The 144,179-nt window shown below is 37.9% G+C and overlaps 4 protein-coding genes across 36 annotated transcripts; 2 read left to right on the forward strand and 2 right to left on the reverse strand.

The window, feature by feature from the left end:
* Window positions 1–15,790: 15,790 nt before the first annotated feature.
* unc80 (unc80, NALCN channel complex subunit) lies at window positions 15,791–97,231 on the forward strand. Of its 31 annotated transcripts, none has more exons than XM_067761833.1 (39): window positions 15,796–16,093; window positions 16,464–16,748; window positions 40,456–40,728; window positions 45,867–45,893; window positions 49,106–49,126; window positions 51,398–51,724; window positions 51,797–52,016; window positions 52,079–52,170; window positions 52,229–52,363; window positions 52,421–52,731; window positions 52,808–53,001; window positions 54,908–55,080; window positions 55,173–55,187; window positions 57,965–58,077; window positions 68,147–68,164; window positions 70,076–70,217; window positions 71,965–72,082; window positions 72,140–72,409; window positions 72,488–72,685; window positions 75,460–75,802; window positions 75,869–75,974; window positions 76,027–76,644; window positions 76,754–76,978; window positions 77,049–77,571; window positions 77,633–77,770; window positions 82,477–82,784; window positions 82,847–83,031; window positions 83,126–83,488; window positions 83,783–83,993; window positions 84,053–84,385; window positions 84,464–84,679; window positions 84,734–85,037; window positions 90,798–91,102; window positions 91,175–91,600; window positions 93,374–93,592; window positions 93,652–95,112; window positions 95,705–95,873; window positions 95,939–96,609; window positions 96,690–97,231. In XM_067761833.1, the coding sequence occupies exons 3-39, from the start codon at window positions 40,546–40,548 to the stop codon at window positions 96,912–96,914; spliced, it is 9,906 nt and encodes a 3,301-aa protein (XP_067617934.1). In that variant the 5' UTR covers window positions 15,796–16,093; window positions 16,464–16,748; window positions 40,456–40,545; the 3' UTR covers window positions 96,915–97,231. The 31 variants fall into 31 exon arrangements, with proteins under 31 accessions (XP_067617919.1, XP_067617934.1, XP_067617933.1 ...); XM_067761832.1 differs by having other exon boundaries at window positions 52,808–52,854; window positions 52,909–53,001; window positions 71,965–72,409; XM_067761811.1 differs by having other exon boundaries at window positions 71,965–72,409.
* YL-1 (Vacuolar protein sorting-associated protein YL-1) lies at window positions 97,030–98,795 on the reverse strand. Its single transcript, XM_067761844.1, has 5 exons — window positions 98,538–98,795; window positions 98,348–98,480; window positions 98,005–98,290; window positions 97,558–97,831; window positions 97,030–97,492 (listed from the first exon to the last, which is right to left on the reverse strand). Exons 1-5 carry the CDS (start codon window positions 98,669–98,671, stop codon window positions 97,285–97,287), a joined length of 1,035 nt encoding a protein of 344 aa, XP_067617945.1. The 5' UTR covers window positions 98,672–98,795; the 3' UTR covers window positions 97,030–97,284.
* A 7,586-nt stretch (window positions 98,796–106,381) lies between these two features.
* Window positions 106,382–107,682, forward strand: LOC137244046 (uncharacterized). 2 transcript variants are annotated; one of them, XM_067772515.1, is made up of 2 exons: window positions 106,382–106,663; window positions 106,741–107,682. In XM_067772515.1, the coding sequence occupies exons 1-2, from the start codon at window positions 106,631–106,633 to the stop codon at window positions 107,197–107,199; spliced, it is 492 nt and encodes a 163-aa protein (XP_067628616.1). In that variant the 5' UTR covers window positions 106,382–106,630; the 3' UTR covers window positions 107,200–107,682. The 2 variants fall into 2 exon arrangements, with proteins under 2 accessions (XP_067628616.1, XP_067628624.1); XM_067772523.1 differs by having other exon boundaries at window positions 106,382–106,651.
* Window positions 107,683–117,874: 10,192 nt separating this feature from the next.
* On the reverse strand, window positions 117,875–119,650 carry Sce (E3 ubiquitin-protein ligase Sce). Of its 2 annotated transcripts, none has more exons than XM_067772544.1 (3): window positions 118,437–119,650; window positions 118,199–118,371; window positions 117,875–118,128 (listed from the first exon to the last, which is right to left on the reverse strand). In XM_067772544.1, the coding sequence occupies exons 1-3, from the start codon at window positions 119,542–119,544 to the stop codon at window positions 118,084–118,086; spliced, it is 1,326 nt and encodes a 441-aa protein (XP_067628645.1). In that variant the 5' UTR covers window positions 119,545–119,650; the 3' UTR covers window positions 117,875–118,083. The 2 variants fall into 2 exon arrangements, with proteins under 2 accessions (XP_067628645.1, XP_067628638.1); XM_067772537.1 differs by having other exon boundaries at window positions 118,190–118,371.
* Between the last annotated feature and the right edge of the window lie 24,529 nt (window positions 119,651–144,179).

Genomic DNA, 144,179 nt, shown 5'->3' on the forward strand with positions numbered 1-144,179 from the left:
TGAAATTAGTTTATATGTATGTGTATTTATGGCTAATATATAATTTGGTTAATCACTCAATGTTACAATAAATTAAAATTGATGAATTCCAGATGATTGCTCTATCGATTCATGATATATCTACAAGTGTTTTTGAAATACCGACAAAAAATCAAAAATCCTCAATGTTAATGACTCCTATATCACAAAACGATGGGCTGCCAACATCCTATAATCGTTTTCAATAAAGCTATTGAATCATGTTTCCTACAAGGAAGGATTGGAAATAGCTCACACAGAGGATTGGAATCCCACTTTGAAGAACGGTCCAAAAACACCATATATAAGCATCTTCTAGGCTATCCGATATTTTGGCCCTTGGTCCCTTGTAATTCCACATAAAATAACGGTGATATAGCTACTTAGAGAACCGTTCCGTAGCAACGATGCATTTTCACATTCGGTGCAGTTGTATCAAAGCGCGCTAGGAGGTCTGCGTGACAATTGCCAGATTTATTGCTCTGTCCCAGGATTTGGAGGATATTAATTTTAAACTAGTTGATCGCACCACAGTTTAACTTAGGGCTTTAAGAGCTGCTTGGCTATCGCAATAGTTGATCGCACCACAGTTTAACTTAGGGCTTTAAGAGCCGCCTGGCTTTCGCAATAGTTGTTTAGTTCTCTAACCGAAGTAGCACTAGACAGCATCGCATCCACCGCATCCTTAATTGCGGCAACCACCGCTTGAAAGACATTGAAGTGTTCAGACAATTGAGGGGGTGACTGTTCTAAATTTTGTAAAGGAGTTGTTGTCACACAATAGTCTGCCATGTCTGGGATGAACCCAAGCTTGGTGAGAATGCTGAATTTCCTTTATAGCACAATTTCCTGTATAGCACAATTGTGCTCTCACTGCGTATGCGAAAGGGCAATCACATTAAATTTTTGGAGAACCATGCTCTAAATGCACCACCGATATCAGCAAGCGCTGATCGTTGTGCTGACACGAATATTTTGGTAATACCAGACCAGTACCACATAGAGTAAGATCGGCTTGATTACCATTTAATAAAGCCTGTTTTCTACCCTTGGTGGGAGTCATCAGCGCCAAATGATGGCTCCCCTGCAGCAGTACAAAGCCCTTTCCTTCACACTTGATCAACAGGACAGTAACCTGTCCAATATAATCCCCAGATACTTAACCCTATCAGAAAGTATCAACTGTATTCCCCCGTTCGTGGGTGTTCTGAAAGCGAATATCTTCTATGTATATCCTCGTGAAAATAACCATTTCCGTTTTTCCACATGATTTTCGGTCCACATGACTCAGCCTAGTTAATCACTGAGTGCCAAGTCATGTGCACAGATTACAACACCTCTTTCAGAAGTTCGTTTACTGCCACAACCCAGAGATAGTAGAGTAGAGATAGAACACACAGAAGTAAATTTGTAAATTCATCCACACCCCTACTTCGAATCCAATCTTGTTACTACCAATGCTTCCAGGCAAGACATTTGTAACGCTCCTTCAATATCATGAATGGTACCAAAATCAACGCTCTAGGGATCCTTCTATTTGGTTTACAATCGAATGGGGAGCAATTTTCTATGACTTTCCCTTACAATAGGCATGTCGATAGTAACCGCCGTGAAATGTATGTAAAGAATAATTAAGTCACTCCAACGTTTATTGGAGAAACGAGAGATAATGATTGGTCCTAGTACTTATGTGATACGTGAAAGCTCCTACCGTACTGTGGAATACAAATTACCTTTACTTAGTTCCTAGACCTTAAGATACCACCTCTCTCAACTCCTTTGCTTGCAAGCATAGTGCTTAAGTTAAGTGAGTCCGCCAACTATCTAGGGCTCACACTTGATAAAAAAATTGAACTGGGCATAAAACACCACGGAACGTATCCGTAAGGCCACGGTTGCCCTCTACACATGTAAAGGGGCAATTGAACGGAAATGGGGTATGTTCCCTATGATAGTGCATTGGATATACAGGGCCATAGTAAGGCCAATTTTGCTCTTCAAAAGGTGCAAAGATCTGCACTATTAGGCATAAGCGGAGCCATCCGCACAACGCCAACGGAGGCTTGAATGTAATACTGAACCTACTACCCATAGATATAGTAGGCATAAAATATGCAGCATGTGCAGCTATTAGGCTAAGGAAACTGACCACATGGTCTCACTGCAACCATACTGAAATTCTTGACAGATTCTGCACACCAGAATGGACAGATTTCCACATACCAACTTTAACAAGGGATACGAGATATTAATCCCTGAGATGCAGCAGTGGGTGCATGACCCAGATTGGCCGACTGATAGCATTCAGATCTATACAGATGGATCTAAACTGGATAACAGGGTCGGAGGGGGTGTCTATTCAGAATTATTTCACGAGCTGCAGTAGTGCTAATTGGAGTAAAGCTACCAGCCTGCTGATAACTCACTTATCTCGGCATTGTCGGTTTCTCTTTCTGTGTATTTACTCTAAAATTACATTTGTAAAATTAGCAGCTGCATTTCTCGCCGTGTATTCCTACAGCATCAAAACTTTATCAATGAAATCTGCATTTCAAACTACGCAAACTCAGAATTTCATCTTCTTTGTTTTGATTGCATATTTATTGATATTTGTTTTGTTCAGCGCTTTGTTTACCATCATCATCGTTACAAACACAACTTCATCGGTGCATGTATACATAAATATGATAAGATCTCCATTGAAAGCCTACATTTATATTTGCGGTTTTGGACCAAAACAACAGATGATTTTTGTTTACAAAACTCATTTGAATTGGAGCAAAACTGCGCAAGCTTATCGACGTGCATCGGTATTAATCTACATACTTATTTATTTTTGTGTACATATTGTTTTTAAACAAATTGGCCTTACAAATCAACCCTCAAAAATATGTACTTATTGAATTGTGTTGCACTTGCAATATGAACTTAAATCGTTTTGTCTATTCATTATTATAATTTATCTCTTTTTATACACCGTTTGATATATTTTACCTACGCATATTTATCTAATCAGTCTACACAATTTATTTATTTATTTTAGCTATTTTTTATCTTCCATAAAGCTTTAATATGTACATACATCAGTTTCTATGACTTAAGCACACATAACATTATAATAACATTTTGGTTCCCCTCTGCATGACCGCATCAAAATATTACTCATACGCCCCGTTTACCACAAACACTTTGCATTTATTTATTGCTCTCTACATAATAGCTTCATTAATTTATCGATAAAAATGGCATGTAGTAGCAAGCAATTAGTAACAAAAAATATTGCTCAAACCTCTTTCTCTTCTCTACCCGTACATACGTACATTACTAACCCACATTTTAGTAAGCGGTTTTTATGCTTTGCGTCCGCTTATCGCCTTTCACCCTTACGAGTATAAAACACCATTCAACCCTCTGACTTGAATTCCGCCAGTGGCACCGGTGACATTCGGCTTTATGCCGAGATGTATTTAGCAAACAAACGACTATAAGCACTCGTAATTGATGTATACTTGACAAGTTTTACTTGTATGTATGTATGTCCATATGTACCCTGTAGATAAACGCGGTAAGTAGCTACAAACCGCCCCAAAACTAATATGCCTGCCGAGTTAAGTTAAAATTCTAGTTCGGTTACTGTCGATAAATACTCGAAGCACCTAGAGATCATGGACTTCAGCACTAGTGCAGAAACAGTAAAATTAAGTTAAACAAGTAAGGAAGTCTAAGTTCGGGTGAAACCGAACATTATATACCCAGCTGTACACTTGAAATGTTGTTGTTTGTTTTGTGTGCTTAATAGCAACAATAATACATATACATATGGTTCTATTCTGAACTAATTTTTCTTCGAGTTATGGCTCCCGAAACATCGAAAATTGCTTAGTCATAAAAGGGGCGGTGCCACGCCCATTTTTTTAAATTTGAAATTTTTCCTATATATTGTTATAAATCCACTTGGGAAATGAAATTCCATTGATATAAAGCTCTTTTTTGCAAAGAAGTGGCTTATTTTATTCGTCCGCGACCCTTTTAAAAACCTTTGATATAAAAGTGGGCGTGGTCCTTAAGCGATTTCGTTTTTCCTATATATTGTTATAAATCCACTTGGGAAATGAAATTCCATTGATATAAAGCTCTTTTTTGCAATGAAGTGGCTTATTTTATTCGTCCGCGACCCTTTTAAAAACCCTTGATATAAAAGTGGGCGTGGTCCTTAAGCGATTTCGTTAATTTTTCTTCAAGGCATTCCTTATAGTAAAGGCAAACTCTCTATCGAATTTTGTTACGATAGGTTTAACGATTTACAGGTCGACGATCGACGCACAGGGTCTCGAGATATAGGCCGAAACGTGGACCCGGGTACCCCTAGAATGTGTTTCTAGAATATGGAAGGCAAATGAAAGCTGTTGATGAGTGCTTTAGTAGAGGATAATTTTCATACCCCTGGGTGACTATAGTCGCGAAATATAGGCCAAAACGTGGGCCCGTGAATGCCCAGGCAGTGTTTATACAATGAGTGCTTTAGTACAGAGTAATATATTATAACGCCGGGTGACTAGGGTCTCGAGATATAGGCCAAAACGTGGAGCCGGATACCCCTAGAATGTGTTGGTAATATGGATATCAAACGAAAGCTGTCAGTGAGTGCTTTAGTACATAGTAATATATTTTACCGCTTGGTGACTAGGGTCTCGAGATATAGGCCAAAGCGTGGACCCGAATACCCCTAGAATGTGTGGGTAAATTGGATATCAAATGGAAGCTATTGTTGAGAGCTCTAAAGCAATTTTCATTGTGATATTCGATTTAGTCGCATCAACCTGGTAAAACTGATAAATATGCATGCGAAGCCGAAATAAAGACATGAATTAATAATACCCACATACCTATTTACATACGTCCTGTTCGATTTGCCTGAAATTTGGTATATCAATTTGCCTATATTAGTATTAACGATGTTTTTTTCCGGGAAGTAGACAAGAGACGGACTGGGACTGGGATTAGGACTAGGACCGGGACCGATACTCGAATTGGGACTGGAACTGAGACTCGGAGTGGGACTGGGACTGGGACTGGAACAAAATATATACTACCCTCTGGGACAGGCAATAAGGGATGAAGAAGAATGAGAAGAACTTGAGAGAAGAGAAAAGAGAGAAGAAGATTGAGAAAGAGATAGAATGAGACGAATATGGAGATAGATGAAGCAAAAAAGACGGAGGAAGGAGTTAATAAAATGATTAGGAAAAAGTGAAGAGGGAGAGATAGCAGAGTTAGACGGAAAAGGCTTATTAAAATGTATGGAGATAGGTAAAATTTAGCGCAGAACAATGTTTGCCGAGTCTGCTAGTTGCTTATAATATATTTTTTTGATTTTTTTTATTTTTCTCGAAAAAGGCAATTTTAATATTTTTTATTATTATTGAAAATATTAATACTATTGCTTATACAAGCTAGGTACACTCACACACATCAGAGTTTCGATTTATTGCTTTTTAAATGTTTTTGTTTTTTTATTCAATAATCGAATGTACCTAAATTTAAATTTTTTCTTGTAACACTTATGCTGTTACAATCACAAAAATTTTGTAGGCTGTCTTGTTTTGATTTTGAATTCAAAACTCATTGCGAGCATTTTCTATTAGCAATATAGGAGTATTACATACATACATATATGCTTTTATTTAACTTTCCAATGACATACACTTTAACCTGGGTCGATTTGTATGGACGAAAGTTAACCGATATCGCGCCATAGATATTTCGATAGGATTTGGGCTCAGGAAAAAAAGTTTCACTACACATACCATAAAAAATAATTTTCGAGCCCGCGAAAAAAAATGAGGAAAGGGAACATTTTTCGACCAAAACACTCCCCAAAACCCAAAAAATATTGTTTTCTTTTTTCAAAAATGGCGCGATATCGGTTAATAAATCGACCCAGTCTAATATACATACATACTGCAATGATTTGCAAGGCTCATATTCATTCTAAATATAAATCTCCCTTTTACAGTCGACCATTCAAAAATTATCAATTTTGGACTAGTTTGATGTTAGTCACAAAAATCTAATATTTGCTAGTTGTTGCTAGATGTTTTACTGCAATGCAGCAATGCTCATGTACGAGTATGCGCGTATGTTATTAGTTTGTGGAGTATGCTGCTTGTTATCTATGATAAGGTATATATCGTTAAAAATACAGGGTGAGGAATTAATATTATGCAAATCCCAAATGATATTTTTAACAATTGATTCTTTGAATATTTTACAAACAATATTATTTTTATATCAATCAGATTAACAGGAATGCATATTTTGGTATCATTTCAAATATTTTAGTATTCTCTGTCAATGCGTGTAGTATCTAAACTATAAAAATATTTTTGACATCATATATCTCACATTTTACTAAAAACAGATGAAATGTAAAATTTTAATTTTTGCAGATTTTATAACTTAAATCAATAAGAGCCTGATGCCATTGTATTGAATCTCATGTAATACCGAATGACATTAACTTGACGAAAATGAATGTTTTGCACATTTATTTTATAAATTTCGCTCATTAAAATAGCTTTGACTTTTGAATGTGTAATGAATCAAAACGATATATGTACATAAATCTTCATTGTTCAGTAAAAAAAAATTGTATTTCTTTATATTTTTATTCAAATTCAATACAATAGAAAATTCTGAAGAAATTTTTTTAGCCGAATTCTATAATAGGGCGTTTTTGAAAAGTTTTATTATGTAGAGCGTTTTCGAAACGGCAGCCTAGATAGTATGATATTCCATTCAGCAGTATATTTGTATTATTATTAAGCGGGAAGTTTCCTTTCTTGCTTTTAACGTATAAGAACATGTTTTAAAACTATTTTTTATTTATATAAGTATTAAATGTAAAGAATTTCTTTTTACATAAAAATTGGGTTTTACATACAAATTTCAACTGTTATAACTTTTTAGGCCAGCCAGTTTATAGTTACACGGATTACTTAGAATGTTTGCGAGTATTTTATTGTTTGCAAGACAAAGCGAAAAAATGGGCGGACGAGTGCATGCCCGACGATTGGAATCTAAGTGTTCTTTGCCCAGTCCACAAGAAGGGGGATATTGCAAACTGCACGAACTATCGCGGGATCAGTCTTCTTAATATCGCATATAAGGTCCGTTCAAGTGTATTGTGCGAAAGATTGAAGCCCACCGTGAATCAACTGATTGGACCTTATCAGTGCGGCTTCAGACCTGGTAAATTTACCATCAACCAGATTTGCACAATGCGCCAAATCTTGTAAAAAACCCGCAAAAAAAGAATCGACACACATCACCTATTCATGGATTTTAAAGCCGCCTTCGAAAGCACGAAAAGGAGCTGCCTATATGCCGCTTTGTCTGAATTTGGTTTTCCCTCAAAACTTATTAGGCTGTGCAAAACGACGTTGAGCAACACCGTCAGCTCAGTCAGAATTGGGAAGGACCTCTCCAAGCCGTTGGAAACTAAACGAAGTTTCAGACAAGGTGACCCCCTATCGTGTGATTTCTTTAATTTGATGCTGGAGAAAATTATGCTAGCTGCAGAACTTAACCGCACTGGAACAATATACTATAAAAGCGTGCAATTACTGGCATATGCTGATGACATTGATATCATCGGCCTAAACACCCGCGCCATTATTTCTGCTTACTCCAAACTGGAAAAAGAAGCAGTAAAGATGGGTTTGATGGTGAGTGAGGACAAAACGAAGTGCCTGCTGTCATCGAGCAAAGAGTCAAGCGCATATGCGCTGCTACTGTTGGCAACCACAATTTCGAAATAGTAAAAGATTTAGTTTATTTCGGAACCAGCATCAACACTAGCAACAATATCAGCTCTGAAATGCAGCGAAGAATCACTCTTGCCTATAAATGCTACTTTGGGCTAGGTAGGCAATTGAAAAGTAAAGTCCTCTCTCGGCAAACGAAAATCATACTCTTACAAGTCACTTATCATTCCCGTCCTGCTATATGGTACAGAAGCATGGACCATGACAACATCAGACGAAACGGCTCTGAGAGTGTTCGAGAGAAAAGTTTTTCGAAAAATTTATGGACCTCTACGCGTTGGCAATGGCGAATACCGAAAAAGATTTAACGATGAGCTGTACGAGCTATACGCAGACATCAATATAAATAAATAAATGTAAGGCGCGATAACCTCCGAAAAGATCTAAGGCCGAGCTTCTCTTCCAATTTGCGTCATGCTCCTCTAGATTTTCACTACAAATTGGCCGGACGGGACCTACATGTTTTATGCCGACTCCGAACGGCATCTGCAAGGCAGATGAGTTTTCACTGAGAGCTTTTCATGGCAGAAATACACCCGGAGCGCTTACCAAACACTACCGAAGGGCGATCCCGCTTTGAAAAAATTTCTTCTAATTGAAGAACCTTATTTCTAAAATCTGGATATTGCTTTGCCCGGGGTGTGAACCCAGGGCATACGGCGGGTAGGCGGAGCACGCTCCCATCACACCACGGTGGCTGCAGACATCAATATGGTCAAGCGAATTAAAACGCAGCGACTGCGCCATGTTATGCGAATGAAAGATGACGCTCCAGCCAAGAAAGTTTTTCTATCGGAACCCGCCTATGGAAGCAGAGGTAGAGTGCTGCCTCCACTCCGTTGGAAGGAGCAGGTGGAAAACGATTTAAGCTCCCTTGGTGTGACCAATTGGCAGAGAGAAGGAGCTACTGGCGCGCCTTGTTGGACGGCCATAACCGTTTAAACGGTGAAACGCCAGTTAAGTAAGTAAGTAAGACAAAGCGAGTTCCCCTACTAACTCAGTAATTGAAGTTTCCCCATCCACTTTTCAAATTGGCGCAAGTCTCTCAGTACACTAGAAATTTTCCGGAGAATTTTGACGAAATATAAATTAAACGAAAAAACTTCATTCGTGTGCCTAATTAGAGATACATGTCAGATATAGGACAATAAAGCAAAAGTAAGAAAAGTAATAATAAAATAGATATTGAAAACTAGAAAATAAAAGTATAGAAGAAGACGAACAGTTAATGATTATGAAGATGACATTATTAACGAAGTCTATAAAAGGAAAGAACGGAAGGATATAAAATGTATGCGTCTAAATAAATTTACAGTTAGCTACAGTTACTTTTGCGTTTGGCACGATTTGGGTATTTCAAAAGATAGTGACGTGCAACTCAATGACTGACCTACCGATGTAACGTTTCATACTTTTCCCCATCAATAACATGCTTTCCTTCACGCTAAATTTCGATGTGATATTCAAGCATTTTTGAAAAACAGGTAAGTAAAATGGTCAGCTCATCTAAGTTGAGGGGGGTCAAAAGAATCGCTTTATCGGGAGAAATGTATGGAACTCATATCATGCATAGAACTGCGAGATCAGTAACTCAACCGTAAAACTTTGAAGAGTGTTTTTGCTGCTACCGCGACAGCAACCGGTTAGGCTCACATTCAGGATTATGTTAACGTTTAACGATAACAGCTGCGGTTATTGTTATAATAACGTTAAAAATTTTAATTATGAGTTAAGGGTCTTAGAGTGCTGCTGTTGTAGGCATACCTATCGTTAAAGGTGATGGAAGTTTCCGAAACAAAGGTTTCAGGGTTACACAAAATTGTTCTCTAGGCTGTCAGACTAGTACCAGGAGGTGTTAGTACCACAGCGTATCGGATATTCACATCAGGGACTGTTCACATCTGCAACATTTCCTTAAACCTTCGGGGAGCGTTTTTGCGGTGATAACAACACAATAACGAAATTAGGAATATAGCACTAGCATGGTAAGTGTTATTGTTGTGGTTTCATTTACAGTCAGAATTAGTTACGACTACGGTTTGCCTTTCATGGAACATTCATTAACGAAAAGTCATTTTTGGAGTCAAAGCAAAGACTACCTATTTTACTTACTTACGTAGATCTTCCTTTTTTTCATAATATTCCGAAAGAGACGTTAGAATACATTACATTTTATGTAAAAACAATTAAAATTGAGAAAAAGCTGAATTTTTTAATGTAATACTTCCATGGGCTATGTCCACAAATTTGTACCATCTGTGTGCAGCCCTTCGTCTCTAATATCGCTCTAAGATCCTCATTGAATTGCGACCATGTTGTTTGTTCGTTCAATTTTAAATTACGCTATATTTGAATGTTTTTAATGACTTAGACCACTCCCCCTGAGGTGGGGTTCAAGTCTTAAGCTTTATAACCTACCTTCTTTGCACCACACTGGCTCGTCTCCTATACGGAATAAGAAAGTTGGAAGAAACAGAACCCCCCCCCCCCCTCTCAAATTTCGGGCTTATGTTGAGATAGCGTTAAAAAAAATTGCTTTGAGTACCAAATACTCGTGAAGTTGGGTGTGTAAACATACAGATGTACGTCTAGGAAACTAATGATTTTAAGTAACTGGAGCTCAACCAGGAGATGAAGTTAACCACAACAGAGGCTCTTTTACCAGAAACCAGATCACAAATAACTATCGATATTGACGCGTCATAAGCCTCTTTTTGGTTTCTTATGGGTTTCTCATAGAAGGGTTACATATTTGTTATCAATTTTATATAAGTTTTAAAGTTATCTGTATCATAACAAACCGATCACTTGTCGTTAATAAATCGATAACATGCCAGTAAGAAACTGATAACACTTCGATAAGAAATCGATACCTTTTCGAGAGTAAATCGATACAAGTTTGATAACTAATCGATGACTTTTTCACAACACGCTGATAATTAATTGTTCACAAATTGATACCCTTTTTATAATATATCGATAACTTTTCGATAAGAAATTTCTTACAGTACGATAACATATCGATAATTTTTTGATGATAAATCCAAAAATGTTCGATAAAAAACTGATAAATAATCGATTAAAAATCGTGTGAATTTAATTTATTTTATCTTATTTAACCTAACCTAACCTATAATTTCATTCTATTCTATTTTTACTTTCTTTTGTTCTACTTTAGTTATTTTATTCACTTTATGTTGTTTTAATTTTGTTTATTTTAATTTCTTATTTTTGTTTATTTTATATTATTTTATTTGATTTTTTAATTTTCATTGAATAATATTTTTTTCCTTGTACTTCATCTAAATCTAACCAAATAATGTACAAAGATGTTACAACCATCAAAATCCTAAAAAGAAACAAATTCCAACTTAAGCTGAAATACCCAACCGCGCTTTGCTTTTGTAAAAACTTAATGAGTAATAAAAAATCACGCGATTGTTCGTATTTGAACTGGCTCTTTATTTCCAACAAAACCGCTGTGCATACATCTGTTCGCACACTTGCATGCACAAAAATTTTGTATATCTCGAAACTTTAGTTTATATGTCGATGGCATGTTTGCCTTGAGCTTGAGTTGCTGCGTGAATTCGCTGAATTCAACTCAACCTCGTACCTTGCTACCATGTTACGCTACAGTGTAGTGATTACACTTATGCTCTCATTCTTTAATACTCTATACAGAGTACCAACACCACACACTACGTCTACGCTATTCTCTAGTGCACCATACAGTGCATATACCAATATTGCACACTACGCCTGCATTTTCGTAAAGCATAACTTTTCTAAAAAACTAAGCTTACGCTTACATCTTACGCTTACCTTCAGTATTTCCCCATACTCTGAACAAAGAAGTTTACATATAAAACATTTTTTATCATTGTAAAAAACAGCCGAAATTAATTTTTATTACGATTACTTAGGTTATTTACAGCCGATTCTGAAAATAAATACGACATTTCTTGTTCTCTCCGCCACACGACAACTTGCTGTTTGGAAATATTTCCATTAAAAAAATACCCTTCCAATTTGAACAGTACTACTCTAAACTTTTCTTACAAATTGATGGGACCTACATGTTTTATGACAGCGCTGAACAGCATCTGCATACAGATGAATTTTCTGTGGAAGCTTGAACCCAGAAACTTCGGTGTTGAAGGCGAGCGCACTACCACTACATCATCGCGACCGATTTCTATATAATTTAAATACAATTGAGGCTAGGTCATAATTATTATCCTTTCATATTAATAAACTTCCTTGTGCTCCTTTCGCTGTTTGACTTCGATTATTATTACTCTTTGCGTCTGTCTGTTGTTGTTGTTGTAGCGATAAGGAAACTCCCCGAAGGCCTTGGGGAGTGTTATCGATGTTGATGATCCTTCGCCGCATGCAGATCCGGTACGTTCCGGTACCAAGCCCGACCATCTCGGGAACGATTTGTTATGACCACATGCGACCTTCTAGGCCAAATATCCCCGCCACCCCCTGGATCAATGAGAAGTTCGGGGTCTCCAGATCCTCGGCTGGTAATGAAACAGAATTCGCGACGGATAGGTGAGGTTGACAATTGGGTTGGAGAAGCTATATATTGCGCTAGCAACCGCTTGAAAGGGTTGAATCTATTTGGTATTTTAGTCGCCCCTTACGGCAGGCATACCTACTGCGGTTATATTCTAACCCCCTAACCCGCTGGGGTCTGTCTCTTAAGGTTTAATTGCGTTCATATCTACTCAACAATAGCCGCTTTTTGCACAAGCTGGTGGAACTAAAACGCTAGGTAGATTAGCCAATTGCATAGAAAGTAACAACATAAAGAAATCTAGTTGAGTTGGGTAACCCGTTTGAGATGAAATCGCTTAAGAGACAGTCGACCAAAAAAGGGCACTATTGTGAACGAGCAAATGAAATGTAAAAAACGAATGTGCAGAAAAACGAAAATAACTAAATAACAGCGTGGCGGCATACAAACAAGCACACATATTCTATGTATTTTATTTTGTAGTTCTCTGGTTTGGTGCCAAAAACATATTACGCCAGAAGTAACAAGTAAGGAAGTCTAAGTTCGGGTGAAACCGAACATTACATACCCAGCTGTACACTTGAAATGCCGCTGTTGTTTGTTTTGTGGGCTTAATAGTGTTACAAGGCTGCGCAATAATACATATACATATGGTTCTATTCTGAACTAATTTTCGGTTAAAAGAAGCAAAAGGATACAGAGGCTAACACCAATGACCTTGAGCGGGTAATAATGCAGTTTTCCTTCAGATATGGGGATTTCTATTTTAAAATAAAGATATAACAGAACAATAACAATACGATTGGTACAAAACTATTTTTCGCTAAGATTTAACTTATTATTTTTTCCTACGACCCTTTTTAAAGTCATTTGTATAAAAGTGGGCGTGGTCCTTAACAAATCTTATCCATTTTTACTAGAAATATTTGCTGCTATAAGGAAAACATGTGTACCCAGTTTTGTTACGATATGTACATTTATCTTCGAGTTATGGCTCCAGTAACATTTAAAATTGCTTAGACAAAAAAGGGGCTCTGCCACACCCATTTTCAAAAATTTTAGTGTTTTCCAAATAGATGTTATAATTCAATTTTGAAAGTAAAGTTCTATTGATACAAAGCTTTTTTCGCTAAGTTATAGCTTATTATTTTCGTCTACGAGCCTTTTAAAAATCTTATATATAAAAGTGGGCGTGGTCTTTTGCCCAATCTCGTTCATTTTTTCTAGAAATATTTCCTGCTGTATGGAAAATTTGTGTACCCAATTTCATTACGATCTGTTAATGTTTCTTCGAGTTATAGAAAATTGCTTAGTCATAAAAGGGGTGGTGCCACGTCTAATTTTTAAAATTTGAAATTTTTCCTATTTATTGTTATAAATCCACTTGGGAAATGAAATACCATTGATATAAAGCTATTTTTTGCAAAGATATAGATTATTTTATTCGTTCACGATCCACATAGATAGATTTTAGACATTTAGTTGGCCATAATTGAATTTCTGAAAGTTGCCACAATTACAAAAAAAAGCACTCCCACAGCTTAAGAATACACCCCTTCCCATCCATCGCATATCTGGCGTTAGCTGTCAAGTAATCGGAATTAAGCTATTTCTGAAACGCGTGTTATGTTTTTTTTAACCTATGTGAAATCGCATGTTTTAACGTGCATATTGTAAGTTTTAAGACAATTAAATTGAGTAATTGTGATGGATTCTGATATTTCAGGTAAATACTAACATTATTAATGCTGTTTGTGAATTTTGAAAGTTATAAATTGATAATTAGGATGTTAAAAAAATTTAGGATGTTAAAAAAATTTTTTTTTTTGATTTTTGGTGTTCAAAACCAGTTTTGTTATGTTTCCACATCCGTCTAAGTGAAAATTAGTTTTGGACATGGTACTTGGCACAATTAGCTTGCCAACTGCTTTAAATTTAGCTGCAGATACTTGCAGATAGGGGGTTTAGATAGGGGGTTTGATACACCCTTGTTGCTGTACAACATGAAAAATAGCCTCACTGCGCAGGTATTTATTAGTGTTACACAGTGTAATATCTATTCTAATATAACCGATTAGTTATACAAATTGTTATAATTTTTCATAAAACCTATAAAAATTTACCCTAGATAAAGACAGAACTAAGTTATTACACTTCTTGCTGTAGAACAAGAAAAATAGCCTCAATGCGCAGAAATTTTTTTTTAGTGTTACACAGTGTAATATCTATTTTTTTAATATAAGCGCTTAATTGCACAAATTATTATAATTTTTCATTTATTAAACAGTTTTAAGAAGATATAGGCAATAAAATATTTTTGGCCGCCTAAAACTTGAAAATCTACCTATGTGCGATCCTTTTAAAAATCTTTTATATAAAAGTGGGCGTTATCCTTAACCGATTTCCTTAATTTTCTTTCAAAGCAATACTTATAGTAAAGGCAACCTCTCTGCGAATTTTGTTACGATAGGTTTAACGATTTTTGATTTATGATTAATAATATTTGTAAAATTGATTTTAACACGAGTGGGCGGTGCCAAGCCCATTTTAAAAAAATGTTTCCAAATTATTATCAAGGGTGTCAATATCAGTCTACACGTCAAATTTCAACATTCCAGGTGTATTATTTACTAAATAATCAGGTTTTTTGTGTTTTCTAAAACGTTATATAGATAAAATATGGGCGTGTTTATCATCCGATTTCGCTCATTTTCAATACCAATCTATTCTGGGTCCAGATAAGCTCGTGTACAAAATTTGGTGAAGATATCTCAATACTTACTCAAGTTATCGTGTTAACGGCCGGACGGACGGACATGGCTCAAACAAATTTTTTTCGAAACTGATGATTTTGAGATATGGAAGTCTATATCTATCTCGATTCCTTTATACCTGTACAACCAACCGTTATCCAATCAAAGTTATAATACCCAGTGTACAAGTACAGCGGGTATAAAAAGTCAAAGCAGGTAAAAAAAAGCACCGATTCGCCACCTGTATGGTTCCGCCATGTTGAAACCATTTAGCTAGTTGAGGCGTTTTTTTTTTCAAGCTCGCTTGCAAGCAAAAGCAGCTAATGTAGTTACATGTGAAATACGTAAAAAGTTTCGCGTAACCGAATGTATTCCCGCTTACTGCGAACAAAAATGTTTACATATGAAAAGAGTACCTTAAACCCAAACTAGAATCCTTAAAAATTTTCTTTAACTGCGTTTTTTTATCCAGATAACCAAAAAATCACTCACAGTTATTTTCAGTTATAATATTTTAGACAAAAATACTCATTCAGTTGTAAACAAGTATTCCTCGCTTACGCATCCTGTATTTTGCTCCAAACGGATGTCCTAAATTCGCATTAACGCACTCGTCACTTGTCGTACTCTCCCTGATCGCAATAACAGTTAGTCGCATCCGAACCACCAAACTGTCAACGCTTAAATCACGGTAAATCCAACGTCCGACACATTTTTTGCACAACACATAAAGAAATATGTAAAGAAAAAAATTTGAAACAAATTAAGTTAGCAATCGAAAGCAGTTAACGGTAAATTCACGCAATCGAAAGAAGATTTAACTGACTGCAAATTGCTAAATGCGCAAATAAAGTTGGAACAATTAAAGTGAATAAATGTGACCAAGTGGCCAAGCCCTATTTTTTCTACTTCAGCTGCTAATTTAATGTTTTTTGTTTTGTAGGTGCGCCATACTTGAGTTTAATTAAAGCGTAAGCGAGTGTTAACGGTTTTGTGTTTAATTTCGAAAAAATCGTGCATTTTTTAATACAAATTTATCAAAAATATTTCAAGTGATTATGTAAGATGTGAAAATTTTCACAGAAATTATGTATGTGTGAAAAAATTTTCATCTTACAAGCGCGACCTCTAACTATGTGTATATTAAAATACTGAATTTTGTCTGTATACGCGGAGCACCCACCAACCACGAGATGCGGAGTCTGCGTCCAAAAGCAAAAGTAGAACAAATACCGCGTTACAATAACACAACTAAGAAAACAGCTGATTACAAGGATTTAATCGGCTAAACAAAGTCGGCTTATCAATGAGCGCAAGTTATGAATATTTCTTTATATTTAGTTTTTTTATTGTTGGGGCTTGATGTGGAAGCAAAACATAAACACACATAATTTACAATTACGAGTGATAATATTTCTTAGGTGATTCGGCTCACGCGAACACCTGTTGCTAACTGTGTTGATTTATGAGCATCGTAATTCAAGCGAAACCCTCACTCCAAACCATTTTCAGTTATTTAAGTACATGCGGAGAAACAGCTGAAATGCTAGATATATATGTAGATATGTAAATTTGAGCAACAGTTAAGTTTTTCATATGCCAACAGGTGGGCTCGTATAGAACAGGGTAAGTTTGTGTGAGTTTGAAGCAGTTTCTATACGCATGGTTTTTTATTTCTAACAAATATTTATACACTAGCTTTACCCGGCGTACGTTGTAACTCCCGAGATCGAATGAATGTTGCGTTATTTTTTCTGTTTTGTTTGTTTAGCATTTAGTTTCTTGTTCTGTAAATTCAATTGAATTTTGTACGCATATTTGGGAAAATTTTCGTTTAAAACATTTTATAATTGTATCTTAATGTATTGCAATATTTTTGGTTTTTTCGTTCGGTGCAAAGATAAACAAATTTTTTGGCGTTCCAACTCTAGAGCAAGCAACATACAGCTGGCCATGGGAAAAGCACGGACTCTCTAAATTTAATTCTGCAACGGTAAGCGATTGTCCTTGTGCTTTGCTGATTGTAATTGCAAAAGCAAGGCATACGGAAACTGAAAGCGCTTAAAATTGAATGGAAAACCTGTAGAAATCATTGGGATCCGTGGTATAACCACATCTTCACCTTTGCTTTCACCGCTGATGATTGTTGCTTCGATTACATTCGGCATTAATTTCTAAACGCAAAGTTTGGTTCCATTGCACAATTTTGGTGGGTTTAAATTCCGAAGGAGCATGATTGGTGAGCCAGTTTTCAAAGTTGATATATGGTTCTAAGGAGGTTAGAAATTCAATTGGATAATTAACAATTTTATCTTCATCTGTAACTGTGCCGATCGATTTATATTTGGCACTTCGCCAGGAAATTGGCTTTGAATGCGATCATTGATTTTGTTAACATGATCATTTTTAGGAGCTAAGATAGTTCGTTCGGATAGCCAAAAAACAAAAACATTTAAATTTAAAATTCTTAATTTTGAAATATGAAAAACTTTCGCCTTGATCGAAAGAACCTGCAGCCAAAATTTGGTGATGATTGAAGTATGGGAAACACGTTTTCATAGGGAACACACTCACAGAACTTGATATTTATAGAAGACGTAGATAACCAGTACCAAATATTCCATTTGTATGAGAGGTGCCACGCCCCTTTTATATATCGAAATTATTTTTAGCCTAAAACCTTCCCGTTGATCGAAGGAACCTATAACCAAAATTTGGTAATGATTGACGTATGGGAAATACGTTTCTATAGCGAACATACACACAGAATTTGATTTTTATATATATACTTAGAATAGATCAGGCATGCTTAACCAACGAAACGATATCATTTCGTTACGATAATCAACGTTAATAAACGAAACGAAGTCATTTCGTTTCGTTTATTAACGTTAAGATCGTCAAATTAACGAAATGATTTCGTTTCGTTTTCTGCCATATCAAAACGAAATCAAATCGTTTATGTTGATTATTAATTTCAAACTATGCTGGCAAAGCTGATTGATGGCGGAGTCATTAAAGGTGAAAGCATTAGCCAAGCTGATTGCAACTTTTCTCATGAATTTTGACAGTACAAACATTTCTCAGAGTATTTTTGACAGTACCACCAACGAATTACACAAACAAATTACATAGAGTTTGTGTGTGTATGTGCGCTCGTTGTTGCCACCTTACGGCTTCACCATGGCTATAGCATTGCCAGCACAATTCAAACATAAAGTATCACGTTTTTGTTAACGTTTTTAACGTTAACGAAAGCTTTTCGTTTCGGTTAAAAACGAGATACAATTTATCTTGATAATTTCTTTATCGATAATATTTCGAAGTGTTTCAACGGAAACGGTGGAAATTTTTTGATAAACGATTAGCTTAACGTTAAGGTGCATCCCTGGAATAGATAGATAGATAGATGTAGATATACTGAAACTAAACCATTTTTTTAACTGCGGCAGATTACTAAACGTCCAAAAGGCATAACAGCCAAACTCAGCAATGCAGTCAAACTTTAGATGTTAAAATAACTTAAGTTTGTATTGCGGCCATAGTTCTGCAAAATCCCATTTTTAGGGAAGGTATCACGCTCCTTTCTTCCCCATTCCACATTTTACTGGAGGTGTTAGGACTTAACATCATATAACTTCTTACCAATTTTCATTATCCTACCATTACTACATTCGGAGATATGCAGTATAATATATTACATTTGTATGCGCGAGGCCAAGCCCCCTTTTTCCCAATTCCACATTTTCTTGGTGGTGTTAGGGATTGGCCTCATATAACTCCTTAATGAATTTCAATGTTCTAGCATGTATACCTTCAAAGTTATACAGTACCTAAGATTCCATTTGTATGGGAGGTGCCACGCCACTTTTATATATCGAAACTATTTTTAGCCTAAAACCTTCGTGTTGACCAAAGGAAACTATAACCTAAATTTGGTGATGATTGAGGTGTGGGAAATACATTTTCATAGCGAACACAAACAAACACAGCATTTAATTTATATATATATATAGATTGCTACATATATTTATACGCGCCGATACTATTTTTAAGATTTCATGGCAAGATAAGTCTTTCAGCATACCTTTTCACAGGCTTCACAGGCTAGGTCATGCTATGTGAATGGATGAAGATGATCCATCTTAGATACACGTACTTGACAGCCGAGGAAGAAAAGATCTTCACTTGATTTTCAATATTTTCCTGTGCACTCTTACTACAGCCTGGAAGGCTAGCTAAGAAATGGATTTATATCGCCCGGTATCTCTCCTGATGACTTTAAAATTATTGGAATCGGCCCCAGCCCTGTTATGCTTCAAAATATAGATTTATCTCTCTAGTTCATCCAGTTTTTTTCGCCTCGCGTATTATAACATTTTTACCGATATTGGACACACACGAACGAGGCCGATGACAGGTATATTGCTCATCCAAATCGATGGATTTACGCTATCGCATGTCAGATACCCAGGGATATTGGCCGTGCGATTCGATATAGTAGTTAAACCTTCAATGCACATGCATTCTTAACTACACCTTAAGTTCAGACCGGCAATGTAGCATTCACGCATCTAGCTGGCAGCACTTTGGGTAAGGATAAAAAAAACCTGCTAATAGTTTATAAAGCAATTGGCTTACTCATGCGCCTCATTTAAAAGACACATTCTGGCACGGAATGTTGCCTTTTCACACCTGAACACCATTTGCATTATGAGTCAAAAAGACTCCTTATATAGAAATGAACGAAAAGGACAGACCAAATTTGCTATCATATAAATAAATAAATAAGTGTATTGCGCCATAACCTCCGAAGAGATTTTAGGCCCAACTTCCATTTCAATGCTGTATGCCGACACGGAACGGTATCTGCAAGATGAATTTTCACTGATACGCTTTTCGTGGCAGAAATACACTTGGAGTGTTAGACAAATTACTGCCAATGGCGACCCCGCCTAGAAAGAATTTCGTCCAATTGAAACACTTGTTTTTAAATTTTTGATGTTGTTTAACCCGGGGTCGAGACCTGGATCTTTGGTGTTGTAGGCGGACCACGCTATCACAACACCACGTCGACCGCCGTGCATATAAGAGACTTCATCCAATTAAGTGGGTGGCAGTGAACCTGAATGCTCTTATGAAATTTTTGGTATTATATAGGGGTGCCTGTGAACGTGAGTGACTACGACGCAGAGTGTCACGGCGTCGTACATACTCTGGCCCTAACCTGGACATCGAAAGAGACATGTTGATGCCTACCCGCCCCAGACAGATAAAAGGTCTTCTCCGTAAGCAGTTCGAAGAGATTTGGCCTTCAAGAAATCAGCTATTTAATCTAAAAACCCATAAGAAGACTCCTGACCTCATCTACACACGGTCGGTGAACTCGTAAAAGAGTAAATCAGGATTTCCATGAAGTCAGACGATACTTCGATAAGGATATTGTAATGGGTTAAGCTATCTTACTTACTTAGTTACTTTATTGATGCTTAACTCTCTGGCGAGCCCAATTTCTTAACGGAAATAAGCGGTTGGATCGCCTTGAAGGTTTAATGGGATCATATTAAATCGTTTCCCAAATGGTCGGGCTAGTACTATCTTGCGGACAGTACCAAATGATGACTATCAACATCGATTAAACTCCCCAAGCATCTACAAAAAGAAAAAGAAGAACCAAAAAAATTTTAATCGTCGTCACAGACGCGCAGCGACCGATAATTATTTCTTTTCTCTCCAACACTTCCAGAGCCATCTCATCCGCACCATATAATAGTACGTGTAAGATAAGTGACTTGTAGAGCATGATCTTCGTTTGCCGAGACAGGACTATACTGTTAAATTGCTAACCTAGTCCAAAGTAGTATTTATTGGCACGAGTGATTCTTCGCTGGATTTCAGAGCTGCTGTTGTTGTTCGTGTTAATGCTGGTTCTCAAATAAAGGAAGGATTTTACTATTACAAAGTTACGGCTGCCAACAGCCTTCATCAGCGTCAGTTTGGCGATCGTAAACACCTGAGAGCTTAGCAGCATGTCCAGAATTTATGAACCATATAAATAAAGAAAAAAAGGACTGATCATCAAAGCATTTATACTCAACTTGTAGCATCCGTTGTATGGGGGATGTATGCTTTAGTGGTCCGATGCGGCCGGTTCCGACAAATGTTTAATCAGACACCTAAATATACCAGCTCACCAAATTTTATCAAGACAACTCAAAAATTGATGGACCAGTTTACATAAAAACAGGCAGACGGGCATGGCTAAATCAACTCAGCTCTTCATCCTGATCATTTCGGTATACTTACACTCAGAGTGTATTTCTGCCACAAAAAGCTCCCCAGTGGAAATTCATCTGCCTTGCAGATGCGGTTCCGAGTTGGCGTAAAAACATGTAGGTGTCGTCCCGCCAATTTGCAGGAAGAATTAAAAGAAGCACGACGCAAATTGAAAGAAAAAAATAAATGTAAGGCGCGATAACTGCCTGTAAGCATCAGTGACTACGACGCAGAGTGTCACGGCCCTGGCCCTGGACATCGAAACAGACATGTTGATGCCTACCCGCCTACCAGACAGATAAGAGGTCTTCTCCGTAAGCAGCTCGAAGAGATTTGGCGGTCAAGAAATTAGCCATTTAATCTAAAAAACCATGAGAAGACTCCTGACTCATCTACACACGGTCAGTGAACTCGTAATAGAGTAAATCAGGGTTTCCATGAAGTCAGACGATACTTCGATAAGGATATTGTAATGGGTTAAGCTATCTTACTTACTTAGTTACTTTATTGACGCTTAACGCTCTGGCGAGCCCAATTTCCTAACGGATAAAAACGGTTGGATCGCATAGAAGGTTCAATGGGATCATGTCAAATCGTTTCCCAAATGGTCGGGCTAGTACTATCTTGCGGAACGTACCGAATAAATATTCGACAAATGACTATCAACATCGATAAAACTCTCCAAACATCTACAAAAAGAAGAAGAAGGACCAAGAAAATTGCAATCGTCGTCACAGACGCGCAGCGACCGTTAATCATTCGTATTTCTTTTCACTCCAACACTTCCAGAGCCATCTCATCTGCACCATATAACAGTACGTGTAAGATAAGTGACTTGTAGAGCATGATCTTCGTTCGCCGAGACAGGACTTTACTTTTCAATTGCTAACCTAGTCCAAAGTATTATTTATTGGCACGAGTGATTCTTCGCTGGATTTCAGAGCTGCTGTTGTTGTTCGTGTTAATGCTGGTTCCCAAATAAAGGAAGGATTTTACTATTACGAAATTATGGCTGCCAACAGCCTTCATCAGCATCAGTTTGGCGAGCATAAACACCTGAGTGCTTAGCAGCATGTCCAGAATTTATGCATCATATAAATAAAGAAAAAAAGGACTGATCATCAAAGCATTTATACTCAACTTGTAGCATCCGTTGTATGGGGGATGTATGCTTTAGTGGTCCGATCCGGCCGGTTCCGACAAATGTCTAATCAGACACCTAAATATACCAGCTCACCAAATTTTATCAAGATAACTCAAAAATTGAGGGACTAGTTTACATACAAACAGACAGACAGCTCTTCATCCTGATCATTTCGGTATACTTACACTCAGAGTGTCCTCAGTGAAAATTCATCTGCCTTGCAGATGCGGTTCCGAGTTGGCGTAAAAACATGTAGGTGTCCTCCCGGCAATTTGTAGGAAGAATTAAAAGAAGCACGACGCAAATTAGAAGAAAAAAATAAATGTAAGGCGCGATAAACTCCGAAGAGATTTTAGGCCGAGCTTCTCTTCCAATTTCCGTCGTGCTCGTTTTCAAGTTTGCCTACAAATTGGCGGAACGGGAACTACTTGTTTTATGCCGACTCCGAACGGCATCTTCGAGGCAGATGAGTTTTCACTGAGAGCTTTTCATGGCAGAAATACACTCGGTGTGCTTGCCAAACACTACCGAGGAGCGACCCCGCTTTGAAAAATTTTCTTCTAATTGAAAAACCTTATTTCTAAGATTTTGATGTTGCTTTGCCCGGGGTGTGAACCCAGGGCATTCGGTGTGGTAGGCGGAACACGCTACCATCACACCACTGCGGGCGCCGTGGAAGAAAAGCTCGGCCTAAAATATCTTTGGAGGTTATCACGCCTTGCATTTATTTACATATTTTATTTATAATGGACCGGGTGAAAACACACAAATTTTTTATTGTGTAGCCTTGACTTTAATCAAGATGTATTGTTCTTATTTAAAATTCCCGAAATTTTGACTGGAAAGTTTTTGCTCATTTTTTATTCACATGACTTAAGTAGGTATATTGGATACTCCTTTTTTAAGAACTCCACTATTTCCTTCCTTCAGCGTACGCTTATCTCCGCGACTGCGAGTATTTCGCGATTTGTTGGGACTATTTAAAGATTATTTCCTGGACGGTCTCGGTACTTTTTTCAAGATCATATCTTGGCATATAGTGCGGACTGGGACGCGGTTTGAGGCTAGTTTTACGAATATGTGAAAGATGAACAGACGTGCAAGTCCACAACAAATTAAAGCCTTATTATTAGGAAAGATATTGATTATGGCAGCCTATTTAAGTTCGAGCAGTGTTGTTGCTCATAATTACGTGCAGTGCTCCGAGCTCTGGTTTTGTGCAGGGATGCACCTTAACGTTAAGCTAATCGTTTATCAAAAAATTTCCACCGTTTCCGTTGAAACACTTCGAAATATTATCGATAAAGAAATTATCAAGATAAATTGTATCTCGTTTTTAACCGAAACGAAAAGCTTTCGTTAACGTTAAAAACGTTAACAAAAACGTAATACTTTATGTTTAAATTGTGCTGGCAATGCTATAGCCATGGTGAAGCCGTAAGGTGCTAACAGCGAGCGAACATACACACACAAACTCCATGTAATTTGTTTGTGTAATTCGTTGGTGGTAATGTCAAAAATACTCTGAGAAATGTTCGTACTGTCAAAATTCATGAGAAAAGTTGCAATCAGCTTGGCTAATGCTTTCACCTTTAACGATTCCGCCATCAATCAGCTTTGCCAGCATAGTTTGAAATTAATAGTCAGCATAAACGATTTGATTTCGTTTTGATATGGCAGAAAACGAAACAAAATCATTTCGTCAATTTGACGTTCTTAACGTTAATAAACGAAACGAAATGACTTTGTTTCGTTTATTAACGTTAATTATCGTAACGAAATGATATCGGTTCGTTGGTTAAGCATGCCTGGTTTTGTGGCAGTATGCAATAGAAACAATTAGCAGTTTTAAAACAGATAAAACTAATTAAGTGTCCCCTTTGTACTATTCTGTATTTATTCACTAAAAATACGGTCATTGTACACATATCAATTTGATAACACGTTTCAACTGTGCAAATATACATACATATAAACAAACAATTATTAGGAAATTTTTTTATGAAAAAGTGTAGCTAAATGTTTTGTCAAAGCCGCGTTCATGCGTAAATATGACTCTGTTGGTTTAACTAATTAAAAATTTCCATTAAAGTTATTAATTAAATAGGCTTATTAGGCTCCTATAACAGAAAATTTATATGGAAATGTCTTTATAAACGCTTAATAGGCTTTTTGTATTTCCGGGCGGCCGCCGTTGTGTGATGGTAGTGTACTCCGCCTATCACACCGAAGATCCTGGGTTCATGCCTCGGGCAAAGCAACATCAAAAATCTTAGAAACTAGGTTTTCTATTAGAATAAAATTTTTCTAAGCGGAAACGCCTCTCGGCAGTTTTTGGCAAGCACTCCGAGTGTATTTCTGCCATGAAAAGCTCTCAGTGAAAACTCATCTGCCTTACATATGCCGTTAGAAGTTGATGTAGAAACATATAGGGGACGTCGCGCCAATTTGTAGGAAAAATTAAAAGAAGCACGACGCAACTTGGAAGAAAAGATCGGCCTAATATATCTTTGTAGGTTATCTCGCCTTGCATTTATTTATTTTATTTATGTATAATGGACCGAGTGAAAACAAACAAGATTTTTTATTGTACAGGCTTGACTTTAATTAAGATGTATTGTGGTTGTTTAAAATTCCTGGAACTTTGACTGAAAATTGTTTGATTATTTTTTATTCACATGACTCAATTGGGTATAAATAGCGCCCGCAAAATTAATCACGTTATACTTTATACTTAAAAAGTGATGACAAAAGTTCTTAAACAAAAATGAATTCACACATTTATTTGGCGATCCTGTTTGTCGTTCTAAGCTGCCGTTTATCATATACGAATACGCAATTTCGACTGATATATGGTGAAGATATAGAAATAAAGGACAGCCGACATACGGTTGCAATATTTATTCGTTCCAGGAATGAGTGCGTTGGTTGTTTAGTCACTTTGAAATCGGTGGTTACAGCTGCGCATTGCGTATCTGCGATACCATGGAGCGATATTGAGGTTCTAGCGGGTGTAACCGATATACATGAACTAAACAAAGGAAGGGGGCAACAACGCAAAGTTCGAAATGTTATTAATTATGGTGGTTATACTCCAGGATCACTATATATGGATATAGCAGTGGTTAAATTGGATGAACCTTTTGCAAGTAGCGTGACAGTAAACCCAGTAGACCTTTGCGATTCCGTATTAAAACCGGGCATATCAATGCAAGTTAGTGGATGGGGCGAAGTATCTTATAATAATCCGTCTAGTAATTATCTTCTCAAAACTGCTCAAATGCCTATAATACGAAAGGATCAATGCCAGCACCATTATGCCAAATTACGGATGAGCCTACCAGAAACAATCATTTGTGCTGGACGTAGTGGAAGTAATGTGTGCCGTGGAGATTCTGGAGCAGGGGCAATTGTGAGAAACAAACTTTGTGCGGTGACATACGGTGGTTATAATAAACTCAGCTTTCCGAGTTTATTTACAGATATAACAAATACAAAAGTTATGGACTTTTTAAGACGTAATATAGATTTTAATGAGTAGTTATAAATTCACTGTTGAATAGAATATCACCCTTACTCGCCTGAACGCCGAATTTGGAAACATTTTGAGATAGGTCGTTTTCGAAACAACAGTTGAGATATGGTGACATTCCACTCAGCAGTCGAAATAGTGATATTTTTTTCATATATCATGTATAAATAAATTGCTATGATTGCTAATAAATAAATATTTTTGATTGTATGCAATCCAAATCGATGGATTTACGCTATCGCATGTCAGATACCCAGGGATATTGGCCGTGCGATTCGATATAGTAGTTAAACCTTCAATGCACATGCATTCTTAACTACACCTTAAGTTCAGACCGGCAATGTAGCATTCACGCATCTAGCTGGCAGCACTTTGGGTAAGGATAAAAAAAACCTGCTAATAGTTTATAAAGCAATTGGCTTACTCATGCGCCTCATTTAAAAGACACATTCTGGCACGGAATGTTGCCTTTTCACACCTGAACACCATTTGCATTATGAGTCAAAAAGACTCCTTATATAGAAATGAACGAAAAGGACAGACCAAATTTGCTATCATATAAATAAATAAATAAGTGTATTGCGCCATAACCTCCGAAGAGATTTTAGGCCCAACTTCCATTTCAATGCTGTATGCCGACACGGAACGGTATCTGCAAGATGAATTTTCACTGATACGCTTTTCGTGGCAGAAATACACTTGGAGTGTTAGACAAATTACTGCCAATGGCGACCCCGCCTAGAAAGAATTTCGTCCAATTGAAACACTTGTTTTTAAATTTTTGATGTTGTTTAACCCGGGGTCGAGACCTGGATCTTTGGTGTTGTAGGCGGACCACGCTATCACAACACCACGTCGACCGCCGTGCATATAAGAGACTTCATCCAATTAAGTGGGTGGCAGTGAACCTGAATGCTCTTATGAAATTTTTGGTATTATATAGGGGTGCCTGTGAACGTGAGTGACTACGACGCAGAGTGTCACGGCGTCGTACATACTCTGGCCCTAACCTGGACATCGAAAGAGACATGTTGATGCCTACCCGCCCCAGACAGATAAAAGGTCTTCTCCGTAAGCAGTTCGAAGAGATTTGGCCTTCAAGAAATCAGCTATTTAATCTAAAAACCCATAAGAAGACTCCTGACCTCATCTACACACGGTCGGTGAACTCGTAAAAGAGTAAATCAGGATTTCCATGAAGTCAGACGATACTTCGATAAGGATATTGTAATGGGTTAAGCTATCTTACTTACTTAGTTACTTTATTGATGCTTAACTCTCTGGCGAGCCCAATTTCTTAACGGAAATAAGCGGTTGGATCGCCTTGAAGGTTTAATGGGATCATATTAAATCGTTTCCCAAATGGTCGGGCTAGTACTATCTTGCGGACAGTACCAAATGATGACTATCAACATCGATTAAACTCCCCAAGCATCTACAAAAAGAAAAAGAAGAACCAAAAAAATTTTAATCGTCGTCACAGACGCGCAGCGACCGATAATTATTTCTTTTCTCTCCAACACTTCCAGAGCCATCTCATCCGCACCATATAATAGTACGTGTAAGATAAGTGACTTGTAGAGCATGATCTTCGTTTGCCGAGACAGGACTATACTGTTAAATTGCTAACCTAGTCCAAAGTAGTATTTATTGGCACGAGTGATTCTTCGCTGGATTTCAGAGCTGCTGTTGTTGTTCGTGTTAATGCTGGTTCTCAAATAAAGGAAGGATTTTACTATTACAAAGTTACGGCTGCCAACAGCCTTCATCAGCGTCAGTTTGGCGATCGTAAACACCTGAGAGCTTAGCAGCATGTCCAGAATTTATGAACCATATAAATAAAGAAAAAAAGGACTGATCATCAAAGCATTTATACTCAACTTGTAGCATCCGTTGTATGGGGGATGTATGCTTTAGTGGTCCGATGCGGCCGGTTCCGACAAATGTTTAATCAGACACCTAAATATACCAGCTCACCAAATTTTATCAAGACAACTCAAAAATTGATGGACCAGTTTACATAAAAACAGGCAGACGGGCATGGCTAAATCAACTCAGCTCTTCATCCTGATCATTTCGGTATACTTACACTCAGAGTGTATTTCTGCCACAAAAAGCTCCCCAGTGGAAATTCATCTGCCTTGCAGATGCGGTTCCGAGTTGGCGTAAAAACATGTAGGTGTCGTCCCGCCAATTTGCAGGAAGAATTAAAAGAAGCACGACGCAAATTGAAAGAAAAAAATAAATGTAAGGCGCGATAACTGCCTGTAAGCATCAGTGACTACGACGCAGAGTGTCACGGCCCTGGCCCTGGACATCGAAACAGACATGTTGATGCCTACCCGCCTACCAGACAGATAAGAGGTCTTCTCCGTAAGCAGCTCGAAGAGATTTGGCGGTCAAGAAATTAGCCATTTAATCTAAAAAACCATGAGAAGACTCCTGACTCATCTACACACGGTCAGTGAACTCGTAATAGAGTAAATCAGGGTTTCCATGAAGTCAGACGATACTTCGATAAGGATATTGTAATGGGTTAAGCTATCTTACTTACTTAGTTACTTTATTGACGCTTAACGCTCTGGCGAGCCCAATTTCCTAACGGATAAAAACGGTTGGATCGCATAGAAGGTTCAATGGGATCATGTCAAATCGTTTCCCAAATGGTCGGGCTAGTACTATCTTGCGGAACGTACCGAATAAATATTCGACAAATGACTATCAACATCGATAAAACTCTCCAAACATCTACAAAAAGAAGAAGAAGGACCAAGAAAATTGCAATCGTCGTCACAGACGCGCAGCGACCGTTAATCATTCGTATTTCTTTTCACTCCAACACTTCCAGAGCCATCTCATCTGCACCATATAACAGTACGTGTAAGATAAGTGACTTGTAGAGCATGATCTTCGTTCGCCGAGACAGGACTTTACTTTTCAATTGCTAACCTAGTCCAAAGTATTATTTATTGGCACGAGTGATTCTTCGCTGGATTTCAGAGCTGCTGTTGTTGTTCGTGTTAATGCTGGTTCCCAAATAAAGGAAGGATTTTACTATTACGAAATTATGGCTGCCAACAGCCTTCATCAGCATCAGTTTGGCGAGCATAAACACCTGAGTGCTTAGCAGCATGTCCAGAATTTATGCATCATATAAATAAAGAAAAAAAGGACTGATCATCAAAGCATTTATACTCAACTTGTAGCATCCGTTGTATGGGGGATGTATGCTTTAGTGGTCCGATCCGGCCGGTTCCGACAAATGTCTAATCAGACACCTAAATATACCAGCTCACCAAATTTTATCAAGATAACTCAAAAATTGAGGGACTAGTTTACATACAAACAGACAGACAGCTCTTCATCCTGATCATTTCGGTATACTTACACTCAGAGTGTCCTCAGTGAAAATTCATCTGCCTTGCAGATGCGGTTCCGAGTTGGCGTAAAAACATGTAGGTGTCCTCCCGGCAATTTGTAGGAAGAATTAAAAGAAGCACGACGCAAATTAGAAGAAAAAAATAAATGTAAGGCGCGATAAACTCCGAAGAGATTTTAGGCCGAGCTTCTCTTCCAATTTCCGTCGTGCTCGTTTTCAAGTTTGCCTACAAATTGGCGGAACGGGAACTACTTGTTTTATGCCGACTCCGAACGGCATCTTCGAGGCAGATGAGTTTTCACTGAGAGCTTTTCATGGCAGAAATACACTCGGTGTGCTTGCCAAACACTACCGAGGAGCGACCCCGCTTTGAAAAATTTTCTTCTAATTGAAAAACCTTATTTCTAAGATTTTGATGTTGCTTTGCCCGGGGTGTGAACCCAGGGCATTCGGTGTGGTAGGCGGAACACGCTACCATCACACCACTGCGGGCGCCGTGGAAGAAAAGCTCGGCCTAAAATATCTTTGGAGGTTATCACGCCTTGCATTTATTTACATATTTTATTTATAATGGACCGGGTGAAAACACACAAATTTTTTATTGTGTAGCCTTGACTTTAATCAAGATGTATTGTTCTTATTTAAAATTCCCGAAATTTTGACTGGAAAGTTTTTGCTCATTTTTTATTCACATGACTTAAGTAGGTATATTGGATACTCCTTTTTTAAGAACTCCACTATTTCCTTCCTTCAGCGTACGCTTATCTCCGCGACTGCGAGTATTTCGCGATTTGTTGGGACTATTTAAAGATTATTTCCTGGACGGTCTCGGTACTTTTTTCAAGATCATATCTTGGCATATAGTGCGGACTGGGACGCGGTTTGAGGCTAGTTTTACGAATATGTGAAAGATGAACAGACGTGCAAGTCCACAACAAATTAAAGCCTTATTATTAGGAAAGATATTGATTATGGCAGCCTATTTAAGTTCGAGCAGTGTTGTTGCTCATAATTACGTGCAGTGCTCCGAGCTCTGGTTTTGTGCAGGGATGCACCTTAACGTTAAGCTAATCGTTTATCAAAAAATTTCCACCGTTTCCGTTGAAACACTTCGAAATATTATCGATAAAGAAATTATCAAGATAAATTGTATCTCGTTTTTAACCGAAACGAAAAGCTTTCGTTAACGTTAAAAACGTTAACAAAAACGTAATACTTTATGTTTAAATTGTGCTGGCAATGCTATAGCCATGGTGAAGCCGTAAGGTGCTAACAGCGAGCGAACATACACACACAAACTCCATGTAATTTGTTTGTGTAATTCGTTGGTGGTAATGTCAAAAATACTCTGAGAAATGTTCGTACTGTCAAAATTCATGAGAAAAGTTGCAATCAGCTTGGCTAATGCTTTCACCTTTAACGATTCCGCCATCAATCAGCTTTGCCAGCATAGTTTGAAATTAATAGTCAGCATAAACGATTTGATTTCGTTTTGATATGGCAGAAAACGAAACAAAATCATTTCGTCAATTTGACGTTCTTAACGTTAATAAACGAAACGAAATGACTTTGTTTCGTTTATTAACGTTAATTATCGTAACGAAATGATATCGGTTCGTTGGTTAAGCATGCCTGGTTTTGTGGCAGTATGCAATAGAAACAATTAGCAGTTTTAAAACAGATAAAACTAATTAAGTGTCCCCTTTGTACTATTCTGTATTTATTCACTAAAAATACGGTCATTGTACACATATCAATTTGATAACACGTTTCAACTGTGCAAATATACATACATATAAACAAACAATTATTAGGAAATTTTTTTATGAAAAAGTGTAGCTAAATGTTTTGTCAAAGCCGCGTTCATGCGTAAATATGACTCTGTTGGTTTAACTAATTAAAAATTTCCATTAAAGTTATTAATTAAATAGGCTTATTAGGCTCCTATAACAGAAAATTTATATGGAAATGTCTTTATAAACGCTTAATAGGCTTTTTGTATTTCCGGGCGGCCGCCGTTGTGTGATGGTAGTGTACTCCGCCTATCACACCGAAGATCCTGGGTTCATGCCTCGGGCAAAGCAACATCAAAAATCTTAGAAACTAGGTTTTCTATTAGAATAAAATTTTTCTAAGCGGAAACGCCTCTCGGCAGTTTTTGGCAAGCACTCCGAGTGTATTTCTGCCATGAAAAGCTCTCAGTGAAAACTCATCTGCCTTACATATGCCGTTAGAAGTTGATGTAGAAACATATAGGGGACGTCGCGCCAATTTGTAGGAAAAATTAAAAGAAGCACGACGCAACTTGGAAGAAAAGATCGGCCTAATATATCTTTGTAGGTTATCTCGCCTTGCATTTATTTATTTTATTTATGTATAATGGACCGAGTGAAAACAAACAAGATTTTTTATTGTACAGGCTTGACTTTAATTAAGATGTATTGTGGTTGTTTAAAATTCCTGGAACTTTGACTGAAAATTGTTTGATTATTTTTTATTCACATGACTCAATTGGGTATAAATAGCGCCCGCAAAATTAATCACGTTATACTTTATACTTAAAAAGTGATGACAAAAGTTCTTAAACAAAAATGAATTCACACATTTATTTGGCGATCCTGTTTGTCGTTCTAAGCTGCCGTTTATCATATACGAATACGCAATTTCGACTGATATATGGTGAAGATATAGAAATAAAGGACAGCCGACATACGGTTGCAATATTTATTCGTTCCAGGAATGAGTGCGTTGGTTGTTTAGTCACTTTGAAATCGGTGGTTACAGCTGCGCATTGCGTATCTGCGATACCATGGAGCGATATTGAGGTTCTAGCGGGTGTAACCGATATACATGAACTAAACAAAGGAAGGGGGCAACAACGCAAAGTTCGAAATGTTATTAATTATGGTGGTTATACTCCAGGATCACTATATATGGATATAGCAGTGGTTAAATTGGATGAACCTTTTGCAAGTAGCGTGACAGTAAACCCAGTAGACCTTTGCGATTCCGTATTAAAACCGGGCATATCAATGCAAGTTAGTGGATGGGGCGAAGTATCTTATAATAATCCGTCTAGTAATTATCTTCTCAAAACTGCTCAAATGCCTATAATACGAAAGGATCAATGCCAGCACCATTATGCCAAATTACGGATGAGCCTACCAGAAACAATCATTTGTGCTGGACGTAGTGGAAGTAATGTGTGCCGTGGAGATTCTGGAGCAGGGGCAATTGTGAGAAACAAACTTTGTGCGGTGACATACGGTGGTTATAATAAACTCAGCTTTCCGAGTTTATTTACAGATATAACAAATACAAAAGTTATGGACTTTTTAAGACGTAATATAGATTTTAATGAGTAGTTATAAATTCACTGTTGAATAGAATATCACCCTTACTCGCCTGAACGCCGAATTTGGAAACATTTTGAGATAGGTCGTTTTCGAAACAACAGTTGAGATATGGTGACATTCCACTCAGCAGTCGAAATAGTGATATTTTTTTCATATATCATGTATAAATAAATTGCTATGATTGCTAATAAATAAATATTTTTGATTGTATGCAATGAAAGTGGGACGCATGTAAATGCCTTAAATTGTGAGACAAAATTTGATCACGACTGTAAAGTTCTTTCGTGTATGAATAGATTATGAGATAAAAAGAAAATTGCGGAACAACTACTTTGAGGCCCTAGCAAATTCCGTGTAAAACAGCTGATCCAACCAACTCTTTGGAAGTCAAAGTAATCGGTTATTGAAGTCATAGAATAACGCCTTAGTCATAACGATACCATAGACAACCAATTACTTTTTGGTTTCCCCCATACCCATAATCTATAAATTTTTAAGTTGGCGAATTTATTGACATGTCGGAGATTGTATTTTTCGTTTCGAAATTTTTTACAATTTCTATCTCATGCAGTTATCACATATGTATTTTAGGTTAAGGCACCAATAACCGATGCCAGTATACATACATATATCTATGGTAAAGTGAAAATATGTTTACGAATTGGGCGTTATGAAACAGGGCTTTGAGGAGCTGATATTTTACCAAAATATGATGTAACTTTGACAAAAAGTGTCGATGGATGTCGCACCGATCAAACCGTTTTGAAAACCCTCAGTAGGTGGAGCCGCTACTAAAAAATATTTGGCGCGATTTACCTTCGAGGAGATGTAAGGCTAAAAACTTCGCTTCCAATTTACGTTGTGCTTCTTTTCAGTTTTTCCTACAAATCGGAGAGACGGGACCTACATGTTTAAGGCCGACGAAATACACTCGCAGTGTTTGCAAAACTACTGCCAAAAGGCGACCCCGCTTAGAAGAACTTGTTTTCTAATTAAAACAAGCGGAGCACACTAACACCATCCCAGCGAAAACCATATCTAACGTTAGAGAAATATTATGATTTTACATTAGAACTCTAATGTTGTTAGAACTCTAAAAATGTCTTTAGTGCATCTCTTATCGAAAACTAGGTTGGATTATTTGGTTATAATTCGATTACAGAACGATTTAAGAAACACTAAAATGCGATATTGTCACAGTTATCGATTATTCGTAAGACATAATAGGGCTTATATGGATATCGAGAACAAAGTCCCTTTTTTCGAGAATGCTATAATTCTTGACAGTTTCGCAAATTGTCTTCTAACCTTTTACCTTAGAGAAATACGGTTCGTTTTCTAATCGTTCTCTTATATAAATGTTTGTTTGGATATAGCATGCCCCTTAAAAATATTATGCTTCCTCTAACATCTTACATTCAGGATTCCCCCATACCGTGAGCAAAGATGTTAACACATCAAAAATTTCATTTGTGAAAAGTCAAAGATTCATCTTCCAAACATTTCGTTATACGTATAAAGTGTTATTACATGTTTTGTTCCACAGATGTGGTAGCTCATTCGGTCCACTAGATTTTTCTTCTTTTTTTTTTTTTTAGATTCAGTTGTAGATGTCTCTGGAGCTCAGAGCTAGCACCCATTTTTTTTTTTTTTTTTTTTTTGGAACCATATATGTAGAACAAAAAGGTTGATATTTACGCTCAAACTATTAACCGTGTACTAGCATACCCGGCAGACTTTGTTCTTCCCTGTATTTGAAAAGTGGACTTCGCTTCCGCCTATCATTCTCTATATCATCGAACAGAATCCTGTTCTTTCTTTATTGCCTTTATATCCATTCCCTTATCATTCTACATCTCCCTTCCACACTGAAGTCCATCCCCACTTCCACTCCCTCTTTAATTCCCATTCCCAATCTTTCCCCCTGTTCCACTCTCTATCTCTCCCTTCTAAATTATATCATATATGGAATCTATGTAAAAAATATTGGATACGCAAAATTACAAAGGTTTTGAGAAAAAAATATTTGTTCCACTCTCACACTTACTCCCACTTCCACCGCCCTACATCTCCCACCTAAATTGCTCCATATATAGAATCTATTTATAGAATCTACATATGTGACCCGGCCTATGGAAAGGTGGCTTATGACTCAAAAAAGAAATTGCGAGAAACAGCAGTTAAAAATAAACAATGCATTTCTTCAGTTTCTTAGTAGTAGAAATTTTTGTTTAGTCATAAGACACCTTTTCATAGGCCGGGTCACATATGATGAATTTCATATCAGAACTTATAAAAAAGGCACATTTTGAACTCGCGCCTCTCAGATTTTGGTGAAATTTTGCATAGAGATACACTTTACCTTTACAAACACCACCTCGTTTTTAGAAATTGCATTTTTTAAACATTGTGGGCGTGGCAAGGTGTCAAAGTTGTGAAAAATGCGTGAAAAATGACGGTAATAGGTACCTTTGAGCTGTGATAACTACGGAATGGCGCAACCGATTTGAAAGATCTTGATACTATTAGAAAGGTATTCAAATAGGCCTTCGAAAACGTATACTTTAAGAATTTTTATTTACCTAAAAACCCATTTTTTTTTAAGTTTTTTAAAAACTAAACTTGGGAAAAATTACAAAGATCAAGCATTTAAAAACAAAAAAAATGCTTTTCAGTGTAATAACAATTTTCTCAGTGCACGATTTCGATAGCCGATTACAATGCCTTTCCAATGGTACCAAGATCTTTGAGATCGGTTAAATTTTTCAACAAAACACTTATTGGCTGTAACTTGATCGTTGTGTCATTTTCATGTTGGTGTGTCACGGTATTGCCTGGTGCCGCTTACGTTCTCCACATAGATGCCCCGAGACCAGCGGATGGTATCGCTTATCATGAGCCTCCTCATCAGGCTTGCGTAATAGCGCGTGATGTTCAGAAGGTTTATGACTCGTTCATTTGCCGGGTCCCATCCGCCCAGTGATCCCACTGTAAACGCCTTCACTCTGACTTCGTAGCCAAATGTCGACAGCTGGTCAGCACGAGACTGGTATTTCTGTAGCTTTTGCTGCCGAACCTCCTTGAAAGCATCGCCTCTATTTACAAAAGGAATAGCCACGTAGATCAGGTGATGTGTCGGCTTACTTCGTCCCATATGACGATGTCCGGTCTTAAGGTGCCGTGAGAGCCCTCTATTCTATTCACTCTCACGTTCCCGGGCACCTCAGGGCTCTTACAAGGCTGTCTTGAACGTTGTTGTGGCACCGCTGTCGTGCCGAGGAGTGGGGGTGCAGTGGTTAAGCACATGGGGTAGGGTCTCCAGGTCCCTTCCGCATTTGCGAAAGCGCTTGTATGCGTCTATAAGCCACCTCTTTGCAGCGTTCAGTGGGAGGACATTGAGACGTGCCCGGTGTATGAAACGCCAGTCACAAAAGCGGTTGAATTTTCCCGAGCGGAGAAAGTGGTTAGCTGGTGATGTCTTGCTCGTCACTTTGAAGACCTTGGCCTACCTACGGAGCTTGGCTTCGTGGTGTTTTGTCACACACCTTCGCAGTGTCGAAATAATGCGATGGGCATCCCCCGGTTCGACATCTATGAAACTCGGACCAGTTGGTGTATGTGGAGATTGAAACCACGTTTTAAACTTTAAACTATATTTTATTAATACGCCTAAATGTATGCGTCTATTTTATTTTTTATTTTTCACAATAAACAAAATTTTTGAAAATTGAAAAATCAATATTGAAACTTAACATATTGATAATACATTTAAAAATTACAAAGTTCTAAGTAACTAAAATACAAAGTTAAATAAAAATAATAACCACTTTTATGGCGATATCTCGAAAAGGCGTCCACCTATATAACTAAGGATCACTCCCTTTTAAAATACTTATTAACACCTTTCATTTGATACCCATAGCGTACAAACACATTCTAGAGTCACTCCTGGTCCACCTTTATGGCGATATCTCACACTGGATCCAAAACTTGGACTCTGGTGAGGACCAGCGTAGCTTTTCCTTGCTGCTAATTCTGGCCGTTGCCGTCCGCACCCTCGTCCAATAGTTCGCGATGCTGTTTGAACGTGGGACGTCGGATTCGCTGGACAGGTAACTCGCCATATCTATATGATATGCTGCCTTTCCGCCGCAGCCTGTCTCAGCGATGAAACCGCTTTATCACTCACGACATGGTCTTTTGAGCTTAGCATCTTGAATGCATGGGCCACGGTGAGGAGTTCCGTCAGGTCTGCCAGAGGTAGCAACCCGCCACCACCTTTGTGGGGCGGCATGAAGACGAGTTCGGGACTAACCCGTTGAGGCAGGTTCATTCTGCATTTGGCTGTTCTCTTTATGATCTTATCGGCCTCGCTAAGATACCCTTTGTCCACGTCTGCCCCTTGCAAAATAAAGTCTAGGCGTGGCAATAAAAACGTTGCCGTAGCATCTATCTTCTGCCATGGAGCCAGCCCTGAGCGGTCCAGTGCCCGCACGTCACTCAGCAGGCCAGCTATGGTGCTCACCGGTGTATGTCTAATCTGGAAGCCAGTGGGTATTCCGAGGTGGTCGTAACTTTGATTGGATAACGGTTGGTTGTACAGGTGTGAAGGAATCGAGATAGATATAGACTTCCTTATATCAAAATTATCAGTATCGGAAAAAATTTGACTAACTTTGACATGTCCGTCTGTCTGTCCGTCCGTTAATACGATAACTTGAGCAAATATTGAGATATCTTCATCAAATTCGGTATACGCGCTTATCTGGACCCAGAATAGATTGATTTTGAAAATGAGCGAAATCGGACGATAACCACGCTCACTTTTTCAATATCGAAATTTTAGAAAAATTAGACGAAATGACGTAAAACATAGATTACAAAAAAAAATTGTGGAATATGGGCGTAGCATCACCCACATTAAGAAGAAGAAAAGGAGTAAATTTGTAAGTTTAACAAGCCGCAAATCAAAAGCGGTTAAGGATATTACATTGAAATTCGGCAGCAGAGACACTATCCTTGCCAAATTTCATATATAGACTCAGTGAATATAATCAAAATTTGTTAAAGACCATGCCCACTTTTCCTAAAGGTCTAACCTTAACAAAGTTTGCAAAAACTCAATGGTATTTAACTACATTTGACTGGTATTCTACCTGAGTAGTGCTGTGGTTGAGTTAAGAACAAAACTTGAACAAATTTTGATGATGGGTGTGACCCGCCCCTTTTTTGTTACTCTTTCCAAAATACTTTTAATGCGATAATCCGAACGGAATTTGGCATAAACATTTTTTTCATAGCTACAACTGTAAAACTGCATTTTTACCCGCTCAAGTTCTCTAGTGGTAGACTCTCTATCCATTTTCTTCTTTTGAACGAAAATGAGTTCAGAATAGAACCATATACATATGTGTTATTGCGCAGCCTTATAACACAACCCAGAGAGCATTTGGATGACAAATTTTTGAATTTGCCTAATTGATTACTCCTTGCAACTAAATATTGATTTTTTATACAATTGAACAAAAGAAAAAATAAACAATATTACTTTTAATGATCAAAAACTCAAAATCATTTTTTGATCACATTGTGAAATCATTTTTAATAACTTTGGCGATTAAATTTTAAAATTTTATAAAAAATTAACAAAGATAATAACAAAATTTGTTTAATTTTTGATGATCAATAACTGAAATCAAATTTCCAATCAAATTTTGGAATAACTTTTGAATCAAATTTGATTACATTCGGTGATCCAAAATTTAAAATTATTTTTCTATCAACTGTCTTAATCTTTTTAGACTACCCTTGTTGACTAAATAATGAATTTTATACTTGTTGAACCTAAACTTTTCATTGAAAATCTGATTTTTCTTCATATGCTCACATTTTTTTAACCATAAAATTCAAAAAAATTATGAGTATACAAAACATATTCAAGACTTAAATAAATGTAGTAAATGCTGTTCTTAACCTAAGATGGCACCTAGCATTTCTCCAGATGCGTCTTACCAAAAGAGGCACACTGTATGTAACCGGTGTACGAAAGTTTTGTGGTGTTTGAACCTCTGTTACGTTAAGCTCGATATGCCTGGACCCAGCTTCAACATCCTTCATGAGTTACGATTGAGAAAAACGTCACGTTACCATTATTTAAGATGAGGATCAGAGATGGTGTTGGATGTTGTAGTCCTGTGTGAACATCGGTCAAGTTAATTATTGCCAATTACGTGCGGTTCAAATAGCTCACCTTCGAACTTCCGGAGGCTTTCATCCGCTGATGAAATATCATCATTATATAGTATTTAATTATGTATTAAATATGATGGAAAAGTGAATCATATTCGTACTCACACATGATTCCAAAACATCATTTAATATGATTGAAAAATTTTCCTAAATATTGTGACGAATATTAGCATCACTAAGCTGCTACTAATAAACGCACAACAACAATTAAGCAGCCACACTTATGTACAAGGCAACGACACATGTGATGCAGTCATCAGCCGAAGTAGTTACTCACACATACGCACGCATATGGCTATGGGAGAGGCGTGGACTGCAGATATACATGTATATGGCTGGTAACTAAACAAGCATGAAATGCAACTATTCTCGAAACAACTATATCTTAGGAGAAGTATACGGACAAAGCAACAGGGAGTACAAAAGCAGCCCAAGCTGAGGAATTACTAATCAGTTTTGATTTAAACACGCTGTTGTGAAGTATAATTGTAATACTCCCAAAGTAGTGTAATAAAGACCATTTTGCAATACAGAATATTGTAGTGATTTATTCAACAGTTTAGCGATTCTAACGTTAGCAGAAGGTTTCAAATAATCGAAATTTCCCGAAATTCGTTACAATATGATAAAAAAATTAGTATGAAATGTTATCAAATGATATTCCAAAATAAGTAAAGCACAATGTAATACTGCTATATTGCTGCTACAGGCTAGGTACACTCACAAACATCAGAGTGCCGATATATTGCTGCCTAAATGTTTTTGTTTTGTATTCAATATTCGAATTTATGTACCTAAATTTATATTTTTTCTTGTCACATTTATGCTGCTAAAATCACAAATATTTTGTAGGCTGTCTTGTTTTGATTTCGAATTCAAAACTCATTGCGAGCATTTTCTATTAGCAATATAAAATTATTATATGCATTTAGGGTACACTTTTATCTCGACGATGCATTGAGTTTTACATAAAAAATACTTTTAAATTTCAGTTTAAGTTTTCAATATTCTGGGGGATGATATTTGAATATTTTTTGCTAAAAATTTTCAAAATATGCTGGCTGGGTATTAACCACCCAAAGCAAACAACAACAGCGTTTCAAATGCGCAGGTGGGTATGTAATGTTCGGTTCTACCTGAACTTAGACTTTCTTACTTGTTATTTAAAAGACTACTGTATAAATTTCTATAAATAGGTGTAAAAAACCTATGATTTGTCTGACATTGGTATCATTTTGGTGCCCAGATCTGGGTATAAAATTTTCGATTATGGTCGAAGCTTTCTTTTTCTTTATTATGTTATATGTGTATATCTATACTTTCATGTGATTTTTTTTTTCATAATTACTTTATGCTTAGTATTCATATACGTAATCATGCTTTTTGTCCTTTCACAGCTTTCTACCACATGCAGCTAAGCGTCTCATGGAGCACTGAACACAATTGAACTCAGTTTTTTGTAGCACTAAAACTTAAACACAATAACAATGGTGACTACATTAACAAGGAATAATAATATACACATAAATAACAATGAAGAATATGACATTGATCAAGATAATGGTATGCAAGACTTGGGCTTACCCGTCTCTGTACAAACATTTTTATGGCGACAAATTGCACCATTCATTCGACCAAAGTTAGGCAAATTGCATGAAGCGAGCTGTATGGTAAGTTTTCATTTTTACTTTTAAAGAATTATTTGTTTTTTGTTAAAGTCACTAAATTGTATCTTTGAAGTGAGCTAAAAGAAGTTCGCATTAAGAATCTCATATGAAATCTTGCTGTTAACAATATAAAGAATGTATAAAAAATTTGGGCGAAACAATATTTAAGAAAGTCCCTCCGAACACTTGTAAATAAAGCAATAAAATTGCGCATTAGCTGTAAATAAACGCTATAAATGTTAAAATAAAATTTAAATAACAGTTTTTTTTAGGTCTTGGATTATATTATTTCAATACGGCCTATAGCGCACGCACACGAGGCAATTAAAATTTCTAGAAAACATAATTACTGCAACTTTGAGATAAATCAATGTTAGTCATTTTTTTTAAAGCGTACACAAATTTTCTTAGTAATGTTTACAAAAACCATGCTTTAAGGATTTTCCTCTTATATTTTTTTCTTTTTAAAGATATATATGTAAGCTTTTAAAACAATAATTATAAACGTGTGATTTTAGAACTTTTCCTCTAAATTGCTTAGGTAGTTAGTGTGCTACCCCTCCTTCTGTGATATCATATTGTAACGAATCTCTCAGAAGAAGTTCGGTATAACTAAAAAAAAAATGTAAGGCGCGATAACCTCCGAAGAGATCTAAGGCCGAGCTTCTCTTTCAATTTGCGTCGTGCTCCTCTTGATTTTCCCTACAAATTGGGCGGACGGGACCTACATGTTTTATGCCGACTCCGAACGGCATCTGCGAGGCAGATGAGTTTTCACTGAGGGCTTTACATGGCAGAAATACACCCGGATTGCTTGCCAAACACTGCCGAGGGGCGATCCCGCTTAGAAAAATTTTCTTTTAATTGAAAAACCTTATTTCTAAAATTTTGATGTTGCTTTGCCCGGGGCGTGAATCCAGGGCATACGGTGTGGTAGGCGGAGCACGCTACCATCACACCACGGAGGCCGCCATTCTATAACTGCGTTTTCTATTATCCTTCGACTCACTGAAATGTAGAATACAAAAAACGCAAATGTTTTCTATATAAAATGTTCTTTATTAATGGCACTGCTATGGTAGATCTCGACAATTTCGCGTACTTCATTTATAGCGTGTTACAATCAAAATTATTCACTATTCCATAGCTTGCGCTGCTTTTACACTCTCAGTTGTATCGTTCGCCTATTTCTCCCAAGTTCTAGCATTGTCGCGAACAGCCTTCTCGATTAGTTGATTGTTTACTTCTCCCATGCCATTGCATCACATATTCTATCTAAAGGTATGTGTGTATATTAGACTATATCGATTTATTAACGGGTATCGCGCCATCGATTTTTTGATTGGATTTGGGCTCAGGAAAAAAAGTTCCACTACGCATACCCAAAAAAATAATTTTCGAGCTTGCGAAATTTCATTTTTTTTTTTTACTTTTTTTATTTTTTGATTGTAAAATTTTCATGAATACCCAAAAGTGTTCGCCAAAAACTTTTTTTTTTTTTGAAAAAACTGGTATAGCCAACTTTTTTAGCGGACATTTTTGGGTCGGACAGGGTAAACATATGAAATTTTTTTAGTAGGTCATGAAAAAAACCTTAAAAATCAAAGTCGAAAAAAAATAAAAAAAAAAAAAAAATGAAATTTCGCAGGCTCGAAATTATTTTTTTGGGTATGCGTAGTGGACCTTTTTTTCCTGAGCCCAAATCCTATCGAAAAAGAAATAAATAAATAAAATGTCCTACAAAGGCCTCACCTTCTCAGCTCTCTGGTGCGCTATCTGCTGCTCCTTTGCAGGTGACTGCCGTGACTCCTCGTAGGGCCGTATTTCCTCGCTAAAATGATAGTGCTCATTATGCTTGCTCTAAACTTGGTGTTTCACACACTTGTAACATCAATGTGTATAAATTTAACTTTAAATATGAGAGAGACACCTGAGTACGTTAAAAATATGTTTGCGGCTTTAATCGACTTTGTTGCATAAATATGTATGTATGTGATGCCGAGATAAAATGAAAATGCATAAAAACTCTGACATAAATACGTAGGCATGATTTGGATAGCTTGCGTTTTTCACCATTTGACATAATTCAACAATGTGTTGTGGACGAATGCTCTCGCCGACCATGTGCTTCATCTTTTGGTTCACAGCGAACACGCAGACAATTTTTTGTTTGGCTATATCTGCTACTTTATTTTATAAGATATCTCGATACTATCGATAGTGTAATTTATTGCTCGTAAATTTTTATTCGAACGTATATGTATACTACCAGACCCGGCAGACGTTGTTCTGCCCTAAATTTGGCCTATCTGCATACATTTTAATAAGCTTTTTCCGTCTAACTCTGCCCTACCCCTCTACTCTGTTTCCTAATCTTTTTATTCACTCCTCCCTCCGTCTTTTTCGCTTCATCTCCATCTTCGTCTCATTCTATCTCTTTCTCAGTCTCTTTCTCTTCTCTCAAGTTTTCCTCCTTCTTCTTCATCTCTTATTGCCAGTCCCAGAGGGTGGTATGTATTTTGTTCCATTCCCATTCGGAGTCTCAGTCCCAGTCCCACTCCGACTCAGTCTCAGTTCCAGTCCTAGTCCTAATCCCAGTCCCAGTCAGTCTCTGGTATACTTCCCGGAAGAAAAGCATCGTAAATACTGCATGCATATTTATTAGTTTTGCCAGGTTGATGCGACTAAATCGAACATCACAATGAACTTTAGAGCTCTCAGCAACAGCTTTCATTTGATATCCATAATACACACACATTCTAGGGGTATCCGGGTCCATGTTTTGGCCTATATCTCGAGACCCTAGTCAATCGGCGGTGTAAAACTTACTCTGTATTATAGCACACATCAACAGCTTCAATTTGATACACACACAAACACATTCTAGGTGTATCCGGGTCCACGTTTTGGTCTATATCTCGAGACCCTAGCCTTCCAGTTGTATGAAAATTATCCTGTACTATAGCACTCATCAACAGCTTTCATTTGATATCCATATTGTATAAACACATTCTAGGGGTACCCGGGTCCACGCTTTGGGCTATATCTCGAGACCCTAGCCTCCTAGTTGTATAAAAATTATCCTGTACTATAGTACTCATCACAGCTTTCATTTGATATCCATATTATATAAACACGTTCTAGGGGTACCCTTTTCCCCGTTTTGGGCTATATCTCGAGACCCTACCCTCCCAGTTGTATGAAAATTATCCTGTACTATAGCACTCATCAACAGCCTTCATTTGATATCCATACTGTATAAACACATTCTAGGGGTACCAGGGTCCACGTTTTGGGCTATATCTCGAGACCCTAGCCTCCCAGTTGTATGAAAATTATCCTGTACTATAGCACTCATCAACAGCTTTCATTTGATATCCATATTGTATAAACACATTCTAGGGGTACCCGGGTCCACGTTTTGGGTTATATCTCGAGACCCTAGCCTGCCAGTCGTATGAAAATTATCCTGTACTATAGCACTCATCAACAGCTTTCATTTGTTATCCATATTGTATAAACACATTCTAGAGGTACCCGGGTCCACGTTTTGGGCTATATCTCGAGACCCTAGCCTCCCAGTTGTATGAAAATTATCCTGTACTATAGCACTCATCAACAGCTTTCATTTGATATCCATATTGTATAAACACATTCTAGGGGTACCCGGGTCCACGTTTTGGCCTATATCTCGAGACCCTAGTCACCCAGTTGTATGAAAATTATCCTGTACTATAGCACTCATCAACAGCTTTCGTTTGATGTCCATATTGTATAAACAAATTCTAGGGGTACCCGGGTCCACGTTTTGATCTCAAGACCCTAGGCACGTAACGAAAAAAAGGTAGACGTTGGCCGATTCTCAGACCTACCCAATATGCTCACAAAATTTCATGAGTATGCGTTCAGCCGTTTCGGAGGAGTTCAGCCTCTAAAACCGTGACAGAAGAACTTTATATATCAGATAAAAATTTCAGAATCCATTTCCAAAATTTGTATAGATTTTAATTCCATTTCCAAACGCAATTGGATTCTATAACAACACCGATTATTGTTTTATCTTAAAGTTGCTAAAAAAGAAACCAAAAACAAATTAAAAATAAATGTGCTGCAGACAAAAAAAACAAAATGTGCTTGAAACTTATTTTTTATTTTTGTATAATGTATTTAAACAAATGTAAGAGTTTTTCAGAAACCTTTTATGTATTTCAATACGTTTAACGCTATGTTCTCAAAGAAAAAATGTATTTTTCCAAAGTGTTTCGCATGAATATGAAGTACAGAAAATAAGAAAAATTGCAGCTTTGTTCGCTTATATTTTAAATTTTCCAAATAAATCGGAATCTCTTACTTATTTTTGATAATTTATCGTTGATCTGTAGAAAATGCTTTTGTATACAATTGGCCGCTCTGATAAAAATATTGAAATACATTCATATATACATATATTAGGCTGGGTCGATTTGTTAACCAATATCGCGCCAACGATTTTTCGATAGGATTTGGGCTCAGGAAAAAAGTCCACTACGCATACCCAAAAAAAATAATTTTCGAGCCTGAGAAAAAAAATGGCGAAAGGGTACATTTTTCGACCAAAACACTCCCCAAAACCCAAAAAATATATATATATTTTTTTTTTCAAAAACCGTTATCGCCAACGTTTTTCCAACAGTTTTTTGAAAAAAAAATATTTTTTGGGTTTTGGGGAGTGTTTTGGTCGAAAAATTTACCCTTTCGCCATGTTTTTTTTTCGCAGGCTCGAAAATTATTTTTTTGGGTATGCCCAGTGGACCTTTTTTTCCTGAGCCCAAATCCTATCGAAAAATCGTTGGCGCGATATTGGTTAACCTTTGTCCATACAAATCGACCCTGGTTAACATATATAGTTAATCCTAAGTACCTATAAATGTTTTGTATGCCATTTCTTTCTTCTCTCTCTTTGTTACTCTTTATTGTGTTTGTCTTTATTCATCGGATTCTTATCAAATCGCTTACTATTTTAAATATTTTTTTGTTGTGTAAAATATTTTTTTTTCGTCATTTAATGCTATATTCTTTAACTTAATTATTTTTTACATAAAAAACGAACATGTTTCTCAAATGTGCTTATTATGTTTGTGTAATATTTATATTTAATGTAGTTTTGTCAACATGCACCAGGACATCATGTAAGTTTACATGCAGACATATTTCAAAACACGTATGTACGGAAAAAAAAAGTTCATAGAGTTTTTTAAAAACGACTAAATGAAGTTTAAAGAAGCATGCAGTTTGAAAATTTAACATACCACGAGTTAAAATTTTGTAGTCCCTTTTTCCAATTGTTGGGTTAGAATGCTTGATTTTTTTTACATTCAATCACATTGGCCCTCATGCATCATTTTGGGCAAAAAATCTAAATGCAACGCATTTTCCCATACAATTGGCATTTCCGAAATGACTCATTATAGCGTATTTTCTCGCATTCAGCCTGCAAATGCTATCAAAATGAAACACGTCAAGAACACAATGATTAAACAATGTATCACAATCTTAGTGCTGTAAATTATGCATGAGGCCCATTGTTAATATATTTTGAACCGGAAACAGTAATAGTATAACTTTCTTCCCTCAAACTACCCAAATATTCGTTTGCTTACTGCCAGTTGATTTTATATATTTTAAATAAGTTTCCTTAATCGTGAAATGTGAACATTTTCGTAAATTTTCCCTTCTCCTATTCTAACTTTAAAGAAATGCTCAAAGACTTTTTATCTCGCATCATACCTCCTGCCTTTTTCCAATACGGGCAACAGATTACGCACTTAACAAATTTGTAAAAAATAGTCTCTAAATAATCACAAAACAGTGCAAAATTTATACCAGCAGATAAAGGTGTCTAAGTTCGGGTGTAACCGAACATTATATACTCAGCGTGAACTTTAATTGTACATTTCATTTCAGATAAATTACTTTTCTACATAACACTTGGCACCGCCCGTTTAAAAGAAAAATGTCTCCCCATTTCATCTTACAATAAAACTTGCTAAGTGAAATATCATTGATTCAAAACTATTTTTTGCTAGTTAGAGCTTATTATTCTAGTCTACGACCCTTTTAAACTTGTTTTATATCTAAGTTGCCGTGGTCTTTAACCGATCTCGTCCATTTTTCCTAGAAATATTTCATGCTATAGGGAAAATCTGTGTACGCAATTTCATTACGATCCGTTAACTTTTCTTCGAGTTATGGCTCCCGAAACATAGAAAATTGCTTAGTTATAAAAGGGGCGGTGCCACAATCATTTTTCAAAATTTGAAATTAAATACCATTGATATAAACCTCTTTTTTGCAAAAATATAGCGTATTTTATTCGTCCACAACCCTTTTAAAAATATTTTATGTAAAAGTGGGCGTGGTCCTTAATCGATTTCGTTAATTTTTCTTCCAAGCATTCCATATAGTAAATGCAACCCCTCTGCCGAATTTTGTTACGATAGGTTTAACGATTTTTAATTTATGATTAATAATATTTGTAAAATTGATTTTATCACAAGTGAGCGGTGCCACGCCCATTTTAAACAAAATTTCCAAATTTTTATTAAGAGTCTCAATATCAGTCTAATTCAATTGTCAAATTTCAACATTCCAGGTGTACTATTTACTAAATTGTCAGGTTTTTAGTGTTTTCCAAAATGTTATATATATAAAAAGCGGGCGTGGTTATCATCCCATTTCGCTCGTTTTCAATACCAATCTATTCTGGGTCCAGACAAGCTCGTGTACCAAATTTGGTGAAGATATCTCAATATTCGTGTTAACGGACGGACAGACGGACGGACATGGCTCAATCAAATTTTTTTTCGATACTGATGATTTTGATACATGGAAGTCTATATCTATCTCGATTCCTTTATACCTGTACAACCTACCGTTATCCAATCAAAGTTAATATACTCTGTGTGCAAAGCACGCTGAGTATAAAAAATCTTGGAGTTTTACTGAACTCAACCATGCACACTCTACAAAGTTCAAGCAATGTTTTTAAAAGTCACATATCTCTGTTTCTATTTCTCCAAACCGCGCCCCATTACAAGTTTGTCATCCTAGACTTGTTAAACAACCAGTTCTTTCAATCCACCACAGATCTTCCCCCCTTAGGGCTTGTGTGTTGGTAATTTATCACTTACAATGGCATCTACATCCCTTTGTCTTGCAGTGTGCATGGTTGTACGGATTGTTAATATCCAACAACAAGATATGCAAGACTATGGGAGCACCCCAAAATATGCAAAACATTCAGTTCACTCTTCGCGTGAGCGAAATGTTGGGAATATCGTTGAAGTAGGGTTTTTTTCATTTCCTACAATAAGATGAACAAAATATATGTTCTGTTGACCATATATTTAATTCTTTATATGTTGTTGTTGTGACTTCACAATTCGTGCAATCCCCTATTTTAAAGTTTCCCTTTTCTTGTTATCCGTTTACGATTGTTATGTAATACATCACGCCCCAGTCCGTTTTTTTAATATTCGATGGGGCAACGCCATGCTAAAAATGTAATTTTTAATCAAAAATTAAATAGTGAAACTTTCTGTTTTATTATATCGCTTTTTTTATTATATGCTTAAGCCCCTATTACTAATACTTAGCATAGACTTGACTTGACTTGGCGTAAACTTGGCAACTTAGCCACGATTATACTCCTCTTGGCGCATACAACCTGGCATCATAATCAGCGTTGAAATTTATTTTTAAATAAATGTCAATTTGTATGACAAAATGTCAAAATGAAATGGAAACAAACAAATGGCATGTCAAAATGTAAACGTCACTTAGAACTTACATAGAAAATCAAAATTCAACAGACTTCTAAGTCAAGTTAAGTGTTGCTAAGTTTTGAGTAATCAGTAACATGCAATGTTCATTTAACAGAACTGTAAGTGACAGTTCTCAAACCAAGTCAAGTCTATGCTAAGTATCAGTAATGAGCCCTTTACGATCCCAAATATACATAATTTTTTTTTTTATAAGAATTGCAATTTTTGAAGCATGTATGTAGTTATTTTTTAAAGATCCATGTAAATACTTAATTAAATTTCTTATTTTGCATGAGTTACTTCCTCGTTAATAACATGTACACAATGTTTGGGATATTCACATGTCATTTGTTATCAGCTTATCTGGTTATGTGGTTCTAATTTTTCCACTGTTTACAAAAACAAAATACACTGCAAACAAATAATTTTCATGCAGATAAGTTGATATTGAGGTGACGTGAATACCCCAAATCTTATACCCTGTGAAAGATAACATAGTAAAATTGTCCTGCTTTTATTGACTCGTATTAAATTGGCTTACTTTTTTTTTTTTTTTGGGATTGCTCTAAATGCAACAGGAATCAAAGGAAGCTTGCAAGGTAAAATGTAGTGTATGCTTATTTCTAGGGATGAGCTCATTCATTTCTTTTTTTATTTAACTTGTTTCACCCTAATGTATCTGAAATACAGTCATGCCCGACTTATAAACTCTGCACCCTTCTAAACTGTATTTCAAATATGAATATCTGGCAATCACGAGTGTATTTCAGAAGGGGAAAAAAGTATTTCATAAAAAATCCAAATATATTTCAGAAATGCTAAAATGTTTTGCATAAAACACAATAGTATTATAGGAAAAAACACATTTGTCTAGAAAATTCAAACTTTAAAAAACTTAAGGAAAAAGTTATATGTTACTATTGTAACGATGCACAAGAGAGAGCAATAATTTGTGCACGTAGTTGTGGCTGGCGATTTTGTAGCCGAACTAACTAGTAACTTCTGGAAATCGAAGAGCCTAGAAGTATGCAGCGTAAACTATAAAAGCGGGGCAGGCGAGTAAGAAGTAATTCAGTTTGATTTGAGATTTGGATTAAGCGCTATCTAGCGAGCTATAGCAGAGTTTCATTTGAGCTGTCAATCAGTTTGGTTATTAAGCAAGCTATTCGTTGCAAAGTATAAGTGTTATTGTGAAGTACTTGAATAAAGGCCATTTTGCATTATTACATATTGGAGTTATTTATTCAACAGTTTAGCGATACGAACTTAGCAGAGGATTGCAAATAAGAGGATTTGCAGCAAATTCGTTACACTATGAATTGTGCCGTGAAAAAACGAAAAGTATTTTACAACAAATCGGCACCTCCTTTAAGGGCCAATTAATGGTGACTTATAACCATATAACCATAACCAAATAAAACAGCTGATCGAACCCACCTTATGGAAATCAATGTAATCGATTAATGATGCCATACAACAACGCGGTTTTTGGTTTCTCGCCATATCTATGACCTAAAAATATTTGAGTTGGTGAATTTAATAACTTTTTGTAGATTTTATTCATTGTTTTGGATACTAAGAGACTTATTTTTTTGTGGAATATGTTTGTAATTTTTTGTGTTTTCTTCATTTTTATGAAATTTTCACGATTTTTAGGTTAAGGCATCATTAATCGATCACATTGGAGATGGTTATAGATATGGGTATGGTTATGGATATGGGTATGGTTACGACTGGGGCGTTAGGCTTAAGGAAGTTTAATTCGCCCTTTAGGTCTATGAGCGGGGATCTCGGTCAATCCAATTGAAATTTCATAATAAAAATAAAACCATTCATAAAAATGAATGTGGCTCTTCCTAACATTAATGGACCAGAAGTAATTGAAAGACGTTTAAAAGGTGTTATTCGGTGTTTTTTTCTAATATATAACTTGGTTGACTTTTATGGATAAAATTTTTTTATGTTACATTTTTATGAAATATCTGAAACTTTCTGAAATACGTTTTAGTTTTTCTGAAATACTATTTCAGCTTTCTTTTATAAATTTGTGGTTTTCTAAAATACATTTTGTATATCCGAAATACATTTGACTTTTTTCTGAAATACATTTGAGCTTTTCTGAAATACAATTGAAATAACTGAAATACATTTGCGATTTTCTGAAATACACTTGCTTGAAATGCTTGAACTTTTCTGCAATTCACTTGAGCTTTCTGAAATACATTTGTTCTTTTCCGAAATATGTTTGTTCTTATGCAATAATTTGTCATCATGAGATGATTGATTCATAGGTTCTGCTCAAACAATGCAACGTCACTAGGTTTTTGCCATAAGATCAAAGCAATATTTCCAAATATTTAATAATATAGTGTTACGAACCTTATAGATCATTGTTATGTCATATGTTAATCAACAAATATATTAATGGATATCTGAAGCGATCTTTCAAACGTGTACTAAATAAAGCGATACTTTAAATTCGATGTTGCGTTCCTGATGATGTTCGGCAAGATTGGACTCCTGGAAGTAAGATTAAAGTTAAATATTGTGGCGAGTTTCGACTATTTCCTGAATATTAATTGCTTTCTTATCAGTTCGTCACACTGAACTGTCGAATAAATGAAGCAAATATTTCTTACAACAAAATCTCCACAACAATGGGCTCGCGCGCTCCTATTGACTCTGAAGTTTACTTCACGCTTAACTCTTAAGTTTAACTCCTAAGCAAACATACACTATGGACTTCTCCGCAAAATATAGATACTTATAAAATGCATGAAGTACTTAAACAAATCTGTGCCTTCTAGAATTACGCCATTATACAAATTAAATTACTTTACTAAAATTTTTCCTTTCACCAACTATTTCAGTCCTTTGAGAAGGTGCTCGTACAAAACATACAATTCGGTTTATCGCCACCACTTACCAAAGCATTGGCTGCCATACCGCGCTGGCGTCTGTTGCAGGCTGCATTACCGCATGTAATGCATTGCGTTGCGGCTCTATTGCACAATCGTGTCAAGGATATGCAAGCCATTGGACCCGTCGAGACAAAATTACTTTACACAATGCAGTGGATATTGCTCTATGCAGCTGAAGAATGTGCCGATGATGAGGGTGGCAACAAAATTTTAAGGGAAGATTTACGGTTACAGAAATCAATAGGCCAATATTTGTTTTCTGTGCCCACAATAACGGTAGAAAAGAGAAACATTTTGTCGTAAAATGTTATTTTTGAAAATATCAAAAAAAAATTCGTCTAATTCTAGCTCTTCGTATATCTCTTCGCACCCATTATACACCACTTGAAAGAATCTGATTTTCAGAATTTTCGCTTGGAAAATGGCATTAAATTGTGGAAAGGTATGTGGGACAATCGTACACCCGGAGCACCCTGTTTTACAGCACCTGTTAAGCCCAAAGCGCGCAATTTATTTGTTGCGCCTACTCCGCGAGGTTCCACAGATGTATTTCCGGGAAGAAAGTTTGGTAAGAGAAAATACTGACCTATAGTTATAATATTTGAAATTAATTCATACGTATAAAAACAGGTAAACATGCTACAAATGTCGATGTTGCCACCTCACCCAAACCCGATTCGCCACAAAGTCAAATATCGGAACAGACAAGGCAGGACGAAGATGTAAGTTTGTTAAATTTATCATTAAATTTTGGTGCGTAATTTCCACAATACAAAACAGAACTCATGGGTTTCTTCACCCAAGGAATTTTTTCCGGAGACCATACCTGAGGAGGCCTCCAGCGTGGAGGATGAACGTGTTGTCATTTTTCGTCTGCCGTCCGCACCGCATATTATGGACAATTCATTTTTTACGGTAAACAAATTTCACTCTCAGACTTAATTTTTTCACAACGCTACCTCTCCTCCTTAGGCTGATGCCAGTTTATTACAGCAACAACAATCTCAAAGTCGACGTGGTAGTCGTCAATCGATACATTCTCGCGACAAAGATAAACCAGCCACGAAATTCGAATTTGATCAACAGGAATTAATGCGTGGCGCGTCGGTTAAGGAGAGGCGCAGTCCATCGCTTGAAAGAGAAAGTCAATCAGAGAGGTCGGAAAGCGTAAGAGTAGACGTATCGGCGGCTACATTTCTAGATGTAGCCGTGCTGAGATGCCTGTTCATTTCGCACTGGCAGGAAGAGGGTATTTTTTGGAGTCTGCAGTATCTGTATAATCGGTATCTATAAGATATTCCGTTCTATGATATGTATGACTTTTACTAAAAATCCACCTAAATTTGTCTCTCTTCCTAGCTTGAGCGAAATCGGTGAAGATGCAGCTTTAACAATGAATCAGCCACGTAAGCGTTCTAACTCGTTGCCCATACCACAAATTGAGATTTCTTTATATCAAGGACCAGGAAATAATAATCGTGATAGCCCCAGTAGTTCAGTTGCAAAAGACTACATTGAAATACCAAACCCTTCATTAACAGCTCATTTGATTGGTGAGTACTTGTAAAGTCCATGAATAGCATAGCATCAAAAAATACGGAAAATGAAAAGTGAAAGAAAAACAAATGTGAAGGCTTCGCTGGCTAAGTCATGTTATGCAAATGGATGAAGACATCCCAAAAAGGAAGAGGCGTATTCTTAGCTGAGAGAAACAGATGGACGAAGAAATGGTGCTTTTCTTGAAACCGCAAAAAATTCCAAGAAAATTCATGAGAGTGTTGCAGATGTAGGCAGCCCTTTGCGGAATATGAATGCGGTGCGCTTCGAAAATAACAACTTTTGGTACTTGATTTTTGACTCAGACTTTCGGGTCTGTAGATATTATTTTTGGTGCGAAAAGGCAACTCGCCGAAGGTTTTGTGGAGCTTTATCGATTTTGAAGTTCCTTTGCCGTATATTTATCCGGTACGTTTCAACAATCGGGGGAATGATTTGATATGACCACATTGAACCTTCGTGTGGAACCTGTGATCGCCTGAGCCTCGCCTTCATATAAACAGGATTTGCCGCGGGTAGCTAAGGTAGAAAATTGGGTTGGCGAAGCTATACACAACAAAAAATGCCATATGGAAAGCGGACGAATTTTCGCTGAAAAGCTTTTCATTAGAAACATTTTCTGGTGGTATTTTGGTGTTGCTTTTCCCAGAGTTTGGACCCAGTATCTTCGGTGTGGTAGGTGAGCACACCTAGTGAATAGAAGCATTTCGTCCTTCTTAGGATTAAGGTACACAGCCCACCATGAAGTTCAGTGCCGTCTGTAATAGCTCGCCTAGAGTTTGAGTAGGTTGCTCTTTAAGTGAAGTTACGGGAAATGGAAAAAATACATGTGGTACCTTCTAAGAGGAGAAATCAAATGTCCATGGTATTTCCAGGGCATCTAACAATTTCTCCATGCTGGTTTCTCGATGAGATGACCAGAGAAACTTAAAAATCGGGATAATTCTGTACGACCGCCATAGGGTAAACTCCTGAAAAAACTCAGGAATACATTGGCCATTTTTGGATAGGAAAAGAAGGAGGTTCCTTCTCAAACTGAATACTCCCTTTGCAGTAGCTGTCAGGTTCACCGGAGAATGGCTGAGAATGGAGGAAAGGTTTGTTTATTTACTCACGATAAAGAAATTGAATCGCAATGAATTGCCCATTCGGGTCTCAAACCAACTTTTCTTTTAAATGTGTGCATTGAAAATCAGACTAAATATATATTATTCGCTTATAAAATCTGCTAAAAAAGGAGATATGAGCAGCCAGTCAAGCACACATTTAAAAATATATACAAAAATGTTTGAAAAACACTATTGTGCACATGATTTAAGTAATCGAACAGAGCTTTAACAGGGGATCCATTCTATTTGCTAATGTGAGCATCTTTCAAACATTCGCCACTTGTATGAATTGACAATGGTTAAGTGCAAGTCCAAACTGTAAACAGCAATCAGCTGTTGTGTTCATTTTCGTGTATTCACAATAGATTTTTGCAATCTGTACTACAACATATTCGCAAATAACGATTTAAATGTCGCTCTACAGTTAGATTTCAATTTTGCTAGAGAAGGAGAAACGGCCCTAAGTGTATTCGCTGGTTATATGTAAATGCGAAGCCAAGCTAACCCAACCTATAAGTACACCGCTAACTTTAACAGCAGCTGATGTAGTGCACCTTTTTAAATCGGTCCTCTATAAATGTTTCTTCATCTGAATACGTCTACAAACTTTATTGGATCGTTATTTGATTATAATTTCATTAAAATTTTCTTCATGAAATTCACGAACGAATCCAACTCCATTTGTGGAAAGAATTCGATAATGCCTTTCTGAGACTTCATTAGATATTTTTCGATCATCTCTCTGTATACAGTTAAATAATCACGAACACTATTTTTCCTATTATTTCTACAGAAGAATCCAGTCCAAAAGCAGAACGTCGTGGCAGCGAAAAGAAGAAACGCGTCAAAATGGCTGATTTGCGCGCATTTGTCGAAACGAAAATGTTCTCAAAATCTGAGAAAAGTCTTGAAAAAGTAGGCCTAGATACAAGTTCTACTAATGGCAAGAGACCACTGCAACATGCAGTAAGATTGAACTTTTCTAATTATTTATGATTTATTTTATCGTTTTACTATCAACTACTGCTTTCTTTCAATATCAACGTCTAACTAATTAGCTTACGAAATGCTTGGTAATATATTTTAATACTTCATTTGTACATACACATATATATTTTTCTGTCATTTAAACACTCCCGAAGTTGAGTGAATGAACATTTTATCTCTGCTGCAGAACACCTTATCTCAGAAAGTGTTCCAAGAACATGTAATGAAATATTATCGACTGTTTGAAGGACCACCCTACCTCGGCAGCCATTCCAAAAAGGCCTTTCCTGCAAAGTTTTTTAAGATGCTCTATATCAGAATTTCTTTGAAAATTGCTCTGTACCAAAACTTTTTTTGTTCGAAAATGTCCTCTCCCAGTACTTTTATGAAAAAACTTCAAAAGAATTCTTAGATAGTGGAATTTGAACACATTTTTAAGTCATAGCGTTTTTCAATCAAATTCTATTAAAACTAATTCTGAGTTGTATCACTTTCGATCTTTTAAACGAGATCGACTGATATTCCACTGAGATGACGATATATTAAGATTGCCACACCAGCTAGGGCATGAAATATCAAACTACTTCAACTACCGGCTCGAAAGTATCTCTTACTTACAAACCCTTTACAAAAAAACGCTCTCTCCTATACTTGGTTTTCACTAGGTCAAATGTGACCACAAACTTGTCAATAGCACCGAAAATGGCCTGTCATACAAATTCAAATGCATTTGCCGTCCGTTTAGACTACAAAATGACAATTAAATTGACCAATTAGCAGGGCCGGATTAACCCTCAACGGAGCCCTAGGCAACCATCAATTTGGGGGCCCTTTTTTTCACGCCCGTCCCCTTCTTTTTTCGATTAAAAAATACAAACTTATATCTTACATAACAATTTTATTGTCACAATAATGAAATAATATCAATAAAATTACTATCTACACTTTAAACATATCGTTTTCTACATTTGTTTTCGGCAAATTTATAAATTATATCATCAATATCGATTTTGTTCAATAAATCTGTTGTAGCTCTGTCAGTAGCTTTGATTCTTTTTAATTGCGAGAAGGATCGTTCGGCAGAACAATTTGTGATCATTAATGTTAAAAAAATCCGAAGAGCTATTTCTGTATTAGAATCTTATACAAATGACTATGAGTTTTTTGTGCATCAGTGTATCTGGAGTTTACGTAACTTTGGAATTGTTTCATTTCAATGAAAAATACTTCGAAATCTTTACAATAAAAACGAACTAAGTTATTTATAGCTTCGTGGAGGTCTCCATCACTTAGAGAAAAGTTGATGAAAAATGCAAATCTCTCTGAAACTTCCATATAGTTTCACTGTGTAGATTGTCGATTATTTAGAAGAAACCTTTTGTCCTAAAATCATCGCGAGGCGAAAATTTTACTTCTGGAGCATTTCTGTCATTAGGTTGTTTTTTTCTACGATGAGTACGTTTTACGATTTCTGTATAACCTACACCAGGTAATAATTGTTTTGTCACTTCCTCGAAATCATTGAACTTTTCACGGAATGGAACTAACCTCTCTCCTAACGATCCGCAAAAAAAAAGCACACGTGTGCAAATCTGCTTTTTCACTTTTCAATGACTTTCTCACTGAACGCATAGCAGTCAGAATAGAGTTGAAGGCTTCTACACCCTCTGTTCCAAAAATAACCGAAATTTTTCGAAATAAAAACAGTGTACATTTTGAGATAATTCTTTTTTATTATTCAATATACTCTCCTTTTACTTCGACACACTTATTTGCACGCTAATACAATTAGTCAAATTAGTCGGAAATGTCCTTTTTAGGAACCTTGTCTAGTTCGTCGGTCGTCGCCTTTTGAATGCGTTCAATTGAGTTTTATTTATTTGAGTAAAAACTGTTTTCAGTTCTGATTATATTTTTTCTTTCACCCTCTAGAATTTTATGTTTATAAGAAAATTTTAGAAGCTTTTTTCATTTTTCGGGGGCACTCGATTTTAGGGCAACTGCCTATTCTGCCTACTTGTTAATCCGGCCCTGCCAATTAGTGGAAACGGCTATTATATATGGTTTTGTAAATTTAGCATACAAATTTCATGTTAGTAATTTATTTTTTAACAACAAACGACTCATCATTAAATAATAGGTACCAAAGCGTGGGAAACAACAGTAAATAATGAAATATGTTGTCAAATAAATTAACACAAAAGTTTAGCGTGGTTTTTTACTACGCCCTGCTCTATCGACTTCAAGTCAGTAATGAGGCATAATGGAAACACTTTAGACGCCAACTGCACAGCTGGTCAGCTTGAGGCAGATTTTGATATCAGTTACTATCTTTAACTTTGGTTTAACAACACCTTAACTTAAAATTTTTTTCTAAATGCTATATACCAGCTAAAGATATAATGAATTTATGCAGAAGAAGGCCGTTCAAGAAATAAGTTCAGGAGCAGGATATTTTTGAGAAAATTGCTCGTACTCAAAATTTTGCTGCAAGGTATGGTGATGAAAACTTCAGCTGACCTGTTCATCCAAGACAGTACGTTTGTGGAACAGATTCCGATATGAACCTTCTCGAGCTTTTAGTAATCATTATCATTTTCCCTTTCCTTTCGTACTTAACTATACCGACTATTAAGCACAAATCTTAAATTTACCTGCACTTTCTTTCAACTATAAATAATCTTCCTCTTGCTGTTGCTTAGCTTTTGATTTTTATCTGTGTTTACTTACTACTTACTCAATATTAATAAGTAAATTAAAAAGTTCAATTGCTTTTGCTCATTATTGTACATACATACATACATATATATTCAGCCAAATTGCAGTAAATGTGGTATTTCAAAAAAACTTTTTCAAATGACAGGAATTACAACGCAGTTTGGATACAGGTGAGAAAAAATTATCACGTTCAGCCTCTATGATCACCAGAGAACCGGCGAGTAATCTTATGAAAGGAAAATCTATGCCAAGCTTGAGGTAATATAAAAATAAGATCATAAAAGTGGTTGCTAAATTTATACAACGGTGGTTCTTATAAACCAAATAAACGATTTTTTTCGTTCTCTCCCCTTTAAAGGGTAATACCAAAGTCAAAAATTTCACCTGGATATTATGGTCCTGATTAAAGATGAAAAAGGGTCAAAGTTAAAGTATCTCTATGCAGATTCAAAGTTAATTTTTTTGTTTTCTAAGACCCATAATCGATGATACGGTTTAGGGTTGTCGCACAGTGATTAAGGTTCAGATTTTAATATATTTAGTCTACCTCGGCGGTCACCGTGATGTGATGGTAGCGTGCTCCGCCTACCACACCGTATGCCCTGTATTCACACCCCGGGCAAAGCAACATCAAATTTTAGAAAAAAGGTTTTTCAATTAGAAGACAATTTTTCTAAGCGGGGCCGCCCCTCGGCAGTGTTTGGCAAGCGATCCTAGTATATTTCTGCCATGAAAAGCTGTCAGTGAAATCTCTTCTGCCTTACAGATGCCGTTCGGAGTCGGCATAAAACATGTACAGGTCCCGTCCGGCCAATTTGTAGGGAAAATCAAGAGGAGCACGACGCAAATTGGAAGAGAAGCTCGGCCTTAGATCTCTTCGGAGGTTATCGCGCCTTACATTTATTTATTTTTTTAGTCTACGTAGGCTGAATCCTGAACGAACCTCTGTACAATTCATCTTACCCATTTCCAATTGCGACCACAATTCATATATAATATTTTTAGCTTCAGTGTTACTCTTTGAAGGGGTCAAACTGGAAAATATTGTTTATTTAATTTATAAGGACAATCGTAATTTACTTACATAAATACAAAAGAAGACAGATATACTGTGTGTAATACAACGGGCTATTCATTTTCTGTACAAAAAGTAAATTTTATAGCTTGCTGTTAATTAACAGTCTAAAATAAAAAAACAAAGTTTTGAGTACGTTGCTATTTTATAAGCTTTTATTTAGTTTCACTTGGCTGTTGTCTGTAATCAAATCTTGCAAGTTAAATTTGATACACTTCCCGGTGTCCGACTGAGCTGAAATTTTGCACTCATGTATAACTCCGTTGACAATGCAATATTACTTTGCGAGAATTCGATAAATTGATCCATAACAGAGTTATCGGTAAAGATTACAAGCACTAAAAGCTTAAGTCCCAGACAAACCCGGCCTGGCTACAGCGATACCTATCCTTGGAGTCTTAGACTTAGGCGATAGTTGCTTCTAACCATAGATATTTATATTGCATATTAACGAACTGCGAGAACCACGGACAAGAACCGCTGTAGCTATTCCATTCAATTACTATGCGGGTATGGGTTCACCATGCCATTTTATGACAAAATTTTCTTACCACGTTGTGAATCCTATGTTTACTTCCATGTTCTTTGTTTAGAGGGATGGTGAATAACCTACAGCAGCTCAAGAACGCAGGTAACCTCGCTTTGTTTATTTATACAACGAACGTAGAAGTTAGGCTGTTATCGCTAAATGTTGCATACTTTTCTGCGCACTTGATTTTGTTTGACAGATTTTAACTAAAAACTAAATAAAATTAAAGAAAAAAAATTTTTTTTTAAATAAGCTTTTATTATTGGTTAATGAAATTCACTAAAAAGTAAAAAATAAATTGACTGTAAAGAAATATAACACTTTAAAAGTTCATTGTGACCTTTAACGAAAATTAGGATTTTTCGTCTGCGACAAACATAATTTTTAATTATAATTATGTACAATATGGAATTTTTTTGTTGCAGACGAAGAAGCCTAATTATCGTTAAAAGTTACAATGAACTTATAAAGTGTTATGTTTCTTTACAGTCAATTTTTTTTTTAATATTTAGTTAATTTCATTAACCAATAATAAAAGCTAATTTTTAAAAAAGTGTTTTTTCTTTAATTTTATTTACTTAGAAAAAAAACCTTTATGTGTTCATATCTACTTTCGTCTGTAATAATAAGACCCAAATAATAACGTTATTTGTTCACCCTTTTGATTGAAAATGGAAAAGTAAACTAAATTTACACATTAATGGGGCCAGCAGATATAATCCGTCACCGTCACGACGTACGCCATTTTCCATTGATATCACGTACGTGGCGTAGAAGGAGACATATAATGTCTCGTAAATACTTTAATTTAGCAATAAAATTGTAGATTTCATTATCAAAGTAATAGCAGTTCACCAACTAAGAACATTGCTTATTTTTTAACACCAATTTTTGACAGGCGCGTACTATAAATTGCAAAATAAATGAATTGCAAAATATGTGACGTGGCTGACGTATGTCAAAAGAAGAAAATTGGCAAAGTATGATATTATGTCTGTTTCCATCTTCCCCTCACAAATTTTTTTTTAATTCACATTGAGAACGTAAACCGGCCCAGTTTTTCTGTACGAGTTTAACTTGGCTAAATTTTAACGCTGATACTTTTGACGCTTAGGATGGGCTTTCAAGTACGTGATTACAATTCGATAAAAAAGTCTCCGGGCTAAAAAAAATGTTGAACTGAATTTTCTTTATCTGAAACAGTTAGTTGGTTTAAAGGGTTTTGCCAACGATCTAAGTGAACTTTCGATTATTTTGCATCCAGGCCCGATGATGGGGGGGGGGATGATCATGATTTTTTGCCTGGGCCTTCGAACAGTGAGGAGACAATAAAAACATCAAACAAAAATATATGTTTACATGAATCCGAAATCATAAAGTTTTCATGGTGACACTGATGAAGGTTCATCTTCAAAAAGTCGTCCAACAATAACACCAACTCTGTATCAAAGTCCAGATTATTTAAACGACTTCGATACCCGTACCGTGAATAATGAGTTTTTGCAATCTGAAGAAGTCAACGAAATAATTCCTCGAGGTCATCAAAAGTGTCCTGTTATTTTTCCACGTGATTTTCATGACGAGGCATTTCCTACCTCGTTGTTAAACAGAATCTTGCCAAATGGAAAGAAAGTGGAGCGTGACTGGTTAGTGTGGAGTGCCAGTAGCAATACTTTTTATTGCCTACCATGTCGTCTGTTAACCACCAATACTTTAAATCGACCTAAAATTTGTTGTCCTGGCGGATATTTGAAATTCCAGGTATGGAAGAAGCTATATATACGATAAACTGCCATTACACGAAAATACTCAAGATCACATTAAATGTTATATTCAATGGCGATCTTTACAAAATCTAATTCAAAAGGAGGCTACAATTGATACACTTATCAATGAACAGCTAATCACTGAAACTCAACATTCGAAAGAGAAAACCCAAAAGACGTTCTGAAGTTAATTTAAATGAGATGATTACGTATGATTCAGAGTCTGATTTTAAAAACAATACATTCCTGGTGATCGTTGGTTCGGTATTCACTGGCATAACTGAACGATTTGTAGTTATGAGAAATTTGAGCAAGACCTTTTCCCTTTTGTGGCAATTTAAAGACATGGATGAAACTACGGTTCGGGCGAGCGCAGCAATATTTGTCGAAAAATACAAGTCGGACATTTTTCTTAGAATGCGAAATAATTCACTTGAAATATATTTACGAAGCAAATTTTGATAAAAGTCTGTCACCATTGGGATTGCTAAATGCCGTCTATGTTCAAAATCTGTATACGATTTTCCCCAACATTTGTGTTGTTTTACGTATCTTTTGCACTATACCTGTCACTGTAGCTAGTGCAGAACGTTCCTTCAGCGTCCTTTCAAGAATCAAAAACTTTCATAGATCTTGTTCATCTCAAGAGCGAGTTTCAGGGCTTCCCACGCTTTGTGTTGAATCCGTTTTGGCTAGAGAGTTAAATCTTGATATTATTATAAAAAATTTTGCGGCAAAAAAGCAAGAAAAGCCACTCTTTGATATCCGAACATTCTATATTGAATAATTAAAATTTATAATCATCATAAAATTTATCAGATATGTATTAAAATGTTACTAAATAACTAGAAAAGATTATTTGGAACAATCTGTGGCTGATGAAAGAGAATTTTGTTTCTACGTTATAATAAAATAGTATAAATAGTAAATATTCTGTGATAATTTTATTTTCAGCTCTTAGTCCAAAAATCATTTAGTTAATGTAGCAAAATTTTTTTTATATAATCCATCAATAATGATTAATGAATGAGACGTCGTTAATTCATATTAATCAAATGTATTAGTGGATTATTTATAGGGGGGCCGTAAATTGTTTAGTCCCGGGCCCGGATTTTCTCTCTACGGCCCTGCCTGCATCCCCCGCCTCACTGCGGTTAAATCTAATTAATTACAATAAATACTAGCCTCTGAACAATTTCTATCATCTGTCGCCTCCTTTTTGATCTAGCTTTACCCTTGCTCCCCATTTCCCTCGCCATAAGCCTCGTTTTCCTGCGCTCCCGTTCGGCCTTCGGCCCTTCTTTTCACCCGTTTTTCATTTCCTGTATTTCTTTCTACCCCTTTTCTATCTACTTCCTCCTTTTGTTTCTCCTATCTCATGCTTTCCAACCTCCTGTCCTCGCTGCATCTTTTTATCTTCAGACATTTTCCACCATTTCCGTTTAGCACACTTCCTATTTCTTTTTTACCTCTTTCACTCTATCACACTTTTCCTTCCATTATTCTCCTCTTATTTCAATTCCATCTTCCCCTCAATCCTTTTTTTCCGTAACGAACTTTCTGTGCGCCTTAACATCCTTCTCTCTCTTTTCCTGACCTAATCTTCCATTTCTTTTGCTCTCACCCCTCCTCACCACTTTCTTGCTCCTTCTTCCCATTTCTCGTCTTCTTCTTCTTCTTCTTGCTCTCCGTCCTACCCTCTCTAACTTTTCTTCTTCCTTTTTACATTCCTCTACTCTAATTTTCTATCTATTTTTTTATTTACACTGCTCTGTATTCTCCCACCTCATTTTGACTTCTTCTCTTTCTACCATGCCACCTAATCTCTCTCATCCCATCTCCATTTTTCTACTTCTATTCTCCTCCAAACCTCCTGCCTCATTAACCACCCCCATACGTTTCTCTTCCGCCTCTTTTTCCACTCATCTTTTTTTATATGACTTCACAAAACTGCGAGCTATCTGCTTAGAATAGTTGTGGAGATGGTTATTATCACTTCAGGTCTTTATACGAGGGGAAGTCCTTACGTCCACTTGCAAGATATCGTGAAACGGATTACGGTACCACACAGAGTAAGAGAGATGAATATTTCTTTGGACGTGATATAGACACCTGAGGCGCAATTAGACTTTAGCAGACAAATTTCATAACATATTCGCATCACAACTTAAGTCAAAAACATGTTTAATAACTCATAAAAAAACGAGTATAAGTACCAAAAATGTAAGTTTTTTTAAAGCAGGCCGGAAGACTTGGCCTGCACATTTTTTAGGTCGACTAAGCTGTTATCGCTTGTGACCACAGAATGTTGACTTAATCCCAATATTGCGTCCAGCCTCACACAATCCAGATGCATTTCCGTTGACGCAAAACCCGACAAGGGCAAGGCGCGTGGGTCTTTATTGAAGACATTGGTGACAAACTTCAGTTTTTGCTTGAGCAGTATGCTTCTTTCTCCCATAAAGAAGGCATACCAAGACGTGGATACTAAGTGACCTATAGGGCGTAATGTAAATAACGCAGAACACGTCATGTTCTACTGCCCCCGTTTCCACGAAGAAAGACTCACCTTGCATGGAGTCTTTGGGGAGGAACCTACCACGAGAAATTTAGTTTCACATATGTGCAGCAGGAAAGAATGCTGGACTGCAGTGAGCAAAATGGCATTTATAGTAATGACACGCCTGATGGATGTTGAGAGGGAGCGCAGAGAAATGCGCATGCGAAGCAGTGGTGATTAAATGGACACTCAGAGCAAATAGCGGGAACCTGGACGCAGGGACAACAGTAGGCTCTTAAAAAATGAGAAATATGGAACGCCACCCTGAAGTAATGCGAAAGTGGTGCCGGGGTGGGCGACGGTTCCAGAACGGGGCTGTTTTTTAGTCTACGGACACACGGTTGCTGCGACGGCAGCAATTATGGTGCATTAGGCATTTTTCAGCCTCCCCGCAAAAAAAAAAAAAAAAAAAAAAAAAAAAAAAAAAAAAAGGGCGTAATGGGCATAAAATCTCTGATCTAAACATAAGATATTCGTATTTATAATTGAAGCCATTTTTTGCCTGGGTACCATTTACTTTGGCTGTTAATTGAGATCAAGGATAAGTTATGTACAAAATAAATTAAGTTTTGACCAAATTATAAGCGCACATTGAATTTTATCAAAATCGGTTAGGTAGTTTCGCAGACGACCTCTTACACACATTTATACATAGGCCACACTTCATCTCAAATTTCCGTTTCCGAAATAAAAACAACTACCAGTAACTGATGTGTAACTAAAAACATAAAATGAACAGCCCGTTAGGATTACAAAACAAACATATACAATACAATACAATTAAAACAATTCACAATAGAGCTTTACCATGCTAATCCACTAATTATAAAATTAGTTTTAACAATTCATTATTTTAATTTTAAAAAGGAGTTTTAATTTCATCGCATCCATAAGTGTGTAACCTAAGCTAAAAATGCATAACACATATTTTTTGTTGTAAATTAGGTTTACCTTTTATGCTTCCACACAGCAGTATGTCAAAAATGCCCCATTTAACTAGTTCAGCATCCAATAGCAAATGAGAGTTTTTCGTTATTATAGCACCAAAGCATTACGACACATTTCAACATTTTATTCTTCATATCTGACGGAGAATTGATCCAATATATGTATGACATCAATTAACCACCCGTCGATAAATCAAAATCGTGAAATTAGATGTATACGGTGGAAGCTAATTTTTTTAAGTTAACTAGAGCTCACCCAGGATTTGAAGTTAACCCACAACAGAGGTAACTTCACCAAAAACATATGGTTCCAGACTTTTCGAAAAGAGCTACGTCGGACTCTAATTGACAACAATCCACATACTTTCATATTATCGATAACGAATAACTATCGTCGACTTAAGGGTTTGTAATCGGATTTTATATTGGAGCAACACTCCGATAAGAAATCAATAAATTTTCGATAGCAAATCGATACATTTTTGATAGCGAAATCGATAATTTATCCATACAAATTAGTAGAACTCCGATAACAAATTTATAAGTTTCCTAAAACAAATTTATATCCTGTTTATACAAATCAATAACATATTATGAACATCTCGATGATAAATCCAAAACTTTTCGATAATAACTCATTGACTAAAAATCGGTTTAATTTTTATTGTATTTTATTTTATTCTATTTTGTTTTTTGTTTGTTAAATTTTAGTTTCTTTATTTACTCAATTTTATTTTATTTTTTTTTTTTTTACTTTATTTGGTATCATTTCATTTTATTGATTTTATTTTATTTTACGTTATTTCATTTCATTTTATTTAATATTTTCTTTATTTTATTTTATTTTGTTTTAGTTATTTTTGTTTTATTTTAGTTCATTCATTTCATTTTATTTCATTTTATTTTATTTTATTTTATATATATTTTTGGTAAGCTTTTCCGATCTATTCGGGAGTAGTACAAATAAAACAATTTATTTCACCTTACAGCTCGACGTTTCGCCAAATTTCCTTGGCTTCTTCTGGATCAATTCTGTGTTTGTCAACAAAAAAAACACAAAACCATTAATTTGAAATTATCACAATTACACATATTAACATTTAACAAGGGGAATAACGAAGAAAAATGCAACAAAGTTTATATAGGAACAACTAAGCGCGCCTTGGATACACGATTAGCCGAACATGAAGCTGATATTTGGAAACAAAAACAAAATACAGCTCTCTCAAAACACGCAATAACACACAACCACGTCACAGACTTCGAAAACACGAAAATAATAGACAAAGAAGCTAGAGAGAAAATACGATACACCTTGGAAAGCCTACGAATTTTGCAAAATAGGGGAACGACTATGAATAAGAAAGAGGACACAGATGGTATCGCTGCCACTTACATATTATGTTTATAACATTTTACTTTTAGTATGACAAGTGTACCACAGTAGATGGTATCGTTTTATTTTATATTTTCAATCTTCTATATTTTTTATCTTTTATTCTTGTAAATTATGTTTTATTTCTTTAATTTAATGCCGTAATTCAAAAGTAAGTGAAAATTTAAAAATTTATAAATCAATGTTAAATGTTAATATGCATAATTGTGATAATTTCAAATTAATGTTGTTGTTGTTTTTGTGTTTTTATTGTTGACAAATACAGAATTGCTCCAGAAGAAGCCAAGAAAATTTGGCGAAACTTCGAGTTGTAAGGTGAAATAAATTGTTTTATTTGCACTACTCCCGAATAGATCGGAAAAGCTTACCAAAAATATATAAAAAACAATCAAACCTATCGGAAACCAATATAAAATTATTTTATTTTATTTTATTTTCTTTTATTTTGTTTTATTTTATTTTGTTTTGTTTTAGTTTTTTTTGTTTTATTTTAGTTCATTAATTTCATTTTATTTAATTTTTACTTTTTTTTCTAATTTTATTTTATTTTATTTTATTTTATTTTAACTTCTTTTATTTTTTTTTTGTTTTTTGTTATTTCGTTTTATTTCATTTTATTTTACCATTTTACTTAACTTAATTTATTTTATTTTATTTTATTCGTATTTAATTAGCGAGGCATTCTCATATTGCTTTATACAATTGTTTTTGTTATTGATATTAGTGAAAAATTACAAAGTTTACAAACGGCGATGGCTACTAAGACATTTGTCTGAATTTCATTTCTTTATCAACTAGCTTCGCGGAAGCTGAGTATTGAACTCGGGATCTCTAATATACATACTTTATACTAGTGTAAAGGAATATGCCTTTATCCACTCAGTCATATGAATGCCCCGCTGCTTGCTTTGCAATTGGTCTCTAAGTGTTGTCTTTTTGCTGCTATTCCTTTATACACCATTAGGTACATACTAAAGCTATATGTTTAAATCCTAATTGGAATAATTATAGGCGCGCTATCAAGAGCTTAGTAATATTAGATTTATAGCAAATATTTTATAAGCAGTACTTCCGCTGTTACTATTATATCAATATTATTATCTGTATTTAATTAGTGAGACATTCTTATATTGCTTTATAGAATTGTTTGTGTTATTGATATTAGAGAAAAATTACAAAGTTTAGAAACAATATGAGCATGTCTCGCTAATTAAATACAGATAATAAACAAAATGACTGAAATATCTTAAAATTGCAAGGTGCTGTAGTAACGAAAAGTCATATTTTTTTTTTTGTGATCATATTTAAAACATCTGCAACATTTTCTCGCATTAATTTACCAAAAAAAAAATGTCGAATGTACCCCAAAAACCTAATCGTATATATAACTTTTATTTAATTGATCAATTGTAACTATCAAACGTCTGAAAGACATGTTCATATCTTATGTGAACGCAGAAAATCAGAAGGGTCCGCACTTCTATCACGGGTGAAAAATAATGCCACAACTCTACAAAAACTGTTAGTGCTAAAAATTTACAATTTCTTTTTTTTTTTTTTTGCTAAAACATTAAACTTTTAAACAATTAACGTCAGCACAAATATAATAAATAAATTAATAAATTTTTTCTAGTTCACCCAGCCCTATTTCAAGCAAACAATAATAAACATTAAAATTAGAATACATAAATGTAATCGCGAAATATCTTGAATTAGAAATGTATTTTTTCTATAAAATTAGTCGAAAAATTTTATATATATATATAATATTTCAATACAAATTTTGTTATTTAAATTTATAACACTTACATACTAGTGTATTGTTCACTTTTATACAAACTTTAGAACAAGCAAACTTTTTTATCAACAACCCTTTTTTTCAAATTTCTAACCACACCTTTCTTGATACCATTCAAACCCTCACCTAAACTACACCAAATACGAGTACGTATGAATGAATGTAATGCTATGTATGTATGTAAATCCAAACCTTTTGATTACTATATTTCTTATTAAATATTTACACTTTTTTCGCAAATTTCAAATATCTAAAGCTGTCTTCTTGATAGCGGGTGAGTCATCATCATTCAATGGGTTTGATTTCGTTTGAGTTAGCTTTTTTGAAATCGTTGCACTTTATTATATCTGTTTTTATAGTCCTGTATTTGCAATTTTTAATAATTAATTATACACACACACAAGTATCCGAAAAATTATCCCAAAATTGTCTCTGAAACCAAATATTTGTAAAATTATAACAAAAACAAAAAAATCCACATATATTTTGAAGATGGTTGCGAAATAATCCAGCCTCTCCATTAATACAGTTCCAAAAAACAAAAATCTATTAATATCGAAAGTAGTATGAAAACAACCCCCTAAAGCAGCACAAAATGATTCGAGAATAATCCCGAAACAATCATGAAAGCAATCGCGAAATTATTTATATATATTCCAGAATTGTCTTTAACATATTGTAACGAATTTACTGCAAATCCTCTTATTTGCAACCTTCTGCTAAGTTCGAATCACTAAACTGTTGAATAAATAACTCCAATATTTAATAATGCAAAATGGCCTTTATTCAAGTACTTTCAAAATAACACTTCTATTGCTCGACAGAGAGCGTGCTTAATCGAAACTGACTCTCGCGCCTCTACTGTTGGTGCTTTTATACTCTGTGATTTCCTCGTTGCATCTTCTAGGCGCTTCCATAATTTACTTAGTTACTGCCATATAATTATAACTACAGATGCACGTGTATAGCTTCTCATATCCACGTGTATTTATGAGCCACACTTCCACAATTATAATTGCATACTTTTGGAAGCATTTCAGATAAGAGATCTGCATGTGTTTGTTTGTGCGTTGCTTCTCCGCTGCGAGTACGTACATAAGTGTAAACATAATGATTGACTCGTTTATGTAGATACATAATGATTGATTTATGAATGTGCATACAAGTCACTCTTAGCATCGGTTTAGAGATGACAGTACCCCTTAGTGTTGCTAATATTCATAATATATTCTCAAATTAACCCGCAGATAGATAATTTCAGTCTTGATTTGATTCAAAATATTGGCAATACTAAGTATTATAATATTATCTAAGTAGTTTCTAGAAGCTCCCGAAAACAGTGCCTATATGATTCGGGAAAAGTTCAGAAATAGGTCCCAATTCATTCGCATATGATCCCGACATTTTTCGGAAATTATTTCAATAGCCTCGAAACTATCACAAGATAGCCACGCGATGCTTCCCTATTAGTCCCGAGAATGCCCAAAATGTTCCCAAATTATCCCGAAAAAATCCTGAAATTAACTCAACATATTTACGAAATGTTCCAAAGATATTTCAGAAATAGTCCGTAGATAGTTCTGAAATCATTTTGATCCGAAACAGTCTCAAAGTAGCACTTATAACAATACCACGAAGCTTTCGAACAACTCAAAAATTGTCCTTATATTATTCGGGGATGGTGTCGAAATAACTCGTAATTGATTCCCACATGGTTTGGATATCATACCAAATTGATATAAAGGTATGTAGTGGCACAATTAATCCTAAATAATTCCGAAAACATGCTCAAATTATCCGAAGACAATCCTAACATATTTCCGAAATCTTCTTAAGATAGTTCAGAAATAGTTCGTATATAGTTCTGAAATTATCTTGAACTGATTCAATTTCGGAAATTTTCAATAAAATTTTTCTCATTTACTAATATTAAATCTAGCACCGTTTGCAAGCTTTTGATTCATTTTCGCTTAACATCAATTTTCACTAGCTTGTTCCTTGTTCTTGTTAACCCCACCATATTTTGCTTAGTTTTTCATATTTACAAAGTCTCCATTCAATTAAATTGAGTGGGCTCTATGTATGTTTATGCCAAATAATATCTCATATAATCGCTGCTGCACTGTCGCACATCAATTAATTTCAACTAATCGCGCGAATTTTGCATTTGTTCAAAATTTACCAGATTTTACAGGTATGTTGAGCCACCAAAAACAATGAGACCCTCCCAATCAACTGGACAACGAACAACATTCTATCCACGCAATCCAATAATAACGGTAACAGAACATACGCCAACGCCATCGCCGGATTATCTTAAGCGTCAGGTAAGCACCCTAAAGACTAGAAATATACATACATTATATATACAAGGTGGCACAAAAGTCAACTATACATCGTAGAATGTTAGTTATACCGCTAAAATGCATCCCTCTACCCACCTTAGGATAAATCTGTGTGGCACCGAAAACATTCTTAACGCAAAATATAAGTAGTTACTGTTAAAGGCCTTATGAAGAGCATACCCAGAATTCCATACACCCTCAAAATCTTGACTTAGGGGCCAAGAATCTCCCTTTTATAGATTGGTTAGACTGTCTTAATTGCTACAAGAAGAAAGAGTAAATCTCTTCTTCGGTCTTTCCATCCTGACCGAGTTCAAAATAGGGAAGGTATGATAGATCGGGGACGATGTGTTCTACTCTTCCCCGACCGACTACAAGGAGCGCTAATACTAATAGCCTATCTCAAGTAGTTATAAAGCACAAAAGAGTGAGGGTGGTGCAGCTAATGTATTAACCCTTTTACAGAATTTAACCTTATTAGTGCAGCATTAGACCTTGTAGATGTACTACCATCAAGATCTTTTTGATACGAAGAAGGTTTGTCTCCTTATCTACTTCGAAATAGCTTCTGACAGCCGAAAAAAATTATCGGAATTAATAATGTCTGAATTTGCGTTCCATTGCTTTGCCAGTGAGCAAAACTATCAAGTATTGGAATATAATCCAAGTCATAACATTCCATTGGCGGGGAAGAGCTTTCACAACTCTACCAAAAGCCTTAGATTGATCAATCTGTCCTCGTTCCTGTTAATCTGATGTCGAATTCTTCGAGAGTGTGATCAGCATCGCAACATGCTTACTGTAGAGGCAGATTATCTGAACAGTCCCCCATTCCTTTGTCAAACTTATGAGCGGCAGAACTATCGCCAAAAGAGTTGGTAGAGGCCATAGTGGTTAAGTAACTTGGAATTATACTTGATGGAAAGCTGTCATGGAAACTACATATAAAGGATAGAGCTATGAAAGCCTCCCTCGTCTTTTACTGCTGTTGTGAGCCCTTTGCTAAATGCTGGTGGCTCTCTTCAAAGATGATACAATGCCAGTAGGACATGGTGGTCAATCCGATCATCTTCTATATGATGTTGGGATAGTGTAACGCTTTAGAAACTACATCTAATGTTAAAAAGCGTAAAACTGTGCAACAAATGGCGCTGACTGTGATCAGCGGGTCTCTTCGCAGAACAGGAATTCTGACTGTGATTGCAATATTAAATATATGTATACATAGTGGACCTTGTTGGGCGGGCGACTGCAGTCCGGGGTTTAATTAGGCGGTATTACGATTTAGTTACAATGGGTACTACCGCATACCGAATGGCTTCCACTGGACAGAATACTGTACGCCAGGTTTTGCCCCCTGCTTTTAACTTTGCAACTTATGGACTCTCGATGGAGAAGAAGCAAAAAAAATGAGTCTGATAACTATCAAAATAACTGCTGCTATACTGTGATATTTATCACAACTCGAATACATTATTCCTTCATAGCTCACTGGAGCTCCGACTGAAGCTTGAAACCTGGAATCCACGATTTCGATTCATAAAAAATAACAGGCAAATAAGCCCTTTAAAGTTTTTGTGTCACCCTGTATTTACATATGTATTCACCCACACCTATTTGCCTATTTCCACACTGACTTATGTATGTATGTGCCGGCAATTGAAATGTTATTTTACACCACCTAAGCCATTAATCATTTTTTAACATTTCTTCAATTACCTTTTCGCAGGGCTCCATTGACTCTCAGTTGGATGCGTTAAGTAATGGTGGTAGTATTATCGGTATGGTGGGTGGTACGAGCATCAGCGGTGGTATAGGCGGTGTAGGCTGTGCCGGTTCAAAAACAGGTCGAATTCGTGGTCAAATGTTACGTTCACACACCGACTCACATATCGATTATACAGGTGTAGATGAATCCGAAGCACCTGGTAGCTCATTTTACATAACACACGATGGTGGAATTGATTATGAAATTGTTTTGTTGGCCGTCTTTAATATCTTTAAACGTGACATGACAATTTGTTCGCAACGTGTTTTAGAGGCCGGATTGAATATTTGTGAATTATTACTGGAAATGAGTGTACTTAAGTTGGGTGAGCATGCGCATGAGATCTCTATGGGTATTATAAAGCGCGCTTTGTTGGTGCTCGGTTGTCATAATGGATGTAATGATGGTATGAAAAAGAAATAATTTTCTACCTTTGTCTTTTTATATATATCGTAAATTATCTTTGCTCTGTTCAATCACACAGGCGTTCGTGGTCCACCAGCAGATTTTTTGCGTAGCCAATGCCTAAAGATATTGACTCGTATTCTACGTCAGGCTGGTCAGCGTACCAAGCGCTATCTACAGGAAATGGTAAAAAAATCCGACTTGCAGGAGTTAGTGGACTTTCTTCATGCTTTTGTGGCATTTTGTGTGGATCCAAGTTCATTATTGTCACCGTTAAGTGAGTGCTTTTTTGTTCCGATACAATTTTTGCTTGATAGTACATTGAATTAGTAAGTAGATAATGCATGTTTTTTTTTTTTTTTGTTTGTAATATAAATATATATAAATAAATATTTTTTAACTTTGATATCTCAATTTCGTATACTCGTAAATATCTAATTATTTAACTTAAGCGAGCAAGCAGTGTCCAGCCCGAAAATTGACTTGCCGAATTTAAGAAAAATATCCTCCGCTTGTCATATCTCTCTCTCCGCCAATGTCTATCCATCTTCTTTTACTATTTTATATTCTTTCTCGACTTTTCCTATCGTTTCGCCTCTACTCTCTCACTGTTTCCTCCTATCATATTTCTTCTCTGCCTCTTTTTCTTCTTTTTCACCACCCTTTTCCTCTAGGTTTCGCATTTCTCTGCCTCTCCGTCTTTTATTCCTGCTCTTTCGTTTTTCTCTTCCTATTTCCTTTCCTGTACATCTTTTTCACTTCTTTTGCCTCTTGGTATCCGTATTCTGATAACTATTCGTATTCCTCTTCCTATACTTTTCTCTTTTTCGCTTCCTCCGTCCTCCCTTTCACACAGTACTACTATCTTATATATAAAATCTATATATCAACGGGGAGTCGCACTCGCCAAAAAATGCTAATTTGTACTGAGTACGTATTTAAAAAGTAAAACTTTCTTTCGACTAACAAGAATCTAACGTCAAAGGATTGGATAAGCTTCGGAGTATTCGAGATAAAACTTCTGAGGAAAAGTTATATAAACCTTATCGTGGGGTCTACGACATGTATCGAAGGAAATTTAACGAAAATGTCTGTAAGAGCTTTTATGGGCATGGAGAAATAAAAAAGTCCAAGGGGTTCACTCGTTAGGTCATATTAAGTGAATAGGTGAAGACGCCCCGGCCCAAAAATATAACACCGATAGCAGCAGAAGAAGGGGGAGACACCGATTAAGTTCGAAGAAACAGGCTAAGGATGTATTGTGCCCCCTCAGTGCTCCAAATTGATAATTAGTAATCGCAAAAGAGGTATGTCCCCTTCTTTCCGACTTAAAGATAGAACCTACTCTTGTTGCCTCTGTGTCTTAATACTCTCGGCGAGGAGTTATGTATTTATTGCCCAATCATTTTATCTGCCAAAATCTTGTGGTTTAACACACCAGGCGCTTGCTGATACGCTATTTCCGGGGCCGTCCCGAACGTGAGCATCTTTTAGGATGTTGAGGGTCTCAGCTGCTGAAATGTACCATGTTCCGAGAACGCGTTTCACAAAGGTCTTCATAGAATGGCTCGTTAATTGTTTCGACCGCTTCGCGGCTCTATACTAACCACTAAGAAGTCATAAGTACTGAAATCAAAAGTATGCCTTACAAGGAGACAGGCCCTCAGTTTACCTTCTCCATGTGTTCTGCCTTCTGGTCTGTCAGCTCCGAATGGGGGATGACCATCAACGAAAGACCAACAAATATGTTGCTGATCTTGGCAACATATTGCTCAAGATATTCCCGCGTGGAAAAGTTTGCACCGCAGTGATCTCTGACTACCTTGCTGCAGGAGTGCCCACACTCTGCTTAAACTTCTTGCGAATGATTCCACTTTGTCGATTGCGGTGGTTTGGCTGCTGCTGATGACTAGAACAGTGTCGTACTTCTTCACCAACGGTTCGCAACATAGTCTGTCGTTCGTAACTCGCGCGTGTACGACACCATTATTCTTATTTTTGATGATATATTTGCGTTTAAACAAAGCTCTGAAATATCTGGATTTCTGCAGGATTCTTGGCGACTTGGAGCCAAACGACTGGTATCATTCCAGTATTGTAAGTTGATTTGCTTCGAGTTATAAGGGTAGTATGGCTGGTACCCATGACATCCATTGACTTGACTCTCTCTAGAGTGGTTTTGAGCGCATCGTCCCCCGAAAGTGCGTCTATTTGAATCCCACGAGAGTCCTGGAAGGGGTTGGTTCGCACCGTTATAGCCAGCTCACTAGGAAGGGCACTTATTACAACTGACAATGCTCTAGTTGTCGGGACCATTTTACCTTAGTTAATGCTACCATTGCACCTTGGCTTATGGTGGTGCTGCTGCGACGATCTCCCACAACAAGGGGTTATGTGTACCCACGAACGCGCTGAACCAGTGCTGTGGCAAAAATGGGGCTTTTCCCTTAGTTCGTCTCATATTCGGACCTTCCCAGAACTTCCAATTTAATACTTAAGCCTCTTCGCCGCGGAAAGACGAACAACAATTAAGAAGTCATTGATTGTAATCCCAGACGCCTTTTTCGATGTATATTAAAACGATTTTCTGTCTTCCCTTTCAAATTTGCTTCGCCGACAAACGGGTTTCGGGGTTGTGTCATCGTCTGTGTCATTTATCGTTCCGATTATTTTGGGGAAAGTGGATTTTATTTCAAAAAAAGTGTATCTCAATCTTTCTCGCACGCAAAAGCTCGTCCTTTATATAACCCGCATTCGCTTTCGCCATACTTTTCTCGTTACCCGATATCTCAGCTCCTCACTTTATAAATATATCTATAGCAATTATCCGTTACATACATAGTCTATATATAAAATGCATGATCCGTAGCGAGTTTATTTCCTTCAGTTATTTTTTCTGTAAATAGAATTTTTGTTCTTTTGATATCGTGCCTCTGGTTGTTATTGTTGCTGTTGTTGTACATCACGCTACCCCTCTGTGCGAAATCTCTATGTACACACACCAAATCTCTACGTTGTATATTCGTATGTATGTATGAATGAATATAATAGCTCATAAGCGTACGGCTGGATTAAAAAATGTTAACACCGATACGTCCCCATCAGGCGGTCAAGGCGGCTATTCAACAAATTTCAGTGGCGGTCTTAGCGGTGGACCAGAATCCATAGTTATTGCTGCTGTTTTCCAACCATTGGTGACACGTTTTGTCGAAGCAGCCAAGGAGCTAAAGACACCCGAATATGCTACCCTGTATAGCGATATACGACAGCTGATGACGTACGTGAAGGGCGCGCATGGTGGTCCTTTCCGATTGGTGGCGCTCAGTGGTATATTGGCTGTTACACCACGACCACATAAAAAGGGTCCAACAGCGCAAACAACGCGTGTTATAAGGTATTTCAAAGCTTTCCAAATATACGTTTTTTTCTGTGCGTTTATTGGATAAACTTTCGCCTGTAGACACATTCCGCAAGCTGAAGTGGCTCAAAGCATACCAAACGATGATAACCGCCCACAACGACGTTTGCTGTTAAAAAAGCGCAGCACCTCATCCGCCTGTGCCGTAGTAAGCTGACAATTTTAGTAAGAATTTAATTCAATAATTTTCTTCACCACAGAGCCTCTTGGAAACCGAACCTTGTGATGAGCATTACAAAAGCAGTCAATCGCCTTTAAGTAATTTTCGTCGACGTACCACTTGTGTACGTCCAACGCTCACACCCCGTCACAGCGAACGCGCATTGCTGTCGGACTCAACATCGAGTTCAGAACGTAATTCGCTTGGACGCTTGAGTGGTTTGGTGCGCTGGTTTCGTAGCACGCCCAAAGAAGCTTCGTCCATTGATTTGGAAATCGGTTCACTAAATCCAGAAATTACATCAACTTTCATCCGGCATGCTTCGCTGAAAATACAACGCGGACGCACTAGTGACGGTATCGGCCGTTCAATACAACGCGCTAAACGTCGCGTTGAACGCCGTCTGAATCGTTTTGGCGGTATTGTAAAGGGTAAAAAGAAGGCTGGCGGTATTGAAGAAACAGCTGACTATAGTCGACGTAGCTCTTCAGATATGTGCGATGGACCACGCGAGTCTGAGGTGGTGGTGCTGAAAGAACGCAAGCTGATACCATTGGAACCAGTGCGTCGAGGTATGTTCCGTTTTTCATTTTTGCTCGAAACCTGCGCACCAGGCTCATTTCCGGATCCACAGCTTATTGCAGCCGTTTTGGATTTGGTGAGTTTCTGGCAACACTATGGGCCCATTCAATCATTGTGAGGTCTCTAAGGACCTGTTAGCGAACCTAACATAAAATGTTTCCTTTTCTCCAATTATCTCGAAACAGCCCCAAGCCCCACTTGTCGCACGCGCTACATTTTTATTAGAATGCGCTCACTTCGTACATCTTTGCAACAAAGGTCAATGGCCACCATGGATGAAACATAATATACCCGGTTACCGCCCGTCTGGCACTAATCTCAATATAAATCAGAGTAAACATCAAGCAACTTCGACTAGCACACGACGCACTCACATTCTACAACGTGCTGCAGGAAAAATGTTTCATCAGGTAAGAAAAGCTTTAACAAGGTCACAAAATGTCAGACTAAAGCAAACTAATAAATCCCTTTCTTCTACAGTGGGCCGAAATGTTGGGCGCTCGCCTTGAGGAGATCATTTTCACCGAACGTTTACAATTCGAATCGGTGAATGCCACCCTTACCGATCCGGAACGTCAACGTGAACTATTGCAACAAGATGAAGAAGAAGATTTTCTTGATGAGGCATCCGTAAATCCTCATGGCAATGATTGTCCTCATGCTTTAAAGCTCATAGCTTGCGTTCTCCTCTACGAGATTACTTCATTTCTGCGTGATACTTATGTTTTACTACCAAAAGCATCCAAGTTATTGCATCGTGAGAAGCATGCACCATGGGAGAAAGTATATCGTGAGGCTAATCGCCGTTGGTCTATGGCTCTAAGCTCTATGGGTCATTCACAGACATCAGCACAAAGTTTGCAATCCATTGCTGCCGGTAATGATACAGGTGGTGGTCAGACGGAACGTAAAATATCTTTTGTTCTACACGAACCAGACAATGAGTCGGAAAATAGTAGTAATACCACATTGACAAAAGAAGGTGAAGAAGGTATGACGCAGGGTAATAAATGTCGCTACTACTAATATGGTTATTTGTATTCATTAATTCGTTGTTTTTTTAGCCCGTCGGCCGACTGCATCGGCTGTGCGTCCATTTCTCTTACGTCGTGGTACAGCTACTACCACGGGTGGTTCATTTAAGCGCCGATCTTTGAAGCTGCGTCGTAATACCAAGGACGGCAAAGATTTAGAAGCTGATTGTAAGTTAATTCAAAAGACAGTTCCTTTGGGAAAAGTTTTACTTGTAGGATGACCAGTGTTCAAATCAAACTTCGAAACCGAGTTGGTTTGTGGACGCAATATCTCAGCTTATATTCAATAAATTATGACGAAAGTGGGGCGTTCTTCAACAGCGTACCGCGTTAAGGTTATTACTAACTAATTACAAGAAAGTCCGTTTTCGAACTGGTAGCCGAGATTGGGTACTATTCCACCCTTTCATCGATAATTTTATATAATAAATTATTTCTGTTGACCCTGAAGCGTAACTTTGGACCGATCTACCACAGCGATGTTGCTGTTAGAAAAAATTTTTTTCATTGAAAAGTGAGTTAGGGCTCGTAACGTGTGGAGCCGCAATACCTGGGGTACATATGTACATTGGTTATGTCTTGTTAGGTAAGAGTTTGGGCTGTTACAGTATGACGTTCGTAGTTGTAATAAAGAAATTCATGGATGTATGTGCAAAATTCTCCCGGACAAGATTGCACCTGTCCGGTGATGCTCCAGAAACTAGGTGATCCATTGGTCGGCTGTGTGAAGGAGATCTACAAAGAGCATTTTTAATTGTGCAGACATGAAGCACAGTTGAATTAAAAAAGACAAGTTGGCGAACGGACCAACACGACAAAGAATTCAGACCCATAAGCCTTTCTTGTTAAAGACGATGCAGTGATTTGTAGATTGCTACACAAGACCAATAATGACAGGATCCACTATATTTAAGGCACAGCACGCAAGTCAACCGAAACTTCCCTTCACAAAGTTATAGGCACCATAGAAAGATCACTCCACTACAGGCAGTACACCAAGACAGCCTTCCTAGATATACTCAAACCCAGCGTAGTCTAAGGACTGAAGTAAACAGTCTTATTTGCGGATGGACGCAATTATTCTGGAGGGAGACAACGTAGTTATAGCTGTATCGGCACCGTTTCCCTCGTCGTTGAGCGCTTCGAAAGTTACAGGTCTTATCAACCAAACGGGCAAAACAGAACTGATGCCATTCAGTAACAAAACCAAAATGCTGCACTCAATGACACCGAGATATCGTTTTCGCCAAGGGTAAAATATCTCTACGTTGAAATAGTTAGCAAGCTTAGCTGGAAGCACGACATTGAAAAAGGATCGATTAAGGCTGAAGAACGCTTGTTGTAGGGACGAAAAGCAAAACACACCCAGAGCATTTCATGAGAAGACACAACACTCGCTTTCTTTTAAATTTGTGTCGCGTTCCTTTTCGAGAAGGGGCGGGGTAGTTGATAGAGTTGATAAATACACTGATGGGTTCAAACATATACGCTTTTCAACTCTGAAAAGATGTACCTCGATATGGGTATCATATCCATCGTAAGCGTCGTAAGGGACTACCCCGTGGCAGTCCTGAGTGCGGTGTTTTGGCAGGCTTTGCATCTTTAGTTTTTGCCTTTCAAATACGACAATAATTTAATAATATTATAGGATACCGGCAGCGTATCGTTATGCGGTAAAGCTCAGACCTTTTCAGGTGGAGAAGAGAGTTTAGAAATTATAGCGTAGTGAGGATATGAAGTAATCCTGTGGTATTTCTTCCTTAATCCTTGTTGATTTAGAGTTTTCGTTTCTGTAGTGCGCTGGTCGATCATTCAACTAATTTTCGGTCGCCTTGTTGCTTTCGGCGGAAGTGTTATATCTCTAAATCTTGGAGGAGCTAGGAGTTCTATTGTAAAGCACATTTTTGTTAATCCAGCAATCAATTACCAGCTGGTTTGCGGTATAGGAAGATAGTATAGCAGTCTCTAGTGTCATCGCTACTCTTGAAAGGAGAGATGTCAGCAGATATGACCCACCTTTTCTGGCTGGTTTCCAAGATTTTGGGAGGAATACCATTCCGGTTTGCTTCCATTTTTGAGGTATGGCAAGGGAAAACACACAGGTGGAAGATCTACCTTATATACCTAACTTCCTCATAGCCAAGATGAGTTAGCATCAGCATAGCGAGGCCGTTTGGATCAACGGCCGTCTAGATGGCTCCCTCAATTTTTGTGACCTATGTTATAGCCCATCCCCGTTTCCAAAGAATATAGTGCGAACTGTCAGCACCTTTTTCGAGTAGGTGCGAATTTCGGTCCGAGAAACGTTTCTTCCAAAGTCAATTGACACTTAATACAACAATTTGTTATCGGTGTTGATAGACATATGCCGGATATAGATCCGATACTTTACGGAAAGTACCACCTTGGTTAAGAAACTAGTCTGACTATTTCACGAATAATTTGACTACGTCGAACTTCTAAGTCACACCAACGACCCACCACGAAGAACTGGAGCTCTTCTGAGCCGGCTGAAATTGTGTACGTATGCTTTTATATTTGCCGGTATTAGTCTCGTGTTAATGAGGTAGGCAATTGGATTGGAGGAGCTGAGTTACTATACATACAGAAAATTTGCAGGTATAAAGTGCTCCACGCATTTTTTTTATTTATGTTTAACAGTCCAGTCTAATCATGTCAGCATTGAGCTTCCTAATATGGTAATCCCCAGGGCTAAACTGTGGCGCGTGGTCACACTCTCCAGCTATTGCTTGTGCGGTCAAATTCGGAACGAATTTCCGATGTTCTGCCTACAACTGAAAAGGATGCCGAATCGGCATTATGAGTTTTTTTCATTGTATCAAAACTGGCGACCCATTGTTGTTGGCTGCACATGGGCAATCCTTTATTGGGTCAAATGTCATGAATGGTAAAGGACTAAAAGTTTACAGGATAAATCTTATTAGTATTTTTGGAGGTTGACCCCCGAATGTTTAATATAAAATTGATTTTTTATAGATATTAAATAAATCTTTCTTCGAAGGATTATAACTCGTGATACAATAATCCCCGTTTTAAACGGTTTTATTTAGGTTGACTTGACAGGCTGCCCGGCTGCCGTTGTGAACGAATTTTGTAATTAAAATTTAAATAACTGCCCGATAAGCTACAAGCTTGAAACTTGGAATATAGTCCAGAACCCGATGACAATGCAATAATACGAAAAAAATTGTCGCTAGGTGGCGCAAGGATCGAGATATTCACAAAAATCGTATTTGTGGTCCGATTTGGCTCATATTTGGAACACATGATACATACAAGAATAGAAGATGACCTATGAAAAAAATCGCCGCTAGGTGGCGCAAGGATAGAGATATTCACAAAAATAATTTCGAAATAGTAAAAGACTTCGTTTATTTGGGAACCAGCATCAACACTAGCAACAACATCAGCACTGAAATCCAGCGAAGAATCAATCTTGCCAATAAATGCTACTTTGGACTAGGTAGGCAATTGAAAAGTAAAGTCCTCTCTCGGCGAACGAAAATCATACTCTACAAGTCACTTATCGTACCCGTCCTGCTATATGGGGCAGAAGCATGGACCATGACAACAGCAGATGAAGCGGCTTTGGGAGTGTTCGAGAGAAAAGTTAGTTCTTCGAAAGATTTATGGACATCTACGCGTTGGCGATGGCGAGTACCGAAGAAGATTTAATGATGAGCTGTACGAGCTATACGCAAACATCAACATAGTCCAGCGAGTTAAAACGCAGCGGCTGCACTGGCTACGCCATTTTATGCGAATGAAAGATGATGCTCCGGCCAAGAAAGTGTTTCTATCGGAACCCGCCTATGGAAGCAGAGGTAGAGGTCGGCCCCCACTCCGTTGGAAGGACCAGGTGGAAAACGATTTAAACTCCCTTGGTGTGACCAATTGGCGCCGACTGGCGCGCCTTGTTGGACGGCCATAACCGTTTAGACGGTTAAGCGCCAATTAATTAAGTAAGTAAGTGGTCCGATTTGGCTCATATTTGGAACTTATAATACATACAAGAATAGAAAGCGACCTATGAAAAAAATCGCCGCTAGGTGGCGCAAGGATCGAGCTATTCACAAAAATCGTATTTGTGGTCCGACTTGGCTCATATTTGGAACACATAATACATACAAGAATAGAAAGCGACCTAAGAAAAAACCGCCGCTAGGTGGCGCATGGATCGAGATATTAACAAAAATAATATTTGTGGTCCGATTTGGCTCATATTGGGAACACATAATACATACAAGAATAGAAAGCGACCTATGAAAAAATCGCCGCTAGGTGGCGCAATGATCGAGATATTGACAAAAATCGTATTTGTGGTCCGATTTGGCTCATATTTGGAACACATAATACATGCATGAATAGAAAACGACCTATGATGTCCGACTTGGCTCATATTTGGAACAAATATTACATACAGTCCGGTAGAAGTGACATAAAAATATTTTGGAGTTGGAGGAGGGACAAGCATACGTGGCGCAGAGTCGAGTAAAGTCTTTGGAAGGATTATGTATTAAGGACTTATATTGTAACAAATTGTTAGGAAAGAGTCCTTGTAATAATGAGTCACTAAATGAACTAAATAGAATGAGAAATAATAGGCAATTAAATAAAGACTAAAAACTAGAAAATAAAATAATTTAAAAAAATGTTTAAGTTACACGGTTTTATTGAAAACAATACTTACATGAAGTAATAATAATACTAAAAGCTAGAAAATAATTAGGTAGGTCCTAGGTACTAGTCATCACACTTCTCATCAATCTATGGCGTTGATAAGACAATTAAATAAAAGCGTTGGGCGCGTGAAATTTCTAAAAATAAAATCTCTCTATCTTCTTTTTATTAAGTCAAACGCGTGGACTCAATTCAGTCGCGTCGCAAAGTTTCGTCTCTGTCCGATCGCAGTGACACCTCCGAGCAGGGTATGGTGAGTGGTGAGGAATCACCAGGAATTTTGAGTGATGATCAACAGCCCGAATCTCCAACAGACTCCAATGAAACTGATGACACTGCAAAAAATATGCCTTGGCTTAAATCCGTTATAGATCTTATCACAAGTTACAATTACTATTGTTCACACAAAGGCTATTGTCATCCCTATTGTTATAAGCGACATATGCGTGCTTGTACGCGTTTGATAAAGGCGACGAGGAAGGTAAATTAGAAGCTCATATAAGTTTTTCTGGACCCAAATCCAATTATTATATTTATAAATAGGTCTGTGGTGAGGAATTTGGTTTTACATATGATATCGAACATCCCAATGTGGAGCCTACCGTGCCAGTAAGTGCTGCATCTAAGTCCCAACAGGCGCGTTCACGTTCAGCTCGTAAAGTTTCTGAACAGAGTTCAACATATACATCGCCTTCTAAGCGCAAGGATAGTCTCTCGCGACGTGATCGGTAAGCAACCGTTTAGTTGACTTAATCGAAGCTCGATCCAGCAGAGAGCTCAATCGCTTTTTGCTTAACCAAAAAATTGTCTTTCTTATTTAAGTGTTAGCGACGACCCCGATATAGAGATTGCTGAACGGCTTGCTGATGCTTTTCATCAGAAAAAGGAGAAAAAAGAATTGGATGAGCCGGCGATATTGAAGTATCAACGCTTTCACATACGCACACTATTTCATTATCCATTTGCCACGATGTTAAAAGGCGCTGTCATCCTAACCGAAGAAATGGTTATCGAAGCTATGCCAGCCGCTTGGGAGCTACTACTCGATACGAATCAAGATACCGCCTCTGCCAGCGCAGCTGTCTTTTTAATGGGTTCAGTGAAGGCCCAAAATTTCGCATTCGATATAATGCAACGTGCTTTGAAGAGCAAGGATCCAGATGTTCGCATTGGAGCTATACAGAGGTAAGTATGGACGCAACGTTACCGGTAGAGCACCTTTCTAAATTGCTACCTATCGGCAGTGTGATAGAGCTGCCTTTCTCTGCTCGAGGTCTTTCGGGCAAGTTTGAGCACTTTCACACCTTCTCTGAAACGAGTTTATGTACACTTCAAAGTCTTGTTCCTTTCGCAAGAAGTGATTTTAAGAAGACCTGTTGCGGTTTCCGAAGACCTATCACTATCCCTATCCCTAGCCTCATCCATATCCCTATCCCTATCACTAACTATTAGTAATATATATAATTATTTCCTTTTCAGGTATCTCGTACTTTGGAAAAGTCGCTTTCATGTTTGGCCACGCATGGAAGAAAATGCGCACGACCACACTTTTAAAGTACCCCCTGGTGGAATTGAGTTTACTTTACCCTCTCCAAAAATTGGCATCGAAAGTTTGCCAGTAGTTGATCCACCTTGGATGCCAGTGCAGCAAACTAAAGATATGGATGTTACACTCAATCAAGATCGCCATGTAAGCTCAATTCTCCACATTGTTCCATTACAGTCTATAAAACTTGCACTATCTTTCAGCGTTCATTGGTCACAGCAACTAAGAGCCGAAAAATGCAGCAAACCGAGGCCATACGTAATGCTTTACGTCAACAACGTGACAAACAACGCGCCGAACGTCATAGCTTCCTCATCACGACAATACCGATCAGCCAACAAGCATCACACGAACCTGGCATGGAACATGAAGATCACGAAGGTGAAGAGGATTTAGATGGCACACGCATACATATGCATCATGCGCATTCCCTATTTCCTTCGGTGCTTTGCTCGTCCGTAATGCAGATTGTTGGTTGCTTAGATGATGCAGCCATTGGAACGGATGGTAATGCGGTGTATGAGATTGCATATCAGGTGAGTGGTACATTTCGTGAGTTGTACGTCGCTTTAACTAAACCCATAATAAAAATCGTCCTTTCTTTCTTCTTTAAGGCCATTTGGGTTTGTCTTGTTGAGGAGTCAGCTTTATTCTTGCGATATGTCTTTGAACGCTTAACTCGCGATCGTCAAGATCAAATGTTTAAGTTGTTACGTCATTTGATACGGTTTGTGCCACGTTTGCCACAGCAAGCCGCCTTTGCGCTCTACAACTCAATTATTGGTTACATCATGTTCTATGTGCGCTCCTCCAATGAGCATAAGCAGGAGGTACATTTTTTTATCCTAGGTTATGATAGTTAAAAATTGTCATTTCTTTGCTAGCTCGTCGGTTCAGCTCTCTCGGTGCTTTGGATGGTCGTCCACAGCGTTCACGGTATCATGTTTAAAGATCTAAAACAAATTCTTCGTAAAGAGCAGTGTGATGCTTCCATCTTGTTGACGGCCAATGTACCGGCAGCAAAGAAAATTGTCGTACACGGCCCCACAGATGACGATTGTAATATACCATCGCAATTTCCCGTTCAGGAAGATACTTTGTTCTGTCAATTGTTAAAGGAGGCTTTGGACTATTATCCAGTGGATAAAAAGAGCATAAGTCATTACTGTCTGGTAGATTACAAAAGCAGTAAGTTGAAATTTTTGTGGTATGATACTAAAACTTGTTGAGCCTTTGGATTAAGGGTCTTTTATGAGGACGTGCAAACATATTATGTAAAATAAGAAATTGACACCTCATCTTCTCCTTCCTGCTGTAGCGATAAGAAGACTATGCGAAAGTCTTTGGAAATTTCATCGATTTGATGGGAATATGTCGGATATTGATCCGAAAATAGCACAATTAAGGGGCTAGCTTGACCACTTCGGTAACTATTTGATATAACCACGTCGAATATTCACCTTTCATGAGGAACTTGGATCCAGTGCTACGGCTGCTAAGTAAACAGGATAAATCGTGATGACAACTCCTTTGAAAGGTTGCGTTTCTTTAATACCACCCTATTTCTATATATTCCTGGTTTCCAAGAGGAAGGAAGCCCAGTATGATGCCACTACTAATCCCAATCCTATCAAAGATATGTACGGTCTCTTCGGAGGATAAACTTTACTATCTTTTCAAAGAAGTTCGCCCTACATATGTGACTTCGTGGCGGTACCAATCGCTTACAGTTCGGTTTTCGTCATGAGTTTCGATGAGTTTTCAAACAGTTCCAAAACCAAAATTTGTAGATGCCATAAGAACCATAAGAGGTCCATAAAACGCCTTATATTCGCTTTCACATATTGTTGATCTCGTTATGTCAGTGCTGAGAGATGGGACCTTTGACCAAGCTCATGGGTATGCAGTTCTTTTTCGACACGAAAATCCATTCTCAACCGTACCTACACATCGGTCATCTCGTTGCCCTGTCTGTTACGATTCACTGGCAAACAAAGCAGATAAGCGCTATATCGATTTGCCAGATTTATGGCCCACTACACTGACCAACCAAATTGAAGTTATCGTCCTTAACACGATAATCTGAAAAGCCACTTTGTTCATGGTGAGTAATGCTTTACATGATAGCGAAACTCTTATGTAGTTCACCTCGTCTACCTCAAACTACATCAATGCTCAATGCATTGGAACCTTTCCAGTTCCACCGGCATGATCCCACTAATTGCGACACAGGCACGATTCCAGTGTTACTACTTCATGCGTGTATGTTTCTATTTTAAGCACATTTCTGTCGAGTTAATAGAGTGGCATAAGGTCCACAGACTCCACAAACCCTTGACTCTTGATTGAATTCAGTCTGAAAACGAGCCATAGGTTAGGTTAGGTTGAACTGGCCAGTCAATAAAGACCTCACATCGACTGAATGTGTCCATAGTGTTACCAGAATTTGTTTGACGACCAAACGGAAGAACCCCAATCAGGTGCCAGGACATATGCTATAGAATAACTGCGTCCTCTTGGCAAATAATAGCAGTTTTCTAGGACCCAGCTTAATTTCTGCCTCAAGATCTTGCAACCCTGCCTCCCTTAATAGCTGGAGACTTGACCTGGCGAGCGCAGGACATAAACACAGAACGTGCTTAACCGTTTCTTCCTGCAGCTCACACTTCCTACACTTGCTGTTACTGACGAGGCCTAACTTATAAACATGTGACGCCAGAAGGCAGTGTCCAGTCAGTATGCCCATCGTGAGCCTTAAGTCTTCTCTCTTCAGAGATATGAGCCACTTTGTAAGTCTAATATCGTAGGATTTACACATGATCTTGAAATTTTGCAGCTCCGCGCTTTTGTCCACGCCGTTCCTGCTTTGTGGATCATATGCAACTCCTGCCTCTTTTTAATTTCTCCCAAATGGATTGGGACGTCTATCGTTCACTCAGCGAGTGTTGCACCCTCCTCTGCCAACTCATCGGCCTTTTCGTTACCTTTTATCCCTTTATGACAGAGAACTCAGTAAAGTTGTATGGTCCGGCCTGAGCGAACTTTTTCCAATGCTTCTTTGCATTCCAGAACACTTCTTGATGAAGTACTGTGTGATATTATTGCCTTAATCGCAGCCTGACTATCAATATATAAATTGACGCGACTGCAGCTTAACCGTTTGTCGGTCCCTTGGGGTCTATTTGACCACAGGCCACTTTAATTTGTTATAATTATATTTCCTCAATTCTCGCGTATTCCAGCTTCTCGGACATCCCTGAAAACCCAATTATTAACGCTTTCGGAATGAATGGAACCCTACAATAATTTCCTAAAGCCTCATATTTTGACTTAAAGTCTAAACTCACACTTGTTGTCCTTTGGGGTCACACTGACCCCAAGTGCTTTTGAGGAAATATAGGTCTAGTTATTTATCATTCCTTAGAAAAACGTCATTTATTAATAAAAATAAACACAAAATTAGTGGTAAAAATTTAGATTTTCAAACGAATTTAATCCGAATCCATCTTGTTCTCGCTGTGGTCCTCCTCGGCACTTACGCATTTGCCCCGTATCATGCAAGAATGCTCCTTATAAGTGGGTTTCTAGCACCATTTGCAATAAGTGTTTACCTTACGATCATTTGATCGAGGACATTCCGCGCATCGCAAACGTTTCCGAGAATTTGATGGCTCAGACGTCTCTGATACTCCTATCACTGAATATCCCATTTTGCGTATTACACATGCCGCTTATCCTTTACAGATATTGGCGTTCGCCAGACGTTCTACAAGTAGAAATAGTTTGCAGCGTTTCGTAGTGCTCCAATTAGGGAATTTGATGTTATACAAATTTTAAGCAGCTGCGGCAGCAACATCGATCATATTGTAAAAGTTTTTCTCTTGCATGTATATGTAGAAGCCAGCTGATCTAGAGTATCGACGCCGCCTTTATATTGGTTATAGACCTAGATAATGAAAAGCTTATTTTTTTGTTCAGAATCAACCTCGCAAGTGTGATGCAGAGTAGATAGCATGATAACAATTTTTCCTTTTTTTGGAATCTAACTAACCGAAGTAAGATCTTTGTTGAAGCAAGAGATGCTAGTTTCTGCCTGTCTTCCCTTTACTGCTAAAAGCTCTTTGGGTATATCTGCCTTATTCTTCCAAGTTGTTCCTACAATAGTAGTGTGTTGTGTTAGCATTTGCTCAGCTAACTCAACCCTTATGAAAAAACTATCCATTGGTAAACTTCGACCTATAACAAGTATATGAGAAGAGAATAAGCCAATAAATAAGATGTCAGCCGAAGTGAACACTTAACTTTTCGAAGCCACGGCCCATTTATTCTGTTTACTAGGGACATTGCGTAGTTTTGTGCTCTGTCTGTATTTGGTTGATGACCAATATATATTTCGTCTTTCATTGGATAACTGTTTGTTGCGCCACAGCACCAAAATATTTTGATACCGTACTTCCCTGGTCGTACGTCGATGGTAGGTATTGACGGAACGAACAACGCAGTCGAGTTGTCACTAGCTGCTCATCTATAGTTAAATAGGCAGAAGGTTTATATATGTCCTTTAGACAAGCCTGAAACATATCCCAAACAAGAACAGCTCGAAACGCTTCAAGGACATTGTTGCTCGATAAATTGGACGATTCTCAGTCTGATTATATGCTGAAATTAAGAATATCTTGAGCGCATCGGCTGGGTATTCCCTGTTTATCACGTACGATATCTGCTATTTTGGCTGAGTCACTGGGCTGCATCAAGTACTCCATGCACGTCCATTCTTACCATATAGCTGGTCGGCATGAGTTTCTAATGCAGACATTTTACCTTCTTCTTTTTGGGTTTCATCCTCTTCCTCTTCTGAGAAATTTATCACTTCGATATAGTCGCATTCGTCAAAGTCTGAAAACACTTCCACAATATCTTGAGGCACATCTTCACTGAAACCTTCAATTTTTTACTATACCTGCGGTAGCAATTACTGAATTATATGTTTTCACTTCAAACCCAAACACTGAAATGGCGTTAGCAAGATGTAAAAGAAGAAAAATCACATTTCGGGGAATCGCCGTAAAATTTTAAATTTAAAACGGCCAGTATTTAAACAGATTCCTTTTATTTTGTATTGATGTTTCATAGAGACAGCTAACGTGCTTTCATGCATGGGACAGACAAACGGTTAAGCACGCTTCCTCCAGAATGTCTGCTGCTTTCTTCACTACTATAAATTCCGCTTGAAAAACGCTGCAGTAATCTGGCAGCCTGTAATATCTACTTATTTCTGGGTCGACACAGTAAACACCAGACCCAACCCCTTCCATTAATTTTGAACCATCCGTATACACGTGTATAGCATGTTCTACCATTTCTGCACCCAAACGAGCCATAACTTACTCACTTACTTACTTAATTGGCACTTAACCATCTAAACGGTTATGGCCGTCCAACAAGGCGCGCCAGTCGCTCCGCCAACCGGCGCCAATTGGTCACACCAAGGGAGTTTAAATCGTTTTCCACCTAGTCCTTCCAACGGAGTGGGGGGCCGCCCTCTACCTCTGCTTCTATAGGTGGGTTCCGATAGAAACACTTTCTTGGCCGGAGCGTCGTCTTTCATTTGCATAACATGGCCTAGCCAACGCAGCCGCTGCGTTTTAATTCGCTGGACTATGTTGATGTCTGCGTATGGCTCGTACAGCTCATCATTAAATCTTCTTCGGTACTCGCCATCGCTAACGCGTAGAGGTCCATAAATCTTTCGAAGAACTTTTCTCTCGAACACTCCCAAAGCCGCTTTATCTGCTGTTGTCATGGTCCATGCTTCTGCCCCATATAGCAGGACGGGTACGATAAGTGACTTGTAGAGTGTAATTTTCGATCGCCGAGAGAGGACTTTACTTTTAAATTGCCTACCTAGTCCAAAGTAGCATTTATTGGCAAGATTGATTCTTCGCTCGATTTCAGTGCTGATGTTGTTGCTAGTGTTGATGCTGGTTCCCAAATAAACAAAGTCTTTTACTATTTCGAAATTATGGCTGCCAACCGTAGCGTGGTTGCCACGGCGCGTATGCGCTGACTCTTTGCTCGATGACAGCAGGTACTTCGTTTTGTCCTCATTCACCATCAAACCCATCTTTACCGCTTCGTTTTCCAGTTTGGAGTAAGCAGAACTAACAGCGCGGGCGTTTAAGCCGATGATATGAATGTCATCAGCATATGCCAGTAATTGCACGCTTTTATAGTATATTGTTCCAGTGCGGCTAAGTTCTGCAGCTAGTATAATTTTCTCCAGCATCAAATTAAAGAAATCGCACGATAGGGGGTCACCCTGTCTGAAACCTCGTTTATTTTCGAACGGCTCGGAGAGGTCCTTCCCAATTCTGACTGAGCTGATGGTGTTGCTCAACGTCATTTTGCACAGCCGTATAAGTTTTGCGGAGAAACCAAATTCAGACATATAGGCAGCTCCTTTTCGTGCTGTCGAAGGCGGCTTTAAAGTCGACGAAGAGGTGATGTGTGTCAATTCCAGCCATAACTACGAGGATATTAAGGCCGACCATCTCTTCTGTTCCTTCAGCCTTTCGAATGCCAACTATATCTTCTGCCGCTCTTCTTAGGAAACTATTAAGCATAATGTTCAGACAGTTCTAGGAACCAAATTTAATTTGGATACCTTTGTTTAGAGGAACATTTCGTACGTCTTTGATTTTAAGAGGTAACTACACACCCAAACGAAGTTTCGCGGGGTCAGAAAAGTCATTCCCGCTATACTTGTGCTAATACCAGTCCCGTTGATATCACTGGAATGTTCAGAGTTTAAATCGGGCAAAAGACTGCCCATGTCCGCACATTCCCCTAAACCTTCTGGTATAGTTTTTACGCTTACAATAACAATATGTCATTACGGTTCCCATTGATTCCTCAAAACATTGCTATTAATTTTATCTTCTCTTTCAGATAAAATTCTCAATCCAAATTGGTATATACGCGACTTGTACTTCTTTAAACGTTCACAATATCCGGAAGTGCGTTTGGTACTTTTGAAACCGGAAGACTCCTTCTTGGCCTTACAAAAGCAGGAGCTTACAAAGAAATTTGTCGAAATAGGTAAGGTCCATTTGACTTGGGCTATTTTGAAGAATGTAGATATGGTGGTGCAGCGTGTGGTCTTTCTACATGAGGAACTTATGAAATTGCCCTCATTTCCACGCAAAGCATTGGAAGTGGATCTGGATCTACATCAGGGCGGTGAATATGGCAAGGTAATTTAAATATATTTACAGCCACATTTACTCCTTCTCGATAAACTTTTATATAACCTTCAATCTTTTTAGGTCCTCCTCGGTCTTGATGTACTCCACAAATTTATGTGGGTGCGCTTAATTGCTCGTATGTTCGAAGCGATGGCCGGTAATTTCGCCTACTCTGCCGATATACAACTATTCTTGAATGTGCTTTCTGGCGCTGCTATTCTGCATGCGGAGGACTCTTGCATTATGCGTTATGTAATGGCGACCTATATAAATGCGGCCTTTAATTTTAAAAATATATTTTCAACGAATGGCTATTTTATGATTATGCCAACACTTTTGCAAGTCTATTCGCTACATCAAACCAACAAATTGATCACAACCACCATTGAGTATGCGGTAAAGCAGTTCTATTTGCTCAATCGAAAACCTTTCATATTGCAAATGTTCGGTTCGGTATCGGCAATACTCGACACAGACGAAGATGGTACCTATGGGGAGGCGCATAAGGTCAGTCAAGTTAAATTTCGATTTGTAGTAGTTGGTTTTGCTGTTTTTATGCCAGCATTGAGCCCATCTTAGACTGGACATCTGCTCATAAATTATCATAATGGCGCAGGAAACCTGTTATTTCGTAGCTTTGGAAACAGAGGAAAAGTGGTATTGGATGAGTTAAAGGGGCATACGGGAAATATGTTGTGCCAGTGTAATTTGGATCTCTGAAGGTAATCGTTTCCATCAGTTCTATGAGACGCGGACTTAAATTGGCCCAGAATGTAACTAAGACTTGTAATCGCTATTGTGGGCAGATTTGTGTGACCAAACTAGTGTTTCGCCTTAAGATGAGGTGCGGCGATGGAGTTCTTACATCGGCTTGCAAATTCATCCACTGCATTCTAGATGGCGACCCTAGTTCATAACCGGCCATCCGATGGCCTTATATGTTGTCAGAAACGTCGTTTTCCCCTTCGCTAAGTCCTGCCAGCGAGTAACTTCAGGTTAGTTGAGGTCCAAACTCTAGCGTCAATATCATGAAGTTGACGGCTAGACTTCATTCTTCAATCACAGAGACATTAATCCGTGAAAGAAGAAAAATATGAGCTTTGCCGTAGACTAATTCGGTAGCAAACGCATTATTGGAACAAAGCAAATTGTCTCACCTTTTGGTTAAAAAATTCTTAAATTCTTCCTTGCCCACTATTCGTATACTTAGCTCACTATTTCCGCGGTCTCGAAGACTTTGAGAAGTGTTGCTAAAGGAAAAGGATTTCCCTGAATAAAACTTTCACGCTCTGGTATGTGTTAGCACCTTTGGGTTAAGGCCTTTTTAGATATCGTAAGTCATTCTGCGAAAGTAGTTAATGTCATCAGAACTATACGTATTCCAGACTGATTGAACATTCTGCATTGAACCCTTTGGAAGTCAGTTATACTTATTCAAGATCTCTAAAATGGAAGTCCCTCTGACGTAGAATTTCAAATACTAGCTTAACGTGTATTATTCCATTCGTATAACATGACCTACCTAGCGAAACCTTTGGAATTTGATTCGCTGCGCTATCTTCATATCTGCGTAAAGCCCATATAGCTCATCGTTACTCCACGTCGGCATCACGTACAGGATCATAAATCTTCCTGAGAACTTTTCTCTCAAACACTCCGATCTTCTCTCGCCTTCCTTTGGAAATAGTTTTCACAAATCTTTGAAATTTGGAATATTATATTACAATTGGATCGTCTCCGAGATCAGGACGGAAACAGCTCTCTTAGGTAAAATTAAAAAATGTATTTAAATTTTAAAAGACTTACAGTAGCTGCGGTTGTGGGGCACTTCTCTTCGTCTTCTAGCTTATATTCATAACCTTATAATATACTTCACTAGGGGGAAGATATTAGGCCGAGCTTCTCTTCCAATTTGGTAGTGCCACTTTTTTCATTGTTTCCTACAAATTGGCGAGACGATTTTATGGCGCTTAGAAATCCCTTTTCTTAAGAATTTTGACATTGCTTTTCCCGGGACTTGACCCAGCTTACCTACAGTTCCGTTTGAATTTCACTATGAAATCAGAGAAGGCGTTTTAAAGTAAAACAGTATCCAAGTGGGAAGGTCCATTACAAGTTGAACTGGGATCCGTGTGGGCTACTAACAAACTATCATTCTTATAACCACTTTGCTCAAAGTACTCTGCTTCTAACTTCACCCCAGAAAGGCGCTCAGAGCTCGAAATAACTCTTTTACTCTCAAGAGAACTATGTTACTCCAAAGAACTGAGTTTTTTTCAGGTACAATCGAGCTGCTTATTCAACCTATTGCTTAGTTTGGAAGATCCTTCGCCCGATCCATTAAATATCGGTGAACTTGTGAAAGAACCCAAACCACTGAAAGCAATCGACTTCTGCTATCACGATGAGGATGGTGACGTTACAGTGCTGGACTGCATCACACTATGCGTAATGGTGGTTTCATACTCCGCCGAGAGCACACGTGGTTATCAAATGCTGGTTTGTAGCTTAAATTATAGACAAAATAAATTTATATTTCCATAAAATGTTTCCCTCAGATCATTTTAGAAGCCATTCTGCCATGCTATCTTCAACAAATTCAATCCCCAAGCTACATTCCCCTGCAAGGAAAATCTGAACGTGATATCATTCTACAGCTGGCTGTTGCTATACGCACCATGGTGCACAATTGTGAGGGTTTGGCAAAGAGTTACAATGGTCCTTACCGCAACAGCCCAGAGCATAAGGGTTCATCACAACGAAACTGCAGTCGGGGTCCACCTTGTTCACCGGGTCTTGACTTTGAGGAGGAATCACATTCGAAATATGTGAATGATCCACGTACCAAAAATATAATGGATATCTGCGAAGACTCGGAAATGATACGTACAGAGTATCGACGTCCACGTGATGTACTACTATCAGTGGTGGGGGATTTTCTTAGTAAATCCAGTACACGTCTAATGGAATTATCGAAAAAGTTGCCGAGCGATAACAAACCCACGGAGGTATTAGACGCAAAGTGTCATATTCGTTTGGCTGAAATTGCGCATTCATTACTAAAAGTCTCACCTTACGATCCCGAATCTATGGCTTGTCGTGGTCTACAGCGGTATATGCAGGCAATTCTTCCTCGTGCCGAGTGGTCAAATGATGCATTACGTAATTCTCTGATCACTATACTGAGACGTGTTGATAAGGTATTTTTGAAAATATCAAAGAAACCTTCCATTCGCCGCAACACAGATTGGGAAGCAGCAGCTGGTTTGCTAAAAGGCATACATGAGACGATTGTACGGCATCCTTACGTACTACATTGGCAACAGATGAAAACATTGATAAGCACCGTGCAAAATTTAATTGTAAACGAAGGAACGAATGCCGGCGAAGGTGGTGTGTCAAGCGCAGGTGCTGCTTTGATGTCTCAGAATCCTCCGGCCTTCTTTTGTTCAACAGTCGTGCGTTTGGTCGCACTACAAGTGGTTAGTCCAGTAGATTGTTTCTCGTTAATACAAATATGTGGTGGTAGCGAATTTGCCACACAAGAAAAGGCCGAAGGTTTTCTAATGCATTTGATTATGCCACTGTGCTTGAAGGTATGCTCAGGTCGTGGGGTCTCCGATATTGGGGATCTTAAGATGACCGATGTCTCCTTTCTGTTAACTGTTGTGCTTAATGCAATGAGCCCACCGGCTGGGCGCACCGGTCAGGCGGTTATTCAAACCAATCGTGTTGGTGGTGATCTGCGTGCTGGATCGTTGACATTTACTGGAAGTCGCGATGCCAAGCGACCTGCTCGCATATCTGGTTCTTTATATCAGGCCGCCTTTTTGGCTTTACGTATTGTATGTATTTGCTTTGAAAGTCGCTTATCAAATGAATGGCCACGAATTGTACGTGTGATGCGAGATTTAGGACGACGAAATGAAGCTGCTCCGGATCTTTGGAGTTTTCTCGAATTTGTAGTGACTCATAGGACACCATTGTACATAGCTTTGATGTCGTTCATTTTACATAAGGTATGTAGTATGTATCTATCTGCCCTTACATATTTTTAGATTTTTGATTTTAACATTTCATACTTTATAATAAGCATCACTGCCCGCTTATAGAGTATATTTCTTCTCCGTCCGAATGTAAGACTTTTTGTGGTTTTTCGTAACTCGGCCAAAGAATTTCGAATATCGTGTTACGGATACCATTCATAGACTTCAGTGTACAACACAACCATTACATCTACTACTTATTGTAAGAAATATTAGCTGTGTGTCTGCGGACCTCGTGATCTTAATAAAACAAATTCTTGTGGTATAGGTCGTTACACCACAGACTTCTTAAATTCATAAGTTTCATACATAATGATTCAGTCACGGTTTTTTCCCAAACCCTCTTTTTTACTTATTTTGTCACAGCAGTGTTTTATGATGTTCACCATGAGTTTCGCCATTCTTATCTCAATGGCGGAAAGGCTCAGGTCTGAGCCCGGGCTGTCTTCCTTGGATTCTAGTGATATCTTATACTATTTTTATTACGATTAGTGTTTCTAGCTTAATAACTCCGTTCCACCAAATCTTCCTTTTACATATTTTGTGCACTTTTCGCTGTTAACAGATTTCCCAGCCACCAATTGGAGACCATGAACGTCATATGCAATTCATAATACGAGAGCGCCTTCGTGGCATGCCACCTCAAGGAGGGATCAAGTCAAAAGGTGCACTTTTGCTGGAGTTAGCTAGGGAACTTAAAGATTTACGAGACGAACTGGAGCAGAAACGATATGGTATGTAGACGTGATTTCTTTCTGGTTACACTGTAAAATAAAAATATATTCCACTTCTGATTTAGATCGTGAGTGCTCCGATCAAAAGAAAACTGATACTCCCGCCGCAACGAGCACTGCCGAAACACACAAATCGCAACAGCGACCATCACTTATTTCCATTTTCACGGGTACCACGACCGGCCAGGCAACGCATTCTCATATCTCCGCAGCGCCGATTGATTCACGTAGTGGTTCTGGTGGTATTTGTACACCCAGCGATACTCTCTCTCAACAAACATTGCATCCTCCACGTGAATCACTGTCGAGTAGTTCTACCGGACGCGATCATCACACAAGTGAGAGTCAAAGTGCTGAAAATGCAGCTGGTTCTGTACCAACTCTGGGTGGCGGCACAGCAGCGGTTGGCGGCGCGCCTACCGGTTCAAGTCATGGTACAAGTTCGAGCACAATGGCTTCCGCTCTTCCGGCAACAGTAATGTCCCAGCTTTCGCACTCGCAATCACTACAACAAGCACCATTTAAAGCTCAACCACCGAAATTACGTTTTGTATCGAGTGTTGAATTTCGACATTCCTCGGGCGAAACATCCACCACACCGCTTTCCCCTGAAAGCCCCGCAGAAGATAGTTCGGGTGACCATACACGATCACGTTTGCAACGTTCAAAGGCATCCAGTCGCAAAACTTTCCGTTTGAGGCGTAGTCGTCTTACACCTATGGAGCCACCGAGTATTGTGAGTATAGTATATTATGATTGGGATATTTTCATGGAAACTAGAGTACATTCTCATTGATTTTTTATGTTATTTCGCAGGTTACGCAAATATCACAGGAGGAACATCCAAAGGCTATCGGCGAGATTTCGTGGGACTCTGTATCACAAACATCGTCTACATCGGGTTATCGCGATAACAATAGTTTGCAGACCGGTTTACTTTCACCGGATGGTTCATTAGTTGGCATGACCCTTGGACGTTCGCCATCACAACATTCGTTGTTAATGGTTTTTGAAGGACATGACGAAGACACACTCATTTAACAATCACAGTCCAGCCCGACGACACAGACTGATGAGTGAGATACGAATGGCCATTTAGATGATCGGTTAACCCAAACGTTTGATGCCCAATATTTATGGGGATGGTAGACTGAAATTGTTCTTCGTCGGATGTGTTTATTTTTATCTCTAAAAGAGTACTCTTAAGTACAATCTGCTATTTCTATAGCTTAGTTGAAATATTATTGTATACATATTTATACATATATGTACTATTATTAGGTAAAATTGTATTACATATGATATAATGAAATATACATAAACAGAACAATTATGATTACAATGTGCCAACAGGGAAATATCTATGTAATTGAGTTTCATTGTAGTGGCATGGCTTAGGCTAAGTTTAATATTATGTGTTTGGATTTACTTTGCTAGCAGCAGCTTTTACACGATTTTCTTTAACAATCTTGCGCCATTCCAACCATTTAGCCACGTCTGGATTTTCTGTATTGCCGCGCTCTTCTAATTGCAAATAGTAAGCTTCACGCAAGATTTTAAAAACTTGCATGCTATAGTATGGCTGCTGAGTAACGGGATCAAAGTAACGAGCAGGTAATCTAAAAGCCATGAAATGAAATTTTACTATTATTTGTATACCAAATATATATAGAGATTCCAGCACCTCGTGATTGGGCATAAATGTCCAGTGGTATTATTTAAGCGCTTCGGTTTGAAAACGGACTGAAAGACTTTATCGTTTAGATCATTTTCAAGTGTTATAAATGTGCGCTCGAATTTCCCCGCCGTATCTGTAGAATCAGTAGTTGTATTAGCGCCTTTTGTAGGTTTGCGTACCACGGGCATTGTTATTGAATGATAACGAATCATTGGTCCTGTGTACACGCGTTTAGTAGGTCGCGTCTTTTTCTTTTCCAATTCCATTTTTTGAAATTTCTCTGTAATTATATAGCAGCGTATTAACTTAAAAAGTGTTTATATTAGGATTTAAGGATATGGGTTAAAATTTGGACAATAGATATCTTGTCCCTAAGGCAATCCTACCAAAGATGATTATACAGCCTAATTTTTTCCCTTTCAGTGCTTACATACTTTTTAAAAATATTCGTACCCAAAGATTTGATGTTTTCCTCCTCAGTTACTACCGCCTCTGCCAGCAATTCTTCCTGCGTAGGCATATATTCTTCTACCTTTTTCACACGCTTCTTCTTTTTGCGAGCATCATCCATTTCCTTCAAGCGTATCTTAGTGGCTTGGGTTTTTATAGCGGTTGATGCTCTTATGGATTTCCGGCCAGAATCGATTATAGTAAATTTGGGTCTTGGCCGTTTTACTAATTTAGTAGCTTTTCTTTTAGGCGCCGCTGCTACTTCCTTCTTTGCAACAGGTTTCGGCTCCTAATACGGGGTAAAAAGTTATATAGATATGCTAAATATAAATACACTCGGTCTCACTTTATATGCTTTTGTGTTCACACCGCCTCGCTTTCGCTTTTTATCGGGCGCTTCTTCCGTGTCAGAAACGGGTTCATCATTTTCATCTATACTAAAATCGGAATCTACCACATCTTCCTCTTCATCTTTTTGTCTATAAAAATGTGATATTTAAATTTTTCTATAATTATAATCATCAGAAGTATCATACACGTATTCTTGATCTTGCTCCTCATCTTCAAAGCCGCCATAAGAAGTTTTATAAAATTCGTCCTCCTCTTCTTCATTGAGCAGCTTCGCTATCTTGTTGCCAGCATTGGAACGACGGGAACGAGTTGCCGCCATTATAGTGAGCCGCTATTATATAAATCAGCTAATATTTATATTTTTAAATTAGCCTTAGTTTGCCAGGATTAAAAATGTTTATCTCAATTTTTTGTTTACGATCAGCTGTTTGAATATACAAAGCTGCCATGTACATCCAACGTTTTCATAAGCTATCGATAACATCCAACAAAAAGATTTTTATTAACGTGTTTTACAATTTTTTTTGTATAAGAAAATAAAACGTATGATATAATTAGAAATTAAATATGAAATACGTGTTTTATTTTATTTCATTTTGGTAATAGTCTAGAAGTATTAACGAAAAATGACCCCGGGTCCCTCAGAAACCGGGGGTGCGATCCATAGTAGTTTTGCGCAGAATATCATTCTGCATTGGCGGCCTTCGGCCGCGCTTATAAAAAAATACCCTGGCCGGTCCACCAATGGGCTGGGATCAAAATTAAATGCGTGAAAAATCCCTTTGTTCACAAAATTGTTTTCAGTGCACAACAAAATTACTACAACCACTTGAAAATTGCCAACTTGAAGTGCAAATATCTCCGGAGAGACACACAATTTTTTCTTTTCCGCCTTCGGATTGTTGTTGTCGAAGTCAATACGCGTCTTTTGACACCTCTCCCGATATTTTTGGGCATGTACCAGCAGTCGACTCGACCCCTTAATTTTTTCTTATTTAGTTTAGTTAATTTTTTATTTGATCTTAATTTTTTATTTGTTTTAACTTTTGTTTTGTTTTATTATATTTTATGTTCTGATCTAATTTTATTCCCATGTTGTCATGAAAATGTTTATATAAATGCATAGTGTGGAAACCAGCGGCCTTTTTCTTTCGTATGGGAAATGGGACTTGTTATGCAGCGGGCAAAATCGCCTAAGTGGTTAGGCGCCAATTAATGATGATGATGGTAGTATGGTACCGAATTTGTTATGATTTCGCATCTTTAATGGAGCAGTAAGGAAGGCAGTCAGTAAGTAAGTAAGTAAGGAAGGCAGTCGGCATGATCTAGTTCGACCGGATGTCGTTTTAATTTGAATTTCAAGCGTTTTGAATGTGTTCTGCGCTTTTTGTCAGGTTTTTTAAAGGCATGATATGAACTTTTTCCTGTTATGGCGTAGGACAGCAAGGTTGGCAAGAACCCAACCCAGCCGAGATGACTAGCCACTGTGCACCACAACATCATGCCGACTGCCTTCCTTTCTGATCTCAAATATGCGAATCCATAAAAAATTCATATTATTAATAATAGTACTTTTTTCGAGCTTTCTGGCCGGCTTTCCTTTAAAATAAAACAAATGTTTACTTCTTCATCCTACGCGTTTCGACGCTGTATTGCGTCTTCCTCAGGGATTTCTATTTATTACACAAAAACGAAAAACATATAAATTGTTGGAAATTAACATAATCATAAGACGATACACAGTTTTGAACATATTGGACTTACATCTTTTTGCTACTTAATGCACACATTTTGTATGAAATTTAAATATAATATCATTACATCAGTAGATAATAACCACACAATATAAAAACACTGTGACATCATTCCCTCTCAAAAGCTAAACATTTAATGTGATGGCGGTTGCATACGCGCAATTTATGCTATCTATATCTTCTCAATAATTTACAACTTTCGATATATTTTGTTGCATGCGCAGCCCTTTTATCCATTTTTCAAGTATGATCTGAATCGTTTTCTTGTTCTCCTCCATGAACTCCTGGTCACTCTCAAGGAGTAAACTTTGTTAATAAAGTTGATTACTGTATTTCTTTTTTGATTCCATGGGTGGTTTGGTTGGTAATTGATCATTCTAGAAAAAAAATAAATAAAATAAAAGCTGTAACCATTGACGAGGATGAAAAACTTACATCCCTAGACGTCGTATCACTATTTACGAATATCCCCATCCATCTAGGGATCAGCACAACATAAACAATGGTCGAATCTAAAAAATCATACTAAAATTACTAAAACCCAATTCCTCAATATACTAGAGTTCTTCCTGAGAGAAAACAATTACTTTGTATACGACAATAACTATTACCAGCAATTTTATGGGATGCCGATGGGAAATCCTCTATCACCAACAATAGCAGGTATAGTCCTTGACAAAATTATTGACGACAGCATCATTGAGCTAAAATCTAAAGACATAAATATAAAATACATAACGAAATATGTAGATGATATTTTCGCTATTGTTAGGGCAAGAGACGTAGAGGATATTCTAAAAACTTTCAACGAGCAACACAAAAAATTAAAATTTACACTAGAAAAAGAAAAACCTTACAAATTAGCTTTTCTGGACTTGGAAATCCACAACATCGGGAACAAAGTAAAAACGGATTGGTACAAAAAAGCCGTGGCATCATCTAGAATGATCAATTACCAATCAAACCACCCATGGAATCAAAAAAGAAATACAGTAATCAACTTTATTAAAAAAGTTTACTCCTTGAGTGACCAGGAGTATGTATTTATTTGAAAATTTGTTCCTAGCACAACAATTTTGACAAATTATTTAACAGTGCTAGTCATGTATAGCATAGGAATCAATGTGTGCGTCTGTGTACATGTACATAACATATTTGTGTGTGTATTGTTTACAGATAAGCACTGTTGCCATTGACCATTTTGCATGTATGCTTATGGAAACATCAACTTTTTCCAATTTAATTTTTGATATTGTAAAAGGCCGGAATACATATTAAATAAGTATAAATAGATTACATATTTATAATCAGCACTTTTACATAATTATTTCGAATCATTTTCACAATTTTTCAAACTTTAATTAGGTGTTTTTGCATAAAATTGCAAACGGTCAAAAATTAGCGCACAAAAGTTTACTATGCAACTCTGTCTAGTGAGAGAGCGATCAGCTGACACGTTCTTACGGAAAAAATCAAAATTGTTTTGTTTTCTACGTTCCGGGCTACGTACGTACGGGCGTTGCACGTCGGTGAGTTTTCGTTTACATCGCACACTCATAAGATAGGTCGTGTCAGCTGACACGTTTTTGGTACGTACGTTCGTGAGTAACTGCCGCATTATTATCTATCCTCTTTGGCAGTGCTACGGATTCTGTTGATGCTTCTGGCCCTGCTGCAAACACTCTTAGTAATGTGGATAGTGCTACTGTTGGCCGTCAACCTACCGGTGAAAGGAACAGCCTTAGGAGGACCATAATTCATGGCTGCAATGGGAGCACTGAGCTCGAGGCTGTTGTTAAAAGAAATGGGTTCACACTTCCTCCTTCAAGCAGACGTTCTCCGAAAAAAATATCATAGATTTTGTCTCAAAGCATGCTGGAATTGACCGCAAACATCTTTCGTGCCGTAAGCTAGTGAAAAATGGTGTTCCACTCGATAGCCTGGAGAGCATGCATTTCAAGCTCGGAGTCACTACTGCTTTGTATGACAGTATTTTAAAACCTAACGTTTGGCCAGCTGACGTCAACGTACGGCCCTTTCAGCAATTTGAAAGCCAGTCTAACAACACCTAGCTCTTATAAGTCGCTCAACGCTGAACGAGCTACCCATCCAGTTGACAGAGCGGGTAGATCACTGAAAATTTATTTCCAAAACGAGGCGGCATGCGCACAAAGGCGATAGATGTTCTCCTGTCCTCATCCCGGATGGGCTACGATGTTTACGTTCTCGTCGAAACTTGGCTTAATGAGGATTTCTTCGATGAAGAGTTTTTCGATCCTATGCTCTTTTTAACTTATCGCAAAGACAGAGATTATCTCAAAACCGGGCTGAGAAAAGGTGGTGGTGTTTTGATCGCAGTAAAAAGAGGCTTACGTGCCTCAGTCTTTGAATTACTTTACCGCGATTCCCTAATCGATCAGCTGTGTCCGAATCTCTGGCTCTTCGTGCTATACGTTCATCTGCTGTTCATACATACCGCCAACCAGTTGTGACAGTCTATATAGTGCTCACATTGAAAACATTGTCAACCTTTGGGAAACTAGTGCTGATGCTAATTTTTGTATACTTGGCGATTATAATATGCCGGATATCACATGGCTGAATTTACAGAATAATGGCATTTTAACTCCTACAAATGTTAAGCGCTTACATGAAATTAATCTCATTGATAGTTTTTTAAGTTGTGATCTTATCCAAATTAAATAATATAATAATCTAGGTTGCTTGATCTTGTGTTTATGGACGAAAATTTAATATTTGAACTGTCTGAGAGTACTCTACCATTATGCGCGTCCGATAAACATCATGTTCCGCTTGCTATATTTATTCAATACTTTGACGCGATTCCTGCTTCTACTCTACGGACAATTTTTCTTTAAACTTCTGGGGAACTAATTCTGAGGAGCTTAATAATGCTTTCCTCGATGTAACTTGGGAAAATCTATTTAATTCTCAGGACGTCAGCGCTTGCTACGATACCTTCCTGTATAAGTTGTGTGAGATTCTTAATATCAAGGTGCCTCCTCTTGGGCCAAAGCTATACAAACTGCCTTGGTACAACAAAGCTCTAAAAAATCTACAAAAATAAGCGAAATAAGTATACCAAGTTGTATAGGGCTAATACTACGGATACGTTCCTCAAAGAGCAATATACAACTAGTGTGAAACAGTTTAAAGTTCTCGATAAATTTATGTATAACCAGTATTTGGGAAGGCTCGAAACGGATCTAAAAGAAAATCCTAAGGCTTTTTGGAGTTTTATTCGCTCCAAACGTGGCTCTTCTAATATTCCCACTTGCATTAACTTTAATGGCAAGTGCGCGCAGTTTCTGGATGTTTCTGTTGAACTCTTCGCTGAATTCTTTAAATCTAATTTTGAAGATGATGCTGCTGTTCGGAATCTGCTCTCGGCTGTCAATGAACAATTAGATTTTGGATCGCTCACGATCTCCAATACCGACGTTGGCAATGCTATGTTAACACTAAAGCCCTCACTGAAATGCGACAGTGATGGCGTCTGCGCGTATGTTCTGAAGCACTGCAGAGTATCTTTATGTTCACCTCTTTGCTACATCTCTAATTTGTCTCTTTCATCTGGTATTTTTATTGATAGATGGAAATGTGCTTCGATAACACCGATTTTCAAAACCGAGAATAAAAACGTTGTTTCAAACTATAGGCCCATTGCTAAACTTACTGTTTATTCGAAACTTTTCGAAAAAATAATAAAAGATAAACTATCCTTTATAGTCAAACGCATTGTTGAACCCAATCAACAAGGTTTTACTGCCGGACGCTCTACTGTCACTAACTTGGCGTCTTTCTCGGATTTCTGTATATCCGCATTCAAAGATGGATCTCAAGTTGATGTTATATACACGGACTTCTCGAAGTCCTTCGACAAAGTCTCTCGCCAGATTCTCTTATATAAACTTGAGTGTATTTGCTTTCAGTCTGTGTTTTTAAGCTGATTGAAATCCTACCTGACGAATAGACTCTTGTGTGTTAAGATCGAAAATCTTAAGTCCCACTCATTTGTCGCAACATCTGGAGTGCCTCAGGGAAGTATTCTCGGTCCACTCCTGTTTGTGCTTTTCATAAATAATATTGGTTCCTGCTTCAAAAACTACAGTTTTCTGCTATTTGCTGATGATCTTAAATTTTCCCGTAGAATCAATGCCCCTTCAGATTCCTGCCTTCTGCAAAGTGACCTTAATAATGTGGATGATTGGTGTCGCGCCAATAATCTTTTCTTAAATATTAAAAAATGCTTTAGTATGTCTTTCTCAAAATCAATGAGCTCCTATTCTTCGTTGTACTCTATTTCAGGCATCCAGTTGGCGTTAATTAACGAACATGTTGATCTAGGCGTTGTTTTTGACTCAAATTTCACATTCACCAATCGCATATGTTATGTGCTCCCAATGGCCTACAGGAACCTTGCTTTTCTTAGCAGATATGCAAGGGACTTTAAAGATCCGTATACTAAGAAAGCCCTATATATATCGTTAGTGCGCTCCAAACTTGAATATGCTTCCAATATCTGGAACCCCATCTACAGTAATCATTCGGCCAGAATAGAAAGAGTTCAAAGAAAGTTTGTCCGTTTTGCTTTGAATTCCATACATTTTGATAACCCGCTGCCTTCTTATTCTTCTCGTTGTCAACTGATCAATCTGCAATCACTTGAAGCGAGGAGAACGGTGCACTTGGTTATATTTGTGTACGACTTAATTGTGGGCTCTTTGGACTGTGCGACTCTTCTTGCGAAAATATCGTTTAATGTGCCGCAAAAAAATCTGCGCGCATTCGTGCCTTTTTACTTGAGTTCTTGCAGAGCAAATTACTTTTATTTTAGCCCAATTTTCCGCGCCCTTACAGAATTAAATAAGCTCTCTACTAGATTAAATATTGATTTTTCTGCGTCCAGAGATACATTCAAGGCTTCCATCGACTTACTCTTTACATAATGTTGTACCTATTGTATATGTTTAATATTTATTTTATTTTTAATATGTCATTGTATCTAGTCTGTAACATTTTTGATCATGGACTGAATTAATAAACTAAACTAAAAAGTTATTAAATTCACCAACTCAAATATTTTTAGGTTATGGATATGGCGAGAAACCAAAAACCAATTGGTTGCCTATGATATGGTACGACTTTAGCGTTATGGTATGACATCATTAATCGATTACATTGATTTCCATCAGGTAGGTTCGATCAGCTGTTTTATGTGGTTATGGTTTTATGGTTATAAGTCTCCATTAATTGGCCCTTAAAAGAAAACACGGCTATTATTCGAATACTGCCGGTTTCATAAATTAAACTTTGCGTCGTTGAAAAATAAATTTTGAAAATTTGTTTGCTGTAAAAGTGAAAAAAATGTTTCTGCAAATGAATTTCGGGAAACGTAGTTGGGTAGTGGAACTTTGTTTTCTGGTTCCGTGGTAGCCAAAGCAGAAAATGCAAAATATGTGGGCTGCAGATGGCTTACAATAACTTCACAATATTTTGACAGAACTCATTTAAAATTACAAGAAAAACCAATGCGAATCACTAATCAAAAGCAAAAAAAATAGTCGATTAGCACAAATCACACACAGAAGATTGCGCATTCACGAGTTCAAAATTGCTTCGTTCTGCGCATCTATGTCACAGTTGACTTCTTGAGCGAATGAAAGAAAGAGGGAAAAAATAAGAGCTAAAGGAAAATGACGCAAAAATTGCCCATAAAAAACAGCTGATCTTTTGTGATAATCGCATATTTTACTAAAAAGTGTTAAGGGCTAAACATAAAACCATAACCAGATAAAACAGCTGATCGAACCTACTTTATGGAAATCAATGTAATCGATTAATGGTGCCATACCATAACGCTAACGCCATAACCATACCATAGCCAACCAATTGGTTTTTGGTTTTTCGCAATATCGATAAACTAAAAATATTAGAGTTAGTGAATTTATTAACTTTTTGTATATTTTATTTATTGTTTTGGATACGTTTTGACTAAGAGACTTATTTTTTGTGGAATATGTTTGCAATTTTTTGCGTTTTCTTTATTTTTATGAAATTTTCACGATTTTTAGGTTAAGGCACCATTAATCGATCACATTGGAGATGAATATGGATATGGGTATGGTTACTACTATTGCGTTAGGGTTAAGGAAGTTTAATTTGGCCTTTAAGCTCATGATAGCACCTTACATTTAACATTTTATTTTAACTTGCTGTCAAACTTTGTTTACTATTTACAGCTGGTTGTCAAACGGCACGAATTTTATATTTTATGCAAAACAAAAGTCGGCATTTTACAGAATTGGACGAGAAAACAAAATAAGCTAACAAGAGAAAACAATACACAAATTACACACTGCTTCAGTAAAGTGCTTTTTTAGTATGAAATAGCTCCAACAATGCAGTGATAAAAAAAAATAAATAAAAGAAAATCGATTCGTCACATCACATAAATAGCTTACAGCTAGATTTGCAGGATTTCATTAATAGTTCTATATAAAATGGCAACTGGTACCTGTAAGGTAAGCAAAAAAGTAAGAATCAAATTTAAAACTCACGTCATCGCATACAAAATTTCTAACTCCTTGCGTTTTCTTTGTTATTGTTCCAGGTTGTTGGTCAAATGTTGAAATGCTTTTGCGGCTGCTCAGAAATGACGGAAAATGAAGTACGACGCATATATCGCTTAAGCACCAAAGAGACGTTGAGCGACACTAGAGCTGCGCAGATTTTTCGACGTTTTTTGGAACAAGAACGTTGTGATGAGAAAGGAGAAATTGAAGTTTACTTAGATATCTATGAGCTTTGCAGTGAATATTTGAAACAAGATTACTTAACATTTGATCAATTAAATACACTGATTGATTTGGAATTGAAGTATTATTTGGAAAAGAAATTAAAGCTATACGTAATACTATTGGAAGAAAAGCAAAGACCAAATATTAATTTACATGAAATTGAACGTGATTTAAAGCGCGTACAAGATGATTATCGCAGCGAAATCGAAGCTAGCGGGGAATACCGGAACTACAAACATGCGCTATTAAATAAATTGAAGCAGCTGACATGAGAAACAAGTGTGGGGCAACGTAAGAAAAGATGACATCGAAAACGATAACAAAGAACAACTGCCTCAATTATGTTTTCTTTATATTACATAAATATTTGTAAAAAATATATATATTTATTAGCCGCAAGCCGTACGTTCTAAAGATGCATCACAAAGCTTGTTCATTTTTTGTTTGCTTGAATGTTTCCATCCAACTTATTTCTTTTTAGTATTAAGAGTTTACATTAGAAGTATCTAGCATCTATGTACATATGTATATTTAGTCGCGACTTGATTAATTTGGTAGTGTATGGATCTGTGTGCTTAATTCTTGTACCACTAGTTTAGAAAATAAAAAAACTGTGTTTATTACTTTATGTCATGTAGTTAAATTTAATTTATTTATTTATACACGTAAACTAATTTAATGAAATCAATATATTCCAGTAAATGAAGTAATTTTTTTGATAAGAATAAAGTTTGAGATCGAGCGCCAATTTCAAATCTGAGTAAAAGCATATGAAATACTTTGCATTCATCAACTAACTAATAGATTTCAAATGTAAAGAAAAGTTGGCATGTTTCGCTTATTCATCATTCTCGAGTCGTTTTTCTCTCACAACAATGCTGATAATAAATCATATAGTACCCGAGCGATTAAAATTTAAATGGATATGTTGTTGTTGTTGTAGCAGTGCTTCGCCCCACCTAACAGCCGCGACCGATCACAAATTGTCATCAATATCCTATAACGGGAGTCCAAGGAAACTTGCTGTTCCAACAGGGGTGGACCATAATGAAAGGGGTGTTAGAGGCGTTGGTTCCACATTAAAATTAAAGAGATGGTTGGTGTCATGTGGGACACATTGCAAGCGGGGCATACATTTGGTATGTCGGGGTTGATTCTGGATAGGTAAGAGTTTAACCTGTTACAGTATTCAGAACGAAGTTGAGCCAGAGTGGCACGCGTTTCCCTGGGGAGTATGCGTTCCTCTTCCACAAGTTTTGGGTAATTTTCTTTGAATACTGGATTCACAGGGCAATTCCTGACACAAAGGTCCGACGCCTGTTTGTGGAGTTCACCAAGGACCTGCTTGTGTTTTTTTGCTTGTTGTTGTTGTTGTTGTTGTAGCGATAAGGTTGCTCCCCGAAGGCTTTGGGGAGTGTTATCGATGTGATGGTCCTTTGCCGGATACAAATCCGGTACGCTCCGGTACCATAGCACCATTAAGGTGCTAGCCCGACCATCTCGGGAACGATTTATGTGGCCACATTAAACCTTCAGGCCATTCCCTCCCTCCCTACCCCCAAGTTCCATGAGGAGCTTGGGGTCGCCAGAGCCTCGTCTGTTAGTGAAACAGGATTCGCCGCGGATAGGTGAGGTTGACAATTGGGTTTGGAGAAGCTATATATTGCGCTGGCAACCTGAAAGGTTGCGCTACACAGCCCCTTGAATCTGGTATTTTAGTCGCCTCTTACGACAGGCATACCTACCGCGGGTATATTCTGATCCCCTAACCCGCTGGGGTTGTTTTTTTTTTTTCATACGGCTGGGTTCTCAGGTGCCGTATTTCCTCAAAATGCTTACGGAGATGACTCCTTAAGCACCTAGGCGGTGTTGGCTCATCAATCAGATGTCTGTTTGGATGCCCAGGTTTCTGGGTATTCAACAGGAACTGTTTGGTTAGCAACTCATTTCTCTCCTTGATGGTTAGTATTCTCGCCTCATTATGTAGATGGTGTTCTGGACAGCCCGTGGCGATTCTGAGAGCAGTATTTTGGTAGGCCTGTAGCTTCTTCCAGTGGGTAATTTTTAGACTTGGCGACCATATGGGTGACGCGTAGCACGTAAACGGCTGGCCAATTGCTTTGTATGGCGTAATGAGCGTTTCTTTATCTTTTCCCCAGGTACTGCCAGCAAGGGATTTGAAGATTTCATTACGGCTCTGGATTTTCGGACCAATTGCGGCTGCGTACTCACTAAAATGTAGATCCTGATCAAACGTCACACCCAAGATTTTGGGGTGTAGGACAGTCGGTAGCGTAGTGCCATCGACGTGGATGTTCAAAATGGTCGACATTTGGGACGTCCATGTTGTAAATAAGGTCGCGAAAGATTTAGTCGGTGATAATGCCAGGTTTCGTGAGGCGAAAAAGCTGGAGATCAGGGAGGTAGCCGTTTATTCTGTTGCAGAGCTCATCTATCTGTGGGCCTGGGCCTGTGGCCATTATTGCGCAGTCACCAGCGTAACGATAGTGACTCCTTCCGGTGGTGAAGGTAGCTTAGATATGTAGAAATTAAACAAAAGTGGGGATAGGACACCACCCTGTGGCTCCCCTTGTTTAATTCTCCTTGGTTTTGATGTTTCGTTTCTAAATTGCATCGATGCCTGCCGACCACCCAGATAATTTGCGGTCCACCTTTTAAGACATGGGGCAAGGGTAGGCCCTTCCAGGTCTTGCAGTAACGTGCCATGGTTGACCGTATCAAAAGCTTTTGATAGGTCTAGAGCTACGAGTACTGTTCTATGGTGAGGGTTTTGATTTAAACCCCAATTTATCTGGGTGCTATGGAGTTTTCTGAAGCCATACTGATACAGGCTACTGCAGATTTGCTTGAAAGTAGGAGAGCAAGATGGCCTCAAGCGTCTTTGCTACTGGCGATAGGAGAGATATCGGACGATACGACTCTCCTATGTTAGCTGGTTTCCCAGGCTTTAGTAGCGGGACCACCTTGGCCATTTTCCATTTTTCGGGTATGACAAAGGTGGAAAGAGACAGGTTGAAGACATGTGCTAAGTATTTGAAACCCTCTTTCCCTAGGCTTTTAAGCATCGGCATGGCTATGCCGTCTGGGCCCACTGCTTTGGATGGTTTAGCGAGACCAATGGCATCTTCAACCTCTTTAGCGGTGATGGTAATAGGTGACGCGCTGAATTTATGTTTATGTGCGTGTCTGTTGGCCCTCCGTCTATCTTTGTCGACCGTAGAATGCATTACATATTGACGGCAGAAAGCGCTCGCGCATTTTTTCGAATCCGACAGCACTTTATCGCCGAAGGCGATGGAAACTTTGTCATTGTGCTTAGACGGATTCGATAGGAACTTTACGGTGGACCAAAGTTTACCCACACCGGCAGAGAGGTTACAACCTCTTAGGTGCTCCTCCCATTTCGCCCGCTTGTTTTCATCCACAAGCAATCTGATGTGTTGGTTTATATCCCTTATTTGGGGGTCGCCTGGGTCGAGCTGTCTTATACGGTCACGTTATCTCGCTAAATTTGCGGCCTCCGCCGGGAAGTGGGGCTGAATTTCAGGAATTCTCCCGGCGGGAATGAAACGTGCCGAGGCGGATTCAATGGCCTTGCGGAAAGCACGCTTCCCTTGGCGGGCATCAGTCGGGATAGGGAGGGCAGCAAAGAGGTTGTCTGTAAAAGATTTGTATTCGTCCCACTTTCCTTTTTTAAAGTTTATGAAAGTGCGTTTTTCTGTAACGATGAAGTCAGGGGGTCGGATACCAATGTTACCATCGGCTGCCAGTTGACGCAGTTTACGAGTTCTGCGCTCACGATTGAGATATCCGGCGAACTGTGACAGCTTCCTACCCTCCGTTTATTGCAGAACGTCGTTTCTTCTATTTGATCCGCCAACATCTCACCCCTACTGTCCGCCCGCAAGTTTGAATGACATAGATCGTGATGGGCATTAAAGTCACCTAAGATAATGCGATTATTGCCAGTGAGTAAGGCGCTAATATTAGGGCGGTATCCACTGGGGCAAAAGGTGGCAGGAGGGATGTAGATGTTGAGGATTTTTAGGTTTGCATCGCCTGACCGGACAGATAGGCCTTGACGTTCTAAGACATTGTCCCTGCGGTCGATGCCAGGATCAAATATATGATATTGCACAGAGTGGTGTATGATAAACGCGAGGCCGTCTCCATTTCCGCTCATGCGATCTTTTCTGTGGACATTATACCCAGAACAGGTTGGCAGTAGACTACGGGCGTAGACTACGGGACGCCATTGGACGTGAACAGCAAGGAGCCACAAAAGATTTATAAAAGTTACGTGGACGTGGGGTTTTGGGATCAAGCGAACAACCTGTCCGATGCAACCATCCCTTACACGAGACACACTGAACAGAATATGACCGTCCTAAAGATTCTTTTCCGGCAGATGCAGCAAACCCATTTCTCAGGACCGGGGTCAGGAGACGGACCCGGATTGGATTCGATATCTTCCCGGAGCAAGAGAATATGGAGCAGTCCCGCTGCAAAGAGCTGCCGGGAGGATGACAATTTGTGAGAGGGACGTAACAAATTAAATGGGGTTACACTGAAATGACAGTCCTTGGTCGGGAAAAATCCCGAGTCGCTCCGGTACATAGAACCGACTGCCTTGGATATCCTTCACTAACGTGCGATATGAAAATAAATAAACATGCAAGAGTTGCCTTTAAATGTAGCCAAGGAAGTCGATAATCGCGGGCATATCAATTTGAAATTGAGAAAAGTCGTGGACTAAGCCACGATCTGTCAATCATTCCAGGCTTTATGAAGCCTTGTAAGAATCAAATGTTGTTGTTATACCAGGACCAACGTTAGTCGTATCTCTAAAATTAAAGCTAGGCTCAGTTGCCGGAAGGTATACTTACTTAATTGGCGCTTAACCGTTTAAACGGTTATGGCCGTCCAACAAGGCGCGCCAGTCACTCCTCTGCCAACCGGCGCCAATTGGTCACACCATGGGAGTTTAAAATCGTTTTCCACCTGTTCCTTCCAACGGGGGCCGCCCTCTACCTCTGCTTGCATAGGCGGGTTCCGGTAGAGACACTTTCTTGGCCGGAGCGTCATCTTTCATTTGCATAACATGGCCTAGCCAGCGCAGCCGCTGCGTTTTATTCGCTAGACTATGTTGATGCGTGCGTATAGCTCGTACTGCTCATCGTTACATCTTCTTCGGTACTCGCCATCGCCAACGCGTAGAGGTCCATAAAGCCGGAAGGAATAACAACGTACAAATATATGGGTTTTTTTTATGATCATAACATCTTACTATCACTCCCGTATTATTCCATTTTGGGGCAACGATAAGCAAGGCTGGGAAGATCAAAAAAAAATGTTCTGAAAAACCTGCTGAACAGCCCTTCCTATTTTTAAGTCAGTGAATGGAAGACACAACATTTTCCTTGTTTCAACTACTTAGTCTATAGCTACTGCATTTACCTTTATGTACATACCTGCAAAAGACGTAAGACTAGAATAAACTATTCACATCAGTATTACTTGGTTACTTGAAACAAATTTTCATCGCAATTGCACTTTCGATACCTTTTAAACTGTCGTCCAACAAATGACAACAGGAGAAACTCAGAGCTCAACGGGCCAGGGGGCTTAGAATATACCCTCTGCAGGTATGACTGTCATAAGAGGCGACAAAAATACCAAATTGATTCAAGGCGTTGTGAAGCGCAACCCTTTCTAGGTGTTTCCAGCGCAACCAACCCAATTGTCAACCTCACCTACCCGTGGCGAATATTGTTTAACATCCGAGGCTCTGGTGACCCAAAGTTCCTCACGGATCTAAGGGGTGGAGGGCCGGTATGGGGTGCAACAGGGTGGTGTCCTATCCCCCTTTTGTTTAACTTCTACATATCAAAGCTATCTTCACCACCAGAAGGAGTCACTATTGTTTCCTACGCCGATGACTGCACAATAATGGCCCAGGCCCACAGATCGATGAGCTTTGTAAAAAATAAACAGCTTTATCCCTGATCTCTCCAGTTTCTTCGCCTCGCGAAACCTGACATTGTCACCGGCTAAATCATCGGCGACCTTATTTAAAACATGGACGGTCCAAATGTCGTCCATATTGGACATCCCCCGATGCACCACGCTACCGACTGCCTTACACCCCAAAATCTTGGGTGTGAAGTTCGATCCGGATCTACATTTTGGGGAGCATGCAGCCGTAGTTGTTCCGAAAATCCTCAAATATCCTATACTTGCGGTGAAGATAAACGCTCATTACAACTTACAAAGCAATTGGCCAGCCGATTGCATGATACGCGTCCCCGATATGGTCGCCAAGCCTAAAGGCTACTCACTGGAAGAAGTTACGGGCCTGCCAAAATGCTGCCCTCAGAACCGCTAGGTGCTGTCTTCTTATGTCCCCATAACACCATCTACATAATGAGGCGAGAATATTCCCCATTAGGGAGAGAAATAAAATGCCAACCAAACCGTTTCTGTTGAATATCCAGAAACACCCCAGTGGGTTATATGCCTGTCGTAAGAGGCGACTAAAATACCAGATTCAAGGGGCTGTGTAGCGCAACCCTTCAGGTTGCCAGCGCAACCCTTCAGGTTGCCAGCGCAATATATAGCTTCTCCAAACCTAATTGTCAACCTCACCTATCCGAATCCGGCGAATCCTGTTTCACTAACAGACGAGGCTCTGGTGACCCCAAGCTCCTCATGGAACTTGGCGGTGGGGAGGGAGAGATCGCTTCCCAAGGCAGTTGGTTCTATGTACCGGAGCGACTCGGGATTTTTCCCGACCAAGGACTGTCATTTCAGTGTGACCCCATCTAATTTGTTTCGTCCCTCCCACAAATTGTCATCCTCCCAGCAGCTCCTTGCAGCAGGACTGCTCCATATTCTCTTACTCCGGGAAGGCATCGAATCCAATCCGGGCCCGTCTCCTGACCCCGGTCCTGAGAAATGGTTTTGCTGCATCTGCCGGAAAAGAATATTTTTAGGACGGTCATACTCTGTTCAGTGTGTCTCGTGCAAGGGATGGTTGCATCGGACAGGTTGTTCTGGGCTTGATCCCAAAACCCGACGTCCACGTAACTTTTATAAATCTTTTGTGGCTCCTTGCTGTTCACGCCCAAGGGCTTCCCGTAGTCTACGCCTTAGCGTCCCCCCACTACCCTCCAGCAGCCCCGCTGCTCAGCAAGCCACAACAAGTACCCGCTGCTGCTCGCGCCCCACGGCGCCAACAACTCAAACAGCTGATACCACTCATAACTACTACCTTCGTAGTAGAGTTGGTAGCAATGCTGAGCATCAGCATCTGCCCCCGTCTTCTCCCCCCCTCTTTTCCGGCAGCAATCGTGCAGGTCAGGAAAACAGACTCTTAGTCCCTACCTCCGTTTGCACCGTCTGCCAGCACAGAATATATAGGTTTGCGACATCCGCCCAATGCAGCTCCTGCCTTGGGTGGTGCCACTTTCCCAGATGTTCTGGTCTCCGCGACGGCAACCCCCCGACGAGTTTCATCGCGCCATGTTGCCAGGTCGCAAACCCAAATCATCCGGGTACCCCAATGCTTGCCCAAGGACGCCCAGTCCCAGGGCCACAACAGCAATTGCGTCCTGGCCTTCCACAACCCAGGCGTAGTCACCCGTCACTTACCCGTCACTTACCCAGAGTGGCGACGTCTCCCCTTATGCACTTCAGAATCCTGCAGTTAAACTGTAATGTACTAACTGGGAAGATTACGGAGATAGCCGATTTCATGAAGCGGTACAATATCCGCATTGCTGCGATTCAAGAGACTAAACTCACAGCAAGATCTGCATTGCAGACCTGCTCTGGGTATAACGTCCACAGGAAAGACCGCGAGAGCGGAAATGGAGGCGGTCTCGCGTTTATCATACACCACTCTGTGCAATATTATATATTTGATACTGGCATCGACCGCAGGGACAATGTCTTAGAACGTCAAGGCCTATCTGTCCGGTCAGGCGATGCAAACCTAGAAATCATCAACATCTACATCCCTCCTGCCACCTGTTGCCCCAGTGGATACCGCCCTAATATCAGGCCCTTACTCACTGGCAACAATCGCATTATCTTAGGTGATTTCAATGCCCATCATGATCTATGGCATTCAAACTTGCGGGCGGACAGTAGGGGTGAGATGTTGGCGGATCAAATAGAAGAAACGACGTTTTGCACAATAAACGGAGACGCCCCCACACGTATGGTAGGAAGCTGTCACAGCTCACCAGATATCTCAATCGTGAGCGCAGAACTCGTAAACTGCGTCAACTGGCAGCCGATGGTAACATTGGCATCCGACCACCTGCCCATACTTATTTCGCTTGAGCGTACCGCCGACTCCATCGTCACTGAAAAACGCACTTTCATAAACTTCAAAAAAGGAAAGTGGGAAGAATATAAATCCTTTACAGACATTTGCTGCCCTTCCTATCCCGACTGATGCCCGCCAAGGGGAGCGTGCCTTCCGTAAGGTCATTAAATCCGCCTCGGCACATTTCATTCCCGCCGGGAGAATTCCCGAAATCCGGCCCACTTCCCGGCGGATGCCACAAACTTAGCGAGAGAACGTGACCTTATAAGACAGATTGATCCAGGCGACCCCCAAATAAGGGATATAAACCAACGCATCAGATTGCTTGTGGATGAACACAAGCGGACGAAATGGGAGGAGCACCTAAGAGGTTGTACCTCTCTACCGGTGTGGGTAAACTTTGGTCCACCGTAAAGTCCCTATCGAATCCGACTAAGCACAAAGATAAAGTTTCCATCGCCTTTGGCGACAAAGTGCTGTCGGACGCAAAAAAATGCACGAGCGCTTTCTGCCGACAATATATAATGCATCCTACGGTCGACAAAGATAGACGGAGAGCCAATAGACACGCACATAAACACAAATTCAGCGCGTCACCAATCACCATCACCGCTAAAGAGGTTGAGGACGCCATTGGTCGTGCTAAACCATCCAAAGCAGTGGGCCGAGACGGCATAGCCATGCCGATGCTTAAAAGCCTAGGGAAAGAGGGTTTCAAATATTTGGCGCATGTCTAAAATCTGTCTCTTTCCACCTTTGTCATACCTGAGAAATGGAAAATGGCAAAGGTGGTCCCGCTACTAAAGCCTGGGAAACCTATCGCCAGTGGCAAAGACGCTTGAAGCCATTTTGCTCCCTTATTTCCAAGCAAATTTGCAGCTAGCCCCTCATCAGCATGGCTTCAGAAAACTCCATAGCACTACCACCGCGCTAAATGCCATTAGCACCCAGATAAATTGCGGTTTAAATCAATACCCCCACCATAGAACAGTACTCGTAGCGCTAGACCTATCAAAAGCTTTCGATACGGTTAACCATGGCTCGTTACTGCAGGACCTGGAAGGGTCTACCCTTCCCCCATGTCTTAAAAGGTGGACCGCAAATTATCTGGGTGGTCGGCAGGCATCGGTGCAATTTAGAAACGAAGCATCAAAACCAAGGAGAATTAAACAAGGGGTGCCACAGGGTGGTGCCCTATCCCCACTTTTGTCTAATTTCTACATATCTAAGCTACCTTCACCACCGGAAGGAGTCACAATCGTTTCCTACGCCGATGACTGCACAATAATGGCCACAGGCCCAGGCCCAAAGATCGATGCGCTATGCAATAAAATAAACGGCTACCTCCCTGAACTCTCCAGTTTTTTCGCTGGCATTATCACCGACTAAATCTTCCGCGACCCTATTTACAACATGGACGCCCCAAATGGCGACCATTTTGAAAATCCACGTCGATGGCACTACGCTACCGACTGTCCTACACCCAAAAATCTTGGGTGTGACGTTTGATCAGGGTCTAAATTTTGGTGAGCACGCAGCCGCAATTGTTCCGAGAATTCAAAGCCGCAACAAAATCCTCAAATCCCTCGCTGGTAGTACTTGGGGAAAAGACAAAGAAACGCTCATGACTACATACAAAGCAATCAGCCAGCCGATTACGTGCTACGCGTCACCCATATGGTCGTCAAGCCTAAAAATCACCCACTGGAAGAAACTACAGGCCTGCCAAAATACTGCTCTCAGAATCGCCACGGGCTGTCTTCTTATGTCCCCAGAACACCATCTGCATAATGAGGCGAGAATACTCCCCATCAGGGAGAGAAATGAGATGCTGACCAAACAGTTCCTGTTGAATACCCAGAAACCTGGGCATCCCAACAGACATCTGATTGATGAACCAGCACCGCCTAGGGGCTTAAGGAGTCATCTCCGTAAGCATTTTGAGGAAATACGGCACCTGAGAACCCAGCCGTATGAAGTGAAAAAACACAAGCAGGTCCTTGGTGAACTCCATAAACAGGCGTCGGACCTTTATGCCGGGAATTGCCCGGTGAATCCAGTGCTTAACGAAAATTATCCAAAACTTGCGGAAGAGGAACGCATACTCCCTAGGGAAACGCGTGTCACTCTTGCTCAACTTCGTTCTAGATACTGTAACAGGTTAAACTCTTACCTATCCAGAAAAAACCCCGACATACAAAATGTATGCCCCGCTTGCAATGTGTCCCCACATGACACCAACCATCTCTTCAATTGTAATGTGGAACCAACGCCTCTAACACCCCTTTCCTTATGGTCCACCCCTGTTGAAACGGCCTTCGGGGAGGGTCCTTATCACTGCAACAACAACAAGAGAAACTCAGTATAATGGCGCAACTATGGATCTATACGCTGTACCTTATCCAGATTATGGTCCGATATACCCAACGTATATCTATATTCTATTAAATTTTAGGTAGTGCATCCCCTGAGTAATGTTCCCTCATTGCTTCATAATACAACAGCCGACTAAGTAAAATGTCCCTAAAAACTTACATCGTGCAATTAGGAAATACTGGGAAAATCGTGCTGATTATCTAAAGTGCTTACCAAAATTTTGAATTCTACATACCATTTTTATTAATACAAAGCTATTGCTTGGGGAAAGGAAACATAATGCGGCCAATAAGAGATTCCTGTAGCTGCAGAATGTGTCTTCTGAGCCAACATAAATGACGTTCAAACTGTTTCAATGCTTATTTCTATGTAAAATATGCTTGATATAAAGTAGAAATATTATTTTAAGATATACATGCACAGTTATTTAAGATTTCTTCCACGAATAATACATTTCCATTGGTTTGTTAACCTATAAAAAATGTATAATTTAGTAATTCTGTATAATTTATGAGCCTGTTTGTAATAACTACTTTCGCTACCTTCCAGAATTTGTCATTTACTTGATGCAATGTCTGATTACCATTCAATATGACCAATTGTTGAGGCTGAGGAGCTATGTATATGCAAAAATTAAGCATACGATAAGCTTCGGGAAGTTCTGCCCCCAAATCAAGTGTTAAACGCATCGCTAAATACTTGCTTAAATGATCAACTGTAACAAATAATTAAATACAACGTAGAAAAATTAGGTCTTGGTATAACTTAATGTAAACATACCTGTAGCATTCGCTGTAGTCTTAATATAGCGTATGCAATTTTCTTTTAACGCCTTCATCAATTGATTATCTCCAGCCATTTCAGTTGGATGTGGTTTAAAGACTAATTCTATTTCATCATTTATACCCAACTCACCAGTACCTTCTCCTTCCGTATCAATATTGGAGTCCCCCTCAGTACGACAATCCATTTGTGAATCAGATTCCGACTCTTCAGAACGTTCAGATGTTAACACAGACATGGCGCGTTTTAGTTTTGAACTACTCAAATCTGATGGTACCGGCGAAGGTGTGCTACGCATGGATGGTGGATTTGAACCACCATCATCAGGTTGCATACGACTGGTACTAGCAGTGCAAGCAGATGCTGATACTGTTGCCGTCGTCGTCGCAGCCGCAGCAGCCGAAGTGCTGCATTGGGTTGATGGCACTTCAGCTGCAGTAACAGTAGCAGTTGTAGCAGCAGTAGTAGCAACCGGAGCACTTGCGGCAACGGGGGCACCAATAGCAACAGTGGCAGATTGCGGTGCGGTACTCCCGCTTTCACCAACTTCACTATCGTTCCCATTAGTTACACCACCTTCATTATTCGGATTTGCTGAATTACCGACGGCCCCATTGCGGCCGCCACCACAACCTTTGGCACGAAAGCGTTGTGGCCGATTTTGTGATTGTAGTTTTATGCCTTCATTTATTGAATTAACCAATGCCTGCTGTGATTGCGTTTGATTGAACTTGGCCATTACTTTTTCTTGTATAGCTTCGTACTCTTCGCGGCTGGGATATATTTTTGATATGAGCAAATCAAAATTGGGGTCAGGCCGTAGTGAACGTTTTGAGACAAGTTTTTTGCGGCAAGTTGGACATTCCTTGTTGCCCGAACGTAATGCGGTAATGATACAATCGGAACAAAAACGATGCAGACATTCTTTGGTTGTCATTGTCTTTTTTAGCATATCCAAACAAATGGGACACATTAATTCGCTATGCAGACTTCGCGGGGAAACTGCAATCTCTGTATTATCGGTGATAATTTCTTGAGGATTACGTTGCAATTCATACAAAGATAAATCCCAAGTTTTATTTTGGGCAGGCTCTAGAGAAGTCATGATTTTAAGTTGACTTATTATAAAAACTCAGTTATGACAGAAAACTTATTTATTTTTCACACTTTATTACAACTTTTCTCAAGCCCAACACAACAAAAGACGAGTTAAAAAGAAAGATGTGTTCGATTGCTGTTAAATTTTTTTTTGATTAAGGGTCAGTTAAACTTTCTTAACCCTAACGCCATAGTCGTAACCATCTCCATTGTGATGGATTAATGGTGCCATAACCTTTAACAGCTGACATTTTCATAAATATGAGGAAAACGTAAAAAATTACGGTAATTTTATACGACAGCATGACACCGCTAATACGCGTCCTAAAATATCGAGAGACGTGTCAAAAGCCGTGTATATACATCGACAACAATAATCCGAGGGCGGAAAAGAAACATTTTATCTCTGTCCGGAGATATTTGCAGTTGAAGTTGGCGATTTTCATGTGGTTGTTGTAATGTTGTTGTACCCACAAAAAAATTGTGAACATGTTTTGTATGGATATAGCTTTGGTCTCCAAACCTGGTGTTGGACCTACCCAGGGTAATTGTTTATAAGCGCGGCCGAAGGCCGCCAATGCAAAAAGGTGTTCTGCGCAAAAACATTATTGATTCCACCCCCCGTTTCGGAGGGACCCCCGGGTCATTTTCGGTTTTTCGTTAATAACTTTTGAACGAGTTAAAATTTTTATTTTCCGGTTTCGGATTATTAATACTGATGTCAAGACGCGTGGTTGACACCTCTCTTAATATTTTTGGACACGTATTAGCCGTGTCATGCTGTCGTATATAATTACCAAATTATAAACATATTCCACAAAAAATAAGTTTTTTAGTCAAAACGTATCCAAAACAATAAATAAAATATACAAAAAGTTAATAAATTCACCAACTCAAATATTTTTAAGTTATGGATATGGCGAAAAACCAATTGGTTGGCTATGATATGGTACGGCTTTAGCGTTATGGTATGGCCTCATTAATCGATTACATTGATTTCCATAAGGTTGGTTCGGTCAGCTGTTTTATCTGGTTATGGATAAATCACCATAAATTGGTCCTTTATTAGAGGCCAATAAAGCGTCAAGGCGTTTCGTTGTTTATTACTATAGTAACCATAGTATAGACCATGATGGAATTATAGGTGGCGCATTGCGTATGTAAACATTATTTTATGGGCAACTTTTACGTAATTTTCCTTTAACTCTTGTTTTTTTCTCTCTTTCTTTCATTAGCTGAAGCAGTCAAGAGTGACGTAGTTGCGCAGGACGAAGCAATTTTGAACTCGTGACAAAGAGGTCGTGAATGCACAATCTTCTGTGTGTGATTTGTGGGTAGCTATCATCATTGTAAATTTTACCAAGTAGCGCAACTAACAGCTGATCGGCGAAAATTCGCACATTCACACACACAGTTCTCGACTCAGTTTCAAAACAAAACTTTAGATTATTTAATTCAAATTTTAAAGTGAGATAATCCTTACAAATTTATGTATACAGAATATATATGGCGTTTTTGTTGTTATTAAAACAATAGTTTTATTTATATTAAGCTTTTATCATTTTTTTTTTAACTTTGAAAAATCTCCGAACACCATTCCTTCATTATATGACATTCGACTGCCTAGTCCACTGCCTTCCACTCTATTCGCAACATAACCTCTACTTAAGCTGCCAAACTATATAGTAAACAATGGCTATCATAGTTGATCATAGTACAGGTTTACAAGTATGATATGTTTGAGAAGGAAACAATTCCTTTCTCTTTCTTACACACTGCCGTTTGACACTTCGGTCTGTGTCAAACTATTGCGGAACTCAGTGGAACCTGCGTTTGACACTGAACGAAGTGTCAAAATTACCAGGGTTGCTGTCGTGGAAAGTGACGCAGGGAAACAAAAAAAGGAGCGGAATATCAGATATGGGTTGCTGTGATGGTAATTTTTTTTGAACGAATTTAGTATGGCCATAATTACTTTTACATGGCTACCTTTTTGACGTGTTCAACTCTATATAACGGCACCACTTTCGAGGAAACCGGGCCATTAGCATTTACTGGTAACGTTATTATCCCAATAAGAATATAAAAAGTTGTTTGTCGTTTTCCTAACCAGTTAGAAGAATTTTGCTACCAGGCTTGAATAAAGGTGTAAATGTCCATACCTACTTGTGTATTAGCATTCCATGGAATATCGCAAATTTTCGCCGACTTTCGAATTGCTCTTATTACTAATTATACTCAGTTGAGCAGAGCTCACAGAGTATATTAAGTTTGATTGGATAACGGTTGGTTGTACATATATAAAGGAATCGAGATAGATATAGACTTCCATATATCAAAATAATCAGGATCGAAAAAAAATTTGATTGAGCCATGTCCGTCCGTCCGTCCGTCCGTTAACACGATAACTTGAGTAAATTTTGAGGTATCTTGATGAAATTTGGTATGTAGGTTCCTGAGTACTCATCTCAGATCGCTATTCAAAATGAACGATATCGGACTATAACCACGCCCACTTTTTCGATATCGAAAATTTCGAAAAACCGAAAAAGTGCGATAATTCATTACAAAAGACAGCTAAAGCGACGAAACTTGGTAGATGAGTTGAACTTATGACGCAGAATAGAAAATTAGTAAAATTTTGGACAATGGGCGTGGCACCGCCCACTTTTAAAAGAAGGTAATTTAAAACTTTTGCAAGCTGTAATTTGGCAGTCGTTGAGGATATCATGATGAAATTTGGCAGGGACGTTACTCATATTAATATGTGTACGCTTAATAAAAATTAGCAAAATCGGGGAAGGACCACGCCCACTTTAAAAAAAAAATTTTTTTAAAGTAAAATTTTAACAAAAAATTTAATATCTTTACAGTATATAAGTAAATTATGTCAACATTCAACTCCAGTAATGATAAGGTGCAACAAAATACAAAAATAAAAGAAAATTTCAAAATGGGGGTGGCTCCGCCCTTTTTCGTTTAATTTGTCTAGGATACTTTTAACGCCATAAGTCGAACAAAAATTAACCAATCCTTTTGAAATTTGGTAGGGGCATAGATTTTATGACGTTAACTGTTTTCTGTGAAAATGGGCGAAATCGGTTGATGCCACGCCCAGTTTTTATACACAGTCGTCCGTCTGTCCTTCCGCTCGGCCGATAACACGATAACTTGAGCAAAAATCGATATACCTTTACTAAACTCAGTTCACGTACTTACCTGAACTCACATTATCTTGGTATGAAAAATGAACGAAATCCGACTAATACCACGCCCACTTTTTCGATATCGAAAATTACGAAAAATGAAAAAAATGCCATAATTCTATACCAAATACGAAAAAAGGGATGAAACATGGTAATGTAATTGGATTGTTTTATTGACGCGAAGATAACTTTAGAAAAAACTTTATAAAATGGTTGTGACACCTACCATATTAATTAGAAGAAAACGAAAAAGTTCTGCAGGGCGAAATAAAAAACCCTTAAAATCTTGGCAGGTATTACATATATAAATAAATTAGCGGTATCCAACAGATGATGTTCTGGGTCACCCTGGCCCACATTTTGGTCGATATCTGGAAAACGCCTTCACACCACTCACTTTTAAAACTCTCATTAATACCTTTAATTTGATACCCATATCGTACAAACTCATTCTAGAGTCACCCCTGGTCCACCTTTTTGGGATATCTCGAACTATAGAACTAAGCCCCACGCCCTTTTAAAATACTCATTAACACCTTTCATTTGATACCCATATCGTACAAACATATTCTAAAGTCACCCCTGGTCCACCTTTATGGCGATATCTCGAAAAGGCGAACACCTATAGAACGAAGGCCCACTCCCTTTTAAAAATACTTATTAGCACCTTTCATTTGATACCCATATCGTACAAACAAAGTCTAGAGTCCCCCTGGTCAACCTTTATTGCGATACCTCGAAAAGGCGTCCACCAATAGAACTAAGGCCCACTCCCTTTTAAAATACTTATTAACTCCTTTCGTTTGATACCCATATTGCACAAACGAATTCTAGAGTCACCCCTGGCCCACCTTTATGGCGATATCTCGAAACGGCGTCCACCTATGGAACTAAGGATTACTCCCTTTTAAAATACTCATTAAAACCTTTATTTTGATACTCATATTGTACAAACAAATTCTAGGGCCACCCCTGCTCCACCTTTATGGCGATATCTCGAAACGTCGTCCACCTATGGAACTAAGGATTACTCCCTTTTAAAATACTCATTAACACCTTTCTTTTGATACCCATATTGTACAAACAAATTCTAGGGCCACCCCTGCTCCACCTTTATGGCGATATCTCGAAACGTCGTCCACCTATGGAACTAAGGATTACTCCCTTTTAAAATACTCATTAACACCTTTCTTTTGATGCCCATATTGTACAAACAAATTCTAGGGCCACCCCTGCTCCACCTTTATGGCGATATCTCGAAACGTCGTCCACCTATGGAACTAAGGATTACTCCCTTTTAAAATACTCATTAACACCTTTCATTTGATACCCATATCGTACAAACGCATTCTAGAGTCACCCCTGGCCCACCTTTATGGCGATATCTCGAAAAGGCGACCACCTATACAACAACCACCAATCCCTTTTAAAACCCTCATTAATACCTTTAATTTGATACCCATATTGTACAAACAAATTCTAGAGTCACCCCTGGCCCACCTTTACGGCGATATTTCGAAACGGCGTCCACCAATAGAACTAAGGCCAACTCCCTTTTAAAATACTCATTAACACCTTTCGTTTGATGCCCATATTGTACAAACAAATTCTAGGGTCACCCCTGGTCCACCTTTATGGCGATATCTCGAAACGGCGTCCACCTATGGAACTAAGGATTACTCCCTTTTAAAATACTCATTAACACCTTTCATTTGATACCCATATCGTACAAACGCATTCTAGAGTCACCCCTGGCCCACCTTTATGGCGATATCTCGAAAAGGCGACCACCTATACAACAACCACCACTCCCTTTTAAAACCCTCATTAATACCTTTAATTTGATACCCATATCGTACAAACACATTCTAGAGTCACCACTGGTCCACCTTTATGGCGATATTTCGAAACGGTGTCCACCTATAGAACTAAGGCCCACTCCCTTTTAAAATACTCATTAACACCATCCGTTTGATGCCCATATTGTACAAACAAATTTTAGGGTCACCCCTGGTCCACCTTTGTGGCTATATCTCGAAACGGCGTCCACCTATGGAACTAAGGATTACTCCCTTTTAAAATACTCATTAACACCTTTCATTTGATACACATAACGTACAAACGCATTCCAGAGTCAACCCTGATCCACCTTTATGGCTATATCCCTAAATGGCGTCCACCTATAGAACTATGGCCCACTCCCTCATAAAATACTCTTTAATGCCTTTCATTTGATACACATGTCTTACAAACACATTCCAGGGTTTCCCTCGGTTCATTTTCCTACATGGTTATTTTCCCTTATTTTGTCACCATAGCTCTCAACTGAGTATGTAATGTTCGGTTACACCCGAACTTAGCCTTCCTTACTTGTTTTAAATACATATATCACATATAAACGTACCGAAGAAGAAGTATTCAAAATTAGTTAAAATACAAAATTTTCTTCTTATGAAATCATCACTTATTTTAGGGTAAGGCACCAATAACCTATGCCAATTGATATGGATAAGTAAATCCCTTCAATAGTCAACTGCATGTGAAGATGTTCAATATGGGGGCCATATATGCGGCTATCTTCAGCGGGTGATAGAAAGAGGCGAAGGATGAGACCACGATAGTATTGTTACGAATTTACTGAATTTCCCCTTATTCCAAATCTTCTGCTAACGTTCGAATCACTAAACTGTTGAATAAATAACTCCAATATTGAATAATGCAAAAAATGGTCTTTATTAGATTACAATAACACTTATACTTCGCAACTTGTAGCTTGCTTAAATCAAACTGATTGGTCGTGCCTCAACTGTTGCTGCTTTTATACTGTTTGGTTTCCTCGTTGGCATATTTCTAGGCGGTTCTATTTCTAGAATTTACTAGTTAGTTACCAGCTATGAAATTACCAGCTATACCTACGTTTATAGATTCTCATATGCGCGTGCATATGGAGTGATACTTGCACAAATTATTGCCTACTTTTCGGAGTATCTCAGATATATGCATGTGTTTGTGCGTTGCTCTCCGCTGCTTATATGGACATATGTATAGACGTAATGACTGATTTATTGATGTCCACACAAGTCACTGTTTAGTATTGGCTTATAGTTGAGTGTTGCTAATATTCGTCACACTGCCCTCCACCTATGTCTGATTGTCCGATCAGACAAATCTCTCGATATAAACGCTGCCAGCCTTTCCAAATGAACCACTTTCATTTTGGTTCGTGGTTTGCCAATGGTTTGTATGTGGTACACTACATCGTTGATCCGTTTTACAACTTTGTATGGACCTTCCTAATTACACTGCAATTTCGGGGGCAAAATTTTTTTTCGTTGTGGGTTGTATAACAGCACCAAATCTCCTTCGTGAAAACCTTCCGAATTAATTGCTTTATCGTATCTGGCTTTCATCTTGCCACTCATAATCTTTGCTCGTTGCCTTACCAGATCGTGTACATCTCTCAGCTCTTCTTCCAAGACACCAGTAGATTTCTTGACATTTCTCTCCGCATCGGCATCTATCCCAAACTTCAATCAGGTCATTGCCAAAAATGTTATGATATGTGTGTATCCCACTCCTTATGGTACTTGTCTACTACTTTCTTTGAAACGTTCCACCATATCATCGGACTGAGGATGTAATGCAGTTCTCCATGTTTTTCGAATGCCCAATGATTTACACATTTCCTGGAACACAGCTGATTCGAAATTCCTGCCTTGGTCAGAATGTAACTCCATTGGTACACCATAGCTTGCAACCCAATTGTTTATAAACACTTCTGCTAACCATAACCACCAGTACATATTTGTTTCCGCAGTTGCTAGTAGGAAATGGCACTGCGACATCCATAGCGATCCTTTCAAATGGCGCACATGAGTTACATTGCTTCATCTGGCCATGACTTCGGGTTTTGGTCCCTTTCGCTCTGCTGCAAACCTCGCAGTTCGCAATCCACTCAGTGACCGACTGACGGCAACCAACCCAATAGAATCTCTGTTTAATATTCTCGATCGTCTTCGTTATTACAAGATGACATCCGCTTGAACCATTTTGCAGCTCGCTGAGCACGTCAGGAATCCTCTTACTGGGAACAACTATCAGTTTCTTCTTGCATTGACCATCCTCACTCTCCCATACTCGATGTAAGCAACCGGATATCAATTCTAAACTGTTCCACTGTGCCCAATATAATTTCGCAATGGGACTCGCTGACATCTCCTCTCTATTTGGTCTTTCGTTCCGTTCAAGCCCTTGCATAACATGTGACAGATCAATATCTTCTAGCTGACACTTCCTTGTCCCATTCATCCGTACATGTTATAGTCATTAGCCGGACATCTATAATGTCTTCTTTAGCCTCGGCCTTTGAACAGTGCTTGCATTCCAAATTACATGGTCTTCGTTACATTGCATCAGCATTGCCATGGTTACTACCTTTTCGATGCTCAATGGAAAAGTCATAGCTTTGTAGTCGCTCGATCCACCGTGACAATTGTCCTTCTGGATTACGGAACTGCAGAAGCCATTTCAACGCTGCGAGATCTGTCCTGACGCGGAATCGCTGGCCGTAGAGGTATTTGTGAAAATGTTTAATGCACTCTACCAAGGCTGTTGGCTCTCTCCGTGTACCGCAGTAGTTCCTCTCTGGTCTTCAAACTGAACGGCTGTAATATGCAACTACCTTCTCATGTCCATCAACCAGTTGTGACAAAACGCCTCCTATAGCATATCCACTCGCATCTGTATCTAGAATAAATGTTGCTCCTGGAATCGGATATGCCAACATTGGGGCAGTGCAGAAACGCTCCTTTAATGTTTGGAAAGCCACCTCTTGCTCCTTCTTCCATTCAAAAGCTTTATTTTTTCTTGTAAGCTCATGGAGGATATGGGCCACGCTGCAAAAGTTTGGTACAAATCGGCGGTAATATGGCACAGCCCAAGAAAACTTCTCAATTCATGCAGGTTCAGTGGTCTTGGCCAATCCTTTACTGCCTCTATCTTTCCATTCGCAGTACAGATGCCTTCTGTCGTTACTTTGTGACCCAAATAATTTACTTCCTGTTTAAACATCGAACACTTTTTGGGACTTAGTTTCAGACCAGGCACCAGCTATTCTTTGGAAAACCTCCTCCAAGTTATTCACATGTTCTTCGAAGTTCTTTCCCAATACGATGATGTCGTCTAGGTACACTAAGCATGTTTTCCAATGTAGACCTTTCAGTACTTGATCCATGAGTCTTTCAAACGTAGCTGGTGCATTACATAGTCCAAAAGGCATCACTGTAAATTGCCAAAGACCATCACCGACACTGAAGGCTGTTTTCTCTTTGTCTTCCTGCTTCACTTCCACTTGCCACTAGCCGCTTTTCAAGTCCAGTGTGGAAAACCATTTCGTACCAGAGAGCGAGTCCAGAGTGTCGTAAATTCTTGGCAATGGGTAGCTATCCTTTTTCATAACGTCATTCAACTTCCGGTAGTCCACGCAAAACCTCATTTCTCCATCCTTCTTCTTTACAAGTACTACCGGTGAGCTCCATGGACTAGCTGATGGTTCGATGACACCGCTGTCGCTCATTTCTTGTATGATCTGACTCACAACTTCCCGCTTCGCCAGTGGAACACTACGTGGAGCTTGACGGATCGGCCTCGCATATCCCGTGTCAATTTGATGTTTCACAACGTTGGTGCGGCCTGGTTTGGAGCCATCTTGGTCAAATATGTTCGCGTACTTTAGGAGCAGTTGTTTTGCCTTACTCTGATAGTCTTCCTCTAGTCCCTCCGTCCATGCCACGATGTCATCTGAAAGATGAATATTGCTAGCTGAAACCTCCTCCTGGAGCTGTTCCCAAAATTGCTCCTCTGGTCAGTTTGAGTGATGACTTGAACTCGTTGAGTACTCTTACCGGGATACGTTCATCTTGTTTTGTTATAGCCAGGGTTTTTTCCTGCAAGTACGTTCGGTGTTGATTTGTTTGCTGCTTCAACAACCCACAATTTTTTGTCCCACAATCTTCATCAACCTTTGCCCAGATGACTGCTTCTGATTTTGGTGGTATTTGCTGACTCTCTTCCACCAGCACTCGTTTACTGCTGCAGTCTCTCTCGTAGCCGAAATTAAGTGGCACATCCATGTTCTTATATCGCATCGTCTTGCTTTGCATGTCGATCTTGATGCCTTCGTCGATTAAGAAGTCCACTCCAATTATGATTTCATCAACAATCTCTGCCACTATAAAATTGTGTACTACCGTGACGTTCCCAATTGCGACTTCACATGATACTTCTCCTAGAACCGTGGTGTCTTCTCCAGTGGCAGTTCGCAACCTTGCTCCATGCAATGGTCTTATCTTCTTTTTGACAAAATCGCTCGAATGATGGAATGTGATGCACCCGTATCTACAGTCAGTAAACATTCCTTTCCATCCACATGTCCTCCGACTGTAAGGTTGTTTGACATTCTTCAAATTTGTGAGATAGAGATTATGGGGCATTCAATTGCAGGAGCCAGCTGTTGCCCCTTGCGGCTGACTCGCTTTAGTTTAACGATTGAGTAGATTTGGAGATTTGCTCATCTCCTTCAGCTCTGCGTTTACGGCCACCCACATTGTTGGAACTATCAGAACCGGTGCTGCCTGGCCTGGGTTGCCGCATTTGAAACATTTCATAACTCCAGCATTTTTCTGTTGTGACCCCTTCAGTTCTTCCAAAATTGTGTCTACCCAGTCTGGCCTTTCCACTTCCACGCGATGAGCTTTGTAAGCTGGCTTACTCAAAAGTGAGACTGTTTCCTGAGTCAGTGCATGCGATACCGTTTCAACAAATGTTAGTTTTGGATTCGCATATGTAGCTCGTTTCGTTTCCACATCTCGTATGCCTTTTATGAAGCTATGGATTTTTACCCTCTCGGTGTATTCCACGGGTGCATCCGCATTTGCTAGATGGGCCAGTCTTTCGACATCCGACGCAAACCCCTGCAAAGTCTCATTCGCTTTTTGGTAACGGTTTTGCAACTCTATTTGATGTATCTGCTTCCTGTGTTCGCTTCCGTATCGCCTCTCTAGAGCGCTCATCAATGTTTCGTAGTTGTTCCGCTCTCCCTCGGGAATAGTCTGTATGATTTCAGCAGCAGATCCTTTCAATGCCACGAATAGTGCAGCAACTTTATCTTCAGCACACCAGTTGTTCACTGCTGCGGTCTTCTCAAACTGAATCTTAAACACCTGGAAAGGAACAAAACCATCAAAGGATGGAGTTTTTACCTTCGGATTAGACGTTGAAGTGACTGGACGGTTCAATTGTAATTGCTGGATCCTATCTCTCAAAGCATCCATCTCTGCCTCTATTTTATCCTGTCGACCACTGAAGCTTTAATGAAACTGGGTTAGTTTTTCTTCCATATGCGCTTCCAGTTTAGATAATATAAGGACTTCCTGCTCTTCTAGTTGTGTGGAGATCTGAAATGATATCTGTGCTGAAATTTGTGCCGACATTTCGGAAATACGCGTCTCCTGTGCTTCAATCTTAGATGTTGTGCGTGTCTCTTGCGATTCCAGTTGGGATGCCATTTATGTCTTCTGTTCTTCCAGCTGTGATGAAATTTGTGACGACATTGATGTTACTGTCGATGTTTGTGCAGATATTGCAGCCAATATCATGTTCAAGTCTGTGCTGGTAACTGCGATGTTTCGTTTTTCTCTTAAATTTTTGTTGTTGATTCTTCCACATCAGGATAAAGGCATACTGGTCCAAATTAATTCCTTCCAACTCTAATACCTCTCGTAGCCGTGCTTGAAGTTCGATCTTATTGCCGGTTGTATTCAATCCACGGTTCTCCAACTCCTTTTTCATTTGCTGGATCCTTAATTCACTTAACTTTGCCATGTCCAAGTTGTATTCGAAATCTCCAGAATTTATTCAACAATTCCTCTTCTGACACCAATTGTTACGATTTTACTGAAATTCCACTTATTACAAATCTTCTGCTAACGTTCGAATCACCAAACTGTTGAATAAATAACGCCAATATTGAATAATGCAAAAAATGGTCTTTATTAGACTACTTGACAATAACACTTATACTTCGCAACTGATTGCTTGCTTAAATCAAACTGATTGGTCGTACCTCAACTGTTGCTGCTTTTATACTGTTTGGTTTCCTCGTTGGCATATTTCTAGGCGGTGCTATTTCTAGAATTTACTAGTTAGTTACCAGCTATAAAATTACCAGCTATAACTACGTTTATAGCTTCTCATATGCGCGTGTATATGTGAGTGATACTTGCACAAATTATTGCCTACTTTTGGGAGTATCTCAGATATATCCATGCGTTTGTGCGTTGCTCTCCGCTGCTTGTATGGACATATGTATAGACATAATGATTGATTTATTAATGTGCATACAAGTCACTGTTTAGTATTGTCACTGTTTAGTATAGTCACTGTATAGTATCCCTTAGTGTTTTTAATATTCGTCACAGTATCTTTAAAAATCAGGAAACCATCCATCGCCCTATATGTGTGAGCAGTATGAGCAATGAATGAACTGAATGGCCACAAAACTTTCCGTTGCTCTTTAAAAATGTTACTGAATTTTACGTGTTTCGTCGTCACAGGTAGGGCCACATTTCGAGTATACTCGCACTTTTTGCTGAGTTACTTCTCGGTTTTCACATTTTTTAGGTTTTAAATTTTAAACATAATTGAACAAATAAAATTCCAAATTGTTTTAAAACCAAACCCAAAATTAAAAGAAAATTAATATTTGTAAACACTGATTTTGTCTTAAAACCATTAGAGAGATTAACCTAAAAACTTTATTTACAAAACCTGTCTTGCAAGTCATAGATAATTTTTCGTAACTTTTTGTTATACATATGTAAGGCGTTATGATATGTTTCCTTGCACAGATGTGATAGCTCATTAAGTAGAGCAAGCTACGGGAATCCGGGCACGTCGGTTCGAAATGAAGCCACCGTCCATTAGTTTTTTAATTTTTATAACTGCAATTGTAGACTTCGCTAGTTTAAAATTGAAACCCAGTTCTGACCACTCATTTTCACAATGAACGGTTTAATATAAATATTAACCCAAATTTGATTTGGTCATATACGTAGTACAAAATGTTTCAGATTTTGGTTCAAACTTTCGTACACGGTTAGTAGGTTTTGTTTTATGGAATCATATATGTAATACTCCTATATTGCTAATAGAAAAAACTTGCAATGTGTTTTGAATTCGAAATCAAAACAAGACAGCCAATAAAATGTTTGTGATTGTAGCAGCTTAAGTGTGACAACAAAAAATTTAAATTTAGGTACATTCGATTATTGAATACAAAAACAAAAACGTTTAAACAGCAATATATCGGCACTCTGATGTTTAGGAATGTACCTAGCCTTTTGTAGCAATATAGGAGTATTACATATATGTGTGGAATGCACCTATACATTGTATAAACATGTCTTCATTCATATATCTATATATATAAAAAGAAGTGTACATTTTGATTGTCACTCCATAACTCGAGAACGGCTCGACAGATTGCCACGAAATTTTTAGGAAAGATACAGGTGGGAGAGATGATGGTAAGTTGATTTTGAAATCCCAAATCGATTTAGCCATTCTTGAGTTATGATTTTTTTTTAGAATAGTTTAATATATATTTTGGAAGCTCTTTTTTCTGGACCGCAAAGCTCGAGAACGGCTGAACCGATTGAGATGAAGTTTTGAGCATAGATTTGGTGGTGGCTCGACATGGTTATAGGCTAAAAAGATTCCAAAGATTTAGAAACGTTTTAGATATATCGACCAAAATGTGGACCAGGGTAATCCTAAAATGCGGTCATGCGATATGGGTATCAAACGATAGGTATGGACGAGGGTTTTAATGTAGAGTTGATTTCCTTTCAATATCCATCATAGTTTGCGAGATGTCGACCAAAATGTGGACCAGGATAACTCTATAATATGTATATAAAAGAAAGTGGTATTAGTTACAATATTTATAACACAAGAACGGATGAACCGATTTAGATCAAAATAGGTGGAAAGGTAGCTTAAAACCAGGAGACGGATATAGGATACTTCTTATCCCGTTCTGGGATGTGTTTGTACAATATGAGTACCAAATGGAAGCTATTTATGATCACTTTAATACGGGGTATTTTTCGTACCCCTGTGTGACTAGGGTCTCGAGATATAGGCCAAAACGTGGGCCTGTGTACCCCTAGACAGTGTTTATCTATATATATAAAAATCAAATTCTGCATGTGTGTGTTCGGTATGGAAACATATTTCCGACACTTCAATTTCGATCAACTATAATGTTTTAGGCTAAAAGTAAGTTCGATATATATAAAAGGGGCGTGGCACCTCCCATACAAATGAAATCTTTGGTACTCATAACTCTGAATGTATACATGCCAGAACATTGAAATTCAGTAAGGAGTTATAGGTAATAACACCACCAAGTGAATGTGGAATTAGGAAAAAGGGGGCGTGGCACCTCCCATACAAATGGAATATATCATACTGCATATCTCTGGATGTAGTAATGGTAGGATAATGAAAATTGGTAAGGAGCTATATGAGGTTAAGTCCTAACACCTCAAGTAAAATGTGGAATTGTGAAAAAAGGGGCGTGGATTATTAGATTATTTTAACACCTAAAGTTTGACTGCATTGTTGAGTTTAAAAAAATTAATTAAAAAAATTTGTTAGCTTCAGTCTATCTACATCTATATATCTCGAAATCAAATTCTGTTTATCTGTGTATCTGTGTTACCTATGGAAACGTATTTCCCACTCTTCAATCATCACCAAATTTTGGCTGTAGGTTTCTTCGATCAAGACGAAGGTTTTTCATATTTCTAATCATAAATCTATCGACACAGTTACAGATGAAAATCAAATTGTGAATTATCCAATTGAATTTCTAAACTCTTTAGAACCACCAATCATGCTTTTTCGAAATTTAGACCCACCAAAATTGTGCAATGGAACCAGACTTTGCGCTAAGAAATTAATGCCGAATGTAATCGAAGCAACGAAGGACAATCGCTTACTGTTGCAGGATTACATTTACAGAGTCCGTGCTTTCCCATGGCCACCAATCATGCTTAGGTTGCTTGCTCTAGAGTTGGAATGCCAAAAAATTTGTTTATCTTTGCACCGAACGAAAAAACCAAAAATATTGTGTACCCACTTACATTACTGTAAGATACAATAATAAAATGGTTTAAATGAAAATTTCACCAAATATGCGTACATAATTCGATTTAATTTACAGAACAATAAACTAAATTACCAACAAACAAAACAGAAAAAATTACACAACATTCATTCAATCTCAGGCGTTACAACGTACGCCGGATAAAGCTAGTCTATGTATATATGTAGATAAGTCAATATAAAAATATACATGCTGACTACCATGGTATAAATATTACCAGGTAAAACCATTTACTCTTCTTGGCGGCCATGATGGTTTTTTATTTTTAAAAAAATTTTAAAATCACTCTCTTAAACTTTGTGGAAATGCCAAACCAAAGAAAACACACAAAAAATTGTTGGTATGACATTTTTCACTTTTTTTAATGCCAAAAAAATAAAATGCTTATGAAATAAGTGAACAAATATTTCGAAAAGTTTTGAAATCCGTTTTTATGTATATGGCAAAAAAATTAGTTGCCAATATAGAGGATGCCTCAACAGGTTAGGGGGTCAGAATATAACCGCGGTAGGTATACCTGTCGTAAGAGGCGACTAAAATACCAGATTCAAGGGGCTGTGTAGCGCAACCCTTCAGGATTCCAGCGCAATATATAGCTTCTGCACACCCAATTGTCAACCTCACCTATCCGCGGCGAATCCTGTTTCACTAACAGACGAGGCTCTGGCGACCCCAAGCTCCTCATGGAACTTGGGGGTGGGGAGGGAGGGGATGGCCTGAAGGTTTAATGTGTCCACATAAATCATTCCCGAGATGGTCGGGCCAGCACCTTAATGGTGCTGTGGTACCGGAGCGTACATCGATAACACTCCCCAAAGCCTTCGGGGAGCAACCTTATTAGTACAACAACAACAACAACAACATGCCTCAACACGACCTATTTTTACAAAGGGACAAAAGAAAATACCTTACTTCTTAACCTCTTCTTATTAAGAAGCGAATGTTGGAGACCACCCCCATTGATTTTTCATTCATCCTTCTTCACTTGGTTGATACGTCTTTAACTCTTAAATATGCTGAAACTTCACTTAATAAGAGATCAGCAGTCTCAAATGTTCCTCGCGGTTGGAAGATAAATTCGTTAATTGGCGCTTAATCGTTTAGGAGATGCTGGTCGTTGCGTAACAAGTCACTCCAGCTAATCCTATTTCGCGATACCTGACGCCAACAGGGGGCACCAAGAGAGATCAAAGTCTTCCCTCACCTGCTTCTCCGAACTCAGCGGAGATCTTCCCATAACTTGCCCACGCCAACAAAAGCGCTGTAGCTCTTCACATCTTAGCTAAACAGCATCGTTCAGTTGAAGTATGATCGTTCGTAGGGGCTGAACGGCCAAAGTCTGCCGCCGTGGTCTAGAGCTAGTGTGTTGGCCTATCCATCAAAAATATTTAAGAAAATTTGTATAAATGGTATCGATAATCCCTCGGCATTACCTTGGCACCAAAATTTCGTCCGCCTTAACAGATAAATTTTTGGCTCGACATAAAACATGTATTTAGGTGAGCCAGTTCGTAGAAAAATGAATACACGATACGTAGCCTTCAAATTGGATGGAAAGCTAGACCTTAATATCCTCGGATATACGTCGCACCAAATTGTTATTATTAGTAGGTATGTATCCTTGGCACAACAATTTCTTGAAGAAAATTCCTCAGAAGAGGATCGTTGCCTGATGCTTCTTTTTGCGGGAAACCACAATACAATTCTTAATTGAAAATTCTGGAATGCGGTTGACCGTTGAGATTTCTTTCCCACCAAAAAAAAAGTTATTTCCACTAATAAAAAAATCGGTTTTGGATAAAATATCATAATATTAATGTTAGAACGCAAAAATATATGGTAATTCTATACGACAGCATGACACTGGTAATACGCGTTCAAAAATATCGAGAGAGGCGTAAAAAGACTCGTATTAACCTCGACAGCAATAATCCGAAGGCGGAAAATAAACATTTTAGATCGTTCAAAAGATATTAACGAAAAACAGAAAAATGGCCCCAGAGTGCTCCGAAACCGAGGGTGGAATCCATAGTATTTTTGCGCAGAACACCTTTCTGCATTGGCGGCCTTTGACCGCGCTTATAAAAAATTACCTTGGGTGGGTCCAACACCGGTTTGGAGACTAAAACTATATCCGCGCAAAACACTTATGTTCACAATTTTTTTTGTTAGTACCAAAAAATCATCAAAATTAAAACAAACACATGAAAATTTTCAAATTTTCTTTTGCAAATATCTCTTGACATACCCAAAATTGTTTACCTCCGCTCTCGGATTCGCGATTCTGGATCCAAAAGGCGTCTTTTGATACCCCTCTTGATATTTTTGGACGTGTATTAAGAGTGTCATGCTGTCGTATAGAATTAACAAATATATTACAGTTTGTTATATTTCTGTTATGAAAACAAAATAAAATAATTACAATGTGAGAGCAGTAAGAATTTAAAAATTTTTTAAACGTCATTTCGGCTCTCACCGGTTTTACCTTGTAATATTTATACCATGCTGACTACAAATATGTGAATAGTCATATTTGATGAGTTTCACAATTCATTTCTAATTATTTAAAAATGTCATAAAGTAAATTTTCGTTTACTCTACTGCCAAAAAAAAAACGATTATTTTCTAGCATAAATATACATTTCTATACCAATCTTATACAATAGAGGAGAAAGTAAAACATCTTCTAGGTTCAAAGCGACTCGCCGAACATCAGCATCTCGTAATTGGAATCCAAGCTCAGTTTGGCCTCTGGGTAACAAGTCACGTCAATCATCCGTGCCACGATTGTGAACACAAAGGGCAATTGAGCGTTATTCAACTGTTGTCCCCAATTCAGTGCCCTCTTTTCTGCCAAATGCGGGTATCTACATAAATAATTTGTGGGCCGAAGCATTACGTTCATATCTGTCTAAAACTTCCTTGGAAACATGCAGTTGCCATGAAGGAAACATCATCTTCCAGGGAACTTTTCTCTCGAATTCCCAGATATTTTCTGATGCGTTAGGAAAATACCTAAAACAAACCCACCATATTTAGGGCTGACAACATTTTTTATGTTCCATACAGCGACTTAACCTTTGTGTCAATACGAGTTTCCCACGGTTAGTAAGCCGTGAAATATATATACAAGGTTACGTTAATCTTTTTGGCGAAATAATTCTAGTAGCGGCTTATATAGTTATATCTAAACGATCGTAGTAAAACTCAAAGGCAGTTCTGTATGATAGACAACCCCCTGAAATATGCATGCACTTAACAGAATAAGGGAAAACGTGAACGGGATGAGAACACCTGAATATTCATTTCATCGTGAGTTCCGCTCAGTATTGGTTAACAGTTATAATTTTGATTCGAACCATGGCGCATGCTGCGAATATTCAATAAACGGAAAAAGCTACTATAGTGTTAACTACTTTGTACTCTTTACTTTAATTTGTTTGCTGTCTTCCTTTAAATATGCATTTTATTTAGAGTAATTAAATATATATTTTTTTTTAGGTGGTGCACCATCTTATAAAACGTTACCTTTATTTCATTAAGCTTCTGTGTGAAATTGGTGTAAAATGATCAGACAGAAGCTTAATGAAATAAAGGTAACATTTAATAAGACGGTGCACCACCTAAAAAAAAAATTATTTAATTACTCTAAATAAAATGCATATTTAAGGGAAGACAGCAAACAAATTAAAGTAAAGAGTACAAAGTAGTTACCACTATATTAATATATTTGGTAGTTAACCAAATATATAAATATTTATTTTTTTAAAATATTATGTTATTTATTTTTGAGTTTAAATATTTTCCAACTAATTAGAATTTTCTTTTTTTGAAGTTATTTAAAAATTTTAAATTAACACGAAAACTCAATTAAAATTATTTTAAAAATTAAAGTAAAGAGTACAAAGTAGTTAACACTATATTTACTCCCCCTACAAGAAAATTTGAAACAAACAAATTATTAATTAATATTAAATGTAACCTTTTTTTATTTTTTGTTGTTTAATGTATTTGTATTTAAATTAGTGTTAATAAGTATGTTTGCTGGTTTAAGTAAATCAATTGAAATATTTTTAATAGTATTTTTGTATTGAATTGTAAATGTTTTATGTTTCTTAGAGATAACTTTAAAATGTCCTTCATAAGGTGATTCTAAATTAGATTTACGAAGAACTTTAACAAAAACATACTCACAATTTTCTAATTGTTTAGGAACGAAAAAATTTTCTTTGTTATGACGAAAAACTTTAGAACGAACAAGCGAAAAATATTATCTTATTTTATGAAGAGCGTCATTAGAAAAATCATGTTCTTTATTACTATTTTAAATAATTAATTCACCAGGTATTCTAAGTGTTTGGCCATAAACAAGTTCAGCAGATGAACATTTTAAGTCTTCTTTAATAGAAGTTCGTAAACCAAGTAGAATGAATAGTAAAATGTCAGACCAATGAACCGAGTCGTTTGATGCTATAATTGCTGCTTTTAAAGTTCGATGAAATCTCTCTATCATGCCATTTGCTTGGGGATGGTAAGGAGATGTATGAATTTTATGAGAACCTAAAAGTTTAGTTAATTCCGTAAAAAATTTTGAAGTGAATTGTGAACCTTGATCTACTGTAATATTTAATGGTATACCAAATCGTGGTATATAATTTTGAATAAAAGTTTTTACTATAGTATTTGTTGAAATATCTTTAAGCGGATAAGCTTCAGGCCAACGTGAAAATCTATCAATAATTGTTAAAATATAACAATTTTCATTTGAAACAGGAAGAGGTTCAACAATATCCATATGAATATGTTCAAAACGGCCAGATGGTATTTGAATTTTTTGGATAGGAGATTTAGTATGTCTTGAAATTTTGGATTTTTGACAATTGATGCAAGATGAAGTCCAATCGTTAATTTCTTTACGCATGTTAGGCCAATAATATTTATTTTGAATTAATTTTCTAGTTGTTCTTATACTTGGATGAGATAATGAGTGAATTTTGTCAAATATAATTCTTCTCATAGAATGTGGAACATAAGGTCGAAAAGGTTGTAGAGAAACATCACACCATATGTTTAAATTAATAACTGGAATATGAATTTCTTTTAAATTATTTTTAGAATTTAGATCAGAAATGGTTTTTTGTAAAAATTTATCAGTTTGCTGTTCTTTATATAAAGTTTCTAAATTTATGTCTTGAGTTGAAATTGCATTTATTTCTGGAATACGGGAAAGTGTGTCGGCAACTATGTTGTCTTTTCCACGTATATATTGAATATCATTTGTAAATTGAGCAATATATTCAAGATGACGCAGTTGACGAGGAGATCTATCTACTTTAGAATTTAGAACATTAATTAAAGGTTTATGATCAGTATAAATTGTAAAAGTTCTACCTTCAAGAAAATGTTTAAAATGTTAATTGAATTATAAATTGCTAAAAGTTCACAATCAAATGTTGAATATTTAGTTTCTGTTGTAGTTAATTTTCTTGAAAAATAAGCTAAGGGTTCTAGTATATTATTGCTAGTTTGTTGAAGAACTGCTCCAATAGCAACTTTTGATGCATCTACTGCTAATGATAAAGTACCATTTTTGTCGAAATGTGTAAGTAAAGTATTTTTAGCAAAAAGTTTTTTAACATTTTCGAAAGCTGTTGTGGTTTCATTTGTCCAATTTAATTATTAGAGTTTGTTTTTAATTGCATGTGTTAACATTTCATGCAGAGGACTAAGTTCTGTTGCTAACATTTTAATATATCTGTGATAGTAATTTATCATACCTAAAAATTTTTGTAATTTATTTATAGAAATTGTTTTTACAAAATTTGTTATGATTTCAATTCTATCTAAAGATGGTTTAATACCTTCGCCTGAAATTTCGTAACTTAAAAAATTTAATTTATTTACACCGAGAGTACATTCTGAAGGTTTAATATTTAAATTATATTCTTCAAGTCTTTTGAAAACTGATTTTAAATGATTTATATGTTGATCTTCATTGTCACTGGCAATAAGAATGTCATCAATGTATGTAAATACAAAATCGAAATCAGAAAATACTTCATTAATAAAGCGTTGAAAAGTTTGAGCACTGTTTCGTAAACCGAAAGCCATTCTTACGAATTCAAACATTCCAAAAGGGGTAGTTATTGCAGTTTTATGAATGTCTTCTTCTGCCATTGGAATTTGGTGGTAAGCACGCACAAGATCAATTTTGGAAAAAATTTGTTTTTTTTTTTTTAAATCAATTGTTAAATCGTGAATATGTGGTAAAGGATACCGATCTGGTGTAGTAATAAAATTAAGTCTTCGATAGTCTCCGCAAGGTCTCCAAACGAGACCTGGAGATGCAATAGGAGAATTTGAGGGTATGCATATACCCGTTTTAACTAAAAATTCAAATTCAGCTTAAGCAATTTTAAGTTTGATTGGATCAAGACGTCTGGGTTTCGAAAATGGTAAAATACCTTTTGTTTCTATCCTGTGAACCGTATGGTGTTTAACTTTTTTAGTATAATCTGGTTCACAGGTAATAGATGGAAATTCATTAAGTAATTTTGAAAACTTATTTTCTTTAATTTTTGCAGTAGAATCCATTATTTCTTTATTTTTAATATTGACAATAATTTTGAATTTTTTAAAAAGTTTGCTTCTAAAATTGGTGTATCAATGTTCGCAATAATGAATGGAAACTCAAAGTCTCTTCTTAAACCTAAATCAATTTTAAGTAGTTTTGTACCGAAAGTTTCAATTGAAGAACCGTTTGCTGCAGTCAAAGTAAGATCCGAATTTCTTTTATAAATTTTAAATTTAGAAAAAGGAATAACTGATACAACTGCGTCGGTTTTGATAAGAAAATTAAGTTTATTGAATTTATCAAATATGAATAGGCGACGAGTAGGTTTAATAATAGTTCCATTATCCGTCACCGTCATAATGGATCGTTTCAGTTTAAATTTTGTTCGTAATTTGAATTATGATTTTGATTAAAATTGCAGGGGGGTATACATTTAAGAGCGTTATTCTTAAATTTTTTGTGATACCAACAAATAGTTGTTTGAAAATTTTCTTGATCTTGAAAAATTTCGAGATTTAGATCTATTTCTATCTTTAGATCTTGAACGGATTTGTAATTGATTAATATCATTAGAAATTTTATTTAAATTCTGATAAATAGCCGTAGTTAATTCAGTTAAATTTTTAACGCATTGTTCTAAAATATTATTATTTATACTTGACACTACAGGATATTTGGAAAAATGAGGTTTATTGATTAAATCAAAAAGTTTGTCAGCTAAAATAATAATTTCATCTCTGTTTTGATTATTATTGGAAGTCAAATGAATTTGTATTTCTTGTGGTAATTTACGAATCCACAATTTAAAGAGTAATTCTTGGCTAACTATGGAGTCAGAACCTACATATAAGTGATTTCATAAATCTGAATAATTCAGATGGTGAACGATCACCAAGTTCAGTTTTTGAAAATAATTGTTCTAATCGTTTTTCTTCGCTAAGAGAAAATCTTTCACATAGAATTTTTTTGATTGTATCATATTTATTAAAAAGAGGAGGAGGGTTAATAACATCTAAAATTTTAGATATAGTATCTCGTTGAAGAGTAATTAGAACATTTTGAAATTTTAAATTATCATCAGTGATATTATTAATTTCAAATTGTCCTTCAACAAGTAAAAACCAGGCATCAGGACAATCTTTCCAAAATTGTGGTAATTTAATAGATTTAGTAGAAGGAAAATTTGTAAAGTTATCTTGTGTTGAAGTATCTTGTGTTATATTAGAGATGTTGTTTTGTGTTGTATTAATGTTAGAATTTTGAGTTGTACTGTGAGTCATTGTGTTATTTGTATAGTTGTTGTTTTGATTTTCCGAATTTGTAAAATTACGGGTTCGTATTGGTGAATACAATAGTTAAATACAATAGTTAATTTTATATAAAAAATAAGTAAATTTAAATAATTTATATTAAAATTTTTAAGATATCAAAATAATTTTAAAATAAATTTCAAATTTTAATTTCATATTAAAATAAAAATTGTATTTAGAAAAAGTTAAAATTATTTAAAATTTATATTTACGATTTTATTACTATGGAAGAGTTGATTGATAAACTTAAATATACAATGGCTTTAAAATATAATGACGTTCTTATTTGTGTAGAGGACGTTAAAGATGAATGGTTCCAATAAACGGTACACTATATGACGATGTTGCTTGTTGAATGTTAAAATACTTGGATATACGAATGAAATGTAGGGAGAGGTTAGTGGCACTATTTTGTAGATGATACTTCCTGAGTAGTGCTGGATCAATTTTCCACAGCTGTGGTTGTATTTGAAACAGTGGCAGTATTGTTTTTCTGGCATTTATTTTTAAAAATGAGTTTTAGCGTATTTACACTTCTCGTTTTAAGCGTTTTATATTGCGTAACTTAAAAATATGTTGCAATGTGTTGCGAAAAATCACTCAAAAATTAAATTTTTTTAATTATTTCACAATTTTTTTGTTGCATTTTTAACTATTTTATTATTTCTATCAAAGTTTTAACAATTAATTAAGTTATTTTTGTTTAGTTCCAGCGGCTGTTGCTTTAAAGATTTTTTTTTATACTCAGTTGAGCAGAGCTCGCAGAGTATATTAAGTTTGATTGGATAACGGTTGGTTGTACATATATAAAGGAATCGAGATAGATATAGACTTCCATATATCAAAATAATCAGGATCGAAAAAAAATTTGATTGAGCCATGTCCGTCCGTCCGTCCGTTAACACGATAACTTGAGTAAATTTTGAGGTATCTTGATGAAATTTGGTATGTAGGTTCCCGAGTACTCATCTCAGATCGCTATTTAAAATGAACGATATCGGACTATAACCACGCCCACTTTTTCGATATCGAAAATTTCGAAAAACCGAAAAAGTGCGATAATTCATTACAAAAGACAGCTAAAGCGACGAAACTTGGTAGATGAGTTGAACTTATGACGCAGAATAGAAAATTAGTAAAATTTTGGACAATGGGCGTGGCACCGCCCACTTTTAAAAGAAGGTAATTTAAAACTTTTGCAAGCTGTAATTTGGCAGTCGTTGAAGATATCATGATGAAATTTGGCAGGAACGTTACTCATATTAATATGTGTACGCTTAATAAAAATTAGCAAAATCGGGGAAGTACCACGCCCACTTTTAAAAAAAAATTTTTTTAAAGTAAAATTTTAACAAAAAATTTAATATCTTTCCAGTATATAAGTAAATTATGTCAACATTCAACTCCAGTAATGATAAGGTGCAACAAAATACAAAAATAAAAGAAAATTTCAAAATGGGCGTGGCTCCGCCCTTTTTCGTTTAATTTGTCTAGGATACTTTTAACGCCATAAGTCGAACAAAAATTAACCAATCCTTTTGAAATTTGGTAGGGGCATAGATTTTATGACGTTAACTGTTTTCTGTGAAAATGGGCGAAATCGGTTGATGCCACGCCCAGTTTTTATACACAGTCGTCCGTCTGTCCTTCCGCTCGGCCGATAACACGATAACTTGAGCAAAAATCGATATACCTTTACTAAACTCAGTTCACGTACTTACCTGAACTCACTTTATCTTGGTATGAAAAATGAACGAAATCCGACTATGACCACGCCCACTTTTTCGATATCGAAAATTACGAAAAATGAAAAAAATGCCATAATTCTATACCAAATACGAAAAAAGGGATGAAACATGGTAATGTAATTGGATTGTTTTATTGACGCGAAGATAACTTTAGAAAAAACTTTATAAAATGGTTGTGACACCTACCATATTAATTAGAAGAAAACGAAAAAGTTCTGCAGGGCGAAATAAAAAACCCTTAAAATCTTGGTAGGTATTACATATATAAATAAATTAGCGGTATCCAACAGATGATGTTCTGGGTCACCCTGGTCCACATTTTGGTCGATATCTGGAAAACGCCTTCACACCACTCCCTTTTAAAACTCTCATTAATACCTTTAATTTGATACCCATATCGTACAAACTCATTCTAGAGTCACCCCTGGTCCACCTTTATGGCGATATCTCGAAAAGGCGTCCACCTATAGAACTAAGCCCCACGCCCTTTTAAAATACTCATTAACACCTTTCATTTGATACCCATATCGTACAAACATATTCTAAAGTCACCAATGGTCCACCTTTATGGCGA

Source organism: Eurosta solidaginis, chromosome 1 (assembly GCF_040869045.1).
Source record: "Eurosta solidaginis isolate ZX-2024a chromosome 1, ASM4086904v1, whole genome shotgun sequence".
Classification (NCBI taxonomy): Eukaryota; Metazoa; Arthropoda; class Insecta; order Diptera; family Tephritidae; genus Eurosta; species Eurosta solidaginis.

Bases quoted from the DNA above. Each gene is read 5' to 3' on its own strand.
- unc80 (XM_067761818.1), top strand. From the start codon at position 40,546: ATGGTGACTACATTAACAAGGAATAATAATATACACATAAATAACAAT. The intron at 75,803-75,868 runs GTATTTCAAAGC...TTTCGCCTGTAG, and splicing joins CAAACAACGCGTGTTATAAG to ACACATTCCGCAAGCTGAAG. The intron at 75,975-76,026 runs GTAAGCTGACAA...TCTTCACCACAG, and splicing joins CCTCATCCGCCTGTGCCGTA to AGCCTCTTGGAAACCGAACC.
- YL-1 (XM_067761844.1), bottom strand. From the start codon at position 98,671: ATGGCGGCAACTCGTTCCCGTCGTTCCAATGCTGGCAACAAGATAGCG. The intron at 98,481-98,537 runs GTATGATACTTC...ACATTTTTATAG, and splicing joins GAGCAAGATCAAGAATACGT to ACAAAAAGATGAAGAGGAAG. The intron at 98,291-98,347 runs GTGAGACCGAGT...ACCCCGTATTAG, and splicing joins TGAACACAAAAGCATATAAA to GAGCCGAAACCTGTTGCAAA.
- LOC137244046 (XM_067772515.1), top strand. From the start codon at position 106,631: ATGGCAACTGGTACCTGTAAGGTAAGCAAAAAA. The intron at 106,664-106,740 runs GTAAGAATCAAA...TTATTGTTCCAG, and splicing joins CCTGTAAGGTAAGCAAAAAA to GTTGTTGGTCAAATGTTGAA.
- Sce (XM_067772537.1), bottom strand. From the start codon at position 119,544: ATGACTTCTCTAGAGCCTGCCCAAAATAAAACTTGGGATTTATCTTTG. The intron at 118,372-118,436 runs GTATGTTTACAT...TATTTGTTACAG, and splicing joins GACTACAGCGAATGCTACAG to TTGATCATTTAAGCAAGTAT. The intron at 118,129-118,189 runs GTAGTTATTACA...CATTTTTTATAG, and splicing joins AATTCTGGAAGGTAGCGAAA to GTTAACAAACCAATGGAAAT.